Below are 121896 nucleotides of genomic sequence, written 5' to 3' on the forward strand. Positions count from 1 at the left end.
CTTGTACATTGCATGGAAAACAAGGTGATTCAATATATGACCACTAATATTATTGGCGTATTTCTCAATTGTAACAAGCTTTTGTCAGAGATTGTAAGATGTACCACGGACTTCACATTAACTCTTTTGGAGAAAACCACAACCAAATATAATGTTAAATGCACCCAATTTTAAAAAACCTAATTTACAACATCATAGATTTATCTCTACAAATACATTCTGCCTTCCTTTTCAGGATGACGATCACAATTGGGTCTAACATGCCTATCAAGTATGGCCATTGGCTGTTACATGTAATGTAATGGTAACCGCTGCTGGTGATCTGGACCTTGTTAGCATCTTTGTGATATAGCAGAATAATTTAATCACATGTCAAAGAATATTGTGGGTTATGTGGGGTTTCATTAGTTTCTTTGCATTTCCTTTTTGGCTACCTTGTGTTGTTGCGGATAATTACAAGTAAGTTCAAGTAAAGAGCTTTTCTGGGAAGAGCTGGAAGCTTTTGATAGATTTGGGCATCTGAATGATAGTTTTTGACACATCAGTTGGTCTTAACAATTGAAAATCTTATAATCTGTTATCAGAATTTTGGCAATTTTTACTGCTTTCAATCACAGCATCCAATGTATGGTTAATTTTGTGCATACACAAAATTTTGTTCTATGTTGCATTATTAGTGGAATCTTTAAAAAGGCCTTTTAAGTGATAATTGCAATGTGGATTTAAATTTACCAGCTATCTGTACACGTGAGACTAATATAAGACTGTATGTTGACTGTAGTGGAATTAAAATTTAAAAATAATAAAAATAGATAAATGAATAAATTCACCAGCTATCAGTGCAAATAACTCCACAGAAGTAACAGGTGACGAACTGACCCACATCATGTGAATTTCCTAACCGCAGAGGGGGTGAAAATTGTGAGTGGATGCCATCCACTCGTTCTCTGCCTTCTCGAACCTGACTGCACATTAGAATCATCTGGGCAACTTAAAAGATTCCCACATCCTCAGGCCGAATCCCAAACCAAGTAGTCTGATATCACTACTTTTAGAGTTCTTCAGATGATTTCAATGTGCAGTGGAGATTGAGGACCACCCCTGTACCAGTGGCTGGTGACCTTCTTTTGACACATGTGTGATGTATCTTCATTGCAGAGATGTTAAAGTGTGAAAATTAATTAAGAAAAACAAGAGATCTAAGAAAACAGGGTATTATTGTTATTGTTAGCCCAGCCCCAGGAAGATTCAGACCATGAAAAATAACGTATTGGCTCAGACCCATTTTGTGGAAAAACTGATGTTCCTTTGTTGTCCTTTATTGCACATTTGATAGTTCCTACTAGGAATGTGTCTGAGTGATTGCCTTTCCTTTAGTTACTACCAAAGACCTGACAAGAGGCTTAAAGACAAAGCCTGACACTCAAGCCCTCTAAAGAAAAAAAAAAAGGAGGTGTAGAATGCATCTAATGCTCCTTGTCAATGAGCATTAGATGCACCTGTATCCTGTTCTCTCTTGTCCCCTTTGAGTTTGTTTCGGCATCCCAAATGCTCCGGGACTGGACCTCAGTGCTTCCTCTGATCCAGTGGTATCCTCTCTCTACCCATCCCCAAGGCATGGAGAACGGATCTCAGGTTCTTTTAACATCAGGAAAAAGTGTCCCTCCAAGTTGGATGATGGCCGAGCAGCTTACAGTACGTGTAATTGCAGGTGTTAACTGCACTACGTTTCTAGGATGGACTGATTTCTTTCCAATGGATATTTGCAGTTTTTTCCCACAGGTCTATCAGGTCCGAGCATATCACTATACTTAGGCATTAACGTTTGCATATTTGCAGAGCCTATTGTATTGCCAGCGACGAAACTAACCTCAGGAGAAGCTGCAATTAACCTTCACCTGCTCATCATTTTAAGCCTGCCAACCGAGAAGACGGGGGACTTATTTCTTCACATCTGACAGCCACACGGCCCACCAGGCAATTAGGAAAATATATTGAGTGGAGCGGTCTTTTCACAGATCACATGTGGAAATCAGCATTACAGAAGGAAGTGTTAGGATCCTCATTTACCGCAGACGACGTGCTCATTATAAACTCATTAACTACTAGGTTGAAAATACACTCCAGAAACAGAGTGCAGAGTAGTTCATATTTAATACTTTCATATTTCCTTAAAAGTAGTTTGTTAAATGGTGGCATAGCAATAAATCAATACAGTCAATAAGTCTGTAGTCCTCGAAGTAGGTTTAGACAGGAGAAAGATGGGCCCAGTTAATAAAAGAAGGAAACAGATGGGTATGACATATAGGCAGGGATAACAAAGGAGGGTTCAAAATGTAAAATATAAGTTGTGGAGGAGTTTTAGAAAATGGGTAAGCTTACTGCATAAAGTAATTTACAGTGACATAAACCTCCTTGAGAAAGATCAGATGAGTATTTGTAATCTCTTCTGGCTTAGCAAAGTTTTAAATATTTTATGTTTAATATCTTAATATCTGGGTTTTGATGTGATTAAGAATATAGCTTTGCTTTCCAAATAGCTGACCAACTTTCAAATATTTTTCATCACTTTTGAGTAATTTTCATTCCCTCTTTTGTGATTCTCTGTTCAACATCTATTGAAATCTCTGTTTCTGAGTGGTAGTTGATTTGAGTAATAGTCGGCCCTTTTGATTATTGTGGTTTTGAAGTAGATTTTAACGTGTCATGTAAATCACCTTACTGCTTTTTGCTCAGAATGTCCTTGCCTACAGTCTTCCATTAATTTAACAAAAGAACTATTTTGTCAAGCTCCAGAGATAGGCATTGTCTCCCAAGAAGACGATTACATGAATCATTGTTGATATTCAGTTGGGATCTTAGGAATAAAAAAGGGAGGGGATGGGATAGTGGCATCATGAACAGATTGCACACAAATGAATAATACCTACCACTTCATAGCACTCATCGCGGGCTAAGTGCTGCTTAGAGTGATTTGCACATATTGTTTGATTTAACCCTCAAAACTATTCTATTGTTATCTCTAGACTATAGAAACTATGGTTGAGTTTCCATCGTGTGCTCCAGGGCACACGGCGGGCATACCTTGGAGCCAGGGCCCAAATTCAGACAGTCACCGCCAGATGCTGCTCATGGTCACTATACTTTTTTCCTCTCAGGGTCGTCTGATAATGCAGAGTGTAGAGGTTACTTAATAATTAATACTCACATTTAACATGCCTTTCATCTCGATTGCACGAAGCACTTTTACATGCATGATCTCACTTTGTGCCCCTTCCTTTGTGCAGAACGTATAGAAATGCATGGTTGGACATAGTGTCCTTACTAGAGAATTTTAGCCAGGGTTGAAAACCACTGATTTATACTTTCATGAAGTTTCTCTTATCAAGGTGGTTTTTTTTAAGCGTTATGCTTTCCTTTATTGTACACGTTACAAATTGTGGCTATACATCACAAGATGGTTTGTAAGTTGTTAGCAGGTAATTGAAATTTAATATTCAACCATGCTTATTGATGGCATTAAAATTTATTATACTCATCATTAGAGAGTTTCAGGAAAAAATATTGGAGAAAAAAGGGCAAGAATTACCAACCAAAATATTAACTCTTTTAGACTTCATGGTGAACGTTTATTTTTACCTGGTGCGAGAAGGAAGACAAATGTGAGCAAGATTCATGACCACTGGGGGTATGTTAGAGCTATTTCTAATTGCTTCCTTAATGGCAGTCAGGGTTTTACTCTCCCCACCATCATGGCCCTCAAGAAAGGGGCAAGTTAAAGTCCATGTTAGAGAGGTTGAGAGTGAAATGGAGAGGCAATCTTCACCAGATGGGGAGAGGAAGCAAATCAAAGCCCTTCCACCAACCAAGGGAATATGGAGGGGAAGGAAAGGAAAGGAAGGGAAGGAGAAAGTAGGGTCAGGAAGTCTGTTCCTAGGTCCTCAACACCCCTTCTTCTGCCTTGGGCTTTATCTCAGAGGACACGCTGGGGGAAATAGGAACAGACTTGGGTGTAGCTGGAGGGAGGGGATAAGGAGAGTCCTGGTCATGTCCAACACGGCCCTTCAGCCTTTCAAGTGTACAGCTCAGTGATTTGTGGTACCATCACCAGGTTATGTCACCGCTAATTCTGTGACATTTAATCTGTACCTGAAGTTTTTCTTAGTGCAGTTGTGGCACCGTGGAGCAGACAATACATCCGAAAACTAGGCTGATCTTTCTGTGTGTATTTAATTAGGTGCCTCCACCATACAGTCTTATTCAATCCCGCAAATTCTGTGTGTGTCCGAAACCCTGGCTCTTTGGATAAAGACAAGGTTTAGGAAGCCTCAGTTGCCTGTGATGTCTTATGTCAGACCCAATTTTCCATAAACGCCAGTATCTGTGGAAGTAGCTGGGACATATATTTGAAAAACAGATGTGGGTATCGTTAGCATGTTCGCAGTAATCATAAGGTAGTGTGATCCGAGAACCTCCTTAACTGCTATAGTTCCCTTGATTCATGATCAAAAATCCTGATTCAACAGAAAGTCCTCCTTTCTTATCAGTGAGTTGAATAGATGAGCAAAAGATTAATGCACCCATTAAAGGCAGAAAAAAGGGATTTCACTTCCAGAAAATAGGATGAGATCTTTGCAAATCACTTCATCATCCCACGAGGCAATGCCAGGAATCAGAAGTTCCATTAACCTTAGTGCCATGAGAAGACTAGAAAGTGGCTAATGTGTTGCCTTAGGTAGAGAATAGAAGGAAAGAAAACCACGAAAGCAATGGGACCCATAGAAGAAGAAGGAAGTTTCAGGGTATGGGGCGAGGATGTGGGGAGACCTGGGTGAACACAGAGCAGGAGCTGTTCCAACTGCCTAGTGTGCTGCTTTGAGATGAAAACCAAGGTCAGCCGCTTGCAGGTGATGTTTTCCTTTAAACAAAACTAAACAAAACTAAACAAAACTAAACTAAACTAAACAGGGGCCCTGGGTGGCTCAGTCGGTTGAGCATTCGACTTCAGCTCAGGTCATGGTCTCGTGGTTTGTGGGTTTGAACTGTGCTGACAGGTCAGAGTCTGGAGCCTGCTTCGGATTCTGTGCCCCTCTCTCTCTCTTTCTCTCTCTCTCTCTCAAAAATAAATATTAAAAAACAGTTCCTCTTTAAAAAATTTTTTAATGTTTATTTTTGAGAGAGAGAGAGAGAGAGAGAGAGAGAGAGAGAGAGAGAGATCGTGAGCATGAGTGGGGGAGGGGGAGAGAGAGAGGGAGACACAGATTCCAAAGCAGGCTCCAAGCTCAGAGCTGTCAGCACAGAGCCCGACGTGGGGCTCGAATTCACACACGGTGAGATCATGACATGAGCCAAAGTCAGACGTTTAACCGACTATGCCACTGGGCAGCCCCCCCCCCCCGAAAAAACAGTTCATTTTAAAAGGGTAATGACAGGGGCGCCTGGGTGGCGCAGTCGGTTAAGCGTCCGACTTCAGCCAGGTCACGATCTCACGGTCCGTGAGTTCGAGCCCCGCGTCGGGCTCTGGGCTGATGGCTCAGAGCCTGGAGCCTGTTTCTGATTCTGTGTCTCCCTCTGTCTCTGCCCCTCCCCCGTTCTTGCTCTGTCTCTCTCTGTCCCAAAAATAAATAAACGTTAAAAAAAAAATTAAAAGGGTAATGACAATAATACTATTGTGATTATTTAAAAACAACTGTATGGTTCAGCCAGTCAAAGCAATGTTGGAGGCACCGGTTTGAAAAAGTCAGTGACACTGTATTTTGCAATACACGTTTATGGCCTTTCTCAGGAGCAGGCTTGTAAAAGTAAGTCCCTGATATTTGGAGGCAGACCCAAACAGCATCTAAGTTCCAAATGTTTCACACCAAATTAAGATTCAGGAGGTGGGTATCACCAGGAGACAGGGCCAGGGCTCCCAAGGAAATCAGATGAAGAGCAAATATTTTCAAGAGCTCGGGGGACTTTCTAATTACACTCGGCTGGAGAAATATGGTTCCAACAAAGGTGAATTGTCATCCCAACTAGGTAAAAACCACGACATTCTGAAGAGACATGTGATCTTCCCTCATAAAAATCTTTTATTGGCACACCAGAAATATCCATTTTTTTCTAGTACAGTAGCTGTATGCATCTACAATGGCCATTCTGTGTAAACTACGTGTTACAAGTCACTAGAAATCTAATTAGCAAGATGAATTTAATAAAGAACAAGAGTAATTATGAGTCTACAGCGGCCCAGCCTTCGAGTCTCATTGGAGAGTAAATCAAATATCAAACTAGTGTTGCCCTGCAACAGAGTTTTTCTGTAGCCAAGAAACCAAGATGGACGTAAACAGGATAGCACCCATTCAATAAATTAGGTACGCTTAACTAGAAAAACACTGTAACTGATAGAAATGACCTAAATAAAGCACGAAAGGAAATAATCAGCTATTTACATATATTATTTTTTGCCAAAACTTTAGTTTGTTAGCCTTCCCACCTTACCTCTTCTATTTGTTATTCTTGTTTTTTCATGGTGAATTTCTTGGCTCACTGGCAAATGCTTAGGCAACTGATCAGGACCTCTTTCCCTGTTCTCCGTTTTCTAAAACTTCATGTCAAACTAAAGAATCTGAAAGGTAACCTGTGCGAGTCTATCTCTCTAGAGAAGTAATGAGAATTATTGTTCTGCTCTCAGTCACAGCCATGATGCACAATCGCATTTTTCTTCCACACATTGTTTGAACTACTCCAGAGAGCTGGGTTGTGCATGGCAGCAGAGTGGACGAATTGGTCATTTGTGACAGGCACAGGTACACATGGAGACAAGCGTGTTGATCCTGAGAATGGGGGTGCTGTGGACTGCAACTTCAGATCCCCCATTACTGAAAATGGGGTCTCTCTCTGGTTGCTTTTGTTTCACATTTATTTTTAAGGCTTAGTGTCATTGCAGCATTAACAAATAAGAATGCTGACGTCATTTCTGTCCAAGAAGGGCTCTGTGATGAATGGCAGCAGGTACCATAATTAAAATAGCGTTGTTGAAAAGGCATCGAGTTGGTATGTTTCTGCCGCTATGGCCAGAATGTGTAGATTTTTAGCATCGCTCTTGGGGATCTGAGAGATCTTGCCAATGAGCCTCTTTGGCCCTTGTTTATTCCCTTTCTAGTACTTGTAACAATTTTGTAATTGTTTTATTTTCAGTTTGCTTTCCTATGAGAATATAAGCCCCAGAAGGGCAGTAACCACACCTGTGTATTCACCACTGTGTCTCCAGTGTCTAGAACAGTGCCTGGTCCATAGTAGGTTCTCAATTAAAAACTTGTATTAAATAAATGAACCAAATCATAAATCTCCTGGTCTGCCTGTGTCTAGAGACTTTCTAGTTTGACTCGATGACCAGGGTTTCTGGCCTATCCTAATCATCCTACGTGCTGTGAACCTCTGTGTAGCCCTATGGCTAATATTTTTGTGCTTCGATGGATAGTATAACCTCTCAATGCTGCATTTGTTCTGCCCATCTCTCAAAGACTAGCTATGCAGGGCTAACTCCGCATGAGAGATAACGGGGCAAGAACCTTGTAGGAGGTAAACTGCAAGCTCCAAATTCAACTCATTCTTCCCCGCCTCTCTTTACAACCTCTTTGTCAGAAAGCTTAAGAAAAAGGTCATCAGGAGAATATTCTCTCGGTGGTAGCAGTTCAGTAAGTCACCAATAACATGATCAGAAAAGAAACAAAATAGAACTCACCTACATTAAAAGAAACTTAAGTTAAATGAAAGCAAAATCTGGGAGTGGAAACTAAGTGACACGGTGGGCTGTCTAGGTCCTTTGTTGCTGGACGCGGAAGTGACGGCAGGCTTCAGAGCAGGAGGGGGTTGGAAAAGAAGGGGTGGAGCTGTGGGGTGTGAAGACACGGGGGTCCAGCTTTTGTCTCCTCCTCCCCCTCTGCTTCCGGAGTGCTCCCTCTGCATGCTGGCTGAGCTCTTGCTGTCGCTCTCTCAGGCAGAGGTGAGGACGGCCCGGCCCGTCGTCCTTAGGCTATTGATGCTCTGCTGGAGTAGAAGTCGGGGACTGGGAGCCCGGTGTGAAGCGTGACCTGGGGGACGAGACTGTGAGTCCTGGAGGCACCGCGGGAACCCTCCCAGCATGCCCCTCCCCAGGGCACAGGGCATGTGTTCCTAATTCAACAGGGGCCCTGTTGGCTTCCTTTAACGTCTATTCTAGTAGACGTTAAAGAGAATTCTAGTAGAATTCTGCCTGTGCGAGGAGCCTGGCCACCATGGTGGGCTCCCAAATCCTGGAGACACTTGATAATATGGTTCTCATCCATCTGCCTCTTTTAAGGATCCTGGGAAGACCGTGTTCCTTATGACTGAAGACACAGGCATTGATCTGCAGGTAGCAAAGCCTGTTGGCGAGGACGCAGTGACACTGCCAAGTCCATGGATAGAGAACAGGTGAGCAAACAACCCTTCCCTTACCACTTGTCCACTAGTCACTCCCAGGAGGATAAGCCTTTCGTATGGGGAACGAACAGGTGATTGCCAGGTAAGAAGAAACATGGGCACTTATACGGTTTCCCTGGTTCCGTGCAGCCTTGCACTTCAGTGGGAAGCCGCACGGATGAGGCTGGAACTGTTCCATGCGGGGCTGTCATCCCTCCCCTTCTTGTCCCTGTCTCCCCCAGCCCAAGAGTCTTTCTCCAGATACTCAGAACATCCCGGAAACCGCTGAAGAGCATTGAGTGCCATACTCCTGGGAAGGGGAAACAGCTGAAAATGTGGAAAACTTCGAAGGAGGTTTTTCTAAGACTCACTTCTAGGGCAATTTATGGTTTTCTTCCTTCCAAGGTAGAGGCTGACCTCTGAGAGATTAGATTTCAGCCTCCCAGAAAACCCGGTCTAGTCGCAGGAAGAGAGAAGGGCAGAGGTCACTGGGTTACAATCACTTTTACTGCACACACTGATAAACGACAATGCTTTTTTTTGTTGTTTTAATAGTTCCCGAGACTGCAGTTCTGAACAGAGCAAAAATCACCTGCAGTGTTTTGATTCCCAAGGCCTATGTATCTTAAGGCAGCCGTCTGCTGAATGAGGTGCACAGCTGATAATGAGAGCTCCAGGTGAGAAGGGCAGGGGCAGCCCCTCAGGGCACCCCACGGCTCTCTGATCTTTGCCCCAGCCGTGGCCCCTTGGCCCCACCTTGCCCCTGTGAGGCCCCTCATACCTCAGAAACTTTGTCTTGGTTGCCCTCTCTGCCAGGAAACCTCCACACGGCTCGCTCCCCACCCCCCTCCAAGGCTCAGCTCACCTGCCACAGCAATAAGACCTACCCTCAGACTGCAGCTGCCCGCCCTTCCGACCCCAGCACTCTCCACCCCCTCGCCCTGCCCTTGGCCTTGTCTCCCTTGCACTTATTGCCTTCTAACACATTATATAATTAACGTAGTAATTTGCTTATTATTTCTTCTATCTCCTGTAACTCTATGAGGGCACAATTTTGCATGTTTTGTTTTCACTGATAAACAACAATACTTACAGTAATTATAATAATGGTGCCTTACGTATTAAAGGCACGCAGTAGGTGTTTGTTGAGTGAATGCATGAGAAGAACCTGTAGTTTTTGCCATTTGCAGTAAATCCTAAGTAAGTGGCCCACAGGCAGGGATTGTTTTCTATCCCTGTGGCACCTAATAGAACCGAGTAAGAGTGCAGAGAAGATGTTCAGGATTTCTGATAATGGTGCTAAAACTTCAGTCTCACACCTTCACTTCTGGGGCGCTTCTGGCGCTCTGCATAAGTCATTCCATCTGTTTTCATTCCAGCTGGTTCAGGGGTTTCGTTCCTACTAGGGATGAATCTAGGCCTCGGGGACGATCAATAGCAAACCATGAACAGAGTTCCAATTCGCTGTTCATTAGACTGCGTCCAAGCTTAACGAAGGGGCTGATGCTGATCTGGAATCATCTCAGTTGTCACCGTTGATCCCTTTCCCCTCTCCTTTCCTCCGTGTCTTGGTCTGGGCCTTACACGGTTGGCTTCCCTGTCTCGGGGATCAATGTACTGCCCGCGGGCAGCCTTTGAAGCGGAGCGAGCGGAAGCCGAGGTGACACCCGGGGGCGCGGTGCTTACCTGCACGTTCCTGTTCAGGCTGACGGCCGGGAAGAACAGGCCTTCCACGTTCTCGAAGGCTATGGGCCCCTGCTGTTCGTCGTTGATAAAAAATGTCAAGGTTTTCCGATTTAAGTCGAGGAGCACCCCGATGGTGGCCCCCTTGGTGATTCCTCCCTCAGTTCTGTGAGAAAAGAAAACATCACGTGTCATCATTCTAGAAGCTCCCCTTTTTGTGCTAAATGTACAAACCCTTTTGACTAACCAGTGTTTCTCGGCCTGTTTAACAGTATCGTTCCCCACATCTGAGGAGCATCTTCAAATACCTTTTTTCCTTAATCACCCCTCCTCACATAAAATTTTCATATCACAGATATGCTGCATATGTTTATGTGTTGTGTATATATCTGTGCTTTGTGAATGAAAAGAGTAACATGTTTTGCTTGCCCCCAACCCCCACACTAATTTTCACTCCCTTGGGGGGAGATAGCGCCCCCTGTTGAGAATATAGAGTCAACCACACTGCTCTGCTGTTGCTGAGGGTGAACTCTTTCTCAGAAGGTCTCTACCACTGAACCACAGCAGCAGAAAACAAATCAGTAAAGTGCAAGAAAAAACAAAGTAGGCTTTGGGCTGTCAGAGCTCTGCCTACAGCTGTGCTGTGTACTTTGCACAAATGGTGTGGCTTGAACATCAACTCCAAAATGACTTAATTTGAAAGTCAAAATAAAGAGGCACTTAAGCTAAATCTAAAGCATATGCATGAAAAATTGGATTTGGGGCCTTATGCTACTCATTAAATAGAAAAACTCATTCCGGAAAGATGTTAATTTTTGGCCTGTTGAGTTTGAATTGAGAAGGCTGTCCATAAAATGACAACATCGAAGAGGATTCTCCCCTGCAAAGTGAAACAATTATATTGTAGAAGATGGAGTGGTTTTCAAGAACCTGCACTGAAATGTCATTTTAAAACAAAGTATGTCTTATGCTTCAGTTGGTGGTTTCTCAAAAGTCATTAACACGGATGACCAGATTTGTCTTACCGGCCACTTCCCAACTCTTTGAGGTCTAGCAATATTGAGCTTCACCCTGATCTCAGCAGAGCATACAAATTGGTAAGTGTTGTTCCTCCCCCCCCCCCCCCCCGGGCATGCAGAATACAGACTGTACATAGCGGTTAAAAGACAGGCTTGTACGTTGCATCTTGTTAATCACAGCTTCAACAATGACAGCACAGGCGACGTGCAGTCTGCACGCAAGCAGACGTGTTCAGCTTCAAGAACGTGTTTTTTTTTTTTTTGCATAGTGTGACACTTGTGTTATTCTTTACTCCTTCACTCCAAAATAAAGAAGCTAGAAGGGAAAAGTAAGTGTGCTACCTCGGGGAATGGCATCAGGAATCTAGTGACTGAGGGCTCCCCCACGTGCAAATCACCAAAGGTGACCGCTCATCTACATCTAGAAGGATTTGATATCAGGCTGCAAGGACATGTATGTTCACTTTCAGCGATAGTGGACAACGCACACCTGAGTGGAGGTGTATAGAAAAAGTCTAAGGGAGTAGGAAGTGGAGGTCCTAAGAATCCTACTGGCTGGAGAAGCAGCAGAGATGATGTATCCAGAAAAAGGTGAGACTGTGGAGCCCACCAGCCTACCACTGCCAGACTCGCTTTCCTTTTGGTCTGACTGAATAGAACTCTCTATTTTTTTCCTTGAAACACCAGTGAGAGCGTATCTCAGGGAAATCTTTGAGAATAAGGTGGATGAGGATCCATGAAAGACACCTCTCTACTTACACAAACCAAATGATAAAGGAAGTGTAGGAGGAAAATGTGTAGCATAGATTAAATTATAATTGCTTCTGATTTGCTGTTAGAGGCAAACCTAAGGAGATTTCTATGTTCTCTTTCCCCAGCAAACAAATCAAATTTATACAATAATAAGAGAGTCCTACCCAAAGGAGTAGGTGCTAAAGGTTCTCAAGTTACCCAAACTGATATCCATAAGATTTAGTTTAATGAATGGCTTCTATTCTGGGCAGTGGTAGTAATAATAATCATAACAAGAAGAACAATGGCTTCTGTTTTCAGATGCCTCTGATGTGACGCATTTCCCCATATCTATCTCACTTAATCTTGAGAACAGTCCCACATGAAAAAATACTATTATCCTAATTTGGTGGATTTGGAGATGAAGGTTCAGAAAAACTCAATGACTTTCCTGGGAAGTTGTAGCTCGGGATTTTAGAATCCTGGGATGTTTTCCTGAAATGGATATGCATTGGAATCCTTAGTTTCCAGCCATGGTGGAATAGAACAGTGAAGGGCCTAGAAAAGTGCTCATGTCTCTGGCATTATGCAAAACATCATATATATATATATATATATATATATATATATATGTGTGTGTGTGTGTGTGTGTGTATATACACACATACATACATACATATATACATATATATGTGTGTATATATATACACATATATATGTATGTATGTGTGTATATACATGTATAGGTATATGTATATGTATGTGTGTGTGTATATATATATATATATATATATATATATATACATAAAATAAACAAATAAACACTGAGATGGAGAGTGGTAGAATTCCCGTGCTACCCACTGAAGACCACCTGCCTGGCTCCCTTAATGTCATCTCTTTAACAGGACTTTGAGCCTGGGCTCTCGTTTTTGACCAGAAGCCAACGTGAAGAAGGCTCGGTTTGGGGGCCGCTGGGTACCTGTTGGTGTGCGAGTTGTTGTGCATGAACCAGCTCCGGTTATTGTCCACATACATTGCCCAAGCTTTGTCGTCCTTTCCTAACATCACATCCTTCATCACGTCGATGCGAGCCACGCCGAAGGCAGGGTCAGGGTGGTTGTCATAGCGGTCTACAGTTAGCTCCCAGTAGTGGACGCCCTTGGAGAAGCCGGTCTTCCCCAGCACCACCCGGTCATCGTAGCTGCTGCAGGTCACAGTCAGGTTGTCATTGGAGAAGATGATGTCAGAGTGTGCCGAACCGGGGTCGAAAGCAAACCAGGCCACTGGGAACAAGAGAAGGGAGTGCGGTTACTAAGGCAGACCCAGAGAGCTCTACGCCGCAACACGCTCCTGCGCGGGTGAGGAGTGTCGTGTCCCGTTTTCATGCTGCCATGCAGGAAGGAGGCTTCCGGGGCCAGAGGGGGCCCTGAGTGAGCAGACCGGGGGCACGTCCTGGGAGGTGGCACTGTCTGCACCCAGAAGCAGACGGAGGACACAAGACCGATTCAGCAGGGGTTACCTGACTCAGACTGCACTCCCAACCAGGTGATCCGGGAGTGAGGTGGCATCGATTTTGGAAGGTGCAAGTCCCTTCACCCGGTGACTGGGACAACAGTACACCAGAGACATAAAGGGAGAGGGTGCGCTAAGATGCCTGTGTAACCCTGAGGCGGGGAGGCTAGGATCTACAGTCCTAGATGGAGGAGGGATAAAACACACTGAGTGAAACCAGCAAATATCCCTTCGGCAGAAGTGCTGAAGTCTAGTCATTTTGAAATTTTCCTTAAGCGCTACTGGAAGCTTAAAGGCTGCGAAGCTGTCGGCAACATGAGCTGATGTTCATGAGTGACTGTGACTCGGACTTAAGACAGGTTGCTTTCTTTGTACCTTAAAAATAACAGTTTGCATGTTACTCCTGACCCTAACGTGTAAACTATTTTGCTGGAGCAGCAGGTATTTTGGACATTGGGTGAACACAGAATGACATCTTTGAACACATCATTATGACTCGAGTTCTAAATGCCGCCTACCAATAACACACTCTGGAGAGATGTCATTGCTGATTTACTGAACCTGTGAGCCACCTCACATGCACTTTGGTCTTTGCTATTTGTAACAGAATAAGGTTATTCCATACCTGCCAACAGCTTTTTAATGTCAACTGTTGTCATTCCAAGTGAAAGGCATGGGAGAGAGAAATAGGAAGCAAAATTGACATTGATAAGAAAACAGGTCTCTTTTGATAGGCTAATACCAAAAAAGGACTCAATTTAGGACACTGCAAACATTACAACAGTTGGTCTGACTGGTACCTTTACCCACGTGAGCGCTCATAAAGAGTGCATTGGTGTTTAAGAAAAATGGGGGGGGGGGAAATGTAACCTTCTTCTAGGTATAAAATTTAAAAACACATTTTTCCAAGTATTTGAGAAACTTATAATAGGATTTTAATGACAATTAGACAATTTTATTGACATAAAATAAGCTGCCGCCATTTATTTGCTGAAGGAGATTGAGCATGCCAACCACAAAAGTAAAAGATGACAATCACAGTAGGTGTACTTGCCTAATTGAGAGTAAGGTGCAGATTGTGTCTCAAAATTGCATCCTATAAAGAGATACTACACATCAAAGCTATGAAACAGCAACCAGGTCGATAAAAATTATTTGTATACAACGAAAAAGCACCAGCTGAAAAGAGTCACCAGAGGCCTGATTCATGAAAAACCAAAGCCCTTTTTATATTTGTTTAGTTTTCTGGATAAAAACTGTTTCTCTTGCTCTTTCAAAACGAAGAGTACATCTTTCTTTTTTCCATTTAACAAATCCTCCTCCAACTGATGCTAAACTATACAGCTTAAATTTTTATCATCTCCCCACGCTCAACCTTTTCCACTAAAATTTCCATATTAAGAAGGCTTACTGTTTAAAATGAGAAAAATGTGGGGTGGGAGGGAAGCTAAACAAAATAAAATACAAAATAAAAATGAGAAAAATTCACCCAATTGAAATGGAGAAACCAACAGATCTTGATAAAACTCTGTTCTATATTACTTGTCCACGCACTTCTAACTCTGGTGATACAGGAAGGCCTTTGTCGTGACTTGGGCCCAAGTTAAATGACACATATATGTATAAATGAGCATGGAATGTAACTTGTATGTTAATAAAAGCATCTGATAATTGTTAATAATGACATGAATTAAATGTAGTAAAACAAATTACTTCATCCCCTTCTCAGATCATTTTGTTATATCAGTTCTTCTTACCGAAGGGAGGGGAGGGGGCCCTGGTGGAGGTAAGATGGTCTCAGAGACATATTAGAATCACCTGTGGAACTTTTTCACCCCCTCCAAATCTTAGAAGATTTGGATACCCCCCCCCCCCCCAGCTACTCCATGAGAAACTGGGTTGGGGGGAGGAAGCAGTCTAGTCTTAAAATGTTCGAAGGTGTATAAACTATAGTTTCAAGTCATGTTGGGGACTGAGCTGGAAAATGCATTTTTGAGGAGCACTAGGGTATCCCCTAGAAAGGATCATTTAATTTTTTTAAGTCAGTAAGACCCTTATAAAGTAATTTCTAAAACAATCAAATGATAATACACTGAATTCAAATAATTTTAGAATTAAGATAGCAACTTACCATAAAAAAAGGACTAATGATTAAGTTAAAACACAAAATTGAAAGGTTATGACCTTACTTTTGGTTACTTTATTTTACTATGGGATGAGTTCACAGACAAAAGAATCATCTTCTCCCGACTCATGGCTGATTTTTATGTTCAATTTCCACCAATTATCACTTAAATTCCTATTCATGGGTTAGAGCATAGTGAGTACTGACCACAGGGGTTTGATTAAAGCTGAATCGCCTATCCCACTTTGGAAATAAATCTGTAGAATCTAAATAGGGCTTTTGAAAATTTTAAATGAATCATGCCTTGTGCAAGTCTTTTTCAAAACAAGTTCTCTGAAATCTTTTTACACTATTTAAAACATACCACCATACATTTAAGGTTCAACGATACAATGAGCACAATGCTGTGAAATACAGCCATCACATCTCCCCAAATCCACATTTCATTTTATTCTCGAGACAGTACGTGTTACAAAGACTACAACAATATTTCAGTACATTGGACACAGGTGAAAAGAGTTCCATAACAAAGCATGTCTTGAAAGCCAGTAGTGCACAGAAAAACAATAAGAAACATAAAAGCACAAAGAAAAAGGTCGTTCTAAAGGGAGCTTGAAGTCCCTGCATCCTTTTTGCACTGTCATGCTGTGGCCTTCTTCATTCCGGGATGTGGGATGAGCAAAAAGAAGAAAATAAAAAACAAAAGAAACCTTTGGAAATGTGAAATGTGCACCACGTGTATCCACGATTACAATATAGTCCTGAAGAGATCAAATAGGTCTGCATCTTAGATGTTTTCGGGGTCTATTTGCTAGACAGAGTTGATGGCACAGTAACGCATGTCTAGCTTCCCTGAAATCAGCCTGAAGCCCTGTCACAACCTGCTTGGCTGTAGGAAACTTGGGGGAAGCCAGCCTTTTCCATGACTTGGATCTTTGGGCCTTAGGCCAGTTAAGGGTTTCTAATTTGGCTAGTGATGATCCCTCCCCTTCGCTAGGGAAAAAAAATCAGCCACGAGCCAGACCGTCCTACCAGTGAGCACGGGCTTTTGCAGAAAATACTTTCACTTTCTGCTCTCTGGTTTGCCCGCTTTGTAGGATGCATTCTGTTGTTGGTGTGTTTTTACTTTATTTTTCCAATAAAGATCTCTTGAGTCTATGTTTAATCAGACCACTATGAGCTGGATGCACTGATCCAGTCTCCCAGACACAGCTGGTTTCCTGGATACAGCAGGGTTGCAAATCTCCAAACGAAGGCCACAGCCTCCACTCAGCCAGCCTATGCCGTGCGATGCCACTGCATGTGATGACGGAGCGGGTTATCCGTGGCGGTACCAGCTTGTGCAAAAAGAACCATTTCGCTCGTCACTGTCCAATGCCATTGTACATTGACCACAGCTCGATGGTTGGGCCTTACACCACACAAACAAGAACGCCACAAAGCTCCAGCATCCAAATGCTCCTCAGACCGGAAGCAGGCCACAGACATAGAGACTAGCTCATTGCCCTCTCCATGCACATGAATGGCAAGAACAAAACAGGTATTCGGAAGATGCCATCAAGGCACAGAGAGATCAAGGGGAAAGGTCAGACGAGCTCAGCTCACCCGGTGCATTGAGAGACTGCAAAGAGGAATGCAAGCTCAGCTGGTGGGGTGAGGGTCGGAAATCAAAGTAGGATCTCCCGGGAAAGCTGGGTTGTAGATTAAGGGTGGAGGAGAAAGGACTCATTCTACGGAGCGGCAATCTTTCCGAAGGCACTGGAAAAGGGAGTGTCTGTTCTTCTGAATCTGTGTCTAAATGTAAGATCAACGCAAACTAGAGATCAGAAATCTGGTACCTGCCCGTGCACGGTTCCCCAAGACCTGCCTTACCAGTGCGTGTGCACAAAGCCTCATCCATCCCGCAGGCGCCACGAGGCATTTACAAAACCAACGTGGCTTGGGGCTAGGAGGGCACTCTCAGCAGCCAGGACTCAAGAGCACGGGACACCTCAAATATCACAGACAATTGCTTTCACTTCTCCCAATTCTCAGTGGTAGAGACAGTATCTTGGAAGGTTCCCTTTTAATTCAATATTTTAGAGTTGAATTTAGAAACTTTAGAGGTAGATTTTACCCATTGATGACCAAGAGTAACACTTTACCCCTTTTGGCTACCTTGGAAGGAAGTTACTACCTGTATAACAATGGCCTCTTAAAGGGTTTTTGTTTAGGAAATGATGATTTTTTTTACCCATTCTTTGCTTTTCCATATTTTTCCCTTTTCTCTCTTATGTATATATTTCCATTTCTGAATGGACGAGATGATTTTTCTTGTGTACTAGCACACAAGACCTGCTCTTGAATAGGATAGGAAGATAGGGCTGAGCAAGTAATCAGGGAAGGAGCCTTACCTTTGTTTCCGAATTAAGATCAGACCCCAGCAATGCCACTTGGACATCTCTGGTTGTCTAATAATAAACAAACTGGGGCAGTGGTAAGGTGCGTTGGTGGCAAAAATGTCTTTATTTTCAGATACTTGGGTATGGCATGAAGGTCACTATTATATTAAATAAAGACTTATCGATTATCCGACCTGGTTTTAGCAGCGCTTATTAGATAGTTTCTCTAAATTGCTAAAATCACTCCTTTCTCTTTTGTCAAACAAGAGCTGGTTCTATGCAGCAGGGTGGTCTGGTCAGAGACAGATATTTTATCAATTGGGGCCTTCTTAGAACACAGTTTGACAATAATAATTTAAGAAATAGACACGGTACAATGGTAATATTCTATGTCCAAAAACACCAAGCAACCATCTTTTCATTGAAAAAATAATTTTGTTTTTGTGGCCAGAGGATGTTCCTAGGGATACTTTTCTGGTTTGAGTATGTCAGCATGCTTCTCGTGTTGAACATACCCTTAGCCTATCAAAATACTATTGTGGACATGTTCAAGCCAAAAGAACTCAAGTGTGTGCGTGTGTGTGTGTGTGTGTGTGTGTGTGCGCGCGCATGCGCGTATAACATGATCCTATTTGCAAAGCTCAGAATAAGGGAATTGGCTAGTTTCAGTTGAAACTGCCAAGAGTCAGTCCCATTTTAGTTTCTGAATTTACAATATTAAAATTAGCTTTTTGGGCTTTACTCTTATCCTTGGGGAATTTTCTTCTTAAGAAGTATAAAAAGATCCCAGAGAATAGGAATTGCTATCTATGGAGTTAAGGTGTTATGTTCCCAATCACAATATATTAAAATTTCTTCAACCTAAACTTCATATAATTTCGGTGATTTGACGTACATGGTCATTTCTTGGCTCAAAAATGTTAAATAAGAAATGATTCTGATTCTATAATTGTCTCAAGGGGGAACTAGTCTTTTAGTTTAATGGAAAAATTTTGAAATACAGCACCACAAACTGACATGGGCTTCGTTTAGGAAGAGAAGGCCATATTTATGTCAGTAAAAGATTTTTCATTAACAAGAATTTGCTTGGAAATATATTTTTCACCAGGTGGTAGCAATCAATTCATTATATTGAAAATACTTGTTGCTTTAAAAATTAAGGGAAAGGATATACATAGTAAAATGAATTCCAGAGTATATTGAACCTCCAGGTCATCATCTGAAAACCAAGGAAGAGATGTATACTGAATCCAGATTGCAGGGACCATACCCAAGCCATCATGAATCGTACTCACCTTTCCTATTCTCAGTACTGAGTTGGTGATGGCACCATTCTGTGGGGTGGGGGCTGTGAGTAGCTGTGGTCATTCATACAATCAACAACTTGACACTAAAATAGTTATTGCTTTTCTATCCTTTTATGTGGGTCCATTATATTGATGACCCAATTTTCCTTGACTTCTCTCACTCTTGAACTATGCCCTCTCTTCAGGCAAGCTTATTTAATATCCAACCATTCCATCTCTGTCTTTTTTCCCCCACCAATGGCCTCCCATACTCTTCAGCTGGGCTCATGTTCTCTAAGGAGAGTCTAAAAAAATTTCTTACCTCATTGTGAAAACTTTCCAAATGAATTACAAGAGAGAGAGTGTTTTCCACCTGATCCCAGCAGGCCTAAACAACAGTGTCCCTTTATGCCCTTCCCCATGGGCACATAGTACAAATGTTTGGTCAGTTGCCTCTAGGTCATCTATGTTACCTGATGTTATCTTAGATTACAGGAGTCTTAGAGGAAGACGCTTCTTTCGGTAACGTCTAAGGAGCAATCATCATGCTTCCCCTTGAGATATCCTGGGTGGAAGAACTCATTGCCTCTGGGCAGCCCCTCTCCAGTTTATAGTTACTGTTTATATTGCTCTGGATATTCCTCTTTGGGATCTTTACTCATCAATTGTAGCATTACTATCTGGGGCCAAGATAGTTTTAGTTCTTCAAGTATTTGAGGGCAGTCAGCAAACCCCTTTAAGTCTTCCCTTTTCTGGGCTAAATAGAATCTATTTCCAACCCTTGTTCTATGGTATGGATTTCAAATCTTTACTTTCATTGTCTTGCCCCTCTGGATATATTCAAAAACATGAACCAAAGATAATATGACAATATTGGGAACAGTATTGCCACTCCCCGGTTTAGCCAAATCACACAACTCACAATGAATATACACACAGCTACGCAGGAAGGATGTACATCCTCCTCCCTCACCTCCTCTTGAAAGCACAACTATTGAGATCTGGAGAAAGTTTCTTAGTCATCAGTATTCTATTAGCCAAGACAAATAGGAACAAAGTTAATCTTTTTTCCCCCAAAATACATGATATGGAAGCCATGTTTCAGATCATAGCTAATATGCAGGATCATTATTATTATTTTTTATTAAAAATGTTTAATGTTTATTTATTTTTGAGAGAGAGAGAGAGACAAAGAGAGAGAGGGAGAGACAGAGAGAGAAGCAGAGAGAGAGAGGGAGACACAGAATCCGAAGTGGCTCCAGGCTCTGAGCTGTCAGCACAGAGCCTGATGTGGGGCTTGAACCCACGAACTGTGAGATCCTGACCTGAGCCAAAGGCAAACGCTTAACTGACTGAGCCACCCAGGCACTCCACAGGATCATTACTATTAATTTTTAATGTATACATCACTAGAGAAAGACACGTAGCGCCTTAAAAGATTTTTAATTTCTTGTCATGTTTCATTCCATGCAGTAATCTGTCTGCTGAAGAGTTTTGCTGAGTAAAAGCAGTTTATCAGGAAAGACCAATGGAAAGAGCAGTAGAATGTCAGCTGAATACTGTTATGGTGACTCCAGGCACAGCTGAATCTCTGGGGTGGAGACAGTGGTCATAATGGGAATGCATCAAGACACAATTTCCATCAATTCTATCAAAGACCACCATTTTCCTCTTGCCCTTGCCTAGACTGTTTTCCCTTCCCACCCAGCATTAGCTGGATTCAGGAGTTGAGGCCTCTGTTTTAAAGAAGCAGTTAAGAATTATCAAAGCAAAGATCAACTGGGGATCACACTTATTATTTAATGACTCTTGGGTTCAAGGTGAAAAAAGAATGTGTAGGTACTGTACTCCTGTTTGGCTTAGTGTTTATACTTTTTGTTGCTGTTGTTCATTAGTTAACATTTACCGAACACCTACCGTGTGGCAGACATTGTATTAAAACTGAGCAGCTATGAAACATGAAGTTGGCAGGAGAACTGACCACAGGAAAAATAATAATTTAGAGAAAATCTTCTAGAGGTAGAATTTCTTGACTGATTCCAACATGTACAGAGTACGAAAGATTTCTGTAGTGTGGTAGAATATTTTAGAAATATTTCTCATCAGTCTTTGACGTATTATTTTTGGAATTCAAAGAGGAAAAGCAAACTGACAGGTCTTCCTTATGACAGTGTACGCTAATCCAGCTTTCTTTGTGACTGGTAGAATTCTTGGTCATCTTTTTGTCTGGTAGCAAACAGCCTCATAACTTGGACAGCCCTTGGGTGCTGGGCTGACAAGACAGTTATATTTCAAGGCACAGAAAGGCAGAATATGTCAGTAAGAACTGCACAAATGGCATTAAACATGAGTTTCAGTTCAATTATAAACCATCTGTAAAATAATTTGCCTTCTTTAGGAGACAAAGAAATGAATGAAGGAGGCTGAGATTCCTCAAATGATCTAATAAGCATCCAAAGTCACAATTATGTCCAACTGGCACATAACTTACAATGAAAGGTGGTATTTAAGCTCTCTTAAGTGTGGCATTAATTGCAACTGGGAAGTGAGAAGCAAATATGTTTTGAAAAATTCCTTCTAAGAGAAGAAATGAAATAGTCTCTTACCACTCCTGGGACAATTGCGTACTTTGTCATCAAATCTCCACTCCAATTTAGAATTATATCATGGAGCTATTTATAAGTAACTAACACCAGAAGAACCAAAAATTCCTATATTTCAAATAGATACAAAAGATGCCAAAGGACTAAACTGCTCTCCAGAGTGTCAACTACAAAGCATATTCCCCAAAACCAAAGACAGGGTCTGGATCCAATTCAGTTCTATGGAAAAATTCAGGGAATTCCCTGGGATATCATGCATGTTGTCAACATTGAGAGGAACAAGGTATCTCTCTTTTCTGGGTTCTGAAACCTATCATTCTTCTCACTTTGGATTTTGTAATATCGACCCGAATTTGTTCAAGTATGATTTACCTACCTTGAGGATTTTGTCCTGGAAATGCACATTCTTCTAACTAAATAATGTTTTGGGAGCTCTGATGCTCTGAGTGAGGAGAAATAAAGCAGAGGCATAGTAAAAAATGTCTCCAGTGGACAATATACTTCTCCCTATATGACCCTTTATCAACTATTTTCTATTATTGTTGAATTCTCATTATCGTAGGCAGATCTTTAAGACCTATTAAGACCCTTGGAGGAGGGGGGAGGTGTCTATGCCTGTTCATAGCATTTTCTGAAACAGTTAACAGATTTCACAAGTACTTTTGAAGACAGAAACCATATAAGAAAACCAGGGGTACAGATTGTAAAGAACTTATAGGTTATCTGCTCTAAGTCTCTAGTTTTGGAGACAAAAACAAAAACAAAACCACCCCCCTAAACCAAGAAGCCTCCCCACCCCCCTTCCCAAATACAACAACCACAAAGCAAAAGCCCCTAAGGTCCAGAGAAGTTAAGGGACACATCCCAAGTCACACTGCCAGTTGTGGTAGGACATGATAGGGACCTAGGCAGGATCAATTCTTGGGGAATAATACCTTGGGAGTGACAAGGCCATTGTTTCTCTTTTGTGCCTTGGAAATGCACAAAAAGGTAAAGTCTATGCCACAGGCCATGGGCACATGCCAACGGTCTCAGAGGTGGCCAGGCTTTGTGCAGATGAACCTAATATATCATTCTCCAAATCCTGCACCATACTGTGTGAGGGTGAATCTTTTCTTCTCTAAACGGAGCAGTTTTGGGGACTGGGGTGGTTAGGGATTGAAAGGCAAACACATCATCCTCCCCTTTGGGATTTTGGTCATGGGGAGTGGGTAAGCAGAGAGTTTCCTGTTGTTCTTCTGAGATCAGATGAGGGTTCTTTTCCCTCACAAGGTTACAGCTTCTCTGGGGTGGAGGGGGGCCGGCGGTTCAAGACATCAGGATGTAAGAGTGCAGTACTTACATTGGTCCAAAGTCACTATAAAATATCTGCAAAGAGATTCTGGACAGATGCATCTGGGGCTACTCTGGGGTCATATTCTATTTCTACCACTGAATATTCTTTGGATTATTTCCTTTAATGTGCAGGAGAAGGAGCTATCACATTGGAAGGGGGAGTATGATGCTAACAATTCAATGTGGGGGCAGGGGGATAGACATTTTAATGTTATGAATAACATCTTCTATGCCCTCTTTTAGAAAGCATTTTCTAAGATGTAATTTTAAGAATCTTAACCCTTTTATTATCATTACACAAGACAATCCTGAAAAGTGTTGAGGAAATGGCTCCTGTGGACATTCAGCCAAGAAAATGCTAGAGAGCATCCTCTAAAGACTGATTCTCTATCACTATTTACCTTCTCTCTAGTTTTCTCACAATTGAAATCTGGAGGGCTGAGAGCTTTTGTCAAGAAATGGCTCTGTGGTTTCAACCACACAAGAGCTCCAAGACCCAGACCTCATTTGGTAGGATCTTTCAAGGACCTTGAAAAGGTGACTCTGACATTCCTTTTTTTCCCCCAAGCAGCGACCTGTCACTGCCAGCCAAGAGCATACTCTAGTACCAACAGAGGAGAAGGGCCTCTCTAGGGAAGCACTCACTCCGGGGAGGAAAGAGGAGGGAGCTAGTGGAAATGCAGAGACAGAAGAAAAGGACAGGACTTGAGTAGGAGCTTGGATATGACGTTGGAAAGGACAGCCTCTTCACACCTCCTTCTTAAAGGACGAATGTTATTTTTTTCACCAAAATTCTAACATGACTGTTTGAAAGTGTTAAAGTCCATTTCTGGCTGGGGTTTCTGGATGAATACATGAGACAGCTACGCAATGCTGTTGCATTTTGACAAGATGTTTCACACACTTAGCAAACAGATTTAGGATAGGGTTCCCTCTTTCCTCCCTTTTGGTTGAGCGCAAATAGCACTGTTCTAATGTCAGCACCAGAGTGCACTACACTGGGCATTGCAGGCCAAAGGCCCAGGTTTGACATATCACTTAACCTCTGGAAGGCTCAGTTTTCCCAAACGCAGTGTGAGATAATAATGCTAATACTTTCTCCTAGAGTGTAGTAGGATTCCAGTCCTTGGAATCTGTGAATACATTACCTTACTGTCAAAAAGCACTTCACAGATATCATTATGTTAGGGATTTTGAGATGGAGAGATTATCCAGATGGGCCCAAGATAATCACAGGGCTCCTTATAAAAGGGAAACAGGAGGTTCAGAGTCAGGAAGAGATTCAAAGATGCTATACTGCTAGCTTTGCAGATGGGGGAAGGGGCCAGGAGCCAAGGAATACAGGTGGTTTCTAGAAGCTGGAAGAGGAGAGAGAACAGATTGTCCTCTAGAACTACCTGAAGGAATGCATCTCTGCCGTGAAATCCACTTAGGATTCTGACCTCCAGAACTTTAAGGTCATAAATGTGTGCTGTTTTAAGCTACTAAGAGTGTAGTAATTTGTTAGAGCAGCAACAGGGAATTAATACACAGGGTAAATCTGGAATATTGCAGCAACAGAACAGGAGAAGGGTTTAGACATTACATTAGCAGTGGGTACGAAGGTGTAGTCTGGAATCTAAATAGCTGTCTTAGAGTGAACAGAAAAAAATTCCTAGTTTTTCCTCAGAAGCTTAGAATGAAACATAGAATGGATAGTTTTTATACAATTCCGCCACTGGATTTCAGTCTCCTAAAAATACTTGCTGGCTGTCATGTTGCTGTCATTTTTCATGGACTCTTTTACTGGACAATGTAGAAATGAGGCAGTTTATTGCAATAGTTTTCTCAGTGTATTTTGTACTGTGATCCCATAAAGCCTTCTGAGAGACACCTAATGTTCATTATGAAGGGTTCCAGATAATGTACTTTTAAATGTTAGATGGAAATATTTTTAAAATTCATGTATGCTTTCTTCCTTAATCAGAACCCAAGCCACAGAATGCTCTCTTTTGACTCCCCCCTCCTCCGGGTCTGTTCTCAGTTTTCTGTTACCTTCCCTGATCACCAACCCTTCTTGTCTCTTCTAATGTGAAGATCCTAGTCTGCTGTGGTCTTCCCAGCTGGGTCAAGGAGCTCTCGGACTTGTGTGTAAAGTAAGACTAAGCAAGAACTGAGGGAGACCAGGGGCCCTGCTGTAAAGACACAGGAGTGTCTACACCTGAACTTTGTTGCCCGCCCCCCCCACCTTTTTTTTTTTTTTTGCCAGTAAGAGGTCATTGTCACTTCTTGATTGTAAGATGACCATCTAGATTTCAGGGTGGATATCTTAGTTCTAGAAAGGTGAGATACCATAGTTTTCAGGCACTCTTGAGTCAGGTGCCATGGAGTTCAGGAGGGAGGAGGGGTGGAGCCTATAAACTCCAGGGCAGGGGCCATGTCTCATGCATCTTTGTGACCCTGGGCCCAGCACAGTGCCTGACAAAACTGAGGTGCTCAATTAATGCTTTTGAATGAGTGAGGTTTCTTTATCATAGCCAGCTCAAGGCAGACTTTGAAGTTTTTGCCTTGCATACAGTTAGTTATTCCCTGTGTTTGGATTTCTGTCTCTCTACTCTCTGGGAAGTCTTCTCTCCTTTTTAGATTATATTCATTTTCCCTGCAATATGTTGTAACATATTTCATGTAGCTCTTAGATGTAAAACAATTGAGATATTATTTCCATGAAAATATAAATTTCAAAAGCCCTGTTTGAGAAACACTTACTTTTAGGGGGCTGCTTGTTAGTTGAAATTAAACTCCAAATAGAAGTAAGGTGATTTTAAAAAACGGAATGGCTCATACATTTCTGGTGTAAAATCTATTTGGAAAGCAATTTAGAAACACAGATCAAGGGCCTTAAAAATGTTCCTACTCCTTGGTCCAATAATTCTAAGAATTTGTTTAAGGAAGATAATCTTTTTACACAAAGATTTGTGTTGGAGAGTATATACTGAGTAAAGAGTGCCACCCTTCATGTTCTAATTTCCCCGAAGGACTCCCACCTATGCTCAGACTGTGTGAAGCAATTCGCTCGCAATTCTCTCCTCTGAGAGGTGGGTCAGAGAGAGACCCTCTCATTTCAGCCAGTTAATAGTTATTTGAGCCCCAGGAATGTTACCTTCGGTCTATTTCATTTTCTCTCCAGATTCAAGAAAAAGAAAAAGGTAAGTCTGTTTAGTTAGGTAAAGGGAAAATAGGGAAACATCAATAGGAGGTTTTCCTATTCTGTTCTCAGCCTTGCCTAGAAATTTTTTTTTGTTTCAGGAGGAGTCTCCCACACAGAATAAGCCCCAGAACTCTAGTAGGAACAAGGCCCTATTACATAATGGATACCCTTTTGCAGATGGTTTCAAAGACTGTGACACAGCCATGGTGGCTATTAAATGGGTTACTTTAAAAATATATACAACTGGGGTTGTGGGCCTTATTTTAAAATTTCATAAAGATTCTTAATTGCTTACAGTTATATTTCTTCTTCAGTCGGGGGGTAATTTGATTTAGATCTGCAACTGGCTTTATTTGCATGGCTGTTTTAGGTATCTTTCCAAGAACTCTGCTTTCAGGGAACTAACCACATTTGAATTCATCCAATAATGCATTTTCCTTTCCTTGTCTCTTTTAATAACACATTCTTTACCATTTCCATTGAATTAACATTATTTTCATTGTTTTCCTGATGAATTCCCCCCCACCCCCCGCCGCATACAAATTATGTCTTCCTACTAGTCCTTTTTCCTTCCTTCCCAGGGTTTATAATAACTTGTATGTACATAACTAGCCGTGTGTCTGTTTTTTTAAGGACCATCTCTCTTCCTAGACTGTAAGCTCATGAAAGCAGGGACAACATCTACTCAACCCTCTAAACTCACAGCGTAACAGACAGTGAACATTTACCAAACACTGCCCAATAAATACACAGAATTGCTGTCAGAAAAAATGGTCAGCATTTCTAACAATGTGGACATGTGATCTCCCCTGCATAATGTTACCTGTAAGTCAGCAGATGGTTTTATGACAGTTCGAACAGTATAAGTGATAAAGTGATTTAAACCTCAGACTAAATGCATGTAAATACAAGTCAGACTTGCTATCACATATGAAATAATACCCTTCTGTAATACAGATTTTTGTTTTGAAACTTGGAAAGGGGTTAGCTCTTGCTACGAAGACCGCACAAGATTTGTTACAATAGAAAGCCAAGACGAACCACCACATCACCCCCAATAGCAGCAAAGAAAAAAAATGTTTTCCAAAGCAAACCTTTCCAGGAGCTGTAGGAAGTAAGATTAATAGAGGATAATATAAGTTCAGTTAATGTATTGATCTCTGTCAATGGCATTTTTCTCACTGATTTCTAAAAAAAACCCCAATATATATATGTGTGTGTGTGTGTGTGTGTGTATATACCTATACATATATATGTATATGTATACATACACACACATATATATATATCTACATATGACTCTTTAATTCTCTAGGTTTTCTCTATCATTACAAGGTTGATCAAATCTTTTTTTTTCTTTTTAATTGGCCATTCATGATATTTTTTTTCTTGCTTTCTAAACCTTGTCTCACCATTTGAATGGATTAGAATGAGGGAGAAACAAATAGAACAAACCAAAGTTATGGAGAAAGTATGTGTGTGAACTTTATTTCATCATGAGAAAATCACTTCTGGGCAGTAACAGAGAATACTGATATCTACAAGATGATAAGGTTTTCTTTGTATTTAGATACATACCTTATATTTGTACACAATATATAAAATTCATGGAGGAAATTAATTTCTACAGTACAGTTTCTTTGTTGGAAGAGGACTTGTTCCGTTAGTTTCTTTTAGAAAATGACCCCCAGTTCTGTGACGGGGATCGCAGTTCCAATCCTGGAATTTATTAGACACCATAATCTTATGAACATTAAGAGAAACTGAGAAACTACATCCTCCTGCAGGATGAAAAGAGAAACGTGAATGCTCAAGCTGCTATGCTAATAACTGATTTTAGCAGAAGAATATGATTTCCATGATGGATTATGAGTAGAAATAGGAGGTCTCATGACACATATTAGCAACATTGCTGCAAACTGGCTCCCTGCTCTGATGGCATGCACTTCACTCTTCAATCAAACCGCCTTGTATGCCTGGTACGCACATGGGAAACGAGGCCATCATCAGGAAGGGCCTTCTGCCCTGCATCGAGGCAACTCTTGAGGGCTTTAGCATTTAGCATGGTGCTTTGGGAGAAGAGGCAACTGCTCTCAAGCGGATAGGTCATCCCAGAGAGAAGTTGCTAACGTGATCATTCGGGAGGCTGTCGCTGCCACATCCCCATAACCCGACGGGAATAGGTCACGCGGCCATTTTCCCTTCAGCGAATCCTTCCCTTCGAATACCGTCCCTCACAGACTTACCCCTGCTCCCCAGGCACGGTTTGTATGGCTAGGGACCTGCCAACCTTGCTGTGGGATTTGAAGTTGTGCTTGTTTTTAACCATGTGAACCATTTTAAGGGTGGCTGGCACATGCCAAGGTCTGTGGGACGTGGGAAAAAAACACCACCACAGTTCTTTTAGCTAACATCTTGAATTTGAACAAAATCAACACAATTATAGTTCTGCAGACAGAGGTCATGGGGGAATGCCGGTGGGGGGTCACTTCTGTGATTAAAATGACACCCAGGGGGCCTGAAAATGCTTTGGCACCAACCACAAATACCTCTTCATAGGTTTAATTTCATGTGCTGTGATTGCTTTTAAAATGAAAATGTTAAAAGCCTCAGAGGTTATACCCGGTCATCAAATTCAAGCCCCTCTTCCGAGGGGAATGGCTTGTCTTTGATGGCCAAACTATTTACAGTACAGCCAAGAAGCGAGTGTTCACTAGAGAGTGACCTTGTGTGGTGGCCCTAAGGTGGCCTGACCAAGCGTAGAGGGATGGGCAGAGGTGAAAATGGCGAGGTAATGTGGAGTTGCTGGTCACTTCCTGTTTGGTGCCCACAGGAAGCCTCAGTCCAGGCGCCGCCGGCCTCGGCTTTGGGTGAGATGGAAGCGGTCCGTGCTGGGGAAGCCAGGAGTGGCCAACAGGCCCTCTCTGAACAGCTCTAGCACCCATACCCACTGGAAACATGTTCAGTCACACAAATCCACAGCTGGAAAGAACCTCGGTCCCACCCTCAGAAACAAGCAAGCACTACAAAGCAATTTAGAATCATCTGGGCAAAACTGGCAAGTGATGTGTATCGTGGAGAATGGGAGCCTGCCCTAGAGCCTAGATACATTTGTGTCACACACCGGGGGGGACATTCAGGCCTTCATTTTTCAGCTTCTTCAACTGCAGCTTATTTAGAATGTTATCAAAGGAAGCCGACGCCCCCGGCCATTTGAACTGCTGCTGTGGACTCTTTGGTTTGATCACATCCACATACCATGGGCTCTCTAACGGCAGGAGAGGAACAGCGGCCTTGTGCCAGAATGCAGAGCAAGTCATGGAAACACTTGAGAATGTGGGCAGTGGTGGGGTTACCTCCGGGCTTGCCAGCCATTTTAGATGCCTCGAAGTTCTCGCTCTGAGGGATACTGCTGAAGGGCCTTACCCTCAGACGTTTGGAGGACCAGGGTCTTGCTGTACTGGCTGACTCCTGTTTTGTTGAAGGCCTTGATGCGAGCGTTGTATGTGCTGTTGAAGTGAAGACCGTCCACGGTGCACATCGTCTCCTTTCCAACATACACTTCCTGAGGGTCAACAAATAACAGGCCACCGTTTAACACCATCTCCCGTGAGGGGTTGGGGAGGCACTGTCGCTCAGAGGTTAGGAGCAAGCATTTTAGTGTCAGCCTGATCTGGTTCAAATCCTGTGAGATCTTAAGCCATTTAATTGACCTTGTTTCGTCTCAGTGTCCTCATCTGTAAAACGGGGACAGTAATGGCCACTTTATGAGGCTGCTATATGAGCATATATGGAGGTCATGTGTGCAAATTGACACAGTGCCTTACATTTAGCGTGGGCCTCACACCTTAATGAATGCCACTTACTAGTGGCTAGGGCTTAAAAAATTAAAACTGGGTGCTTTAGTTAGCATTATGCATACTATTATTAACTTGGCATTTATAAATATGTTATACCTACCGAGCTCTTTACCCTTCCATGAGATTTTGAAAAACTGGTCTGGAAACATGAGGGTGGTCTCTACTATGTTTATAACTCCACTGGTAATTTCAGAAACTGTCACAAAGACTACCCTCAAAGTCACAGGAATATCGGTTTTATCGTGGTACAGAGGGAAGGGGGAGGAAACAGGGGCTGGAGGAAGAATGACATTTCAAAGGCTTAAAATAAATCGTAGCATAATGCATCTTTAGCATAGGTTAGGCATGTGCCTCCCTCTTTAGCTGTATGCTTTGCAACATTATGCTGATGTAATGAGTAAAAATAATTTGTATTCCAAGCACAGCCTTAAAATGACGCCTGTCTGGTGGGATACTAACACGACTGGGGTTGGGGATCCTGGCATGCTGAGAATTGCATACGGGTTGTCTAATTGACTCTTAACAAAAATACATAAGGTACATGTTAATATTATCCTCATTTTCCAAATGAGGGGGTCCCGAGGGCTCAACGAGGCGAGAAATGGGCAGTCACACAGCTAGATGGTGGAGTCCGGGTATGGGTGCACGCAGTCTGACCCCAGAGCTTACAGCACTGCATCCGCTTTCTCTGGAGAAGCGTAGGGCAGTTTCTACTCAGAGACTCCATCATCCATCTTTAATGGTTCAAGGAGAACACAAGCCTCAGTTGAAGGGCAGGCAGGCCCTGCCAGGATGGTCTGGCTCTAGGAGAGATGGGGAAGCTTGGCCTGAGACCCCATGGTGGGCTCTCTGAGGTGGTCAGTGGCTTTGGTTGACAAGTAGCAGGTTCTCTGCTTACCCGAAACTGACCACCGTTGCCGTCATCCAGCTCCAGAATGTAGCCTTCCGCGGGCACCGTGGACAGAGGTGGCTGTTTCCAGGACAGTGTGGCGCTGTTGTTGTGAGTGCAACACTCCTCCAGCTGCAGGATGGGGGTTGCTGGGACTGGAGAGGAAGCTAAACAGAAATTAGTGGGACCCTGGTTTCTGTTGAGCTGCAAACATTTCGGTGTCTCAGAATGTTAACATCCCCCTGATCAACAACACATGGCTCCACTAAGTAGCTGGCCCAGGGAGGACCTGAACTGGATCCCTTCCGGAGTCTCCAGGAGTGGGGATGGTTCCTGAGCTGCCATGCTGCCTTCTCCCAAGCTAGTGGTGGGGCTTCCTACCTTAACTGGAGGGGAGACAACTGCTCTGTTCTCGCCCCCTTGAGGACTGAAGACATCATCCCCAAGGGAAACGTTTTACATGGGGGATGGGTTTCCAGTCCAGACCGCTAAAGTCTATTTAACTCATAACATGGCTGAAAATTTTATCATAAAATGCATTCTGTGCCTTGACCCCCAAGTTTATAAACTTGGAACTGCCTTCCGAGCAGTAGCTCTGAAACCATCGTCCTTCTAAGGTTCTATCCTTTTTTTTTTTGTTTTTAAACCAGTAATTCTACTCAAGTCTTGTGTGCATTAAGTAGTTATAACAGTGGCTTTTGAAAATTTGGTGCCAAGTGACACAAAAACAGTGATTTTTGCCATTTCGAAACTTCCGAGGAACTTGACCTCATTCTTTCAAGGTAGCTATGCTAGCTCAAGTTCACTCTTTCCGCGGGCGTAGAACCGCCAACTGTGAGCCTGGAGAGTAGTATGGGAGCAGAAGGGGCCTGGCAGGGGAGGGTCAAGGTGTCCTCGTGACTTTGTGAGAATCTGCCACAGTATTACTAGTCACAACATGCCCCTGTCCCCATTTTGAGCCGAGAGTCTTTTCTATTACTTAAAACTGCAGAGTGGTTGAGGCTTCAGACACAAAGACGTGGAAATGTTAGGTAACACATAATCCCAGTTCCTAATATATAAACTCAGTATATGTATTTGGAAACAACGTTTTTATGAACTGCTTCAAATATTTTTCAGCAACAAAACATTAATCTTTAAAGCACTTTAACAACAAGAGGGAACAGTTTGGACCCCACCCAGGGACATTTAAGTGAACAAATGTTAATTGTAGAGCACCTGGTATGCTGTACCAAGATTGGACTCTGTGTCACGCATTGAGTTACATGCTCCCTGCCATCACCTCAACCAAAAAGATGGCTTATTTAATAGCAGTTTAAGAAGCAGGTTCTATGGTAGACAACCTAGAAAACACAGGCAGTGACCATAACACAAGAAATGGGAAGGTGAGGCAGGTCAATTGTACCTGAGAAAAGACTGTGATACAATAAAACCATGCCTGAGTGACTAGGTCAAACATAATTAAATCAAAATTATGAGCAGTTAATGGAGGTGGTGAGTTTAGGAAGGGAAATCACGTTTCAGGTTTCAATGGCATGGAGTTCGGTTGGTCTTAGGAGAGACCAGTGGCTTCTGCAGCCTCGGAGGTCCCAGAACATCTGGAAATGGAGGAGAGGAAATGAATTCATTGCCTTGTTCAAGAAATAGACTACAGGACTGGATGGGAAGGGGAGGAGAGAAAAGATGTAACTCATCATGTCATCTACATATAAACAGGCATCACCTAACAGTTGTAATTGGAGGGCTAGCTTTAGGTTATCATGTATTAGGGAGCTACTTTGTCATTAAAAGGTTTTTGCTTATAAAAACAATAAATTTTAACATATTAACAGTGGAGTAGATTATAATAAGTTTGAGCAACCTGTTCTTCAAAGGGCTTCTAGAGACATGGAATGATTCTCCCCAGGGATATTTGCTGTTAGTTATCCTCATTAATCAGCGCCTACCATAAAATAATTCCTTGGACTTTATTTCATTAGCTGCCCTATCAGTCTTCATTTTCCCTTTGTTCATGTTTCAGGCAGCTTACATTTCATCAATTTTCAAATCAAAGAATAACATCACAAGATGGTTTCAACTTGAATCATGCAAATGCTTGCAATGTCTCTGATAAGAAACTCAGATTTCCTTGTATAGGCATAGGTATAATTAACAGATTAATTGAAACACATGGTGTCATGTGTAATTAAAACATGGGAACTTCATTTGTAATCCTCAGTGGATACACTTTAAAAGACCAGAAAGATAATAAAAAGTCTAACCAGTCACTAATCTTTAGATTTTAATATTGTCCAGATTTAAACAAATAAGCAAACAAAAGGTCAAGCTGAGGAAGAGAAGGAGGGAGGGAGGGAGAGGGAGGAGAGAGAGAGAGAGGAAAATGAAGGACCACAGAAACATTTGCATGTCTAAATCTATTTCTCGATGTGCTTCAAATTATTTTTTGTTTCCTTATTTACTCCAAAGTGATGTTGCCTATAAAAGGCAAATGTGACAAAATTACAGCCTCATTAGTAAAGACGAAGGCTGACATTTTAGCAAAACAGATTTTATAGTGGGTGTTATATTACCCTATTTCACTTTATTAGGTATAAAACAAATGGCCTATAAGAATCCAAAGTATTTTCAAATTAACTTATTATTTGTGTTTTGGAAATGGATAGCATCACGGTTCCTGGGCTGAACTCTAAGAAAAGTTTTATTTTATTAAAACGGTGTCACTGGGCTGCTGTAGCCATCTCAATCTTAACACTTTCATGATCATTCTTGGATGTTTATGTTTTTCCTAAAGAACTAGTTTCCCCTGCCCTGATCAGAAGACTATTGCTTAGCATTTTTGTTAACCATAAAACGAAGCCTCTGGCTAAAAATTCTCTTCTTAGTTACAAGGAACAGCTGTTCTTACTGACCTCCTTGAAGGGGACTAGGGGAGCCTGGGCTCAAAATGAAATTCTGCAACAGTGTCTTCTTAAAGTTTTCAAATGGCTATTCTAGTTCAGATTATAGCTTACGTTTTTTGTTTTTTTTTTTATAATCATTTAATTTTTTTTTTCCAGTTCCTTCAGATTGTGAACACTCACAACTAGGCAGAATTCCTCTGTGAAAGGTCATAGGACTGTGATGAGGACATGTGAGGACATATGGCCTCCTGCACTGGACATGAAAGCTAATGGCAGGGGCTGCTTTTCGAGCACTTACTGAATGCCCGAAAGTGTGGTGAGAGGCTTTCCGTGTAGTCACTCGTGTAATTTTCACAGCACCCTGACAGTAATGGGTACCATTATTATGTCTATTGTGTAGAAGAGGAAACTGAAACACAGAAAGTTTTCATGGCTCCTACCTAAGTGGGAAAGCCAGGATTTGAAGCCAAGCAGACTGGCTCCAGGGGCTGTATGTTTAAATTGCACTACACCCGTGTGTAGTAATAGTGTACTACAGGGAAGTCCCCAGCCTAATTCCAAGAGGAATGTTTTTTTTTGCTTCCTGTAACATCCATGAGAAAGTTCCCCAAGACTTGCTGGTATAATTAAGGAAATATTTCACCATACATAGCATAATGTATCAGTTGGTCAAATGGCTATGTTGTTCATCTGAAACTAATGTAACATTGTGTGTCAACTATACTTGAAAAAATTGCAGAAAGAAAGAAACAAAGAAGGAAAGAAAGAAAGGAAGGAAGGAAGGAAGAAAAGAAAGAAAGAAAGAAAGAAAGAAAGAAAGAAAGAAAGAAAGAAAGAAAGAAAGAAAGAAAGAAAGAAAAGAAAAATATTTCACCATAAGAGCTACAGAGGTTGGGAATGCAAGTCTACTGAATCATCTTGTCTGAATGTCCTTGGTGGACTGTCACTCCTTTTTACGGTAGCTGAACTATACGAGTGGCATCTGAGTAAAATATAGACTTTAGAGGGACAACAAACCATTTCTGCAAAACTCTCATTCGTACACTGTTAAAGAGAAATGTGAACGTAGGTTTTGAGGACAAGCATTTCAGGCCTCCAAACCATGAACAGATCACATGCATGAACAAATTACATGTGAGTCAGCATGTGTGCTCAACCCTATCCCCACCAAACAAACCTCTAGGTGCTCTTTCTCCATGATTTATAAGAGGGTCTGTTCACATCACACTGACCTTGCCCATGACCTTGGTGCATAATCAAGGCTTTTACATTCAACATGAGTTAATGAAGATAAATGTGTTCTTAGGTGAGGCCCTAAGAAGGCACTTAAGGGATTAACAGCCATCTCTCTAAGTGCTAAAAAGGCTTGGAAAACATTAGGTCACTGTGTCATCGTGGTTCAGAATGAACATGCTGGCATTTCATTTTAGTACTGACTCATGAACCTTGGGATACCTTGTACACTTAAAACAATTCTGGGCTAATATTTTTCTGGAGATGTTTGAATAAAGAAGGTTCTGGCATTCTCTTTCTTTCTTTCTTTCTTTCTTTCTTTCTTTCTTTCTTTCTTTCATGTTTATTTTTTTGAGACAGAGAGAGACAGAGCATGAACGGGGGAGGGTCAGAGAGAGAGGGAGACACAGACTGTGAAGCAGGCTCCAGGCTCTGAGCTGTCAGCACAGAGCCCGATGCAGGGCTCGAACCCACAGACTGTGAGATCATGACCTGAGCCGAAGTCGGAAGCTCAACCGACTGAGTCACCCAGGAGCCCCTCCACTTAGATTTCAATTGCTTGAGGGTGATGTGGAATAAGAAAGAGCAGATCAGTTAAATCCTTGGCTATGAGAATAATTTTAGGCAGTGCATTCTTGCTGAATAGTTGCTGGCCTAACTAGAAACATTTAAAAACCAGCAACACACCTATTATTGATATCAAGGGACAAAAAGGCATGTGAGATGAAATCTCAAAACCAGAGAGATGCTAAAATTTTTAGTCAAGGAATAAACAGATATTTTTGTTGTCAGTTTGAGTCATAAGTTTAAATGCAAATTTTAAGTAGCTTTGAAGATCTTTTAACTTTCTACTGTAATCCACTTAGTACTATTAGAAAACATATTAGTAAGTACACGTACTGTATCAATGGTCAGATTACTTTAGCACCATTCTCAATGCTATTTAAATTTTGGCCATTTGTGCATGGATTCTGGGGTACAGTTTCTTGAGATATTTTTACTGACAAGCTGTGAAAGTGCAGTTTATTAAACTGACCAAGAAGAGCCTAAGGGAAAAAAATGTCTAACACTACACTGGGCACAGTTGTGTATGTTGACAGATCTCAAAAAGGCCGGTAGGAGTAGTTTTAACTATAGCTAGCTAAGATCTGTTGCCTCATGACCTTTTGGCTTTTTCTTTCCATCAAAGACATCTGACAGGTAAAAATTATTTAGAGTCTATAGAGGACTTGGCTCTCACTGAATTAATTAAACTTAATGAGCACAAAGCAAAGCATATAAATGAGCTCTGTAGAAGGACACTAATCAGAAGTAAATTAAATTAATAGGAAGTGTTAAAAAGAAAAGGAAAATGGAATAATCCAGTCTCATGCCAAATGGCCTGTTATATGAACTTCAGAAATAACTGTTTGGGATAATTTTGCGTTCCAGGTGAATTTTTGCTGTGATTGTGTTCTGCGTTTTGGTCTTTAGAGTGCTTGGTATTCTCTGCCGTGTGTACAGACTTTAGTGGGGTGTGCACACAGCCACGTTCACGCATATTTCTGTAGGCAGCTTTACGTGGCTGAGTGACGTTGCTTTAGGAATGTGGTCTGTGACACACAGCACACGAGTCTGCAGTTCCCATACCAGATGAAGGGCCTGTTCACTCCAACACAATTGTTCGCATCCTGCCAACTGGCCTGGACTCCACTCTGGGCAGATGGGTGTGATTCAGAAGGACAGCAAATGGGGGAGGAGAGGGCTCGGTCAGGCAATGAAAGCATTTGAAAGCCCTGAGGCTTTTACCCTCTACCTGTTCCATCACCAAGGCTAAATGGGTTGGTTCATTTTTTTTTTTCCGCTTCCACCAAAAGCCCTTCTCTTGCCTTTTGGGACATATTTTCTCCCCTGAGCTGTTTTGGGACATAACCTTTTAATGATTTTACCTTATTGGGAGAACTGGATACAGAGAGAGGCTGATTGAGGGGGATTTACCCGGGGCTCCCTATATTACTCCGATGGCTGTATTTCACAGGTCACCATGTGGGTGTGAAAGAAAAAAAATTTCAACAGTAAGAAAGACTCGCTGTAACAAAAAATTAAATTTCTGAAATTTAAGAGAGCAATTCAGTTATTCCTTGAAGAAGCCAGTTCATTACACAGTGACATTATAACACAAACTGGAAGTTGTGTTATAATGAGGACAAGTGAGGTTCCGGAACCTCACTCCCTGGTTTGGAATCTCTGCCCTGTCACTCCCAGCTGTGTGAATTCAGGCAAGTTATCCAGTCTTCCTGTGCCTCAGTTTCCTCAGCTACATACTAGGGCTGTGAGAATAAACTGAGTTAATTCACACGATGCACTTATTCGGTTTGGTAAGCAGTCGGCAAAGGCTAAACATTTTTATTACTGCACCAAAGTGCTTTTATTTACAATCTTTATAGTACTTCCTCCAAAAATTAATGAAGGCACCATCCCAAAGCCATACATATTAAACAAAAAGTGAGAAAAATGAAAATAAAAGAGCAAAAATCTATTAAAGGGATGAGAGACGTACTTGTACAAGGTACAGGGGTGAGTTTAGCTGCATGATGGGTGCCACAAGCGTATAGCCTTAAAACTTGCTGGGTTAGACGGTTTTCTGTCTAATAAAAGGAAGTATGTAGATTTTTCTTAAAAAACTGAAAATTTTAAAGTGCTGGATTCTAAGTCCTTTATTATGTGGATGCTTAAATTAGGAAAAGCAGAGAGCAAATACATTTCTTCAGTTTTAAAAAATATTAATAAACGACAAAAGTACAGAGATGAAGAACAGAAGAATCCAGGGATTGGAGGTGACAGAGGGGAGGGGCATGGGTATGACTGTATGGTAATAATGGGGTAGCATGAGATCTTTGTGGTGATACAGTGGTTCTGTATCTTGACTGCAGCAGTGGTCATATGAGCCTTCACATGTGACAAAATGGCACAGAGTCATACATATACACTGTACCAATGCTAACTTCCTGGTTTTGATGTGCTAGTTATGCAAGATGGAACCACTGATGGAAACTGGGCTAAGGGTACAGTGGACCTCTCCTTACTAGTATTGCATCTTCTTGTGAATGTATAAATAGTGCAAAATGAAAGTTAAAAAGAAGTCAGAATATTGTCCAAATGGATATTACCTACACAGCCACAAAAATATTGTTGCATGGTTGGCTTTTTATTTTTCTTTGTAAGAGTAATTTTAGGTACTTGCATTTCCCCTCAGCCACCCCCAAAAAATCTCAGAGAGATCTTGCATATCCCTGTATCCCATAAGCCAACAAGTTTAAAAAGTTAAAACTTGTCTCAAATTTTCATTTTCCTTCGGTAACCAGGCTTGCATTTTCCTGATCAGTTTTGGCAAGCCAACTGGGATCCTCTCAAAGTCCCACTGATTTCATGCTCAGCCATTTGCTCACTACCTATCCACGTGGAAGCAGTCACTTCAATTCTCAACTGCCTTGATTCAGTAACTGGGTTACTTTCTGTAACAAGATTTTATTTATGTACAGTGATGCTGTCTCTATCTCCTTATCTTTTTAACGTCAGCGATCCCCTGATATTAGGCTTGTGAAATTTCTAAGACTCTCAAAGAGGCAAGCATTGAGTTTATCTGAATTTATCTGACTTTCTGAGAGTTAGGTCCCACTGCTACAACCATATATTTCCTTTATGTGATAAGATAGGAGCCACTCTAGATTTCTGTACCATTAACCAGAAGTGTGTGTGTTTACTTCCTCACCCCTTAGGTGATTCATAAACCTGGCAGCTGCCTTTTTTTTTTTTTTTTTTTTTTTTTTGCAGCAATCTGGCACAAAGCCTTGATCCTGCTTCAAGCACCAGTATCCACCCAGGATGTTGCTCTGTTTAGGGAGATGCAAGCACATACCTTTCATCTGCACGAAGTCGAGTTGGTGAATGGATTGCAGCAGAGGGCTGTTGTCCAGACTCAGGTCGAAGTCCGTGGTCATCCTGGGAGTGAGCGTGCCTTTCCCCCACTGATCCTCAGTCAGGTGCACTCTCCTTATGAGGGCGTCAGAAATCTAATCACATCAAAAACCACAGCCTAAGAAATATAACACCACACTGGACACAGAATGCTGCTCCTCCACTCTCCGGGAGCTTTACCAAACCACTTTGGGACTCACACCCTTCCTGTCTCCGTGTAGGCAGTGAGGAGTCTCTTCTGATAAGAGTGACCCATGCAAATCTGGGTCCTTCTGTGAGTCAGAGGGGGCCACTAGAAATAATTAGCAGCTATTAATTGCTCTAATAGACAAACCTGGATATATGCTCATGCTATTTATGACTGATCATAATATGTTGGTGATCAATTAATCCTACTAGCACCAACAACCCTAAGTTTCTAAGAGGAGGTGTGGGTTTCCTATCAAAACTTGGAAATGAGGGTTTTTTTTTTAAAATTTATTTATTTATTTTGAGAAATAAGAAATAATTATTTTGAGAAAGTGGGGAAGGGGGGGAGAGAGAGAGAGAGAGAGAGAGAGAAAGAGAGAGAGAGAGAGAGAGAATCCCAAGCAGGCCCTGCAACACCAGCACAGAGCCCAATGTGGGGCTCAAACCCACAAACTGAAGCTGAAGTCCTAACCGACTGAGCCACCCAGGTGCTCCAGAAATGAGTTTTATAAAATAGTAGAGAGGCTGCATATGGTAATCTGTAAAGTGGAATTTCTTACACTTTAAGCAGATCATCTGACTGTATCACTTTATTCTTTGATAGAGAACTCTTCCACTTCTTGTATTTAATCTCCCTCTGTCATTCTTGGACAGTTTGACAGAATGTGAGTTGGAAGGATAATCTATGTATTCCTTAATACAAGGTCCCTTAATCATTACGATCAAAACTTAAGTAAAATTCAGCTGACATCATCACATCTCATTAAAACAATACTGAAGAGGGGCGCCTGGGTAGCGCAGTCGGTTAAGCGTCCGACTTCAGCCAGGTCACGATCTCGCGATCCGTGAGTTCGAGCCCCGCGTCGGGCTCTGGGCTGATGGCTCAGAGCCTGGAGCCTGTTTCCGATTCTGTGTCTCCCTCTCTCTCTGCCCCTCCCCCGTTCATGCTCTGTCTCTCTCTGTACCAAAAATAAATAAACGTTGAAAAAAAAAATTAAAAAAAAAAACAAAAAAACAAAAAAACAATACTGAAGAAATCATGAGAAATCCAAGCAATGAAAAACCTTCACTTTATTTAGGAAATCACTGAATAACTGGCCAGTAGGAACTGTCAAGAAGGTAGAAGCCTTGCATATTTAGACATTTCTAGCTGACCAAATTGTCCAAGAAATTAGTGGAAAGGGACTCAATTCTTAGGCAAGTCAGTAGCTCTGCTTTGGGGGGAACTTAAAGGGAATTACATTTTCAAGATTAAACATGAGCAAAAACAAATTTTAAAAAGCCCACGCGCTGCTCAGTCTCGTAGCACATGAGGGCCAAGGCTTCCTAGAAGTCAATGGAGTTTTGCTGGCACCTGTATATGCATGGCAGTCTGAAGGTGGGTTTCATTGTGGAGGGGATCCTTGCTCTCCAAGGGCTGTTAGGAGTCCACCCTGGCTTCAGAGACTCAGTCTCATGGGACATTGAGAATCTGAAGTAGAAACTAGCTGGCACTCACCTGTAAAAAGCCACTGGGATCATTTTCCTTAATGACCTCCAAGCAGTACTCCATGAGACCTGTGGTCTGGCGCAATTTCACGGTGCAGTGAGAGATCTGATCTCGAACCACCTAGGGTTGATGAGAGAACAGAGTGGTCCAAAATGGCAGAGGGTAAAAAAGAAGCAAACTGGGTCGTTAGAAAGCTTCTTCAAACCATATGCCAAGAGCATCATGGAATGGAATAAATGTATGAGAATATTTTGTGGCAGCGTCTGCTGTGGACAATGGCTCCAGAAGACAGATTGTATAAATGCTTTTATTACAGGGACTGGTAACAACAGGACCCATCAGAAAGGCATGCAGATGGTGGAAGCCTAGGAAGCTGGTTACTCTGGTGCCTGAAGGGACGTCTTCCTAATTCCCCCTTCCTTCCGTCTTCTGGGAAGCTGATACTGTGAGCTGTTCTAAGTGGGAGGTCGCTGGGAGTCTACAAAGGAGCTGCGTAACCCGAGGTGTGGCTGCAGCTTCTGTTCTGGGAACAGTCACCCACCTGCTCCCACCCTGTGCCTGTCTCTTCTAAAGAGCAGATGTCACCATCCGAACCAGTTCCTTCTCATTCTGATTCTTTTTCCTGAGGGGGTGGTGGGGTGGGGTTAAAGGTGAAACTTGTTGAAAGACAATGAGCTAATAACCACAAGTAAGCTAGAGAAAGATGGATGCAGAATTAAGTTTTGAGAATAACCCACTTAGAAGCAATCACTGCCTCATTTGGGAAAGCAGTTTTAAAGGATCTCTATTTACCATGCTGTGAGTCTGGTTTAACCTAGAAAGGCCTCTCTCTGAACATACAGTTTCTGCCTCTGGGTAGTTGTCTTTGCCCAGTGTCAAACACATGACAGTCCTTGAAAAGTTTCTTTCTTCAAAGATGTTCATTTTCTGTGTCCTCTGCTCAGTGACCCAAATCCTGAAGTGGTTTCTGAAGCTAGAGTTGAACAAGAGTTTTCTAGGAACCTCACTTGCTTACATCCTCGATATTTATACTACTTTGCAAAAGCCTCAGAAATATCCAGCCTTCTGGATTTTTACAAACAATAACTAAAAGGAGTTTTAATATTAATTATTGAAAACCTTTTTCTTTGTTCCTTCTTTTCAGTTTTGATTATACACCTTCCATTAAAGGATATTTCATTTGCTTTCAAAAGCAATTGGAAACTAGACAAAAAAGCAATCATCTCATCACTCTACTGAAGATTTTTAAAGCATTTTGATATTTCCTTTCAGGTTTTACCCTTGAGCTAGATATATGTATAGTTGCAATCGTAATATGTGACAATTTTACCTCCTTCCCACTTAACACTATACCATAGTCATTTTACATGTTGCCACCATCAATAAATGTTACTGGCTACATAAATATCCCACTGAGTGGGTTATCATCATTTATTTAATCATTCCTGTTCCTCTATTTTTGGACATTTAAACTCCTCCTAATTTTTAAAAAGTTCATTTATTTATTTTGAGATTGAGAGAGAGAGAGAGCACACGCAGGCATGCACGTGCAAGCAGGGGAAGGGCAGAGAGAGATGAAGAGAGAGAGAGAATCCCAAGCAGGCTCTGGGCTGTTGGTGCAGAGCCCATGCAGGGCAAGTCCCACTAACCGTGAGATCCTGACCTGAGCTGAAATCAAGAGTTGGACGTTCAACCAACTGAGCCACCCACGTGTCCCTAAATTCCTAATTTTTTGACAATTCATCCATTTATTATTGCTGGTCTTTGTTTCTAATTTTTTTGTGTGTGATGAAACATATATAACATAAAATTTACCATTTTAGCTATTTTTAATTGGATAATTATATGGCATTCATATTGTACTCAATACATTCATATTGTTGTGCAACTATCATCTCCGTCCATCTCCAGAACTTTTTTATTTTTCCAAACTAAAATTTTGTACTCATTAAACAATAACTCTCCATTCTCCCCTCCCCCCTGGCCCCTGGAAACCACCATTCTACTTTCTGTGTCTATGGATTTGACTACTCTAGGACTCTCAGATAATATAGTATCATACAATATTTGTTCCTCTATACTGGCTTGTTTCACTTAGCATGATGTCTTCAAGGTTTACCCATGTTGTAGCTGGTGTCAAAATTTCCTTCTTTGTAAGACTGAATAATATTCCTTTGTAGGTTTACACCACATTTTGTTTATCCATTCATCTGTTGATGGACATTGGGTTTGCTTCCACCTTTTGGCTATTGTAAATAAAGCTGTTATGAATATGGCTGTGTAAGTATCTGTGGAAGTCCTCGTTTCACTGCTGTTGGGTAGATAGCCTGAAGTGAAATTTCTGGATCACATGATAATTCTATTTTATTTTATTTTTTTTAGAAATCATTATACCATTGTCCACAGCAGCTATACCATTTTATATTCCCATCAGCAGTGCACAAGAGTTCCAATTTCTCCACACCCTGTCATACGTATCACTATCTGTTTTTTTTTAAATAATAATAGCCATCTTAATGGGTGTGAAGTGTAGCTCATTGTGGTTTTGATTTGCATTTCCCTAATAACTAGTGATGTTGAGCATCTTTTCATGTGCTTATTGGCCACTTTATCTCCTTTGGAGAAATGTCTATTCAAGTCTTTTGCCCATTTTTTAATTGGTTTTGTTGTTGTCTTCTGATGCACAAAATATATACATTTTTGTCTACCTTTTCCTTTGTTGCCTGTGCCTCTGGTGCAATACCCAAGAAATCATTGCCAAATCCAGCATTGTGAAGCATTTGCCCCGTGTTTCCACTTAAGAGTTTTATAGTTTTACTTCTTACATTTAAGTCTTTGATCCAATTTGAGTTAATTTTTGTATACAGTGTTAGGTAATGGCCCGACTTCATTCTTTTGCATGTGGATAGCCAATTTTCCCAGTGTCATTTGTTGTAAATCTGCCCTTTCCCCATTGAATGGTCTTGGAACCCTTGTCAAAAATCATTTTACCATATATGTGTAGGTTTATTTCTGGGCTCTTTATTCAATTCCAGTGGCCTCTATGTCTGTTTCCATGCCAGTACTACACTGTTTGGAATTTTGTAGCTTTGCTGTAAGTTACGTAAACAGGAAGTGTGAGAACTCCAAGTTTTTCCTTTTACATGATTGTTTTGGCTCTATAGAATCTCCTAATTTTTTGACAGATGATTTGTTATCACTTTTTAAATTTTAGTAAAAGAAAAACAAAAAATAAAATGTAGGATTTAAAAATCTCCTTATCAGAATTGGCAAAAGAAACCAACTTTGATGTGAAGGCTGATTTTGACAGGTAGAAGGGAGATCAAATTTAAAATTCACTGGTTGACTTATTTTCTTCTGGCATCTAGTATTCTGCTCAAGGAATGCAAATTATTTTATTTTATTTTTTAAATGGAAAGTTTAACCTTTTTAACAGAAGGTTAAATTTCTACTCCTTAGTGGGGAGAAAACCCCACCCATAAGTGAAACAAAAAATGCAGGACAGGTGACCTAAAGCTAATCTGCTACTTCTCTCTGCTATAATAGGCTTAACTAAATTGTTCTCAGAAAATGTTGTTATATTTTGGTAGCCAGTGCATCAACGCCTCTAGCTAGCAGAAACCTCAGCAGTCATCATTCACTAACCAAATGGCATCTGTCCTAGGACTGTGCAGAAGTGACTGGTGCTCCAGTCTGAATAACAAGCACGGGTTAGGTCTGGGCATTGTAACCCAAAGCGAGTTAGCTTTTGAAGCAAAATAGACTTGAATTGTTGTATTTACTTTCCAGAGCATTCAGATCAATGATAATTTTATGACTGAAAAGCTGAAATAAATACATTCATCAGGCCTCATAAAATTCTATGTTTGCTTCTACAAATTTCTTCTCAAGTAAGATTTATTTGATGCCAAAGGAGCTGAGCGTTGGGTCTCTCTGACTACTCTTAGGAAACTTCATTGTTGCAGTGCCAAAGAGTTGGTGAGTTTCAGTGGGGGTTTGCCATTGCCATTTGCCATTTGCTCCTGTGTTCCATGGTTCAAGCTTCTTGGAAGGACTCACTATTCCTGAGCTCCTGGCTCTCAACTCCCACTGTTGCAACAATGGATTTGAGTCCATCATTTTACCTGTTAATCAATTACTTCACAATGGTCACAGTGGCCAGTGATAAAAATCACTGCTTGGGGCACCTGTGTGGCTCAGTCAGTTAAGCATCCAACTTTGGCTCAGGTCATGATCTCATCGCTTGTGGCTGCGTTGGGCTCTGCGCTGACAGCTCAGAGCCTGGAGCCTGCTTCGTTCGGATTCTGTGTCTCCCTCTCTCTCTGCCCCTCTCCTGCTTGCATCCTCTCTCTCTTTCTCTTAAAAATAAACATAAAAAATTATTTAAAAATTCACTACTCAAAATTAAACTTCAGGTTTCCCAGAGGCGGTACTTTTGGATGTGTTGTAATTGACATCTAGTTTTTGAATTAATTTGGCAAGATTTTCCATCTTATGGAAATTAGCCAAATAGTTAGATCTTTTAAGAGTATAAATATTTTTTCTTCAATTGTGTGTCTTTATCAGCTCTCTCGTTACCTTCTTCACTCTGTGTTATTTCTACTATTTACTATTATTATTTATTTTACATTATATTTTTGTATGGAAAACAATCCCTAGGAAGTGAGGCCATGTCACTTTTTCTTTGGGTTCCACATTTCTGTGCAGTTGCTTGGATGCTCCAGAGAAACCGTTGGCAACATGTTTGCTGCTGGCCGGAGTTAAGAGTTCCTTTTCTCAGGAAGGAAATGTGCAAGTGACAGGAATGACACAAATAGGGACTGGGAAACAATCTTCCTGCTTTCATCTGCAGTAAAGCCTAAACTAGCTCTGGGACAATGAGTTAATCTTTAGTTCATGGTTTCAGAGAAGGCTTTCACCATTTTATTAGCAGTCCCCATCTGTTCGGGATGGCAAGTCTTATTGCTTGCTTGAACGGCTTTATTTTGCTAAGTGGCAAATTTATGAAGGTCGTTCCTTGGGTCAAGATATGTCACTGACACTTTGGAAAGGGGAAATTGAGCATTCCCTCTGAATGCTTGAACTTTTTTGGTAGCATAGAGCAATCCACGAAAGCTTATACAGTATATACGTGTAAGATTTTGTTCTATCTACAACTACATTTTTCCATCCCATGTTTAGTAGACCAATCTCCTCCCTCCACTCAGCTCAGGTAACACAACCAGCAGCAAGAACTGAAGCCAATTAGAGTGAATTTCCTTATTTTATCCAATTTGACCTCGATACCCTTTCTCTACCTCTGTTCACCTCTCCCATCTTGCATATGGCTCTTTAAAATTTTCTTTCTTTCTTTCTTTCTTTCTTTCTTTCTTTCTTTCTTTCTTTCTTTCTATTTTTAATAAATACTTTCACTCATAGTATTTTCGTTCGTCCTGGAGTCTGGAGAGATACCACTAATGAATTTTTAGTCTAAGTCAACACCAACATTCTCTCTCCTATTTTAAGAAATTTGTTCTTTTTTTTTTCTTTTTTTTTTTTTTCAACGTTTATTTATTTTTCGGACAGAGAGAGACAGAGCATGAATGGGGGAGGGGCAGAGAGAGAGGGAGACACAGAATCGGAAACAGGCTCCAGGCTCTGAGCCATCAGCCCAGAGCCCGACGCGGGGCTCGAACTCCCGGACTGCGAGAATCGTGACCTGGCTGAAGTCGGACGCTTAACCGACTGCGCCACCCAGGCGCCCCAAGAAATTTGTTCTTAAATACATCCCTTCCCATCACAGTTTAAAACAGTTTCCTCCAAGTATAAAGTAACCTCTTTTTTTTTAATGTAAGGTACAAGTACTTTCAAGATGCAAGCTTGAAAAATGTATTCTTCACAGGTCCTTTTGGTCAGTGGAGGGGAATTTCTATATGCACCATCATTCCTGAAGCAAGATGACTAACTAATGCCTGGAATTGACTCATTTGTGAGTTACAGGTAAAGTGTTTTGGCCACGAGGTTCAGCTAATAAAATAATGAATTCTCTTTTTCTCCCCCTAGGGTAGAATTTTATCTTCTATATTATCACTATATTCAGTGACACTTAGAGGCATTTATTTTTTATTTTATTTTTTTTCATTTTTTCATTTCATTTTATTTATTTATTTTTTCAATATATGAAGTTTATTGTCAAATTGGTTTCCATACAACACCCAGTGCTCATCCCAAAAGGTGCCCTCCTCAATACCCATCACCTACCCTCACCTCCCTCCCACCCTCCATCAACCCTCAGTTTGTTCTCAGTTACTTAGAGGCATTTAAATTAAGGAAGAGCTTTTTAAATTTCTCACATGCCACCATTCTCCCACATGGTTAGAGGCAAATATTTCCCCTTTCTCTTGGTACCACTCTTCTGTACGAGTGTTATTAATTACCCACGTTGGCAACTAATCATTTCAAAGACAGGTTCTTGAGGCTTTGAGTTTTTCATCAAGAAAAGGATCATTCAGCCCTATCAAATGAATAAGACATGTACCTGTTTTGAGAAAGGCTTGAGATTTTAACAGCAAAACTGTGAACTTTCCATTCCAGAAATGTAAATGTCACCAATAGCCTCATCAATAAACGTTGGGTGGAATATGCAAAGAAAGCATGCTCTTAGTGTGTAGAATACTACATCCTTGTACAGAGAAGTTAGTGAGGAAACACAAGTCATTTGGAGACAGAAGCATGGTGGTGTGGACCCATCCACAGGGGAGGACACTATTTATGCTCGCCCGCGGTGGAAGTGATGCATACAATGTGGTGTTTCCTAGGCTGTGAGGCTCAGGGAGACTCACTAGATTGTCATCTTCAAAGTATGTGTTTAGTGCCCTCTGGAGGTAAGGAATGTCACTCATGTCTGGGTTCAGGCAAAGGGCGTCAAAGGTCTGTGACTGCCCTTCATGGACGTTGCCAAAGCAGGTACGGGGTGTTCAGAAGTATGTCCCGTAGCTTTGGTGAGCTCCAGCTGTGTGTGTGGAGCCTGGTGATTCCATGGGCACCCTGGGCACTCTGTTCTGTATTGTCCCTCTGTGACTTCTGCTCCTACGTGGTAGGAAGCAGAGGATCACAGAATTTGCCAAATGAATTCCCCCTTAATGATAGGCTTATAATCAAAAATGATTGTGATTAAAATTTTAGGGTTGGACCCCTAACGGCAGTCAAAGGTTTCAAGTGTTTTGGTGTGCCCGATCTTTCCAAATGTCTTGACTGTAATGGATTTAACAGAACTTGTTGCCAGTAGTTTTACTGGGATTGTGATGATTATTGAGTTAAATTTGTTGCTTTTTCTTTCTCTTTTATTTTTATTAAATTTTTTTAATGTTTACTTTTGAGAGAGAGAGAGAGAGAGAGAGAAAGAGAGACAGAGTAAGCATGAGCAGGAGAGGGGCAGAGAGAGAGAAAGAGAGAGGGAGACACAGAATCTGAAGCAAGCTCCAGGCTCTGAGCTGTCAGCACAGAGACTGATGCTGGGCTCGAACTCACGAACCATGAGACCATGACCTAAGCCAAAGCTGGACACTTAACTAACTAAGCCATCCAGGCACCCTGATTTTTCTTTCTAGTAAAGTCTGTAGCCCGTTAAATCATATCTGATTATTTAAACAAATTTTTGTGGGCTTGGATAGGTCTGTCTTCTACCCTCCCTCCCTCCCTCTCTCTTTCTTCCCCATCCCCCACCCCAATCTAAATCAAAGGGTTACTTGTTTGTTTTAAGACAATGGCAAATAGCTTACGTAAGCAATTCGACAAGCCGGTAATATCCCTAGTGTAAATGTGTACTCTTAATGATATGACTGTATAATTTTTTAATAAACATAATGGGAACATGATAGGCAATACATGGTAAATAACAACCAAGATAATTGTCACCATAATGAGAATGATTCTAACAAGATCCAACAGCACACTTGGATTCAAAATCAAACCTGTGTATAGTTACAATTGGGATGTGTTGGCTGCTGTAAAAACAGTACACTTTATCGTTATCCCTCAGCACTCTTGCTCCATGATTTTGTTGGTACGTTCATTTACCGGCCACACATGGAAATTAAAGCCTAGATTTTTGGGGGGATATTTTTGAATAACTATAACTTTTTTTTCTTCCAAAGAATCTTAGAATTGAAAGGTGACCAAGAAGAAACCTGTCACTTCGTTTCGCACACATATGAATTTACTCTAAAATACTGGAGCAAGTATGTATTTAAGATCATTGTGGAATTACTTCAAATTCTGAGCATTACATAAATAAAAATAATTCTCTGATATTTCTTTGGGCCTACCAAAAGAAAAATGACATTGTCAGTTTCCCGAGAAAAGCACAGATCTCATTAATGGCACACTTCAGTGTTGTCACAAATTCCCTGTGAGGATCACAGATGGTGAGGATACTCTAAGGTCCTATTCAGGTCAAGAAGGCCCAGAAAGGATGTTAACAAAACATATAGTTCATGTGGCACCTGAGTGGCTCAGTCAGTTGAGTGTCTGACTTTAGCTCAGGTCATGATCTTCTGGTTCATGGTTTCGAGCCCCATGTTGGGCTCTGTGCTGACAGCTTAGAGCCTAGAGCCCGCTTCGGATTCTGTGTCTCCCTCTCTCTGTCCCTCCCCTGCTCACATTTTGTCAACAACAACAACAACAACAACAAACCATGTAGTTTGAACAAGACACCCAGGGGTTCCGGTTTACCGTGCTTATTGTGGGGATATCGCCCAAGTAGTCTCAAAAACATGAGTTAGTAATATCCCTTGGAAGCTCAAAAGCAATTTTCCCGTCAGTAGCTTTCTGACATTTCATTAGTTCACCACATCCTGAAAACAGATATGTGGCTCCCAGTGTTTTTTTTTCAAACCAAAGAATAGTATTAAGAAACAATATTCCTAAAATATGGTCACAGCTGTATACATATGTCTCAAGCCACTTTCCTAGGTCCAGAGACAATCATGCCTGTGTATAGACTACTTCTACACCACATTCTCTAGTATTATGGAAAGTCAATCCCTTGGAGAACTTCTTCAGTGTACTTACTAAGTGATACCAGGTTTCCAGGCATTCTCTCTATATGATAACAACAATAATAGCTAATATTTATTGAGGACTGTGCTAATGTGCTTGGCAATTTCCTATGATGTGATGACTGCTTCTGACCCGATTGTACACACAGGTGAAAGAAACTGAGCCACAGGCTTGCCCACAGTTAGACATCTAGTAAATGACAAAGTGTGTCCTCACACCCCATTCTCTGTGACACAGAATCTGGGCTCTTTACCTCTCAGCGCCAGCTTGCCTCAGAACCAGAACTATTCAATCTGCTCAAGCAATCAGTGCTTTCAGAGAGGGGCATGAGGAGATTATAAAGACTGTCTTTATACACACTCACTTTCCAGCATCCTTAGCCTTTTGGATTGCTCAAGGAGAGAAAGTTGCCAGAAAAATACACACACAACTCTCCTCTTTGTCAGCAAAAAGCAGGGCCCCTAGAGAACTCTGCCAAAGGGAAGCGGAAGACCATAAGATTATCCTTGCCGGACTATGAGTGATGGGTTAGCCAACAAAGACAGAAAGAAGTACTGTGCTTGGCAAGCGATGTCTATAAAAGGCCAGTCTTTTCTCACAAATCTGAGGAGCAACAGAAATGACAAGAAAGGGGAAAGGCAGGAGGGAGAAAAGCAGAGGGAGGGAAATTGGAGGCTGCATCAGTAGTCACGGCGTCGGCCCTGCTGGCTGTTTTTAGAAGCAGTGACATACAATCCACTGGCAACAGCAGAGAAACAAATCGCTCGAGACAGAAGACAGAACAGCTTTCCTGCCGTGGGGGACAGCCAGCCACCTGTCTCCTGTTTCTGTGGCCCTATGGGATCAGGGGCAGGGAACGCCGCCCAGGGCAGGGTGGAATGCGAGCAGGCAGCTGCTGCTGCTCAGTGTCCCCGGGCACACCGCTGTGCCCTGCTGGGGCAGGTCACCAGGTTCCTCTGCAGTCCCTCCATTAACTGATTTTCACACAGTCCCCTACAGCAGAGGCAGCACTGAGCAGAGGCACCTGGGCGGGGCGGGGGGGGGGGGTGGCTTTCACGCCCCTCTGCTACCATTTGACATGGAGAAGTGATGCTTTCTCAATCCTTGATTCCCTTTTCTGTCCAGGTCACTGCCCTTTTGTCTCTCCCACGCGGAAAACCTGGAGTTGCGGCTACAGTCACTATGTGGTTTATCACAAATGGTTCACTGCGTTCTGCTTAAAGATACCAAGAAAGTGTCTGAAATGTCTTAAAAAAGAGATTTCCACTGAGAACAAGTTAAAATCTGGTGGCTACCTACTAAAACGGTTGGTCTACTATTTAGAGAGGAAATCCAGCTGTCCAGCTCACTTCCTGAAGATAGCTGTGGTTTTATTTTGGGTGGCTCTCAGTGGTTCAAGTGGTATTCTGAGTTCCACCATAATAATAAAAGTTCTGGGTTTCTGAAGAGTGTTGCATGAAGGGCAATAGCAACAATCGTTTAGTAATGTCAGAGCAGGTGACGGAATCAGGTTTGAGTGCATTCTAAGATGAACCTAAGAGGGTTTTCCAGTAAGAGCCACCACCAAGAAACAGCAATGGCATCTCTGGAAGCAGGGTTATAATCGCCAGCCTCGCTTCACTGTCTAAGCCAACAGGCTGAGGCTCTCTGAACATTAGAGCCCTGTGCACTTTTCTTTCCAAACTCCTTCCTGGTTCAGATTTAACTTCAAGGCACGCAATTTTCTTTATCAAGGAATCTACAGTACCTCTTGATAAGATTGCACTGCTGCTCCCTCATCAGGAACATGTGGAGAGACATGGCCCTGATACAGCACCCAGGAAGTCAGGCCAGCAGACTTCATCACAGGGCAGAGCCCTCAAGGGCTCTTTCTGGACTTTGTTGCCCCAGCTCTGCCGCCTGCCTGATTGAGTTCCACAGGCCCTCTCAGAGCGACACCTGGGCAAGCCACAAAGGCAGGGGAGAAAGGTTTATATTCCAGCCACATTATTGCTTCCTGCTTTGGGGCAGGAAGAAGCAGGTGTGTGGCTCTAAATGTGTTTTGCAGCAGGTGGGCAGCGGAGGAGGGAGCCTCTTAGAGGAGGAAGCTGGAGTTGGGGTTTTCTTACTTTTGGAGAAAACTGTTAAGCTTCCTTGGGGAGAGGTTGTTCTTTATCTTGCTGCCTGGCTCCCTGCCTTCTGGCTGAGCCCCCTGGGTCTCCGGGTCCTGGTGTGTGGCTGGGGCATAAAGTTGGAAGGTTGGTGACTGCTGCTCAGGGCTCAGCATTGCCAGTCTTGCTGCGGGTCTTGTCCAGGTCTCATGCCCTAGTTGGCAACTAGTTTATTGCCTTGTTTCTGGTACCCATGAAATGGGTGCTGGCCCTGTTTGATGAAGCTTCCCTGCCACTAAGCTTGAGCCCCAAATCTTTCAAGCTGTGCTCTCTTATTTCTTCATTTCTCCCTTGGTTTTCCTACTGGAATCCCATTAGTTTAACAATGGGGCCTTCCCCTATTCTTCAGGGACTATAGCCTGTTCCCAACCTGCTGGGGTATCTGAGGCTCACAGGGCCATTCATGAGCTCCCGTGAGGTTGTATCCATTGCCTGCTGCCCACATCATGAGCTCCCTGAAGTTGGCTGCCTAACCCCAACAAAGGGCCTGTGGTCAGACCTCACCTCTCCCTCCACCCTAATGTCAGGCCAACATTGTGCACCTCATATCCTCTACCCACTGGTAGTTACCCTGGGGCTTACTGGCCATGCATGTGGACCTCTGCTGACTGCCTACTTCTGGGCTCCCTCCTGCGGGGTTGCTCCCATGTCTCCAGCCTGCTCTCACATCTTGTTGTCCTGCTCCAGTGAGGGAGTGGATGGGGTATCAGATGTCTCCAGGAGGACCAATCCTTTTGCCAATAGAGCCCACACTCATAATCAATCAACTCCACTGTGCGATGACAAAAGTCTGTGTAGCCGTCCCGTCACACAGTTCACTTCAGAAGTTAAGAAAAACCTTGTTTGTCTTCTGGAAAGCATGGTTTCCATTCCCATTTCAAAAATACCTTTTGCCTCTGTATGGCCACTCTGGCCACCTTGTCTAAAACTTCAACCCCCTTTCCTAGGACTTCCATTCCCTAATCCTTATTATTTTTCTTACCTTTTTTTTTTTTTTTTTTTACTAAATACTGCGTATTTTACTTATCTTGCTTACTGTTTATCCCTTCTGGTGGAAAATTAGCCTCATGAGGGCAGTGATTTTTATTTATTTAACTGTGCCTACACTCAGAGCAATTCTTGGCCCAGGGGAGTCACTCAATAAGTATCAGTGAGGTAAATGAGGGAGTGTGTGGGGAATGAAGGGATGCTCGCTCCTTGCTCTCCAGGCCACTGGCCACCAAGACTGTGGGCATCTGGACCACCCGTCTAGCCTGTCCATCCCGGCCCTGGGAGCCTGGCTCCTTGGCTTTCTCCTCTCCCCATGGAGCAGCACTCACCTTTAGCTTGTGCTCATGCTCCTTGTTGACACGTGCGAGCAGCTGGGCTTTCCTTCTGTTGAGGGCGTCGATGAGGGCATCACACTGGGCCACTAGGCAAGCCTCGAACTCCACACTGTTCTCCTGCATGAGAAAGCACATCTCTCAGCCGCAAAGCACCTGGTCTCCTTGGGCTGCAGGAGAAGACAGAGCTCCCCTGACCATTTGTGGGGTACAAATCCCTGCTGAAGGAGATGAAAAGGAACTCTGTCCACAATGCACATTTCACGTTGTTTCAATACCTGGATACATTTCATTCTACAGTGATAGTGTTCACTTTAAATTGAAAAGGATAAATATTACTTAATAAATTTATCAAAAGGAAATCATACCCACAGTTTACATTATATTGTGTAAAATAAAGCTTCAGTTTGTGGAGTTGAACATGAATCTTTCTGAGGGCTGGCGGATGTCTGCTTATGTATGGTGGAAGGTGGCATTCAGAGAGGCTGGCTGCCTGAGCAGGTGGGATATTGTAGAGGCATGAGAGCTAAAGAATCATTAAATTCAAGAGAAGAGGGAAGAAAGAGGACAGAAGTGGTCTTCAATATTAATCAATAATTCAACGATAATAGAACTTTATAAGAATAATCATGGGAAAAGTACTTGCTGCTTTCATTAAGGAAAGCAAATAGTTAATGTACATAGACAGTCAAGAACAATTGGCTTGACTTCTACCCAGCCCTAAAAGTCAAGCCATGAACCAATAGCTTGTGGGGGAACACTAACCATGTTCTAAATGAATTATAGCTTCTCTGTGATGTTTACATTGAATGTTGGATCTAACTATTTTCTTGATTTAAATCTGTACATGCTATAGCATTTCTTTCCAGCAATTCTCTCCCTAAATCATAAGCATTCATTAATGATAGTCCTTTCAGTAAATCACATATGTAATTTTGATTGTCAAGTGATAATCTGAAAGACAGTTATAATTTATAGCAAATGAAAGATGAATACTCACACATACATGAATAGCATTGAAAAAATAGCACCCAACTGAGTCAACCGTAAGCTCTAGGGGGCTGGCAAGGAAGGAACAGCTTAGCCTATCAAATTTTAATTTATTCTCTAAGTCATAAAGAACTATGTCTCTTAATATAAGGATCTACTGATAGGCATTTGAGAACTTTTTAAATGCAAGATCTTCTTCATGTAATGTGTTATATTAGTAATTGCTTGACTAGTGCCTTCTACATGCTAAGTTTTGGCTTTCCTGGCAATTGTTTTTGAGTACTCAGAGAAGTCCTCTGGAAAACGTCATTTAAGAGGGCTCTATGTCCCACACAGGGTAATACTGGGAGGATGAGGTCAGCCCTCTTGCAGTTTCTGATTTAGAGCAGAAGGAAAGCTTTGCTCTGATGAAGAGGTGGGGTGCAGGGCAAAAGCAAAGAAGGGACTGACCAATCACCTCTGTTGTTCTGGAAAACAGAAGAAAGTGTACAACTGTTAGATTGTCAGGGGATCAAAAGTTTTAACATGAACATGCATGGAAAAAAGAGTGAGGAAATCAATATAAGATGCTTTGAAAGCCTGGCTTACCTTTAAAAAGACCATTCTACTTTGACATGGGTTAAATATTAACTAGGAAAGCCAATTTACTGGAGGCCAGAGTGAAGGTTATTTCTGTGAGGCAAACCTCAAAACATAAGAACAGTAAACAGTGTAGAAGTTCACTAGTTAAGCATCTCATGCAGTTTATGGTTTCTCCCTTTAGCAATAGTGGAGAGCTCACGAGCTCTCAAATGCTGGCTGATCTTTGGGTCATTGTGTCCAAACAAAGCAATCTGAAATTGTAGTTACCAGGGGGGTCATGGTTGGAAAACACTTAAGTATCTAAGTAGAGAAGAAGCATTACTATGGGCAGGAAGGAAGGAAAGAGTGAAGGAAGGAAGGAAGGAAGGAAGGAAGGAAGGAAGGAAGGAAGGAAGGAAGGAAGGAAGGAAAGGCAGGAGGGAAGGAAAGGAAGGGAGGGAGGAAGGAAGGAAGGAAAAAAGAGAAAATGTGACCTGTTTGTTATCATCAGATAAGATATAATTATTGCAAGGTGTTTTGGGAACCTGAAGAGTTTTAAAAACTCAACAATAATGACTCTGAATTCACAAAGAGGCCTCTTTCTAAATACGCAGTAGTGGAGAATTAGGACCCTAGTGCCAAAGGTAGCAACTATTTGGAAAACTAGGTTGTGTTGCTGGCTTGTTGGCAAAACACAACCACCTCGAGAAGGGGTGTGTTTGAAGTTGGCCTGTATGTGTGTTTGTATTAGAAGGGACAGAGCAGAAAAGAATAATTGGAATTTCTCCACAACACATTAAGGTAGAAGAAACAAACTCCCTGCTACACAGCTACATCTTAACCCACGGAGTTTGCTTTCTGTCTCAGGTGCTGCCAATACCTGGATCTGTTGGACCATGTTGCGGAGCTGCACCAGAAACTCCTTGGCTTCTTTGGCCCTGTCTGACAGTCCGTTCAGCGCCTGGGAGAGCTGGCTCTGCAAAGATAAAGAAGGAAGCCAGGGAGCTGTAACCACAGGAAGTAGCAACAAGGTCTTACGGTGTTGTTTTGATCCAAGACCCAAGAGTTCTCAAGCCCCTCAGATTCCTCTTCTCAGAGCTTGGGGCAGTTAGCCAACATCTGTATATGAGGATTCTGGTACTAATGGCATCCAGGCACCTTCCACAGGCTCCTGAGAAGTTTCTCCTCTGAAGCAGTGAAAGCTCCTGGTCATTGCAAAGGCCCTCACCAGCTGATACCTGCCTGGAAATTCCACATCTCATGAATTAGTTAATTAATTCAGCAATAATTTACTTAAAATTAAAAGCTAAAGTGAGTCAGAAGATATGATGATTATCAAAATTATTTAGGCCAAAGTGCTATTGGTCTAGTGTTGGGGCAGGAAGAATACAGTCAAGAACAGGATGAAGGAAGGAAGGGTTAGAGCACTGGTATGATGCTCTGGGGCTACTTCAGTGTAATGGCACATACAAAACCCACGACCACATTTTTTCAATCAAGGTCACCCTCCTTCTCCCAAATACAGCCCTGTTGCCCTAACTCCTGTCCATTCCTCAACCAAGGAAGACTCTCATCCTAATTTTCCACACTGTTCTGTCCATCTGGAATGCAGTTCTGCTGGGGGCCATGTGTCCAGGTAAACACTGGCTTTCCCAGCCTCCCTGTCTGCTGGGGTGGCCATGGGACACACTACTAATTGATGAGACTCAAGTGGAAGATGGCTGGGGGTGAGGAGGGGTCTGAGAAAGCTCTTGCTTTTCTGCTAACATGAGACCAATGTGGCTGGTACAGCCTCTGCCCTTTTGTTCCTGACTTTATGGCAGATGTCTTATGACTCTCACTGAGAAGGCCAACATGGTAAGGGAGGAGGGGGGGAAGAAGAAAGAGCCTGGCTCCATTGGCATCATTGAGCAGCTGAACAACAGTTGAGTCTCCTACCACTAGGCTTCTTGTTTGTGGGGAAAATTAACTCCTTGTTAAGTTCCTGTTTGGGATTTTCCATTACTTTCAGCATTGTACTTAATGCAAAATTCCTTCTGCTATATCCTTTCATCTCATCTGTAAATTACAGAGACAAACCCCTTTCCCACAACACCTTCTTTAAAGACTAAAGCCCACTCTCCTTACCAACACAAAGCTTCATCCCTCTCTCCTCTCAGTAAAAGGGCAGAATCTTAAAATTGTATCTCTTGGTCTAATGAATGTTTCTTTTTCTTTTTTCTCTTCAATCCAGTACAGTTAACATACAGTGTTATATTAGTTTCAGGTGTGCAATATAGTGATTCAACAGTTCTATACATTACTCAGTGCTCATCAAGTGTACTCATAAGTGTACTTTTAATCTCTTTCACCTTACCATATGATCCAATAATTCCACTACTGGGTATTTACCCAATGAATACAAAAATACTAATTTGAAAGATATATGCACCCCTATGTCTACTGCATTATTGAAAATAACCAAGATATGGAAGCACCCCAAGTGTCCATTGATAGATGAATGGATAAAGAGGATATATAGGAGATATATCTATATCTATATCTATATCTATATCTATATCTATATCTAGATATATAGAAGATATATACACAATGGAATATTACTCAGCCATAAAGAAGAACGGAATCTTGCCATTTGCAAGAATGTGGATAGATCTACAGAGTATAATGCTAAGTGAATGTTCTTTTTATATCTGCCTTATTAAATACAAAATTAGGCACTGGATCTCTTTAAAAATATGCATGTCAAATGCTTGATAGAAATAATGTGGGGAGATAGAAAGAACATAGGCTTTAGAAGGGTTCAAATTCTGGCTCTGTCCCTTACTAAATGTGACCTTGAGAAAGTTACCTCTGCCTGAGTTATTCCAAAGCAAACAATGGGACGCATAATAATATTTTGTAGCTGGGTTATTGTGAGGGTTTAGTGCACTCGCCAATAGAAAAGCTCCTGCTAGTAAGGGTAATGGTTAAGGGAACTAATCCAAATTCATAAATTCTGCCAGTCAGTGGCTTTTCAAACTTTACACATGGTTTTACCTCATCCATAAAATGAGAAGAATATTACTCTTCTCGGGTGTTATGGGCATTGCATGAGATATTAGATTAAAGACCAGAACCTCTCTGGTGCATGCTGCGTGATTAATCAACATTGGCTGTTATTCATCTTCTTCCTTCCTGCTCACAAACACCTGCAGACTGACTGGGGAGAGTCACAGGGCAGATTCCTGGAATGGGCTCTGCTCATCCCTTGTACTTTGATTTATGTACTCAGACTCTGGGAGGCTAGACCAACACAGCTGAGGAAGAAAAAGCACAAAGTGAGCTTGCAGTGCTGGAAGGGCTGCTCAATTATTTATTACTAGTCCCAACTGCACCTATAATTTGGGGTGAAAGTTTTCTCCTCAAGAACTTTTTCCAAGAGCCGAGGGGATGAGGGAGAGCAGTAGAGTCTCATTTAGAAGAGCAGGCAATAAAATGAGAGAGACATATTCTAAAGGAGACATTTTTCATTGTTACTTTAAACTCACTTCCCTTCTTCTGAATGAGCAAAAGTTTGCTGGCTATCAGTTTTCTTCCCTCTTTTTAAAAATTTTTTAATGTTTTTATTTATTTTTGAGAGAGAGAGGGAAACAGAGCAGGCATGTGGGAAGGGCAGAGAGACAGGGAGACACAGAATCTGAAGCAGGCTCCAGGCTCTGAGTTGTCAGCACAGAGCCTGACATGGGGCTCAAACTCACGAAACACAAGGTCATGACCTGAGCCAAAGTAGGACGCTTAACCGACTGAGCCACCCAGGCACCCCATCTTCCCCCTTTTATGATAATCTATGCCTTAGTAACCACATTTGTATGTTGGAGTACAGAAGCCAAGTTCACTCATTTATACAGAACAGACGCGACCTAATTTGTTGTATCCCAGCCTTGCAATTAATTATACAATGTAAGCTAGATCTGACACCCATAAAAAATTGTTGACCAGGTACTGCTATCTACTTAGAAAAAAATTATTCCGTAGTATACAAAGAGTGCTGACCTCATCCACTCCCAGGTTTTGATATGGCAAAGCAATAAGTCAAATGGAAAAATCAATTCGTTTGCAGATTACCTTTCTTTGTGTCTATATTCAGTCCCAAGAATGCCTTCTACCTGGCTAACGATGGTTCTGGTATTTGATAAACAATTGCATTGTAAGATAAAGATCTAAAAACCTTTCTCTTAAGCTTTGCCAACTTGTAGAAATTGAGCAGGAAACAATGAAAAACCCTGGAAACTATTTATCATTAGAAAATGCTCTTATTATAAGGATTTATGTGTGCGTCGCTTTTATAGGATAGTTCTTTGATCACATTTATAAGCTAAATCTGATGTAGAAGAACATTATTATTGATTGATTTTGTTTCCCAGAAGCATTTAAGTTCCTGCTCTGGGCTAACAGAAATGTTCTGTATTCAGGACCACAGAGCAGCCTTGTAAATTTATACCAGAACACCAAAGATGCAAATATTTAGTGTGTGTTTTCGTTACAGCCTCCCTGGCTGTATATGTAGCCGTTAGAAGCGGTTTTTAATGCCTAAGAAATGACATTCTGATTTCCTGGATATTTGTTTTCCAATTTTCTGAAAAGGTGTCACGTTCAGAGAGTGAATGAGAGTGGGCAAATGATGTAGCCGTGGAGGCACTGACAAATTTCCAGGCAAGATCTCAGAGCGTGCTCTGAATAACCAAGATCTCCCAGAAAGAAGGCAAGTTGCTCAGAGCTTGAAGGAGAGGAACAAAGCACTCCGCCTCCTTCTTCCTTCTTCTGCTGCTTTGTCCCTCCAACTTCCACCCAGATTCCCTACACCTTCCAAAGGAGTGGAGGTTATAAGGGGTCAGAAGCTCAACCTGGAAGCCCTGGGGGGAGGACAGTTCACAACCCATTATTACTTAGGCTCAGCAAACCGGTATGGGATTCAGTTCATCCTGACCAACTCCTCACTTGCCCGAGCATCTGCCCAGCTGCCAAGGCACGCCCACGCAGAGGAGGGTGCCCTGCCATGAACATGATTCACGTGTCACTTCCTCCCTCGGTTTACTATGAATATTGGACGGAGACAATGGGGACAAATGAAAGGAAGCTTCCTAGCTGTCTGCAGTCTGAAGTTACGGGCATGGGATGGGTCAAAAGGGTCAACCAAAGAATTAGTACAAAATAGATGAGGTGACAAACCAGCAACAGTGGCTTGATGGCCCTGTGACCCTGTCACAGTGCACGCCTCCTTCCCAGGTACCAGGGTCAACACAAAATGCAGGAGCAGAGTGATGATTGATGCCATGTGATTCTAAAGTAAGGCCCCTCGGAGAATAACAATTTTTTTCTGGAAGAAATACTGGTTTTTTTTAAGTCTTACTACATTATTGACACTATATAGTTAAAAAGCAAAGGCAAGAAATTCTAATAGTTATGATACATTGATTGTTTCTTATTATCAAGGAACTGATGCATGCTTTTAATGTGTATCCTATTTAATCCCAGTCACCACCCTGCAATTTTGCAGAGTCTCAGAGAGGACACACATGAGTTTAGGTTTTATTTATCTATTTTTTTAGTGTTTATTTATTTTGAGGGAGAGAGAGAGAGAGAGAGAAAGAGAGAGAGAGAGAGAGAGTGGGGGGCAAGCAGGGAAGGGGCAGAGAGGAGAGAGAGAATCCCAAGCAGGTTCCTTGCTGTCAGGACAGAGCTGGACATGGGGCTTGATCTCACAAACCGTGAGATCATGACCTGAGCTGAAACCAAGAATCGGACGGTTAACCAACTAAGCCAGCCAGGCTCCCTGAGTTTAGGTTTTACAACTTACATACAAAAGAGTAGGAACACAAAGCCTAGTCGTCTGACTCCAAAGTTGTCCTCTTTGCTTCAGCCGCCCAAAGAAGAGAAGTCTTCTCTCATTCATGCAGGAAGAATAAAAACAACAGGCAGTGAGAGCATGTGAAACCAAAGAAGGGGATTTGGTGGGGGGATTATGATTGATTATGAGGGAATTTGATTATACTTAGCAATCAGATAAGATGTGAACATGACCTGTAAGCTCTGTGGAGGACAGAAGGGAGGAAGACCTTACACACCTATAATCTAACACACTGTTCCATATTATCCCATTTCTGTTCCTCAGTGCTAGATCTGGACACACAAGTACACAAATATCCATACCAAAAGCTAATGCATAAAGCCATTTACCTCCTTTTTAATAACACTTTAAATCCAAAATTCTGTTTTCGTCATTCTTTAAAGCATAAACATGGACCAGAAATGCTGTTATTTCACCAGAGAGCAGCAACTGAATGAGATAGGGCAATGGGAATTAATCTAGCAGTGGGGTTAAGAGGACAGACTTTACAGTCAGATGGACTTGGCTTTAAATCCTAGCCTTTTACTAGCTGTGTGACCATGGACATATCACCTAACTGTAGTGGATATTGTGGTGCTCTGCCCAGATTCCCTTCTAAAGGCTGGTGTGTTCTTCTTCCAGCTGCTGGGAATATCACTGTTGATAGATGGCACTAGGCGTTGTTTTTGCCTATGGGGAACTGCATTGCTCAGCGCTGTGCCCACATCCAGGGTGTCCCATGAATGACTGACTGGGCCTCCTTGCCATGATCTGAGAACAACCCTGAAGGGCCATCCCAGCTCTAGAACTCCCTTCAGACTTGGCTGAGGCCACTGCAGGTCAGGTTCATCCTCTGCTCAACCCTGGCCTTCTCACTTCTTCACAGGTGGACCTACTGAAACCCTGAGCAGCTAACTATCCCTTCACAACTCTCTGAGTCTGTGTCCAGGAGCCCCAATTTAAAACACTAAGATTGCTAGGTTTCAGTTCCCCCACCTACAACATGGGGATAATAACAGTACCTGCGTCATAAGACTGTAGTGAGGATTACGTGAAATCATGTATTCAAAGTTCCTCTATACAACACCTGTGAGCATTGTGTAAGCATGTAATACTTATAAATAAGTATTATTTTTATAATAAGAATTATGTCAAAATATACATGCATAAATCATTGGAACATTTTGTTATGCCACATGTCCCAGTTTGGGGTTTGGTCAACTACGATTAGTCAGACAGTGCCCTAGATTGTAGTATTGTTCACAACTATTTGCCCCCTCCTCATTTTTGCCATGAGACTTGCGGTGTCTCCTGTAGAGGGATCATGTGTTCCTGCCCCATTCTTATTCTTGGCCACGTGATTTGCTTTAGGCTAAAGAAACGTTGTGATTTTCTGCCAGCTCCTTTGCTCTTCTTGTCACACAAATTCAATGGCATGTGGATAAACTGGCTCTCAAAAAACACATTCTGATTTGTAATGTTTGCTAATTTCAAAGGTGTTAATACATAGTCGGTTTTAGGCTACCAACACGACACTACTGAATGTGGAGCTAGAAGAGATGTGTATACTATCAACTCTTTGGAGCAGTGTGCAGGTACGACCAGGTACCTGCATACCTGCTACCACTGGGCATGTCCCACAGAGTGGCTGTGGGCTTCAGAAAGAAGACATATGGAGCAGAACTTCAGACTACCTCCTACGATAGAATATGAGCAAGGAATAAACCTTTGCCTCTGAGATTTTAGGGGTTGTTTGTTACTGTAGCAAAACTGACTAATACAGACAGCAATGATAAACTTTTCCTTTGTGATTTGATTCAATCAATTTTCATGGAATTTGCTGTGGACCAGCCACAGTGATTCATGCTAGGAAAACAATGATAAAGAAAATAAATACAATCCCTTCCCTCATGGAACCATCACTGTTCTGAAACCACCACCATTCTGAGCTTAACCATGTCCATTTAAAAGTTCTCTCTTATGGGCTCTCTATTGAAGCAGAAGAAGACTAGACTATTCTAACAACTAACAACAGAAATGTACCTTCTCCACCTCTCAGGGCAAATGAGAAGTAGCTGCTTTCCTCGCCAGGCATAGCCAGTTCTGGCTACAGTTTGAATTCCAGACATATACTCTGCATGGACTTCATCCACCCAACTTAAAATATTTATCTGCCTTAGACAGGAAACTCTCAAGCTGGAGATGCAAATCAACATGGAGGGTTCCTTTCAGCGAACTAGATAGAAGAGCCACTTATCACCTTAAGGCACAGCAAAAAAAAAAAAAAAAAGAAAAGAAAAAAAGAAAAGAAAAGAAAAGAAAAAGAAAACAACAACAGCAACAAACAAAAACAAAACAAAACAAAACAACAAAAAACCTGTTGCTTTGCCCAATGTTCACAGCTTCTTGGGGGAAAATCAATTTGCCATGTCTCTATGGCTTTTGCAGAGTGCTGGAAGCAATGAAAGAATTCATGCAGCAACTGTTGCCAGGGAAGGCATGAAACTTTAATAATGCAGCAAGCCTATAGGCTGCATGGTCAACATCACCCTGCCCAAGGCTCTGTCAGAGAGCATGCCTTTCTATGGATATTCAACACACATGATATGTGTGTTGTTAGGCAGTTACTAAGTATTTACAGCCAAGGATCAAAAATATGCCTTCCTTGGGCTAAGCCTTCGTGTAAATATTGGATTTTACATCCCAGAGATTGATGACTGGATAGATCCCCTTTGTACGTATGTTGCCTTTTCTCTGGGGAGAATTCTAGGGCACCCGTCAGCAGGCTCTGAGTCCTTTCCCAGAAAGCTGTTTTCTTTGTGGATCCCTCTGGCTGCCTGAATGTCCACACCGGTCTGCCATGTCCTTCCCGGTGGTATAGCATTCTGCATTGTCTGATACTACTGGGCAACAGTTTGAAGATAAGCAAAACAGATTCGAAAACAATAAATTTTAGTTCTCTATAGTTTTTAAGTGTCCCAGAGGGAAACTTTCATTCTTCAAATGAAGGTTTTTCTCTAAACAATTAAAAACATGTTCTTAGAAACATATATGATGAAGTGAAAAAAAAATCACTGAACTATTTTTTTATATAGAAATGCTTTCATTGTGTTCTTTCAGAGACACAAGTGTTAAGTGCCAAAGCTGATGACCATTATTTGTTCCTCATGTTTCTAGTGGTGAGAACTAAGTAACTACTAGTAGGAGCCAGATGTTTTTATTTCAAGAAATAACTCCCCACCCCGCCCCCCAACCTGCCCCATGTTTCAAAACCAAACATGCTCCTCTCAGAAAAATCAGAAAATAAAAGACTTAAAGGAAGAAAAAAATTATGTCACCAGATACATTATTTTTTGAATTTATTTTTTAAATAAAGCTTATTTATTTTGAGACAGAGAGCATGATCGGGGGAAGGGCAGAGAGGAAGGAGAAAGAGAGAATCCCAAGCAGGCTGTGCACTGTCAGCACAGAGCCCAATTAGGGGCTCAAACTCAAACCATGAGATCATGACCTGAGCCGAAACCAAGAGCTGGACATCCTAGTACCCCACCAGATACATTATTAATAGCATTAATAATGAATCCTTTATGTTTATCCTTGGAGATCTTGTATACATTGATAGGCAAATATGTATCCCTCTATATAATGTGTATGAACAAAATTGGAATAATGTCATATACCCATTTCTGTCTTGAAATCTGCTCTTTGCACTTGATATGATATAAATGTTTTCCCATCTGACTAAAAATATGCTACTTCCCCCTTTGTGATAGCTATCTAACACTTTGATAACATTTACTATGTGCCCAGCACTGCTTGTAATGCTTTGTACATATTAACTCACCTTTTACACACACACACACACACACACACACACACACACACACACACACCAGCAAAGGTGGGTACTATTATTGTTCATAATTTTTGTAGGTGATAGAACTAAGCAAGGGAAGTTATGGGGTCCAAAACCATTAAGCAGGAGTGCATGGGTGGCTCAGTCAGTTAAGCCTCCGACTTCAGCTCAGGTCACGATTTCACGGTTCACAAGTTTGAATCCCGCGTCCGGCTCTGTACTGACAGCTCAGAGCCTGCAGCTTGTTTCAGATTGTGTCTTCCTCTCTCTCAGCCCCTCCCCTGTTTGCACTCTGTCTCTCTCTCTCTCTCTCTCTCTCACTCTCTCTCTCTCTCTCTCTCTCTCTCAAAAATAAATAAACATTAAAAAAAACTGTTAAGGAGATGCTGTGACCAGAATCTAATCTGTTACCCACTAAACTATGACCACTAACCCAATGTATAGATGCATCCTAATTGATTTAACTAATTTCCTACTTTAGGACATTTAGTTTGCTTTCATCTTTTGCAAAGAATTTCTGACATGAATTTCATGAAGAAAATCCTTCAATACATTCTTGATTATTCTCATTTCCCGAAATGAAAATTCACATTTACTTATACTAAATGTTATCATGTTATCAAAATGTCCTTGAGTGGTCATTCAATTTACACTCCTGATAAAGCTGATGTGAGTGATACTTGCCTATATAACTCACTGAAAATATCATTTGGGGGCACCTGGATGGCTTAGTTGGCTAAGTGTCCAACTCATGATTTCAACTCAGGTCATGATCTCACAGTTTGTGAGTTCAAGCCATGCACCAGGCTCTGCACTGACAGTGTGGAGCCTGCTTGGAACTCTCTCTCTCTCTCTCTCTCTCTCTCTCTCTCTCTCTGCTTCTTCCCTTGATCACGTACTCTCTCTCAAATAAATAAATAAACTTAAAAAAACCCCACAAATATTATCATTTGTATTTGTTTTCATGATCAGATAGGCAATGAATGAAATCTTACTCCTAAAATTTGCATTTTAAAATTACAGGGTAGTGGTTTCAAAAGCTTCTTATTGATCTTTTCCTAGTTAAGGTGAAAGTTCCCACTGGTATTATTTGTAAATCACTCATGAGAGGTCCTAGCTCATAGAGCCCTACTAGTAATGCATAAGTGTTTGTTCAGGAAATTAGTTTCTTCCTACTGTTGATGACTATTGGTGAACAAAGCTGGCCTCAAAACACTTGTTTGCTTACCAAGAATGACTGAGGGACCAAAAACTGGAAAACAATCTGGAAAGTTTAGGTGGCCTTCCAGAGAAGTGAAAAGTCGTGGCTTAGTAGTTTTAGTAGAATTCGGTCAGAATGTCTGGTTCACAAAATCTCTACTCTTTAGAAGTTATAATCCTTATTTTGTGGATACATACATGTACACAAGAGCTTCTGTAAACATTAAATGGGTATAAAAGAAGAATATAGTCTTTGTTTCTAGGAGAGAATATATATATAATATAAAGATAATATGCACAATATGAGCTTTTGTAACACGTTTGTAAGCATAATTAAACTTGTTAACTGGGTTATTCAGATACTCTATATTCTTGCTTGTTATTTGTCTCTTTGGCCTACAATATTTGATAAATATGTGATTAAATTTCCCACAAAGATTGTGCTTTGACTGTATTCTCCTTTATTTCTAGGAGTTTTTATCTTATATAATCTGTGGCTTTGCTGTCCTATATTCTTTGTACATTGATTGTACCTTTTAACATTAGACCACATCCGTGTATGTTTCACTTAGGTCTTTTGGCTTTGAACTTCATTTCATCTGATATTATTATATATACCCTCCTTTCTTTCTCTCTTTTGTATAAACTTCCTCATCTTTTATTTTATCAAAAAAATTTTTTTAATGTTTATTTTTTTGAGAGAGAGAGACAGAGAGCAAGCAGAGGAGGGGCAGAAAGAGAGGGAGACACAGAATCGGAAGCAGGCTCCAGGCTCTGGGCTGTGAGCATGTGAGATCATGACCGGAGCTGAAGTTGGACGCTTAACTGACTGAGCCACCCAGGTGCCCCCGTCATCTTTTATTTTAAAACTACATTTGTTTTTAACTCAACCTGATGCTTTTTCATTTACCTTATCATAGGGAAATTTGGGCTATTTACATTTATTGTATTAATTGATATAGTTGGCTTTATTCCATTTTTATCATATATGTTTCTATTATCCATTTTCCTTTAAAAATTTTTTTGGCTTTATCACATTTCCTTTAATATCTTAAAGTACTCATCAGCTAATTTGGATATTTTGCTGTTTTTCCATTTTGCAAGCTGTTACCTTCCCATGTTTCATCACATGTAAACCTACATTTGTCTATAACTAAGTCAAAATTAACTAGTAACTTTAATTCTCCTACCCCACTACATTCCCCCAAATGCTTCACTTAATGTTTAGTAATCTCTTAGAAATTAAGAAATATCATTTTAAAGATTTAAAGAACTCCTGGATCAAACAGAAAATTAAAACTGCATTTACAGTTTCCTATATATTAATGAGGAGAATCAGTTTATGAAATATATTGCTTTATTTAATATGATGTTTTTGGGCTAGCTAGGCAACTCAAACACTTTACTACTGCTCCCTCTAGAAATACTGTTCTTAGATGGAAAATAAAAGAAATGGATCATAAAAGAAAGAGGTGGCTTCTTTGCACTTAAGTGCTTCTATCCAGGATGGCTCTGATTATTCTTAAGTTCTAAGGGTTCAAAATTTCAGAATATTTTTTAATGAAATCTCAGCTTACTTGAACTTACCTTAGGAAAGCTATATTTTTCAAAGGCATGGGGTTATTAGTAGGCTGGGAAATGTTAAACATGATATCTGAATTTTAATTCTGACCTTAAGACCCGAGTACACCACTAATGCAGACATTAGCACAGGTTCTTTAAAAACAAAGGGCACACGAGGAGACACCACTACACACCTACCAGACTGACAACACCGAGTTCTGGTAAGGATGGAGAGCCTCATACATTGAGAGTGGGAGTTAAAATGGCAAAAACCACTTGGGAAAACTGGTTCTTTCTAATAAAGTTAAATATATACCTACCTTACATGACAGCATATGTCCACAGAAGGCTTGGATACAATGTTCCTAGCAATTTTATTTATAATATCCCCAAAGCTGGAAACAGTGCAAATGTCTATTAGTGGTAATATGCATAAGTAAACTGTGTCTATTCATACATTGGAATGAAAAAAATTGTGTATATTCATACAATGGGATACTATTTGGCAATAAAAAAGTACAAGCCAATTTATGCAAGACATAAATAAATTTTAAAAACTATATTGAGTAAAAGAAGTCAGACACAAGAAAGTGCATATTATTTTTATGTAAATTTCAAGAATAGGCTATTTCAAGAACGAATCTATAATGATAGAAGTCAGGAAAAATGGGGAGAACTTGAAAGCAATGTAAAGAAATTCTCTGACGTGGAGATATGTTCTATATCTTGATTGGGGTGGTAATTATATGTATGCATGCATGTATACGTATGTATGTAAATATAGACATGTACATATATATGTTAAAGTTTATTGAGCTGTCAATTTAAAATTTGTATACTTCATTGTAGACAATTTATGCTTTTTAAAAAATGGATATTTTTGAGCCTGAATAGCCAAAGCAATCTTAAGAACGCACAAAGTTAGAGGCATCATGCTCCCTGATTTCAGACTATATTACACAGCTATAGTAATCAAAAAAGTATGGTATTGGCATAAAAAGAGACACACAGATTAATGGAACAGAATAGAAAGCCCAGAAATAAATTCACACATACACGGTCAAGTAATTTACAACAAAGGAGCCAGGAATTTATAATGGAGAAAGGACAGTCTCTTCAAGAAATGGTGTTGAGAAAACTGGACCACTATTTTACACCATACACAAAAATGAACTCAAATGGATTAAAGACTTGACCATAAGACCTAAAACCATAAAACACCTAGAAGAAAACCTAGGTGGTAACCTCCTTGACATCATTCGTGGCAATGTTTTTTGGATTTGAGACCAAAAACAAAGGCAACAAAAAGCAAAAGTAGATGTGTGACTACATCAAACTAAAAAGCTTCTGCAAAGCAAAGAAAATCATCAGCAAAATGAAAAGGCAACTTGTTGAATGGGTTATATGAATATTTGCAATATGTGATATAGGAATATTTGCAAATCATATACCTGATAAGGGGTTAATATCCAAAATATATAAAGAACACATACAACTCAATAGCAAATTAACAAATTATCACATTAAAAATGGGCAGAGGATCTGAATAGGCATTTTTTCCCAGAAGATACAGAAGGCCCACAAGTACACAAAGAGAGCACTAATAATCAGGAAAATGCAACTCAAAACCACAATGAGATATCACCTCATACCCGTTAGAATAGCTTTTTCAAAAAGACAACAAATAGCAAGTGTTGGTAAAGATGTGAAGAAAAGGGAATGCTTATGCAGTGTTGGTGGGAATATACATTGGTTCAGCCAATGGAACACTCTAAGGGGGTTCCTCAAAAAATTAACAATAGAACTACAATATGATCCACCAATTCCACTTCTGGGTATTTATCCAAAGAAAATGAAAACACTAACTTGAAAAAATATATGCACCCTCGTGTTAATTGCAGCATTTATTACAGCAGCCAAGATATGGAAACAACCTAAGTGCCCGTTAGTAGATGAATGGATAAAAAAGATGTGAGATATATACTCAGCCACAAAAAAGAATGAGATCTTGCCGTTTGAGACAATATGGATAGACCTCGAAGGTATTATGCTAAGTTGGAAAAGAGAAAGAGAAATACCATATGACCTTACTTATATGGTAGAATCTCAAACAAAACAAAAAGACCCCCAAACTCATAGATACAGAGAACAGATTGGTGGTTGCCAGAGGCAGGGGGTAAGGGGTGGATGGAGGTGGTGGGTGAAATGGGTGAAGGGGGTCAAAATGTATAAACTTCCAGTTATAAAATAAATGAGTCATGGGGATGTAATGTATGCACAGCATGGTGACTATAGTTAATAATATTGCATTGCACATTTGAAAGTTGCTAAGAGTAAATATGAAAAGTTCTCATCACAAGAAAAAAAATTTTGTAACTACGTGTGGTGATGGATGTTAACTAGACTGATTGTGGTGATCACTTTGCAATATATTCCTTATCATTAATATATCATTAATGATATATTCCTTATCATTATGTTGTCCTACACCTGAAATAAATATGTCATATATCAATTATACCTCACTAATAAATACATAAATAGGTTAAAATAATGGACATTTTTTCCTCAAAGATGAATACTCCTTATATAATCAATCTCTGCTTACTAAGACCTCATGCTGTGTAGAAAAAAAATGTTTGCAGATGGCCTTGTTTTTTCAATTTAATCTCTGAATTTAAGTAGATATCTACAAAACCCTCAAGCATCTTGTAATTGATCCATAGAAATATTTCACTCAATTTTGTTTCATACTTGATATTGGGAACCGTCCACTTACAGGCTGTTATCGTCTTGGATCATCTCTTGATGCCCTTCCCCTGGTCATCATGGCACTTTTCTCCTGTTGCAGAAGAATTCCACTCCACCAGTATCTTCGCCCACTCTCAGAAACGTCCTGTCCTTCAGGAAGGCACAAATGCCATCAGGCTCCTAACACATATGTGCCCTTTTTAGTCAACTCATGATGCTATAAGTTAGTAGGAAGAAGAACTCATGTGTAGATGTTCTTGGTTCCCTTACTTTGACTATGAGCTTGAGAAGTATGTGATCCTTTCATCTTGATAATAAATCCACATATTCCCTCTCCGACAGTCCTAACATTTATTTATTTTTTTCGACAGTCCTAACATTTAATCTATAAAGTCCAAATATAAGAAAATTAAATTACCCTTAACATAACTCTCCTTTTCACTACTATTGCTTTGATTACTCTAGGAACACAGTAAAACACAATGTTTTTCTAATAAATGATTCTCTTTGGCAAAGGGAAACTCTTTGGGATATCTTAGGTAGCATCTAAAACATATTTTGGTTTTTCTCTCCCGAGTATTGAAAGATTTGTTAGGATTCAGTATTTATAGGTCAATTCCCATCCAACATAAATTAATAGTGATCATCAATATCATTCAGGAAAATGGATTGAAGCCATGTCTGATTTCTTTTCACCCTTTCCCTCTGCATCTCTGTCAATCCACCTCCATGCAAGTCAAGTGCAGCACCAGCCTAGTGAAAAGGGAACGGTTTCCATGACAACGGATTTTCGCTCTGCTAGTTAGAATCTAAGATATGACTCCCACAGAAATAAATCTCACCATGGGAATTGGTTGATTTTGTAAACGACTAAATAACTGTGCAATCATTTCCAAAGAAAAGCCTGTTCAAAGCTTGCACGAGCAAGGGGAGGTTATGCGAGGTGACTGCTGAATCTGCCGCTGACATCACACGGAGCGCGGTGCTGGGAAACGCCTGTTTTGTGCTGCAGCTTGTTCTGTTCTGCACCCACCAGATGTGGGTTGTACAGCCTGGCCCTCTTGTGAATTTCAATGATGTTTTAATTCCAGGTGGAGGGGATAGATTTTAGAGCAACCTCATAGCAAATGACAAGTGTTCACCCCCAAATGTCTTTCCTCTTATATCCAGAAACTATTAATTCCTTGAAAGGACACGATTCCCAAAGCTATGCTTAAGGCATCCAGCATGGTATGAATTTAATTGCTTATATCTATTTCTCTGTTAAATTAGTTGCCGCTAGCGTACAAAAATGCTCTTTCCCACTATCATTTTCCCTTTTTAGTAGTCTGTCTTATTTTATTAATTATAAGATATATAGAAACATTTCCAGATTTTTAATTTTCATTTAAAAACCTGACATGATGCCAAGTGTTTCAAGTAATGTTTTATGAACATATTTTCCTAATAACATTCATACAAATTATAATGGTTAATTCTGATGTGCAAGACAAAAATTGCTATCAACCTAGTGGCATATAATTCAAGTGAATTCCATTGCTTCCATTCCTGGATCCAGTAAGCCAGGTTTCCTTCTGAACAGCGGGGCTTGCTGCTGAAGCAGGGACTTCTGTCAGAATGAGGTGGTATCTTCAGCAGGGATGTGAAGAGGGAATGAATGTATGTCTTTGAATAAGAATACTTTGGAAGTATTCAGGGCTGGAATGAGGATGCTCTGCAAAGTGCAAATTTAATAGCTAACTCAAATCCTTCCCACCCCAGCATATGGATGCATTCATGCTCAGTGAGCTGGTTTTGAAAAGTCAGTGCAAGTATGCGACCGAAATCCCTTAGTACCCAGCCTGTCACTGTCCCTGCCCAGCAGAAGATAATTATGGCTAAGTCTGGTAAAGTCCGCATCTCCATGTTGTGCACCTTTCCTGTCACCTCACGCTGTCCCCTGATGCCCACTTGCCTTTTCCTTCCTCCTTTCAAAGCTTAGGAAGGACCTAATGTCAGTCTCTTAAGAATGATGGGCCAAGTAGCCCATTAGCCGCTCAGTGAAATTCATGAATATTAAATTTTTATCTAAACCAAAGATTTCCCTTTTACATTTTTCATCTCTAGTTCTCAAATGAAAGATTTTGTAGTTAAGGAAATTTTCAATAATGTGTAGAAACGTGGGGACAATTTGGCTTCAGAAAGGGGCCTTGAAATCGCATTAATTTTACCTTGCTGGCCACAAAGGCAAACCCGATACTATATTTTTAGGATGAAGTTTCTTTTCTCCTACTTCTCCCATTGGGCATCTCGTCCTTAGGGCAAAAGCATCCCTCTGAGGTCACTGGAGGCCTAGTCTTATTAGTAGGTGGGGGTGGAGGAACTGGTCCGTTCATCATGAGCTTTTCCCAGGACCTAAGCCCAAGCTGGTACAGACATGCCAGCATTTCTTCATGCAGACCTGTCTACAACCTTCTCTGGTGAACAAAGGGCTAGCCTCCTTCCCTGCCTCCTCTGATATATAGGCTGGCATAAAACATGATCTAAGCTTATAGTTAATAATGGCAATGGCATAACTTACTTACATGAGGTCTTAAAACGGATACAGTCTCTCTCCTATTGTGTTTCTACTCCTGAATTTCTGACAAAGAATGTTGTTAGTGGAGTGCATCGATTTTATGGCAATTTTATGGAGTGTATCTTCCTGAATGTCTTATATTTGGAACATCACCTTTTGCCTATTTCTAGTTATATATTTCAAATGGCAGAACTCAGCTATGCTAATGGCTAACTGATGACAGGTATGGAGAGAGGCAAGGTGTTGGGGACGGTAGAAACCAGACTGTATGGAATATGTGGTCCCATGAGCAGAACACAGTTGAGACATCAAACTTTGGAGAGGAACATCCAGAGGGAGGAGACAGGGAATGGTGGGGACAATGGAAAGAGGATGAAGGTAAAGAGATACACACAGGGAAGATGGGGAACAAGTTAGAATCAAATATAAGACCATGTGCGGTGGGAAGGAGATGCCGTGATCTCCAGAGCACTCTCGATCATTTCTATCTATGGCCCCAAAAGCTAGGTGATGTGGCCTCAACTGGGGCTAACCCTGAGGAACCAGAGGGGACCAATGCCACAGAGGTTATAAAATCTGGACAGGTAAACAAATATTAGTACTTATAGCTTAGAGATTCCTTATCTGTTTCTATATGGCATGCAACCACAGTTAGCAGAACTAGGCAGCTCACTATATGAATGCTTTTCAGTTCATGGTCATACAATGAAACCAGAAGTGGTAGCTTCCAAATGTGTCAAGGTAGGTTGAACTACACCCCCTGGAAGCCCCTCTCCTGTATGTGTAGTTAGGGTGGGCCACAAGAGAGATTCCTGTAGGAGATCTGGAGGGAGGAAGTGAATCATCAGTCCTTTTGTAGCTCACAGACAATGTTACACCTGCTGTCTCAGCCAGTTGGCATGCAGCAGCAGCTAAGACAGCATCTGCTCCCCTCTCCCCAGGTCCTCCCTTTAGCTTCTCTAATTTTGGGGGCCAGGTGTATGTGTGTGCGCGCGCGTGCGTGTTTAGTTCTATGACAAAAGGCCTGTGTGTTTAGTTCCATGACAAAAGGCTCCAGATTCTACAGGATACCTGCATGACATCACCAAGGTCAGAAGCAAGAACTGACATGGGGTTCAGTCAAACCTCATGGGCTCCAACTTGTGCTTGTGCATTTTAGCCTTCGCTAACTCTGCCCTATGAACTTCAAGCTCTGGGATCAGATGTGAAGTTGACAGCCTTATAGACACTGCTTAATGTATCAGTTCCCCCACAAATGTATAAAAATTCTTGTACCGAATCCATCTGAGTGAGTAAGTAAGTAAGTAAGTAAGTAAGTAAATAAGTAACAATACCTCCTAGTGGAACTGCTTCTTTGATTGGATCCTGACTGATACCAGAAGGTAAGAAGGGTTCTGAAGACATTTAATTCTAGCATAAGCAGATTAAGTCTTCTTTAATGACCAAGAACACTGTGCATATAAGAATCAAATCAAAGCGTGAATTGAAAACCACTGACTCACACCCATTAGGATGAGTATAATAAAAATGACAATAACAAATGTTGGAGGATGTGGAGAAGTTAGAATCTCATACATTGTTGGTGAGCATGCCAACTGGTGCAGCCACTTTGGAAAACAGCTTCCTCAAAAAATTAAACACAGAGTTACCAAAAGATCCAGAAATTCCACAAGAGTTGAAAACATGTCTACACAAGAATTTGTACAGAAATATTTATAGCAGCATCATTCATAAAGCCCCAAAGTGGAAACAATCCAAATATCCATCAACTAATGAGTAGATAAATGAGATGTGGCATATCCTTACGATAGAGTATTATTAAGCAATAAAAAGAAATGAAGGACTCATATATGATATCATATGGATGATGCACTAATTTGGATGTTCATTAGAAAGAGGATAGTGGTCCTGATAAGATCCTTCTAGTGATCATGATTATAGCAAATTATCCACTAGTAATGTTCATTGGAAAAGAAGCAAATTGCAATATAATAGATAGGTTAAAAATTAGGCTTTACGATGATAACATTTTAGAAACGGAGGACAGTTCAGTGGTTTCCAGGGATTAGGGAGGGGGTTGGGGGAGGGGGTTGGAGCAAGTTGAGGGGGTGACAGAGGAGGTATGGGTTTAAAAAGGGCAACATGAGGAATCTTTGAGGGGTTGGACTTATTGCTTATATTGACTGTGGTGGTGCCTATATAAACTTCCACAAGTGCTGAAGTTGTATAAAAGTTAACATACACACACGAGTGAAAGTAAAATTGGGAAACCTGAATAAAGGTGGTGGATTGTATCAATGTCAATACCCAGTGATATTGTGATATTGTATTACAGTTTTAGAAAATATTACCACTGAGGGAAACTGAGAAAAGCATACACAGGATTTCTCTAAATTATTTCCTATAATTGTATATGAATCTACAGTTTTATTAATTTAAAAAGAAAGAAAGAAACATCATTTCAGATATGAAAAAACTGGAAAATATTCTTTGTCTCCTGTTCCATGATAGAAAATTAAAAAACTTTTCACTCTCACAGAAAAACAGGGTGATTCTCACTAATAAAATTACTTTTATTTGTTTATTTTTTAATGTTTACTTATTCTTTTTGGGAGGGGAAGAGGGGAAGAGAGAGAGGGAGAGATTGAATCCCAAGCAGGCTCCATGCCTCGCGTGGAGCCCTCCATGGAGCTCAATCTCACAATTGTGAGATCACGACCTGAGCTGATATCAAGAGTTTGATGCTTAAGTGACTGAGTCAACTGGGTGTCCCTAAAATTACTTTTAAACACAAGGTAAAAAAACCTCAGTCTTTGGAACCAGATTGCCAGGGAGTAAATCCTGGCTTTACCACTTATTATTTGTGAAATTTTGGACAAATTAAATACTCTGAACCTTAATTTCTTTTTTAGTAAAATGGAATAACAATAGTACTGACATCATCAAGTTGTTGTGAAAATTAACTGGATCAATATATTTACAGTGTTCACAACAGTGCTTGGCACATACTAAGTGCTGGTTCTTATTACATGAACACTATGATACCACTGATATAAAATTCAAAAGTAGGTGTTATTAGGATAGGAATCCACACATGTACAGTAAGACTATAAAGAAATGCATAGAGGGGATAAATACAAATTCAGGACAGAAACACCTCTGGTAACAGGGAGGGAAATATCCCTGGGAAGGAATACAAAGGGATTACCATTTATCTGCACAGTGGGCAATTTCTGGGGCACCTGAGTGGCTCAGGTGGTTAAGTGTCTGACTCTTGGTTTCAGCTCAGGTCATGGCCTCACAGTTCATGAGATTGAGTCCCACATTTGACTCTGTGCTGACAGTGTGGAGCCTGCTTGGAATTCTCTCTCTCCCTCTTTCTCTCTCTCTCTGCCCCTTCCCTGCTCTCACTCTCTCAAAATAAATAAGTTAATTAAAAAAAGAGAAAGAAAACCATTCTGTAGGATGATGAAATCATGGGACTGATTTATTATCAGAAGTGTTTCAGTTAGGAGCAAGAGAGGACAATGAACACTCTGCTGCAAGCTATTTGATGGGCAATTAATTAAAATATTCATGATGCACCTAACATGTGCAAGGCACTGGTCTAGGCCCCGCCATACAAAGGCAAACAGGATAAGGCACATACTCAAGGGACATATGGTCTCGTATAGGAAAGACTTGCACATATGATCTGTCTCTGGTAAGAAAAATGGCCAAAGAAGGGTACTGACAAAATGCTGTGGAGTGAACCCGAGATTCTTTTTTTTCCCCAAGTAAGAATAATACACCACATCTTAGAGAATAAGAACAACACTTTCAACAGAAATCTATAGCTTTTAACAATGTTTTATATCAAAATATTTTCAATGGAAATATATAGACTTTAATAAAAAGTTATATTTCATTCTAATTAAAAAAACCCCTAACATAAGAGAACAATCCATTCTGAGTATATATATATATTCTTATGTAATTTATTATTTAAAAAATCCCCTTAGCAAATGTTATAACCATGCAGTATATGCCTTCATTCAGACGCCAAAAGGTAACATTTTCCTTCCTGATTGATAGCTTGCTCCAAGATGCCATTTCCTAAATTTTACTCACACAACATGCTGTTGTTAATGTTAGAACAATGAATATCTAGTTTTACCAAATTAAATCCCCCAACTGTTGTGCAGTGCAGCAGTTTTCAGAATTAAAATGGTTGTCTAGTTGTTTATGGAAGAATCACTGCATGGCAATCTTTGCCTTGTTAATTAACATTCAATTGTATGTGATGTAGAGGCCATGCTGAACACCTTGAACCCTGTCCCTGAAGGCCAGTCCTGAGAATTCTCATCTTACTGATCTTACAGACAGGAGCTATATTCAGTGTGACAGTCCAGGAAGAGAGTCACCAATCCTTTTCCCCAGTGAGTATGTTATCAACATGAGTAAGCCTTCTCTTATGCTTTCAAGATCTCTCTTGTTAAGAAAGATCTCACTGTTAAGAAAGTTCCCACATTTGTCTGTCTGCCTATCTATCTATCTATCCATCTATCTATCTATCTATCTATCTATCTATCTATCTAAGTTTCCTGTTGAGTGTGTCCTATGTAAAAATCATTGGCTTCTTGGTGGGGTACAAAGACCAGTAAGACCCAGACTTTGCCTCCAAGCTCCTGGTGATCCAGGAGAGGGCAGGCACGCAAAATATTAAACATAAAAAGGGGTGCTACAATTCTGGGAGAGGTGTGTGTACAGGGTACCATGGAGTCAACAGAAGAAAGTACCTGGTTTGAGGTGGGTGTGGGTTGGCTTCCGAGAGGAGGCAAGCTAGATAGTTGTAGCATTCCCAGAACAGGGAACACAGTGAGCAAAGGCCTAGAGGTGTAAGATGGCCCAGCTTGGCCAGGAACAGTGAGCAGTTCAGCACGGATGTAGTAGGGCAGTGAGGAGACATGGTCCAGAGATGCCTTGATGCTTTCTCTGCTTCCCATAGCAAGCACAGCCCATCTGATCAAGTCATTGCTAAATTTCTTAAATTAGTGAGCATGGGTGTTATTCTTGGTTTTATTCTGCTGGCTTTCAGAAAAGCTCTGACCTATCATCTCATCAGCAGTACAATTTACCTTGTACCCAGTGACACCCAAGGCAAGCCTGCCTTTAAGATATATCATAGAATTCTATTTACCTTGAAGTTTTAATCCTTTGATATAGCCTCATTACAATAGCACTCCACTATTTCTTTTTTTTTTTAATTTTTTTAACGTTTATTTATTTTTGAGACAGAGAGAGATAGAGCATGAATGGGGGAGGGTCAGAGAGAGAGGGAGACACAGAATCTGAAACAGGCTCCAGGCTCTGAGCAGTCAGCACAGAGCCCAATGCGGGGCTCGAACCCACAGACCGTGAGATCATGACCTGAGCCGAAGTTGGACGCTCAACCAACTGAGCCACCCAGGCGCCCCAGCACTCCACTATTTCAAAAAGCCTCAAAGATTGTTGATTTTGGCATGAATGATGAAGAAACTCAAAAGCAAATGGCTGGTTCAGATTCTGAATCCACAAATTAAAAATCATCCCATCTCAGTCTTATCATTTACGTTAACATGGATTATGTGAGCATGATTATGGACCTTTCTTATTCATTTATCAAGACTGAATAGATGCTACCAGGTCTCACTATAAGTTGAAGCGATGTGAATGCTTCTTGGCAGCTAGAATCTGTGCAGGCAGTGGAATCCTGCCAGACACATTCACTGCAGTGCTTCCACCACTGGTCAGAGCAACCTGGGAATGGCCTGCAGAAAGAATCACCATCAGTCTGTTTTTTCAATCATCCATTCAACACACACACACACACACACACACACACACACACACACACACACTGAACACCTACTCTGGAGTGGGCATAGTTCCATAAACTGGAGATAGGAGATGGACACTGTTCCATACACTGAACAAAATGAGTTCTTTCCCTACGGATCATCTCTACTTCTGTAATTATTTATTTATTTATTTATTTATTACTAGACCTCAACCATGGCCTTCTTTTTCCCCTTCCACCTCTTTGCCTGTAGGATGTACTGTATGTAGTCATGCACTTTGTATTAATATATTAGAAATCTACAAATCTGTTTTGTACTTTTTATACTGTTGGATACTTATAATCAAAACTTTTACTAGGGTATTGAATAAATTTAGTCTTACTAGAAAATAAAAAAAAATGAGTTCTTTCCCTTAGCGATAGGTGTCTTGAAGAAAAACAGAGCAAGGTAAGGGGAAAGAAAGGGAGAGAGAAAGAGAGTATGTGCGGGAGCACGTTAGGTAGTGTGGGATCACTGGGAAGGCCTTTCTCCAAAGACACCTTTTAATTAGAGACCTGAATAAAGCAAGGAAGCAAATCATGTGAATATCTGGGAGAAAAACTAATCCGGGCAGAGGAATGAGCTTAGTATGTGTAAGAAGTGGAGAAAAGAGAGTGGTTGGAAGGAGGTAGGGGTATGGGAGAAAAGGGGTTCAGAGTGAAGGGCTAGGTCATGTAAGGCTTTGTAGGTAAGAAATTTTGGAAGTAATTAATAAAAGCCATTGGACAGATTGATATGATCTGATTTACCAGCTATACAAAAGAGTTATAACCACTTAACCATAGGAAATCCTCCCCTTGGAAGACTATATTTTCCAGAGATAGCCATATCTATGTATTTATCTCTTCCTAGATGTACTTCTAATGATGTTTCCTCTTCTTGAATCTGGAGAGACTCTTGGAGTATGACAGAGGTGATCTTATGTACCTTCTAAGGCTAGGTCATACAAAGGATAAAACTTCTGCTAGCTTCCAATCTCTCTCCCTCTCTCCTTCTCTTCTCTCTTCTCTTCCCCTTTCCCTCCCTCTTTCTTCCTATGGATGTTCACCATTGGTAAAAGGCGAAAGATTTATATGATTTGGAGAGAAACCAGAGTATGGATGTTCACCATTGGAACCCAGCTGACAGGTTGTAAGGAAGCCCGGTCTACCTGGAGAGACCTATGTAGAGAGGACAGAAGCTTCCTGCAAACAGCCAGCATCAACTGGCTGGCCATATGAATGAGCCTCCTTGGAAACTGATTCTCCAACCCTACTCAAATCTTACAATGCCTTTGATACCAGATAACATCTGATTTCAATCTTAGGACAGGCTCTCAGCCAGAATTACCAGCCACTCCTGATTCCTGGTGCAAAGAAACTGTGAGAGATAATGAATTATTTTTAGTTACTAAGTGGTGCCTAAGAGCTAGATCATGTAGGGCCTTGTAGGTCACAGTAAGGATCCTGGATTTAATTCTAATTATGGCGAGTCACTGGAGTATTTTTTGTAAAGAATCAATATGCTCTGATTTACCAGTTACAAAAAAATAAAATCATAACCAGATAACAAAGGAAATCCTCTTTGCCCCTAAAAACTTTTTATATATTTTCTCTTTCCTCCTATTTCTTTGTGTTATCTCTTCCGTCCTTGTCTCCCTTCAACGTCTCTCTAGCTCCTTCTCCCCACTCACTGCTTATAGCCCCTGACTCTCTGTTATTCTCATCTTCTCCCTCTGTGACTTGTCCAAGGCCACTCAAGGAGTGTGATTCTCTTAGCAAAACTGACTGTGGAGGAAAGATCAAACAGGAATTTGGTTTGGGTGGGGCGGAAGCAGGCAACTCTGACCTGGCAGGCCCCTGTTGCTCATTGAGGTTGGAAGATCAGAGATTTTTACCCAAAGCACCCAGGAAGAGATGCATTCACATAACTTGCCAGTGTGGGTGTACTTGGCAGAGAAGTATAATGCAAATAGCTACATCATCCTGAACATGAATTGTGAGGTACAAATGTGGGCTCCCTGAAGACAAAGATGGCAGTTAGATAATCCATACTTAAAATCTTTTAGCTTTTTATTTTGAGAGAGAGAGTACAAGCAAGGGAGGGGGCCAGAGGGAAAGAGAGAGAGAGAGAGAGAGAGAGAGAGAGAGAGAGAGAGAGAGAATCCCAAGCAGGCTCCATGCTCAGGGTAGAGCTCAATACAGGGCTCTATCTCATGACCCTGAGATCATGACCTGAGATGAAATCAAGAGTTGGACACTTAACTGACTGAGCCACCCAGGCGCCCCTTAAGTCTTTTATATGACAGTCATAATGATCCAGGTACTGAATTCTAGTATCTTTATCTAGCTTGGCATTAAATTAATTCTTTCAATGCATATTTTTCCAAAATCATTAATATGGTGAAAAAAAGACCTATAAATGCTGTAAAGCAAACTGCCAACTCCCTAATACTTGAAAAGACCCTTTAAAAATAACAAAAGAGCCAAGGTCTGTAAACAAGATTAGAAATTACTTTTTAGTTAATAATGACTTCTCAAAACATTTTTACTCCCTATTGTGTATCTGCTGAATTCCTTTTCTCCTGGGAATTAAATGTGATCATCACCCCATCCCTCAGCATTTTGGCTACTGTTGCTATTAGCAACACTTAACTTGTGTTTATTCCCTAAGGGCTTGATTCTGAATGGGAAGGAGAGTGATTCTGATTTTGCCTGAAGCAGCACCATTGAATCAACGTGTCATCAGTCTTCAATGACACGAGTCCTTGATTTCAAAGTAGGAGTTTTGATGTAGGCACAGAGGCGGCCAAGATTATGACACTCAGTTAGCTGCTGCCACTATGCACTCAGACTATATTACATAAGCAGATTTCTTCAGCTCTCATTTTAGACTCCACATACAGACATTATTGCCAATACTCTATGTGTTGAGGGTTAGAATTTGGCAGTTCACGCCACTTTACTGGTGCACTGTGTAAGCCTCATACCTCATTCCTGGCACTGACAGAGGGAACATGTCACTTTAGTACCTTTACTTTTTTTTTTTTTTTTTTAGTTTATTTTTGAGAGAGAGAGAGAGCATGAGCAGGGGAGGGGCATAGAGAGAGGGAGACAAAGAATCCAAAGTACATTCCAGACTCTGAGCTGTCAGCACAGAGCCCTACGTGGGGCCTGAGCTATGAGATCATGACCTGAGCTGTAGTCGGACGCTTAACCGACAGAGCCATCCAGGTGCCCCTAACTTTAGTAACTTTAGAGTAAAACAAGAAAACTCAGAATCAAAAAGAATCTTGAAAAATGCCTTGCCCAAAGCTACTTCATATTTATTAAATGTTTTATCAATGATAATAAGGTAAGCTTGATTTTAGGTACTTTCTTAGTATTTACCAGATATTACCAAATTCTTAAGAATCCCAAGAGGAGTCAAGTTTATAAATACTCATTTGCTTCCAAGGTCCTCAGGGTAATCCTCTGCTTCTCTCAGTATTTTCTTTTAAGGAGTTGAGTCTTTGTGGAGGAATGTGTGTGTGTGTGTGTGTGTGTGTGTGTGTGTGTCTGATGACAGGGAAGTGATACACATGCTCACGGACAATTGTGGAAGGACATGTGTGTGTGTCTGATGATGGGGAAGTGATACACATGCATAGTGACAATAGGAGATACTTCAATTCAAATGTGGAAAGTTCTTTCAACACTCAGTTTGTAGTGCACACTTCATGCTCTCTGGGAGTGCCTCAGACACACAAGTTCAAGTGCCAAATTGATCAGAACAGGTATTGTTATGGATGGGAGGGGTTACAAATGGTCATTCAAAGATAAAGACTACAAAACGTAAAGGGAATATTTATGGGCAAGGCTTACAAGGTTAAGCTTCCCTAAAACCTTTAATAAAGGAAATTGTCAATTTAATCAGCTGCCATCTCTAAAGACAGATGAATGACCAACCTGAATTTTAAAAATTCATTATTTTAAAATTTGATATAATTGAAATCCAGAGACTATCACAGAATTTATCAATCTTTCTATAGAAATCATCTTGACATCATTCTGAGGGTATGATTTATGACACACAGAAGAGAAAGAATTGAATCTTCTACACATTTGGTTTATTACTGTGAAGCTACAATAAATCATTTCATTAAGTCTAAATGACATCAATTTTAAGAGGCACCATTATTTTATGTTCCAACAAGAAAGAAAAGAATTGCCAATGTTTTAAACTAAAAACTAATCTTTTCTTATCACACTGATTGTAAGATGTATCCTGATTGTAGACATGATAATATGTGAAAAATAAAATGTGGTAGGCAGACTAATGGTCCCAAACATGTCCACATCTGGAACCCTAAAATGCATGAATAGGTTGGGTTACATGGCAAAAGGAAATTAAGGTTGCAGGTGGAATTAAGGTTGCTAATCAGCAGATGGGGAAATTATCCTCCATTACAATCACAATGTAATCACAAGGGTCCTTAAAATGGAAGACAGAAAAGTTAGAGGGAGATGTGATTATAGAAGAGTATTCAGAAAGAAGTAAAGTTGCTGGCCTTGGAGATGGAGGAAGGGGCTATGAGTCAAGAAATGTGAGTGGCCTCTAGAAGCTAGAAAAGGCAAGGAAATGGATTTTCTCCTATAGCTCTGCTGTCACCTTGATTTTAGCCCAGAGAGACCTGTATCCGACTTCTTACCTAGAGAACTATAAGAGATAATTAATTTGCACTGGTTCAAGCCACTAAGTTTGTATAATTTGTTATAGCAGGGATAGGAAACTAATACATATACATCTTACAATCCATGATGATAATATAACTTGTACAAATTTGAAATTGTAATATTTAACTTTTACTAGATACATAAATTCGTGAGAACTGTTCAACTATTATTCATAAATAAATAGTTTTAGACAATCCTGAAAAGCTTAATTATGGCACAGTAGGAATTACCAATTGTGTGTCCAAAGCCCAACCTCACTACTCAACACTCCTTTCATGCCTCTGATTTTTTTTTTTTTTTACTTCTTGGTTTTTGTTTTGTTTTTTGTTTTTTGTTTTTGTTTTTTTTTTTTTTTTTTACTTTTATTGCAGACATGGAAAAGCAAGGTTTTACAATGGGACAAAAATTATGCTTATGCATTCATAGTGCTTGATCCAGCTAAAAAGTCAGAAGATCCCAGAAGTATTAAAACCTCTCTAATCAGGCCAGAGATTAATTTTATACTTATGGGAGCACCTGGGTGGCTCAGTCAGTTAAGCATCTGACTTGATTTCAACTCAGGTCATGATCTCACAGTTCATGAGTTCAAGTCCCACATCGGGCTCTGCACTGACAGTGTGGATGGAGCCTGTTTGGGATTCTGTCTCCTTCTCTCTCTGCCCCTCCCCTGCTCTCTCTCTCTCTCTCTCAAAATAAATAAATAAACATTGAAAAAAATGTATACTTAGTGAATCTTTATGATGCAATGGACTGAAAAACATTAATTGGCATTTATTAGGTTTAAAAATTTTTTGAATATCAAATTCTTTGCTCGCCTTTGGTCCAGCACATAATACATTAATTCTGTACAAATGCATAGTTTGCAACCATACTACCTAAATCCAAAGCTGAACCTCTAACAAAACAATAAACAAACTCATCATGAAATAATCCCCAGCACCAAATATGCCACATTCTAGATCCCAGATCTCATAATCTCCACATGTAAAACTTTGACATTAAACAAATGAGTCCAACATTTTTCAGGCAGTATGGAAATGTCACTTCACATGTGCACAACAAGCTATCCGTCAGAGAGCAAAGCCCTCTGAATACAAAACAGATGACCCAGGCAATTTGTTTGGATCAACAGCTCAGCAAACCATCAAAAAAGACTATGACAGTATTTTGCTTTTTTATGCCATTATCCTTCCTTCCAGTTTCACAATTCCAGGATCTTCACTGCAAATGGTCCAACATCTTGATTATTCCAGCAACCAGTTTTTTTCTTTCCATTTCTGTGTTTCTTCTATCATTGCTGTCTTGTCATATGGAATACAATTTGCCCAAGCTTTTCCCTTACCTCTTTCAAATCGAAGGTCAGTATGTCCAGCTTCAGGTATTAAGAAGCAAGTATTTATTAGGGTGAAACAGAGATTGAAGACAATTATCTTGTACCTACTAATATTCATCTGGCTTACCTTAGCTTCTGCCTATCAGATAGGAGAACAAATAAATGAACTTGTCTCCTATTCATTAACACAACCATTCTGGAGCCTTTTACTTTCTGGAGCATTTGGGTAGCCAGCATAGGGCCTCAGATATATTCTATCTGTATCACCACTGATGCCATACTCAAAACGCCCCATCACCCTTTAGTAAAAATCGCTCACACTTTCAATGGGCGGCCATGACAGCAAATTACTTAGCTAATGAATTGTCCTAATACTGCTATCAGCCTGACTATCAGGAGTGCTCCTCTTTTTACAGAATTAAAATGTTTCTGTCTTCTAAAATAACTCAAAGAAATTTACAAATATTTACAAATCAAATATTCCTTTAGTTGTCTTCAATGATGATGGTTATAATGCAAGTCATATTATTTCCCCTTACAGATGAAAGGAAAGGATTTGTTTTCTGAAAGTCATCACAATTAATATTATTAAAAAGAGCTCCTTTTTACAGTAATATTATATCTGCTAAAATAAAACACTAAATGTAAGATACCGCTTTGTTATTTTTGAAATTTTTTCGTAGGTTTTTTTCATCTTTACAATCTGCTTATCAGCTGTTGGACACACTAAAAACATTACATCCACAGGCAGAGTAACATAGTATACTCATCAGCAGTTTTCAGGAAGTATGAAAATCATGTGTTATTTTTGTTATAAAATCCAAATCATGATCTTCTAATCTGATTTATTCACCTTTCTTCTAGTAATGTACTCTATTGATTTAAAAAAATAGGCCACACTTATAAAATATGTAAGTCAAAAATATTTCTTTGAGACTAAAACATTTGTGTAAGACTAAACCTCTCTGGAATTCAAGTAAGAAAGAAGAGGTAAGTGGAAATGATGCCCTGCATAGCCAACTTGATACACAAGTTTATCCATTAAAGATCACTTAAAGATAATTTACTCAAAGGAGAGAATTTGGGCTCTGATTCCATGCTGATTTACTATGATTTTAAGTTAAATTCTAACAACCTTGTTTATTTACTTCTACATCTATAACTCATTGAAGGTAACACTTCTATAAAAAGATTACAGAAGAGGTAAGAGCTGATAGCCTGTCAGTAAAGAGACTGAAAACCAAGTGAAAATGAAAAAAAAAAAGTCTCCTGGAAATCCAGGGGCCTTGGCTAGCACAGCCGACTGAGGATGTTCCTACATTACAGTACCATACGATTAGACACTGGGATTTAGAGCCCAACAAGAGCCTAGTCCAAAATAACCACTTAATGAGTACCCATGGGTATGCAGGTGCTGTGAGCCTGGCATCTACAGAAAGGAAAGAGTTATTTCTGCCCTTGCCTACTCCTTCATTGTCATTGGTTGGGAAGACAAAGTGAGATCATACACTTATTAGTTAGGTTATTGATTCAGCTGCATGCGAATTCTCTCTACCAGAATAAAGACTGCATTTCCTAGCCTCTCTTGCAGCTGAGTGTGGCACTAGAATGACCTCTGGACTCTGGATGTGAGGGGAAGGCATCCTCCAGGAAATGCTCTCCCGTTGCCTTTTCCCACTGTGGTGAGAATGCATGTCAGGTGGTGAGCCATCCTGAGCCACAAGGAGGATGGACAAGACCAGAGGCACCTGCATTCTCAGTGATTGCTCCAGCAGCAGACACACTCAACTCAGACTCTTACCTGAAAGAAATAAAGTTCTACCTTGTTGAAGCCCCTTCAATTCAGCTGCCCAATTCAGAATGACAGATGCCCTAAAGATTTTGGATGGGATTTGCTATAAGGTGTTTGAAGAATAATATATGTGTGTGTGTGTATGTGTGTGTGTGTGTGTATATGTGTGTGTGTGTGTGTATATATATGTATTGCTGATTTAGAAGCTTTCATGGGTTACATTCTAGAATTCTCATGTGATCACTTGCGTTTTTCTTCAGGAACCCTTGGGTTGACCACACAGTTCTCCAAGTTCTCTAGAGCAGGTCAGATTATGTCAGTAAAGGAAGAACCGATGAAATGGAGGCTTAGTCGGCCAGGCCGAGGACCAGACCAGTATCAGCACAAATCCCCACCTTGGGAAATCAACTCATTCCTCCAGGGAGGAAAAACCGTGAAGAATAGAGATGATCAGAGAGCAGAGACAGGGCAGAGATTTTTCATTTCCCCTAAACGCCACTTCTACAACTTTGCCTCATGTTACCATGGTTACCACATGACTTTTGAATTAATTTCTACAGAAACAGCAATTGTGGCCTAGCACAGCATAGCAGTTACCCAGGTGCTCTCATTATTAATAGAACAGGCTATCCATTAAAAATACACATTATATATTTTCCAATATTTGCTTTTAATTGTTCACCAATATTCAAATTGGAGGCATAGAATCGGGGACACAATGAACAGAATGGGGAAAAAAATACAGCCCTAGTCCTTTACTATGGCTTTGAACATCTAAACCTTCAATGTAGCTTTTTTAGAATATCAGTTACTAGCAAGGCCATTAAAACCACGTTCCAAATAACACATTAAGTGGCAAATATGGAATAAGTTTTTGTAAAAGAAATGTTTTATCACAACTTGGGGATTTTTACAGGTCTTTCATTCAAAAAGAATTCTATCAAACTAGAATACACAGATGAATCACCTCCTCCTACCTTGAACGCATCGGAATTTGTGATGGGTTTTCTAGCTTTCTGTTTCTTCCTTCTATAAATCAAATTGCACTTGGCTGTGAAGACAATATTTCATAACCATTTCTATCATATTATTTATCTGTTAAGAATCTAAATATTATTATTTTGTTTGGTCATTTCTCACTCCCTTCGACTACCCTTTGGAGTCCTTTATCAGTTCATCTTCCTGTTACTATCTAGTTAACCTCTTTACCCCCTCAGTACTCTGAGGTCAACATCATAACACTCTCTACCTATATCATACATTTCCTATTTTTTTAAAAAATTTTTTAAATGTTTATTTATTTCTGAGACAGAGAGAGACAGAGCATGAGTGGGGAAGGGGCAGAGAGCGAGAGGGAGACACAGAATCTGAAGCAGGCTCCAGGCTCCAAGCTGTCAGCACGGAGCCTGACGCGGGGCTCTAACTCACAAACCATGAGATCATGACATGAGCCAAAGTTGGTCGCTCAACTGACTGAGCCACCCAGACGCCCCCATACATTTCCTATTTTTATAGAACCATACAGTACGAGGTTTTTGTGTGTGTGTCAACTGCTTTTACTCAACATAAAGTTTTTGAGATTCATTCATATGTATCACAATTCATTCTTTTGTATTCCTGAGTAGTATTCCATTATGTGGATATTCCACAATGTGTCTATCCATGCTCATATTTATAGACATTTGGGTTGTTTACAGTGTAGGCTATTATTAGTATGACTACCATGAACAACCCTGTACAACTCTTTTGTGGGCATATATTTCTCCTAAGAGTAGTATTGTTGATTCATAGCATAAATGTTTAACTTTTTAAGAAATTGCCAGTTTTCCAAAAATCATTTTATTCCTCCACCAGAAATTGATGAAAGTTCTAGTTGCTTCATACAGTTGCTAATATTTGGTATTTTCAGTATGCTTAATTAGATAAACAATTATATAAATATAAAACAATGTATAGTATAAAATGGTATCTTATTGTGGTTTTAATTCACTTTTACTTGATGATTAATGATGTTGAACATCTTTTCATGCGCTTAATTGCCATTCCTAATTTTTGGTAAAATGTCTGTTCTTGTCATTTTTATTTTATTTTATTTTTTATTTGAGTATAGTTGACATGAAATGTTACACTAGTTTCAGGTGTACAACTTAGCGATTTGACAAGCTTGTACACTATGCTATGTTCACCAAAGTGTACTACCATCTGTCCCATTATATCGTTACTACAACGTCATTGGCTGGATTCCTTTGGCCGTGCCTTTTATTGCCATGACTTATTCCTTCCATAAATGGAAGTCTGTATCTCCCTTGAGTCTTGTCATTTTTACATTGGATTGTTATTTTTTTATTACAGGAATATATATGCCAGATTCAAGTTCTTTGACACATGTTTTATTTTTTCCTCGTCTGTGTCTTGGTGCTTTTTGATTTGTAAAAAATAAATTCTTTTACATTTATTTAAATTCAAGTTAATTAACATACCATGTAGTATTGGTTTCAGAAATAGAACCCAGTGATTCATCACTTACATATAACACCCAGTGCTCATCCCAACACAAATGCCCTCTTTAGTGTCCATCACCCATTTAGCTTATCACCCCACCAAACACCCCTCCAGCACCCCTCAGTTTGTTCTCTGTATTTAAGTCTCTTATAGTTTGCCTCCCTCTCTGTTTTTATCTTATTTTTCCTTCCCTTCCCCTATGTTCATGTGTTTTGTTTCCTAAATTCCACATATGAGTAAAATCATATGATATCTGTCTTTGACTGACTTACTTCAATTAACTTAGCATAATATGCTCTAGTTCCAGCCACATTGTTGCAAATGGCAATATTTCATTCTTTTTGATCACTGAGTAATATTCCATTGTATATACATACCACATCTTCTTTATCCATTCATCAGTGGATGGGCATTTGGGCTCTTCCATAGTTTACCTATTGTTGATAGTGCTGCTATAAACATTGGGGAAAATGTGCCCCTTCGAATCAGCTTTTTTGTATTTTTTTGGATAAATACTTAGTAGTGCAATTGTTGGGTTACAGGGTAGTTTTACTTTCAATTTTTTTGGGGAATCTCCATACTGTTTTCCAGAGTGGCTGCACCAGTTTGCATTCCCAACAACAGTGCAAAAGTGTTCCCCTTTTTCTTCATCCTTGCCAACATCTGTTGTTTCTTGAGTTGTTAATTTTAGCCATTCTGACAGGTGTGAGGTGGTATCTCATAGTGGTTTTGATTTGTATTTCCTCAATGATAAGTGATGTCAAGCATCTTTTCATGTGTCTTATTAGCCATCTGGATGTCTTCTTTGGAAAATTGCCTATTCATGTATTCTGTCCATTTCCTCACTGGATTGTTTGTTTTTGGGGTGTTGAATTTGATAAGTGTTTTGTAGGTTTTTGGATACTAATCCTTTATCCAATAAGTCATTTGCAAATATCTCCTCCCATTCTGTTGGTTGCCTTATAGTTTTGCTGACTGTTTCCTTCACTATGCAGAAGCTTTTCATCTTTTCTTTAAAAAAATTTTTTTAATGTTTTTATTTTTGAGAGAGAGAGAGACTGAGTGCAAGCAGGGGAGGGGCAGAGAGAGAGGGAGACACAATCCAAAGCAGACTCCAGGCTCTGAGCTGTCAGCACAGAGCTGGATGCAGGGCTCGAACTTGTGAACCAAAGATCATGACCTGAGCTGAACAGAAGCTTTTTCTCTTGATGAAGCCCCATTAGTTCATTTTTGCTAAATATTTTGAAATTTTGATAAAATTAATTTATATATTTTTCCCTTTATGGTTAACACTTTTTGTATCCTCTCTAAGAAATTTTTGCTCTTTCCAAACTGAATATACACTCTCCAATGTCTTCTAGCAGCTTTATGATCCTCATATATACTGTTAGGCCTATGATCCAATTCAAGCTATTGTTTATATATAGATTGATATAAGACTTGAGGTTTGTATTGTTTTTATTATCTATCTATCTATCTATCTATCTATCTATTTATTTTTGTATACTGGCATAATTTATCCTACTTAGGCTTCTGTTAGCCTTTTTGGATCCATGGCTTAAAACAATTCTTCAAATATGGAAAATTCACAGGCATCATCTCTCCAAATATTTCTTCTGTCCCATTCCCTTTCTCCACTCTTCCGGGACTCTAGTAACATGTATGTTAGACCATGTAATATTACCCCACATATTTCAGACCCTCTATTTTGATTTTTTGTTTGTTTGCTTCCTCTCCCTTATTGTTCCTCTTGGTGTTTTAGTTCAGATGATTACTTCTTCAAAGTTACTGATTCTTTCTTCTACTATGTCCAGTCTGTTATTAAGCCCAATTAATAAACCTGTTTCATGTTTTGAGGGGGGAGGGGCAAAGAGAGAGAGAGAGAGAGAGAGAGAGAGAGAGAGAGAGAGATAAAGAATTCAAAGCAGGCTCCAGGCTCAGAGCTGTCAGCACAGAGTCCAACACAGGGCTCAAACCCACAAACCATGAGATCATGACCTGAGCTGAAGTCAGAGGCTTAACTTGACTGAGCCACCCAGGTGCCCTTGGAATAGCTTTTATTGAAATTACCCTTGTACAAGTATCAGTTATAAACCATAGGAAGAATATGCATTTAAAAAAAGTGTTTGAAGACACTGGAGAGCAACCAAAAACAGGCACAGGTAATTCCTTATTCACCACCTACTTCTAATCACTCTCCAATTCATTTTACTATTTTATTTGAGTCTTAACACCTGTCTTTATCAAGTATCAAATATACTATTTATTTGAGTTTGTGTTATTTCTGTTTCTTCCAACAAAATATACGTCTCATGACAGCAGAGATACCCTTGTTTATTGCTATATCCCAAATCCCTAAAAGTTACTGACAATGGTGGGTGTTCAATACTTGCTGAATAAATGAATTAAAGTTTGAGTGGTAATCAAAATTTATTATACACCAAAATCTCCTAGAGGGCTTGTTAAAACACAGATTTCTGGACCCCATCCCCAGACTTTCTGATGCATAAGTCTGGAGTTGACACTCAAGAATTTGCATTTTTTTTTTAATTTTTTTTCAACGTTTTTTATGTATTTTTGGGACAGAGAGAGACAGAGCATGAACGGGGGAGGGGCAGAGAGAGAGGGAGACACAGAATCGGAAACAGGCTCCAGGCTCCGAGCCATCAGCCCAGAGCCTGAAGTGGGGCTCGAACTCACGGACCGCGAGATCGTGACCTGGCTGAAGTCGGACGCTTAACCGACTGCGCCACCCAGGCGCCCCAAGAATTTGCATTTTTAACAAGTTCACAGCAGATGGTCTAAAGACCACACCTTGAGAGCTGGGCTAGTATTTACTGAGTGCCAGCTATCTTTTCCTATGCTAGGACCATGAGGAGTAAGAAGAAGTAAACACAGGACATTGGCTCCCAACAAGCACATACTCTAGTTAAAAAAATAAAGAAATCTTATGTGTATGTGTGTGTACACATACAAGCAAACACACGTGTACATAGAATAAAGTCAATAGATGTGAGATGTCAAATAGGCAGCATTAAGTGGTAAGATCAATAAGATCTCACAAGAGGAAGGTACAGTAAGAATAAATATCATGTGACATTTATTAGGAGTTTCCTATGGGCCTATAATAGGCCTAGTATTTTACATGGAAAATATTAGTTAAATGTCACAACAACCTTGTATGTATTATTTTTAACCCCCATTTAAAAAATCACAAAAATAAGGTTCAGAAAGGTTAAGGAACTTCTTGAGAATTGTAACCTGTATCTCAAAACTCAAGCACTTAGCCAGTCATTGTTTTGCCACCGTGGGTGGGTTATAAGTTGAGAAGAATAGGAAGGATGGGACATTGGGTAGAATTAGAAGAGGAGGAATTAGAAGAAGCGAGCCTGTGATGCAGAGCCAAAGCTTAATCCAGGGTTCCTGGCATTCTAGAACACCTGTTTATTCTCCTGCCATGCCTCCGTGCTTCTTCTGATAAGATTTTACAAGAGTTGTTGGGTGTTTAGCAACGATTTCTGTTAAATGAAGCATTGTTTAACATTTTTGAGTAAGGACTGGGATGGTATGAGGTTAACAACATGGTAAAAAAAAATTAGTGTCTTGGAATATCAATTCAGAGTGATGGTCTGATGGAAATAGAAAGGATAAACTAGTGTGGGGTGCCCAGGTAGGAGACAATTTCAATAGTCTAGACAGGAGGATATAGGGGACTGAGGTAAGGTTTTTAGTAAGTATAAAGGGAGAGCTGAATATAAGAACTGATAGGTTTAGAAATGGAATACATCTGAGAAAGGGAAATATCCAAGTATTTGGAGGATTCATGCCTGGATAATGAGGAGAGTGGCAGTCTCAGGAACAGAGAAAGGTTGAGTCATAGGTGCCTTTATATAGTTCATCTGTCTCAGTCTAGACCAGTGGTTCTCAATTGGGGGTGATTTTGCTCCCCAGGGGCCCCTTTGGCAATATCTGGAGGAATTTCTGGCTGTCACAGGTGGTAGGATGGAAAAATAGATATTCTACTGGCACCTAGCCAGTGGAGGCCAGGGATGCTGTCAATATCTTACAATGCATAAGACATCCACCACCCAACAAGAAATTACCCAGCCCCAAATGACTCACTATTGACACAGTGCTGAGATTGAGAAATTCTGCTCTAGACTATAGGGACAAATTGTAAACCTGAGGCCCTCAGGGCAAGTCGGACAAGGTAACAAGATGTGTTTAGTGTGTTCTGTGATGCTGTTGTTTTTAATTTAAACCAACATTTAAAACCAAGAGAGTTCACATTAAAATGATCCAGATGGCAGGCTTCTCTTGGAAGATGTGCCAGCTCTGGCTCCAAATTTCTCCTGGGTGAGGCCCGACTGTAACCAGCTAACTGCACCTTCCTCAGTTTGCCAGTCTCACAACTCCAATTTTCTCTCCTATCACTGAGACCAAACTCAGCTGCCATTTATCTTTGCTTTGCACTATTATTTTTCTTATGGTACAACAGTACAATCAATCCTTATTATTTGCAGATTCTACATCAGTAAATTTGCCTACTTCCTAAAATTTATTTGTGGCCTGAAAATCAACACTCACAGTGCTTTCATGGTCATTCATGGACAAAGCAGTAGAAAATCTGAGTTGTCCAATGCGCATGTCCTAGCTGAGGTACGTGTGCTTCATTCTTGTGTCAACTCTCATACTGTAAACAACTATCCTTCTCAGGTGTATTTAGTGCCATATTTTTTTTGCATTTCTGTGCTTCACTGGTGATTTTTCTATTTAAAATGACCCCCAAGGGTAGTGTTTAAATGCTGCCTGATGTGCGAGAAGTGCAAGAAAGCTGTGATGTACCTTATGGAAAAAAATGCATGTGTTAGATAAGCTTTGATCAGGCATGAGTTATAGTGCTGTTGGCCATGATTTTAATGATAATGAATTAACAATATGTATCAAATAAGGAATCTATAAATAGAAAAACACATAAAACGGGGTTATATATTGATCAATTGTCAAAAATGTGACGAGAACTCACAGGAACCTAACCATAAATTTCCCTTAGGAGCAATGATTCAATATTTGCTAATTCAGTGCTCTTGGTGACTTCATAGCTACCTTGGATAATGAGAATAAATGGTATGCCTTTTTCAAAAGTACATAAGCCAAAGTTAGACTAAGGGCCACATGTTACTTGAAAACTGAGACAATGTGTTTCTTTCTGAAGGTGAAAACTATTGCTGTCCTGGACTAAATAGGAAAAACTTGCTTGTATCATCTGGTCCCTGTAGGCATTTGACTCACAACCTTCGGCGTTTGTTGTTTTTGTTTTTGGCTGAGATCGAAGATGTCTTGAACCAGGATAGAAAATGATGAGTCAGAGATTCAGACAACAAGAACCATCATATAAGGTAATGTAAATAATCTTGGGAAATGTAACACACTTACATTTTGGGGCTGCTGCAGAAGATGGAATAGGAGTCATACTGTCTAAGAAAGTGATGGCAAGTAGGTACCATTTCAGATGACAACTCTGATAGATTGGTATTGGTCTCCCAGTGAACTGTGTTAAGAATCTGGGGCTGCATTTGGGTTACACCTGGACTCACTGGGAAAAGTGCTATGGTTGACAATGGTGGTTGCCATGGGCCCAGAATAGAGGAATGGCAAGGTGCTTTATATTTGCCAGTCCTGGTCTCAGCAATGTGAGGAAGCACCATGAAGGGACAGCATAGGGACAAGAGAAGCAGACTGCATGGAAGGGAAATTTCTCCTCTTCCCAGTTTTGCTCTGGGCTGCCCAAGCCATGTGCAGTGAAAAGGCACATGTGGCAGGACAGGCAGGCCTAGCCTTTGGGGGCAAATGCTGGGCCTTCAGGTGATTCTGCAAATATCCCCAATTCTTTCTGGAACATTTTAAGAAATTTCTTTCCTCTTCTTCATGGGGAGACTTAACTCTCCTGAAACAGTAGTCTTAATACTTTATCCTATGTTGTTACATGATAAAAAATAATGAAGGAGGTAAAGCAATTAGGCTTCTATGAAAAAACTGTTTGGTGTGTTTGACCCACATTCAGTTACCCAGGAAAAGTTTCTTAATCTCTGAAATTGTGAATTATTCTTTAAAATGTTCTATATTCTTGCCATAGAATCAGTTTTGGATGAATAGATTACACTCCTGTATCTAAATAAGGATTTAAAAAACTAAGAAAGCTCACACAATACATAGGAGGAATTCAATTTTTAGTGAACATGGTTTTTTTAAAAAAGGACTTACAGATAAGAAACAAGGTTTTTCTATTGAGATAATAGAAAGGAAAATGAAGCGTTACCTCTGGAAACTTTAAAAAAATTCACATTTAATATGAAATCAGAATTACTTGTTTGAAGTAATTGAGGTTAGAATTTATTTTTTTTCTTACAGACTATTTGAATAGCTCTCACTTTCATGTAAGAAAGAATGGCTCACTTTTGAAAATGTATTTGCATTTGCACTGTTTTTTCTTAAAAAAAACCCTTCTGTCTAAAATTACCTTACACTATTTTGAAGTGAAGCTATGAAATAAGCCCAAAATCTGGTAAAGACCTATAGAGAGCAATGTACAGTGTAGGAGAAACTCTGAGTTGAGAAAAAAATTACACAAGGAAACAGAGCAGGCAAACCTTTTCTGGTTAGCGCCTTTGGCCCACAAGTGGCTTGTTTCATAACTAGGGTTTGTTTTTGTTTTTGTTTTTTAGGATTTATGGGTAAAAAAAGAAAGAGTAAAAATAAGGTAGACGACTCAATGGAAAAGTGGGCAAATTACTTAGACTCCACATGAAAGAGGATACTCAAAGGACCAGAAGACATGCGAAAATGTCCTCAATACATGGTACTGTGTGGTTGCCACAGCACTGTGGTACTGTTATATACCAACCAGGATAGTAAAAATGGAAACAATAGCAAATGTTGGTGACAATGAGGTTTACTACTGGGGGAATGTACTATGGCATCACCATTTGGAACACTGTTTGGCAGAATGTACCAACGCTGAGCTTATAAGCGTACTCTATGACCCGGCAATTTCTCTCCTAGAGATAAAACCGACAGAATCACTTACATTTGTGCACCAAAAGACATGTATATAACGTGTACAGCTGTACTACTCGTAATAGCCAAAACCTGAAACTGCCCAAATGACCACCTGTGGTAGAACGGATAAATTATAGAACATTCCTAAAATAAAATACTATAAAACAATGAGAATGATCTAAGACTATATGCAATAACGTGAATGAATCCAACAAACACAAAGATGAGCCAAAGAAGGGGAGTATGGGTGGCTCAGTTGGTTGAGTGACTGACTTCAGCTCAGGTCATGATCTCACAGCTTGTGAGTTCGAGCTCTCTGTCGGGCTCTGTGCTGACAGCTCGGAGCCTGGAGCCTGGTTCAGATTCTGTGTCTCCCTCTCTCTCTGCACTACCCCCCCACCCCCACTCCTCACATTCTGTCTCTGTCTCTCTCAAGAATAAATAAATATATATATATATATATATATATATATATATATATATATATATATATATAAAAAGATGAGCCAAAGAAGCCATGTTGCAGGGCATGCTGAATACTTTCATGTAAAATACAAAACCAGGCAAAACTAACATGCAGTTAGAAAGCAGGGTACTTACTGGTTATATCCTTGGCAGGGATGGGTGGATTGTTGGCTGAAAGGGAGCATGGGGAGGGCTTCCAGGGGCTGATAATATTGTTTCTTGAGTTTTGCTAATTACACAGGTATAATCAGTTTGTGAAAATTCACTGAGCTGTACATTCATGATTTCTACACTAAAAATTTCTGTACCATATCTTTTTTTTTCTTTTTCCAGCTGCAGGCTTAAATAATTTTAGAAAACTTGCAATTTGGCACTTCCTCTGGTCTGACATAGAGGAAAAGAACTAACAATAAGTGGTGGTATGCTGGAGCTGGCTTGTTCTGACTCTCTTCTCAACTTCAAGGTCAGTACCTTCATGTCAGGGTAGCTGGAAGTCACCCTTGGCAAATGCTGGAAATCAAGGATTTGCATATTTAACAGCACAACACTGAATCACAGACATGATAATGAAAACAAAAACCCAAATATCTATTTCTTCTGCATAAATAATAATCACTTGAAATAGAAAGAATTAGGAACATACCTTATTCCCTTTAGAAGTTTAGCACCCAACTGACCCTTTCCTTAAAATAAGGAACTCGAGGGGTGTCTGGATGGCTCAGTTGCTTAAGGGTCTGACTTGGGCTCAGGTCATGATCTCGCAGTTTGTGAGTTTGAGCCCCACGTTGGGCTCTGTGCTGACAGCTCAGAGCCTGGAGCCTGCTTCGGATTCTGCGTCTCCCTCTCTCTCTACCCCTCCCATGCTCGTGCTCTGTCTCTCTCTGTCTCTCAATAATAAATGTGTTAAAAAAATTAAAAAAAAAATAAGGAACTCGAAGTCAGGTTCACATCAACACTTAATCTTCAAAATCCCTGTGATGGGGGTGTGAGAAGGCATAAGCATTATTTACCCATTTTGTTTCCATCTTTTACTTCTCTCAGTAGAATCTTACCTCTCATTTCAGGAAGTAAATAGTCAAAAACAGCTTGTTTATTTCTTCTTGACCACCCCCCTCCACCCCACACTTATTTTCCTCTGCAAGGGAATGACAATGAACATCATCTGTAGACAAGGGTCATTACAGGTCCACCAGTGGGTTGTTCCACCCAGGATGGAGAAGCAGAGGCCAAAACTGGGCAGCAGGTGCCTCTCTCCCCACTTAGCTGCCTCTGCCTATTACACCTGTCAGCGCCCTCCACGTGGCTCTGGAGCCCCGGGGCACTGCCAAGGCCTGGGCAAAATGAGGGGGATGGAAGGAGAACGCTATCTGGTCCATCTGCCTTTGATTTCCAAATGGTGAAGCCCCAGCCGAGAAACTTGAAACAAGAGGAAAATTAAAGTGTCTCTTTACAAAGGCACAAGCAGCAGGTAGCAGACAGTTTTATCCGAGAAACTCTTCTCAGGAACTGGGCCAGAGAAACATCAATAAATGTAGATCCCATTAAATTCACCACTGACAGGGATCTTTGCTCTCATCTAATTCTACACCCTTACCCTCTACACGAGAAGCTGGAGGTCCAGGGGAGTCAAGTGGGTTGCCCAAGAGGTAGATACAGGATCAAAACAGAGGCCCCTAGCTCTGCTTTTTCTATTATATGTGGCTGCCAGTATTCTCAATTCCTTGATGGACCCCCACCACCACTCTTACACCATGTTAATGTTGCTGAAATTGGGATATATCTTACAATTCTTTTTAAAATTCTTGTTCTTTTTGGCTCTTTTCTAGAAAACAATTTAAAAGGCTGTTATTAACTTGTTGGTGTCCTGGAATCTAGGCAATATGGCTTTACAACAGATATTTACATTTGAAAAGTATATACCAAAGGTTTCTTTATACTGAAATGTCTTAGTACATTTAAAATATGGTTTGGTTTACAAAAAATGTTTAGGAACACATGCCTACTTGGGGCTGCATTTCAGAAGCAACTTGTTGCCTGCCAATCTTTCTTCTATTTTTTCTGCCCTCCCTGAAGTTGCTGCCCAAATTCTCTGCAAATACCAAGAGGTGAGTGAGAGACAGGAAGCCTTGGAGCAGGCCCTGGGCAAGAACAAAGGACAAATACAGACGGCGGAGCTGCCTTAACTCTCAAAACTTTGTGGGGAGGAATCTGATCTATCTGAATTTCTTACTGCTCTTGGTCACCTTCTGACAAAACCAATGTGATGGTTAATTTTGTGTGTCAACTTGACTGGATCATGGAATGCCCAGATCTTTGGCTACACATTATTTCTGAGTGTGTCTGTGAGTATGTTTCTGGATGAGATCAGCATGTGAATTGGTAGACTGAGGAAAGCAGTTTGCCCTTCCCAGTGTGCACAGGCATCATCCAGTTTATTGAGGGCTTGAAAAGAACAAAAAGTGGAAGAAGGGGGAATTTGTTCTCATTAACTGATTGTTGACCTGGGACATTGGTCTTCTCCTGCCCTCGAATTGGGAGTTATGCCATCAGCCCCCGTGGTTCTCAGGCCTTCAGACTCAGATTGAACTATGTCACTAGCTTGCCTCTGTCTCCAGCTTGCAGATCATGAGACTTTTCAGCCTTCAACTGCATGAGCCAATTCCTTATAATAAGTCAATATGTAATATAAATAACACAAACATAATATATAATTACAAATTACAATATAATTTATATCTATGTCTATAATTTCAAGCCCCACTTCATAGGTAACAATAGCACACATTAATCATGCACACATTCTGGCCAAGCTGTGTTCCAAGGGCTTTGTGCCTACCATACCTTTCATCCTCACAACACTCTTTGGAGTGATTTTTAAAAAGCAAATTTTTAAAATTCTAGTATAATTAACACATAGTGTTACATTAGTTTCAGGTGTACAACACAGTGATTGCACAACTCTATATATGGTCTGATAATTATCTCCATTTTACAGATGAGAAAACTGAGGCACAGAGAGCTCAAGTAACTTACCTAAGTTCACACAGCTAAGCAGTGGAAAAGCCAGGCGTTAAATATAGGCAGTCTGCTTTAAGGCCCATGTTCTCAACCCTTCACTGTGTTGTCTGGATAATAGTGGACCCAGGAACAGACCCCAGCTTTTTGGGCCCCACACCAGTGAGCTGCACAATAGCATGCAGGCAGTCCACACTACAGCTTTCAGCCTCTTGAGCCTGGCTCTAGTCCTCTGGCTCTAATCCTCATTTTAGCACTTGCAATAAAAGGGTTTAACCAGAGACCAATTTTTGCATTTCTGCCATGCTCTTCTATTTCCTGTTTCTCCTGATTATTCTATTGTTTGTTACCTGATTCTTGCTGTGAATCTTAGATTCTCCAGCCTTATATGTAGAGTCAAAATGCTTGTCATCATTTGCCCTCAGCCAGCAAGGCACTGATGTGGCAACTTCACAGAGGCTTGCATGATCGATTACTTTTAGGAGCAGGGAGCAAGGAGTCTCATGCTTCCTGTAGGAGACATGAGAGCCTTGACAGGGTGTTTTAAGGTCGGAGGTAAGGTGTTCATGAGCTGTCAGACTTAAGTTCCGGCCCTCAGTCTCAGCTTCAATATACACAAAGCCCTCCTAACTCAGTTCTAATGATCCTTGCTATTAAATCAAAGAAACAGTTCATGGTGGAAAACACTCTGATATGAAATCACATCTTACAGCAATTGGTGCACACAGCAAATCCTGTTCTAGCAACAGCTGTTCCGTGACCTTGGTTTTAATACATTATGAGAACAAGTTCTTCTTGGAGTGCTTGGGAATTGAAATGGTCACACGCCATTATCTGTGTAACCATTATCCAGTCCTCTTCCTGGGGCATAAAAGTGCTTTGTTTATGTGTTCAAACTGGAAATCTCCCTTACTGTGTGAATTTCCCCACTTGGGCAGCTGAATAAACCTGGAGCACAGGGTCAGCTAAATAGACAGTGGTCTCATGCTATACCACCAGTATCCTAATCTTGAATCAGCAACAGGAATGGCCTTACTCAGCCCACATTGGTTCTTGCAGTAATTACAGTGAGGATGGAGTTGTGAATACAGATCATTTAAATTCCTTAACATGGCTGGGAAGATTAACAAACAGCAGGACAGGAAGGAATGTAGTGGGTTTAGTATATCACTGATAAATGTAACTTAATCCCGGAAGAAAATCATGAGGTCTGAACAAATAAATACTAAATGAAATTAATTTTCAAATATAATATTTATGGGAATTTTATACCAATCTCTTCAGATACACATTCTAATTAAGGAATTTCTCTAAAAACACTGGGTTAACTTTTGAGGCCTCTATCTCACAATAATAACCTTTTGTACATGTAATTTTAGACAACTTAATAATTGACCATAACCTAAAAGCCATCAGCATATGCAAATTAAGTAATATAAACGGTAAATTGATGACACTGTTCTCATGTAAGTAAATAAAAGACCTATGGGAGTAAAACTACAATATAATTGAAGTATTTGGCTCCACTTGGAAGAGAGTAATTGGCCAGTCTCTGGCTAGCCTCCAAATGGAGTAATAATCTTCTACTAACTAACTCATTCCTTCCCTGTTTTACAGATGAAATTTGTAAATTATTTCTTACTTTCTGCCTTCAACGAAAGTAGAACTTCCAGGTTCCACTAAATATCTATCATATTACATTTCAGTGGTGGCTATATGTCAACAGATTCTGTGTTTGTATTTGGTTAAATCATTTGATGGCATGTTTCAAACGAAAAGAATTATGTGAGTGCATTTTTATACAACCTAGATGTATATGTTATAATCTTATTTTAACATTACGGGTGATGGGCCAAGTACATTACAGTAATCTAATTTTGGGATCAGTGCCAGCTCTGAAGCTGCTACCCGTGAGGTATGATTTGAGGAGCTGTCAGCACTGGGTCCTTCACTGGGAAGGAAGCCAGCCAGGAAAGCCAGTGTCAGGCTGGAGGCAGAGGATGCACAAGCCAGAAGGGCTGGGCAGAGAGACACTCCCAGAAGTTGCTCGTCAAGAGTCTAGCTAGGGCTGGGTGAAGAGAACGGATACACAGAGGTCAGAGCAAGGCATGGCGATGACCAAACAAAGGCACATACGTTGGAACCAAAGCTGGGCTTTCAGACAGGTAGGCAGAAACGAGAAGATTCACAGGAGACCACTGTGGGAGGGGAGGGGAGAAACAGAGAGCACTGGTGGTCAGTAAGGTGCCAACAGAGTTGTCAAGTAGTGTACCGGAGCGGGAGAGAAGAGCAACAGGAGACTCTCTTTTGCTTCATCCTATAAACTTCTTTTGTGCTTTTGGCTAGGGCAGTACCCAATCAGACAACCAATCCAAGGGGACAGCCATGCTGTAATGCTTCAGTTCTCTGTGTGTAAGGGACAAAACAAAGCTTATTTTCTATAAATTCTTCCCTTTCCAGTTTTTAGGCTGAAACTCCTCCATTGGATTGATCCTTTGAGCAAAGGCACTGTCTATTGAGGGCCAGTATTAAAAACAATATATCTTATTTATAAGGAAGTAACATTAATTCAATAGTATAGAGATATACAATTTCCCCTTAAAGAGAGAACAACACAGTTAAGATAAACTTTGATAGTTGTGATCATGCAGTATAGAAAACCATGATTATAGTTATCTGGGGGCACAGGAGAACCTCTAAAAGAAAATAGGTGTTTTCATTGACCTTCACTGAACACACACACACACACACACACACACACACACACACACACACAGAAGCAACTGAAAATGGGTCCTGGGATGTTCAGAATTCTTAATATAAGTTCTAAGAAATCAACATTTTTTGTTTTTGTTTTGTTTTTGATAATACATGCTGTGTGATTTTGGTAATTTACTGAAGTGTTCTGGGATTTACTCCTTTGATTTTGGAGGGGGTTAGAAAGTGATCTCAAACATCCAGTGTCCCAATTCTATCAACTTATAACTCTCAAATATAGGGGAAGAATCCACCATCTTGACACCCTAAGGTGATGGTAATTCTTTTAATACCATGTTGATAACCTATAAGTAACAGAAAACATAGCACCACTGAAACTTCATAATATATGAGTGAATATCACCACCAAAGTTGGCACAAGTGTAACTCAAGTTGAGGAGGAGGTACGGCCACCATATCCAGGTACCTTGATAACCAAATTATTTCCTCCTACTACTTTTCCATGTTTCCTATTCGTCAGGAGCCAATTCTGAGGCAGAGCTCAGATAAGCTCTACCAGAATTGGCTGATAGAGGTTATTGGGCAAGAAATTAGCAGCAGGTCCTGGTGGGCCTGACAAGTTTTTCCTCATACTCAGTGCTGTGTCTGCTTTTTACTTTCTGTGTCTTTGAGAGAAGAGAGGCTCACATCGCTGTCCCTTCCATTTTAAATGAGTGAATCAGTGTCCAGAATATATAAAAGCTCTCTTACAACTCAACAATAAGGGAGAAATAACCCAAATAAAAATGGCAAAGGATTTGAATAGACATTTCTCTACAAAAGATAGAAAAACAGCCAATGAGCACATGAAAAGATGTTTAATATCACCAGTCATTAGAGAATTGCAAATCAAGACCACATGAGATATCCTTTTGCAACCACTAGGATGGCTCTAAACAAAAAGTGTTGGTGAAAATATGGAGAAATTGGATCCCTTATATATTGCTGGTAGGAATGTGAGATGGTACAGCCTCTTTGGAAATCAACAATCAAGGATATTGTCAATGCTAGAAGCATGGACTTTCTCTTTGGTTTGATGTATTTTTTAATTAATGTAAAATATTTATGTGTTGATTTGCCAACCAACACCAATATTTACTAGTATGTTTTAGATCTACATAACTGGACTTCACTATGAATTCAAACTTTTCTACAACATTTTTTTATACACAATTTATTGTTAAGTTAGCTAACATACAGTATATACACTGTGCTCTTGGTTTTGTGGGTAGATTCCTGTGATTCATCACTTATATACAACACTCAGTGCTCATCCCAATAAGTGCCCATCACCCATTTCTTCCCTCCCCTGCCCCCCCATCAACCCTTAGCTTGTTCTCTGTATAAGAGTCTCTTATGGTTTGCCTCCCTCTTTGTTTGAAATTATTTTTCCCCTTCCCTTCCCCTATGGTATTCTGTTAAGTTTCTATGAGATAACCAGAGCAATCAGAAATCTATGTCCTCCTCATGGACATGGATTCTACCTAAGTCTAGGTAGAAAGGTGACAGTTTTGAACTGTAACAGAAGGGTAGTTACCCCAGGTGCCCTTGCTTATTATGCTTATTGAAACCAGCCTGGAAATTCAGTGCTTGTCCAAGTTTCTGTATTCCATATTTCTTGTCTCTCAAGATAGAAAGAGAAAATTTTATTTAATGCTGAGCAATATTTTCATTCCACTACTAGAAGATTTGCTTCCTTAATGGCAGAAGGTAGCCAGATAACATGAGTCGAATGTAAACATCAAGCTTCTTCACACTGTATTGAACTGTGTGTTGGAAGCTATTTATATTTCCTTGCTAAGTCTGGCCAGATGATTGATGGTCAATGAAATCAATAACGCCTGCTTGTTAAAAGCACCACAGATTTATTCGCACCATGTAAGATTTATTAGATTGGATGGAAGTCCAACTTTACATTTGATTTTTTGTGACTAGTGCTCTTGGGATACCATTTCATAGATGTAGGAGTGAGGATGGCACAGGCAACACCATTTTATCAAGTTATCCCCCATTTTATCATGAACCTGTGTCCAGGTGATGGCATAAACATCATCAGGAATACCATGTAAATGTACCACATATATCTATAGTAAAATCAGTTGTTGGTGTTTTGTAGTGATGAACAGAAATTAAAGTAGAAGCAGTAAAAAAGGATAGAATATAGAGTTATTTTCCTTTGGCTTTGGGTGAGCTGTAATTACAGTTGAGCCTGTATATTTTTGACCTTCCAAGCATTTTCTCCCTACAGAATCAAAAAGCCCATTAAGAAGACCTGCCTTAGGAAGAAACTGTTTAATCCCCCCATATTCACATTTACTTCTCTCTGCAACCTGCTTTTTCAGAGATTAGATAATGTCTTAGACTGGCATACAGCATAGGTCAGAGCAGCATGGCCCTGTCCCAGGCTTTTCCTGGAGCACGGGAGAGAGTAGTATTTGGTGTCAAACAGTTGCTTCTTAAAATGCAAGCTGCAAGCAAAGTAAGAGTAAAGAGAGGGTGAACAAAAATCTCAATAAAGCTGAATTGATGCTATCTGGCTGGAAAGGCAGCTCCACATGAATAAATCAGCAGTCAATGAGAATTAACCATCTATGTGTACTGGCTAATGACAGAAGGTGGCTATTCCCACACCAAAGAACAATGTTAAGCATTCTACTTCTGAAGCTAATTCTTTAAGGAACAGTTTCTTCTTTGACCAGAGCTATTAGTATAAAATGCACAGTTCTGGCTCTATGCAAGGCTTATAAAAAACAAATTTTATTTGGCAGTGCTTAAGCCCATTCTTAAACAATAGGCTTTTCCAATTCATATATTCCTTTTCATACTTATGGAAAAGGCAGGCCAGGTGTATATTCTCAAAAAGGAATGTATGTATTTTCTTTTAACCACCTCAGCAAAAGGTCCAAGAAAACAGAGCAGACACGCGCTTATGGGTTTAAGCATAGTTTTGTGTTTTCCAAGATAGACTTGTAAATGTTTTAGAGCTGCAGAAATAAAGATACTGAAAATGCCAAAAAACCTCAACTTAATCTTTTATGTTATTTCTATCTGTAAAAATTTTAAGATGATTATTTTGTTATAAGAGGACAATGAATCAGTGGCTGAGCTGATAGAACCCCACTGCCTGCCTGTTGCTTGATTGGTTCGGACAAGGACGGGGGACAGAGCCCTCCCAAGGTAATCTGGCCTACCCAGTGCACCTCTGATGGTCTGGTCTATGGAATACTCAACATATTTGTCTTTCCTTTCTCTCTGCCCTATATATTTTTTTTTAAATTTACTTTATCACCAGGAAACTTAGGAGACAAATGACTTAATTGCTCAGTAATTTTCATACATGAGAACTAAAGGAATTCAGTTATTTGTTTATGCCATTGTAATTTGCAGCATCATAAAACAGTGCTTTATAGGACATGTGTTTCCTGTGATTATCAGAGGGCAGGACAAATAGCAGTTAAATACATGAGCTCTGAAGTCAGACAGCTTGGATTCAAACCCTGGCCCTGCCACTTACAGCTGGTACAACTTTATAATCTTTCTGTGCCCCAGTTTTCTCATAGGAAGATGTGTGAATTCTGAAGATTAAGTGAGAAAGTGCTTGGACATGGCTTAGAACAGTTCCTGTCATGTAGTAAGTGCTCAGTAAATTTTAAACAAAAGTATAAAATAGAAGGTTTTCAAATTTAATTATTATTGTCAGACTAATATGAAAAACTTAAAATATTGGAATATTTGCTAATCATTCATCTGTTAATTGACTCTTTTCTTCATTAAACCTTTTCAAATACCTACTAAGTGCATTAATGGAGGAAACAAGGGCATATTAAGAAACTTTGAGACTTTGAGTTAGTAGGGTCCAGTGGAAGATTCTAACATATGCAATTATAATACATTGGGAGATGCTCAGTGTTGGAACACAGAGATGGGAGCTGTGGAGGGGCGTGGAAAGAAGATAGAAGAGAGTTTGGGAACACGTTGGGAAAGGGAATGAGACTGATGGCTGGTTCAGACATTCAGGTGCAAGTGAGAGGTGAGACCATGGAGTAGATGAGTCTCTAGAGACAGGCATGTTGAGGAAGAGAGAAGAGTCGGTGATGCTTATTTATTCATGATTAGAAACTCAAGACAAGTTTTCTTGCTTTTTCAGCTTAAAATGAGTCAGTCAAAATGAAGAAAAAAACTCTACAGTTGAGGGAAAAAAAGTGTAATTAAACCCAGCTGGGGTGGGAGTGGCGCAGGTGCAGGGGTGACTCTGGTGGAATGAGAACAGCACTGAGCTTCCAGCTGGCTGGTGGGTTGGGGCTGGTGGGAAGGTCAGGGCCAGCTCAGCTGGTCTGAAGGTTGAGTTTTAAAAAATGCTGGAGGGCAGGGCTGCTGGACTGGGAGACGGCTCTGTGGGGTAACTGGAAGACCATTCGGGTTGAGAAGGAAGAGGTAACTTAGGCCGATGGGAGTATGGCTGGATCCGTAGCCAAAATGCTGCACCATAAGCCATCAATGTTAACAAGATGACAATGCCAGGGCTGAACAAAAGTGAAGTGAAATCGTGATGATTTCCCTGACGATGTGTCAAGTGCATTCTGTGTTTTCTGCTTGGGTTTTTCTGAATAATCTCACTCTGAGTTTCAGACAAGGGTCCAGTTTGGGGTTGGGATAAAACTGCTGTGAGAACACCGCAGGGAAGTGTTTTTGGTTTTGAGATGTCTTTTGGGATTAATTAGACACACTGCTGACAAAGCCTAGATGGTCTCTAATAATATAGGTACACTGCTGGGGGCCATTTTATAGCTAACTCTTCTTCCAAGGTTACAAATTGACTCCAAATGTCATTTTGAAAATATTAGCAACGCCTAGAATATAACAGTCAAGCACTGCTCTTTTAACTTTCATAAATTGTTGTGATATGCTGTCACAGAAGCAACTTTAGAGTTTAAACTTTTAATTATTGTTTTTTGCTTTATCATAAGTACCTTAAAACAATCTATTTATGTCTACCACAATTTAATGACAAACTCAGTCAAATAAGTCACTTGGCATCATGTACACAGTGCCTAAAAATAGTCAAAGTGGATCAAAGCCATTATTTCTAGTTATATTACATTAGTATTACTGATACCTAAAATAATTTTTCAGTTATTTAAAATACAAAGGAAAGCAACATATACTGAACATATGTATATAAATACTATAAAATTTACATTAATTGCTTTTACCTCTATCTTTAACTTTAATATTTAAAGAATAACATAGGGGTGCCTGGGTGGCTCAGTTGGTTAAGCAGTCGACTTCGGCTCAGGTCATGATCTTACAGTCCGTTGAGTTCAAGCCATACATCAGGCTCTATGCTGACAGTTCAGAGCCTGGAGCCTGCTTCAGATTCTGTGTCTCCCTCTCTCTCTGCCCTCCCCTGCTCAATTCTCTCTCTCTCTCTCTCTCTCTCTCTCTCTCTCAAAAATAAACATTAAAAATAATTTTAAAAATAAAAAAATAACATAAACTTAACTTTTTAAATGTTCATTTATTTATTTTGAGGGAGAGAGAGAGAGACAGAGAGAATCTCAAGCAGGCTCTGCACTGTCAGCACAGAGCCAGATGGGGGGCTTGAACTTATAAACTGTGAGATCATGACATGAGCCAAAATCAAGAGTTGGCTGCTTAATCACTGAGCCACCCAGGCACCCCAAATTTAATTTTTAATACATGTTTTAAGAATTAATACAAGGGGCGCCTGGGTAGCTCAGTTGGTTAAGCGTCTGTATCTTGATTTTGGCTCAGGTCATGATCTCATGGCTATGAGATCAAGTGCTGTGTCAGGCTCTGCACTGGGCATGGAGCCTGCTTAAGATTTTTTCTCCCTCTTCCTCTGCCCCTCCCCTGATTGTGTGCTTGCTCTCTCTCTCTCTCTCTCAAAAAAAAAAAAAAAATCAACATATGGTTTAAGGATAGTCTTATTTGGAACAGTTATCCATAGACTAGAGTTTTAGAGTAGTCTACTCTGCATACACAAGAAACTTACTTTGCTACTGGCTTATCATTGTCTAGAACAGTGTTTCCCAAACTTGTTTGGCACTAAAAAAGAGGTTCTACAACTTAAGTGTCCATCAACAGATGAACGTATAAAGAAAATGTGGTATATGTACACAGAGGACTATTATTCAGCCAAAAAAAAAAAAAGGAAAGTCTGCCTTTTGCAACAACATGGATGGACCTTAGAGGTTATAAGCTAGAGAAAGACAAATACTCTATGTTCTCACTTATATGTGGAATCTAAAAAAGCTGAACCCAAAGAAATAGAGAATAGAATGGTGGTTGTCAAGAGCTGGGGGTTGGGTAAATGGACAGATGTTAGTCAAAGGGTACAAATTTCCAGCTATAACATGAACACGTTCTAGGCATCTAATATAACAAGATGACTATAATTTACAATACAGTATTATATACTTGAAAGCTGAGAGTGTAAATCTTTTTTTTTAATGTTTATTTAGAGAGAGTGAGAGAGAGAGAGAGAGACAGAGAAAGAGAAGGGGAGAGAGAGAGAATCCTAAGCAAGATCCATGCTGTCAGCATAGAACCCAATGTGGGGTTGAACCCATGAACCGTGAGATCATGACCTGAGCGAAACTAGGAGTTGGATGTCTAACTGACTGAGCCGAGGCACCCCCAGAGTGTAATTCTTAAAAGTTATCGCCACACACGTACAAAAGGCACTTGTGTGAGCGGATGGATGTGCTAACAAACATTGCTGTGGCAATCATTTCACAATATATACACGTATCAAATCATCACTTTGTACACCTTTAACTTCCATAGGCTATATGTCAATAGTATCACAATAAGTCTGGAAAAAAAAATGAAAAAAAAAAAGTTTCCAAAGACAAATAAGTTTAGAAATTTCTAGATTAAATCAAGCAGGGGTTTTTTTGCTGCCGAATGGGTCAGCACATTGTTATAATAATGTACAATGTGGACCATCTGGAGCACATGTAGAGTGGAGTGTCTCAAAATTATTTAATCATGGAAACTTTGAGGGAACACAGTTTGAGAAACTCTGACCTAGAGAATGGGTCAAAGCAACGTGTATGTTTTCAGAGGTTTCTTGACTTTGGAAAAAAAATAAAACTGATTATTGATTTCAGAATCTCCCTGTCCAGCCTGTTGCCCTTGACAGTATCGTCACCACATACACCAAGTAATTTAAAGTTGGTAAAAAGGAAATTTCCTTACGCTTCTTTGTAAGCAACCCCTCAATAAGAATAGAGGAAAATAGCCAATAGGCTAGTACAGACTACACAGCAGCGAATGGGTAGACAGTGTTAGATTAAACATCACATGATTCCTGCTTCATTAAATCAAAAGTGCTTTCCGTTTGTATTTTTGGCATCAGAATATAATATTCTAGAGACAATATCTAGAATGAGTAAGAATTAGTATCTTCAAACACAAATGTTCACATGTGTTAATTTGTTTTTAGAAGTTAGGACTTCTCAGTTGAAAGTGGTTGAAAACTGACACAAACTAGCTAACGCAAAAAAGGAGGGAGGTCTCTTGGCTCAGTAACTCAAAAGGCAAGAGGGGTTAGCTGGCCTCAGTCATGACAGGTTCCAGAAGCTCAAATACTGTTCTCCGAATTCACTCTCCATTTCTCAGCTCTGTATTTCTGTGGGTTGCCTTATTTTCTTCTACTTATGGGGTAGGTGGAAGAGACATGGATATAGACAGTTTCTGGCTTTTATTATTCTAGCTGAATAATATTAACAAGCCCAGAGAAGAGCAAGGCTCCCTGTCCCTGACTCAGTAGACACAAACCTCAGAAAGGACGCTGATTGGACTGGCTTGGGACATGTGCTAATCTTTTAAATGAATCACTTGGGCCAAAGGGATAGGGTGTCATGACTGGCCAGGCCTATGTCACATGCCCTCCCACCTGGCCAGGTACGGCAGGGCGTTGGATTGGCAACCCCACCAGAATCGCAGGCACTGGGCAGCGGTAGGAACTGGTGGTGAGGGAAGCATTTAACTAGGGCAAGAAGAATACTGCCGTTATGAGGCCAAAAGACAAAAAACAGAAAACACTGAACTCCATGGTTACTAAAGCTCTTTTTTCCTTCTATGAAGTAGCTGCAATTATTGACATGAAACTATATGAATTTATTTTTCTCCCACTCCCAACCCAACTACATACTTTAAAAGAGGTACCCAACGTTAGTACAAAATCATGCTTTGGCACCTTCTGTCCTCCTTCCTCCACTCATACATAAGTCAAGTCAGAAACTGCTTTGCTCTGATGTGGCCACATTCACCATAACATATAATAGTAATAACAACACACATCACTTTGGTGGTGGAACGCTGCTGGGGAGAGGAAGCAGCGAGCTACAGTTGTGGTGTTCGCTATACTTCTCTGTCTTCTTTTTCATCATCATCAACTCTTGCTTCACCTTCAAAGCAGCTCAAGAGATTAGTGCTGCAGCTAGAATTCGGAAGGTCCAAGGAGAGCAAAGGGGCTTTCTTCTGCACCCAGAAGGGTTTCCTCTCAGACTGCACAAGAGGTACTAGTCAGGACTCCCTGCCCCCGCTGCTTTCAAAGGCCTTCTGCCTGGAGCTTTCCTCTGTCCATCTGGGCTGGGACTGGGGGTGGGGGAGGGGGGAGGGGGAGTGGAGGCACTCACCTCTGGTGTAGAATTTAAGGGAGTGCCAAAAACCTCAGTCATCAACATTAATACTATTTTAATGCAGTATTTTTAAAAAATAAAATTAATGCAAAGAATCTATGAAGTACAAAAGGTCAAAATATTAAACAAAGAGAGGACCAATACTACTGATATTTCCTTTTGACACAGGCTCCAATATGGCTCAACATGGCACTGTTACTGACCTTGCCTTTATTTTTTTAAAATGTTTTAAAATGTTTATTTGTCTTTGAGAGAGAGATAGAGTGTGAGTGGGGGAGGGGCAGAGAGCGAGGGAGACACAGGATCTGAAGCAGGCTCCAGGCTCTGAGCTGTCAGCACAGAGCCTGATGCTGGCCTCAAACCCACAAACCGTGAGATCATAACCTGAGCCGAAGTTGGACGCTCAACCAACTGAGCCACCCAGGTGCCTCCCCCCCCCCAACTTTGTCTTTAATTAAAATGTTGATATGTTGTCCACCATGGATTTTTTTGCATTAATTTTTATTGTTTAAGATATTGTATTATAATATTTTGTATCTTGATTACTGAGTGTTTGAAATTTTTTAAATGTTTATTTATTTTTGAGATGGAGAGAGAGACAGCATGAGCAGGGGAGGGGCAGAGAGAGAGGGAGACACAGAATCCAGAGCAGGCTCCAGGCTCTGAGCTGTCAGCACAGAGCCCGATGCGGGGCTCGGACTCACGGACCGCGAGATCATGACCTGAGCCGAAGTTGGACGCTTAACCGACTGAGCCACCCAGGCACCCCCGAATTACTGAGGTTTGGTGCCCCCTTAAATTTTGCACGTAAGGTGAGTGCCTCACTCTAGTCTTCTGCATCCACCTCCCCAAAGGGGTGGGGTCATGACCTGGAGCACCATCAGGAAATACCTCACTCAGGTTGAGCTAATCAGATTCTTTCTCTAAACTTGAAAATGGAAAGAGACAGAGACTCTATCCAGATGACAGTGAACACTTGCACTGAAATGTCATTCTGAGTTGGGGCTGGAGGACTCTTGTCAGGCCTTGTTCAGGCCAAAGAGGACCACTGTAAGAGACAGAATGAGGGAGTTGAGCATGTGGCAGATTTTTATTATATGTCCAAAATATCCTCTGCCCCCCTCTCTAGGGTCCTTTTCTGATGCCTCTCTCTGTTGGAAGAGTGTATTGCCCACAGCAGGGACATCAGGCATGGCCACATGACTTGTTTTAGCCAATGGAATATAAGCAGAGGCGAAACGCCACATCTGAGTAGAAACTTCAGGTGCTGTTGAATAGTTCTGCTTTGCTGTCTTCCCTCTATGGTCAGGTTGGCATGTTCCAAACATGCTGTTTCAGCTGAAGTTCAAGAATCAGAAGATGTGGAGAAGGGCCACAGCTGATTCTCAGTGGGCACTGAGGTAAGAAATTATATACTGCTGTTATAATTCACGGAAATTAGGAAATGGTTACTGTAGCATAACTTAGTCTAACCTGACTGATACAGAGAATAAACTTAGTTTCTAGTTTTTCAGTTTGTCCTCCTTGAAACTTGATTTTGTTTCATACCCATGAAATCCTCTGAGATCACTTAAGTGGGTGTTCTGTTCCTTATAACCAAGAGTCCCTGATAAAATTGATAACGATATTATTTAGAACGATTTTGTTCTTTTTACCATGTAATGGGTTCTTTCCTGCCCTGTGCCAAGGTTGAGTTGTATGCATGCACACACTTTGAGAAATGCTTAGATGAGAGAATTTACTGCACTGAAAGTAAGGATAATTTTTGACTGTATATTATTATTAGTCAATAACAGATAGCTATGATAGTTTTCTCTTTATGCAAACTGCGACTTAACCTGCAATTTCAATTAATAGCATTGTTTCATGGTATATACAGGAAGAACAATTTCTGCTACTTCAGAGTGATAACACTATCTTCACTGGAGAATCTGAAACAACGGAGTCCTATCAGTTATCATTTTAGCTTTGTTATTGAAAAAGAAAATCCCTTTGTTTACTATATACATAAATCTTTGTGTAGTGTTTTAATTCCTTGAGCTTAATTCAACTGAGTATTCTCTGAACCCCCCCCCCCCACCACCCATGAGGGTATGGCTCAGTCTTTCAGGCCACCCTCAAGAGAAGCCTTTTACTGCATCCTGTGCTCTGAAAGGAGCGAGCAAAGTCTCCAAAATTAGGGCATGAGATTTTTATGCAATAATTGTTGACTAGTGAGACAGTAACTTCTGTTTTACACAAAACTTTCTCTCGTGCCAAACTGAAATGAATAAACATTTAAATTAGTTTTTCAAAATATTTCCACAAGTATAGTTTTGTGGGTAGGAAGCATAGAAGTTGTAAGACTTGCTTCAAGCTCTTGGCAAGTAAGTGGCAGCATCAGGTCTGGAATGGGATCTCTTGTCATCTAGCTATTTCTATTATGCCTTGGTACAAAGAACAACTGACTTCTCTGATACATTCTCCTCAATATCTGTAACACTGTGCATAGAATGTTCTGATTGTCCTAGAAGTAAAGTCTAAAAATATAAAAAACATGAATATCTGCCACCTATTATATTTACCATAGGAACATCTAGATTATACTGTGTTTACTGCTTATAGTTAACTGAATATCATTTTAGTTATATTAAATGACACGCTTTGCTACACACATATTTGATGAGATGCCAACATACTACAAAGCAGATATTTGTTTTCCAGAATAGTTTGAAAATTAAAGCACTGACAGTTTATTTTAAAATGCAGCCTAGGGGCGCCTGGGTGGCGCAGTCGGTTAAGCGTCCGACTTCAGCCAGGTCACGATCTCGCGGTCCGTGAGTTCGAGCCCCGCGTCAGGCTCTGGGCTGATGGCTCGGAGCCTGGAGCCTGTTTCCGATTCTGTGTCTCCCTCTCTCTCTCTGCCCCTCCCCTGTTCATGCTCTGTCTCTCTCTGTCCCAAAAATAAATAAAAAACATTGAAAAAAAATTTTTTTAAATGCAGCCTAAATTGCAAATTTTCATTAAAAAAAAGAAGGTAAGGGGCGCCTGGGTGGCGCAGTCGGTTAAGCGTCCGACTTCAGCCAGGTCACGATCTCGCGGTCCGTTGAGTTCGAGCCCCGCGTCAGGCTCTGGCCTGATGGCTCGGAGCCTGGAGCCTGTTTCCGATTCTGTGTCTCCCTCTCTCTCTGCCCCTCCCCCATTCATGCTCTGTCTCTCTCTGTCCCAAAAATAAATAAAAACGTTGAAAAAAAAATTTAAAGAAAAAAAAAAGAAGGTAAGAGAAAAATAACATTTGAAACAAGATTCAGAGTAGATAGTATAGAAAGGAAAAGAAAATCCTTGCTCAACTGCACAAATACAAAAGAACAGTTACAAATATATTACTGATTCAGTGATTGATAAAATATACCAAGAATTCAAGGAGGATGTTAGATTTAGAAATGTGAATTGCTAAAAATACAAAGCAGTAACAGTGGTTCCAATTGCCTATTTGAAAGTATCTACAAAATTATTTTTTTGTGTAGCAATTCTTCATACCAGCCTAACTTGGGTAAAATAACCTAGCAAATGCTGGTACTAAATATAAATTGTTACCAGACATTTTTCTTATAAGGCAGTATTATTTTTCATGGATTTTGAAGGCCATACACATGTGAGAAGTATTTTAATTTGGTCAATTGACAACTAATGAGATTCAACCAGTTGTTTTTAAAGCCTCTAAAAATAAACTTCAGCCCTTTTGTCTTAATGTGTAAGATGATGATTTAGTCCTTGAGGGAAATACTTATTCACAGAATTTTAATCACTAGAAATGACTAATTAATACAGTAGAACATTAATGAAAACTTTTGGGTCTAGTAATAACCTGTGTTGATAACTACTTGCCTAACTTTGGGAAAACTACTTAATGTAATTCTTTGCTTTCCATTGTTTTGAAGGGCATAGAAATTCTGGCCTATGAGCTTTTGTGGAAACAGAGCATAAAGAGACTATATGGGAAAATTTAGTATTAACACATTAATTATTAAGAAGATAAGATGGGCGAGTAATGCTTGTTGTTCATCTAAGATGATGAGCAAATGTTAAAATCTGTCATCTTTGTGCCTTATTTATTTATTTATTTTTGGCAGTTTAACGATCCTGATATTGACTGAACAAAAATTATACATATTCACTATTTTGGAAAAAATGTGCAATAGATCAGAGAAGAAATGTTCTCCCCGCCCCCCGCAATGAACTAACCTTCCTTTTCTAGCCTACTTATGTCTCAAGGTCTTTGACATTATTGGTTTTTTACCAGGCATCCAAATTTCAACTCAGTCCACACCAGTGTCTACTCACAAATTCCATTTCTCATAAAACGAATGATGTAACATTTCAAATCTACACAGGGTTTGACAAAGATGAAAGGTTGCTTTTGGTCTTAATGGATAAAGTATATAGGCTCTCCGTCACAGAAAAATAATGCTGTGGTTTGACCATCCTAATTAGCCTGTGACTCTAAGTTCTTTTTTTCAGACAGGGAGATTAATTTCTTAGTTCCAAGGGTAGTTTTGAAGGGTAATTTAAAAGAGGCTGTAGTTAGCAGCTTAAGAGTGAAATCATAACATGAAGAAAAGATTGGCGGCGAACTAAAGTTTTGAAAACTTTCAAAATTAAGTATCGTTAACAATTTTACATTGAAGTGTCTTCAAAATAGTGGCATGTGCCTAGTAGGGCTCAGATTTGTGCTGATGTAGATTTTCATCAGTACAGATAAGATGTAACAGGTTACATGTGAGAACACAAATGACTGTAAACACAGGTCACATTCAATTAATAGTGAATTGAGAAAACCTCCCTGATGGCTGAAAACAGTGATACCTTATTTCTTTTCTTGTTGTAAATAAAATATCAATGTTCCAGCCTTAACCCCATCGTTTCCCTCAAAGGCTAGTCTTTCTGGTCTCCAAGCAATGCTGGGAAATCCTTAGTGGAGCACAGAGGAGGCCTGAGCACCAACTTTACTGCCCTGCCTGATCCTTGAGCTTGCAACTCAATGATGTGAAGAAAATCTCCTTACAACAATCCTGAACTCCTGTCTTACCCTTTGCATCTCCAACAAAGTGAATTATTTAAAATTAGAATGGGGCACCTGGGTGGCTCAGTGAGTTAAGCTACCAACGCTTGATTTCAGGGCAGATCATGATCTCAAGGTTCCTGGAATTGAGCCCCAAGTCCAACTCTGTACTGACAGCAGGGAGCCTCCTTGAGATTCTCTCTCTCCCTCTCTCTCTGCGCCTTCCCTGCTCACAGTCTTGCTCTCTCTCAAAATAAATAAACATTTTTTTAATCTTAAAAAAATTAAAAGTGCAATTTATACACATCTCCTCAAGAATGGTTCCCTTCCTTCTAAGCAGGGTGGGCATAACATTATCAAGATCTTTCTCCTCATGAAGCTTATTTTCTAGTGTGTGAGGAGGGGAGCAATAAATAAATACAAAAAAACAGGATAATTAAAATATACAGCATGCCAGTTAGTGGTGGCTGAGAGGAGTGGTGGCAACTGTGGCCAGAAGGGTCTGGCAAAGGTGACACGTGAGCGACAATCTTAAGGAGGGAAGAGAGTGAGCCATTCCAATACAGGGTTTTGGGTAAGGCTGTCCCAGGTTGAAGAAACATCAAATGCAAAGGCCCAGGGGCCGGAAATGTGTCTGGTGTTGGTTAGGGGACGGTGTAACTGGAGCAGAGGGGAAGAGTGGGAGGAAATAAGGTCGATGAGACCAAATGTGAACAGGTCAAGCAGGTCGTGGTGGGCCATTCCAGGGACTGTCTAAGAAATGGACGTTTGGAGGATTCTGAGCAGAGGAGCGGCATGACCTAAATGTTGTTAAAGGCACTCTTCTTGAAGCTAGTTTTGATGGAGGCGCCATCAAAAGAGATCAGAAAGATAAATCCGATGGTAACAGGTGCCTCAAAGCTTGCTAGGACAACTACTGAAAGGGGAAAAGGGTTGAATCCTAGACCAACGGGTACGTGGTGGTTGGGAGCACGGGGTACCCTGGGAGACGCACCTGCGCAGCTTTCAGGCCTAGACCACACAGAAACCTCTGGTCCTGCTACTTCAGCCCCAGGTCCCTAGCCTGGGGAGGGTCAGGGCCCGAAGCCCTCAAGCCTGGTTGACGTAGCCACCACAGGATTTTTCTTTCCCCTCGCTACACTCCCCACTCCTGGGGGCAAAGCACCAGGTCCCGCATCCACTCCAGCGCAGACTCCCAAGTTTGGGGCAGCGCAGACTCATCAGTATTCCGCCCGCGGAGTTCTCCCCGCCCCCGCCGCGAATCACCGCGCCCGCCTATCCCGCAGCTCCAGCCTTTCCGCGTTCCGCGCCGCCTCACCGCCCCCACCCGGTCCCTGTGGACCGCAGCCTCATCTGCCCTGAAGCGTTCCTGGCAGCCCCGGGCACTGGCGGGGTTACGCCGCGCTTTCCAGCAAGCTGGCGGCGGCCACAAGCTGCGCCTCCGCAGCGGAGAGGGGGCGCCCTGTGCTAGGCGGCGCCCCCGGGGAGACCCGCTCTAAGGCATCCCCGCAACAACTCTAGGGATATTCGACTCCCCAGCTCTCGGTTTAAGGTCCCCCTGCACTTCTGCAGTGCACCAGACGGGGGAAGCAAATATAGGAGGACCTGCATTGCGCCCCCGCTGGGATGCACTTGCGCAAAGAGGAGACCGTCTGCTGCAAAACCGGAGGATCCGAGGCGCAGGGAGTTAGGGGGTGGGTTTTTTTTTTCTTTTTTTTTTAAGGACTCACCTTGTGCAGTTTCCACATGGCCCCCAGAGCTTTGACTTCGTGGCTGGAGTGTTTGCCCTCCTCCAAGCACTGGTAGCACACAGGCATCTTGCACTGCACGCAATACATGCTGTGGTTCTCCAGCTCGTGATCTGTGCAGGTGGATACCTTGCGCGGGCTCAGCCGCCGGCTCACGCGGCCCTGGGCCGGGGGCACCAGGCGGTGCTTGGCTAGGGGCCCTCGGGGCGGGTGGCAGCGCAGGCGGCACGGATCGCAGTAGAAGACATCGCACTGTTCGCACATGACGGTGGCCTCCTTAGGCGCCTTCTCGCAGAGCTGGCACTTAAGGGCTGCGGCTTTGCTCTGTTGGTAGCGGTCAATTACCCCTTCCAGGACGCGGTTCTTGGGGAAGCCGCGGAGCCCCCGGTCATCCAGTATGAGGCTGCGGTGGCACTGGGGACAGGTGATACAGGAGTTGCGGGGCACCGGGGCCAAGGCCGGTGACAGATGGGTGGCCGGTGGCGGCATAGCCGGCGGGAACACGCGGACGCCGTTGGGGGACTTCTGGCACGGCGTAGTGGGGGCACTGGCGAAGCCCCCGTAGGAACCATAGCCGCTGTCTGCTTCGCTGTACAGGCTCATCTTGTCCAGGTCCAGATAGTCATAGTCGGAGACCCCAGAGCCCGAGGCCCGACGGCTCTGGGGGGACTCAGACTCCGGGGTCTGTACCAGGATGTTGCGGGCGCACGCTTGACATAAATTGTGAGAGCAGGGCAGGATGATGGGCTCCCGATAGAAGGAGCCGCACACAGGGCATTTTAACTCTTCTTCCATCTCTTCCATGAGGACCGGGCTGGGAGCGAGGCAGCAGCGGCTGCAACGGTTGCCTGAGCTGGTGAAGCGGCCGACCGCCTCTAGTCTCCAGCACCTTGGCCAGCGGCGGCGGTGGTGGTGGCGCCTTCCCGCGTCGCCTGGGCACCGACTCCCGGGGAGGCGCTTTCTCTCCAAGCCACTCTGTCTGTGAGCCAAAGAACCGCGACGCCGCGCGCCAGCCCCGGAACGCCCCCTCCTAGTCCCGCCCTGCCCTGTAAACAGCGGCCCATTGGACGGCGGCGAGAGAGCGAAGCTCTCATTGGCCACGCGCCCCGTCCTTCTCCTCTCTTCTGCAGGCCAGCGGGGGGGTTCGTAGCGGACTCTGGATGAGCGAGTCTTCGCTCCCGGCTGCAGGATCTCGGGAGGGGGCCGGCGTGCGGAGGCGAGGGCCCGGGAAGGAGGAATTAGGCGGGATGACTCATCCTTCGCCCCGCTTCCTTCCGACCTCCGGTGCAGTCACCCAGGAGCAGGGGGCGTGAGAAACCCCTCCCCGCAGCGAGTAGGCTGGCGGAGGGGGCTGGCGCTTGTCGCCAACTGTCTTGTGTTTGGCTTCCAGCTCTGGTGTCCGCGCCGACCTACCGCCAGCTTGGGCCGCGCGACACCGAGGACCACCCTCCCCCCCTTCTCTTTCCGCTGCTGGCAGCCTGGGCTGGCGCCTCACCCAGGCCTGGATTTCGGTACCGCAGCCGGGCTCTTCTCCCCTCCAGGAACGCGGTGCAGCCCGGCCCCGGCTCTACCCCATCCCAGGCGTCTGGCGTGAGCCCTGGGAAGCGCTTCTTTGCTTCTTTCACCCTCAGTCCCTGGGTTTTAAGACGGGATTAATAATATTAATTTCTTAGTGCTGCCGTGAGACTGAAAGGCCCAGTATGTTAGTTAAAATCTCTGCCCCCTACCTTTCCCGCTTTAAATTCAGGCTCGGCCCAGAGGCTTCCCAAGCCGTGGTGTGAACCCTAGGGTGCGAACGTGCCTCTCTCCTCTCCTCACTCTCCCTGCCTTCCAAAGCTGTGCTGTCACCCTGCTCGCAGCGCCTGTTTGTGCTTTCGCGAGGCCAGCAGTACCTTTGGCTCAGTTTGAGGCAGGTATGGGTTGCCTATTTCTCAGTGCCCACAGTTTAGTAACTAGCTGCAGATGAATCACTGTGTCACTGCGGAGTCTCCGTGTTTGAATCCAAACAGCATTATTCAGTGTCACGTGGCCTGAGCCTTTACCACAGCTTCAGAATGGTGGGTTCTTTCCGTTTCTTCTTGTTTCCTCCAGTGAAGTGCGTGGGGATGCTGGTGGAGGGGTGCGGGTAGGGGACGGGGGTTAGTTTTAGTATTAGTCCTCAAATATTAAGCCCCCTTCTTCTCCCTGTCCCCAAACATTGATGGAGATATCTGGTCCTGTCCCTTGCCCACAGAACTGTTAATTTGATTAATGGAGGAGGAGGAGGAACCCTCCCCAGCAACCCCCCCCCCCCCCAAAAAGAAAAATCTTTGAGTCAAGTGACTTAGTGACATTCTGAGATAGCCGCTTTTTGAAATAGTACATGGCTGCCTTTTGCTGAGTAAATGGCAAAAACTCATTTCAAGGTTTAAGAAATCTTCCATTTTTCATCTTCCAAAAAAAGATAACTTGATTATATGCAGCTACGTTTATAATTTAAAAGCACTTTATTGCCCAGTGAAAAATGGACCATAATCCTGCCCTTGGAGAAACAGTCCAATAAACTAGGTTATCTTTCCAACACCTTCAGTTGCAATGAAAATAGCATTTGATTATTGTTTGGGGGAGGGGGGTTCTCATTGTTATTTAAAGTTACGCTAATCACAAATACCATCTGATTTATTTTTAATCTGGTTTTTAACTAGCTTAGTTCACAGCATCCAAAGGCATATGTACTCCTGTTTACAGACATACAGTTTCTTCATGTGGGCTTGGAACATTATCTGTATCTGCAGGATTTATCTAATTTAAGGGTCCCAGAAGAATTTGCTAACACTAGTTAATTAACAAGAAACTGTTAGAAAGGAGTGTCAGTACCACTCATAATTTACAACCCTTTCCATGACTTTTGTATGCATTTGCCTGAAAGTCAAAGTGGCCTTGGGGCAAGGCTATGGACATTTCAAGGCGAGCAGCTGTTACTCCTTTTATGAGTTTGAACTTTGCTTATCATAGTATACCATCTGCTATAGATTAAATGTATCTCCCCAAAATTCGTATCTTGAAATACTAACTTGCAAGGTGATGGTATTAGGAGGTGGGGCTCTTGAGAACTGATTAGGTCATGAGAACAGAACCTTCATGAATGGGATTAGTACACTTATAAAAGTGGCCCAAGAAATCTCCCTTACCCTCTTCCAGCCTCATGAGGTTACCATGAGAAGACCACCATCTATGATGGCATCTTGCCAGATGCCAAATCTGTGGGCACCTTGATCTTGTAATTCCCAGCCTCCAGAATGTGAGAAATACATTTCTATTGTTTATAAGCTATCCAGTCTGTGGTATTTTGTTTTAGCACCCCCAAAAGACAAAGACACCATCTAAGAGGTCTGCTTATTAGCAGAAAACGTATCCTAAGTTAAAAATAAAGGATAATTTGGGGTGCCTGGGTGGCATAGTCAGTTAAGCAATAGACTCTTGATCTTGGCTCAGGTCATGATCTCAAGGTTTGTGAGTTGAAACCCCACATTGGGCTGTGCACTGATGGCACGGAACCTGCTTGGGATTCTGTCTCTCCTTCTCTGTCCCTCCCTCTCTTGTGTGTGCTCTCTTTCTCTCTCTCAAAATAAATAAACTTAAAATTTTTTTAAAAAATAAAGGATAATTTTAGGAAATGTCTGAAGTGTAATACACTGTTGGTTTCACAGAGACTCAATAAAATACAGATTTATAATATAATCAATACACAAAGAATTGAGCTATTACAAAATATATTGAGATGATTTAATTGTTAGATCTATTTGGCCAGGAATTAGCTAAACCAATCCCAGGAGAGCTGTTAAAATGACTGTAATTTGTTAAGTGTTCATTTTGTTCCAGGAAGTGGGTTTATTTATTTACATGGATTACATAGTTCAGTCTCTGTGATAATAAAAAGAGGTGGGCATAATCGTCTTCACTTTAAAGATGAATAATCTGAGGATAAACAAAGTACTCAAGGTCAAATATTGATGAGGCTGGGATTTGAATCCAGGCACATGTAATTTTGCTTCCTTGTTCATTCATTCAAAAAATGCTGAGTTCTCACTCTGTCAAGCTCTGTGTGTAAGAAATACCCAAAATGATATTTTTTTAAAGTTTATTTATTTGAAAGAGAGCACAAATGAGAGGGAGGGGCGGGGAGCAGAGAAAGAGGGAGAGGCAGAGAGAGAGGGAGAGAGAGAGAATCCCAAGCAGGCTCTGTGCTGTCAGCAAAGGAGCCTGATGTGGGGCTTGATTTCAGGAGCCATGAGATCATGACCTGAGCCACCCAG

The 121896-nt window shown here is 41.0% G+C and overlaps 1 protein-coding gene across 9 annotated transcripts; it reads right to left on the reverse strand.

Annotated features, from left to right (window-relative positions):
• Window positions 1-6051: 6051 nt before the first annotated feature.
• TRIM9 (tripartite motif containing 9) lies at window positions 6052-118593 on the reverse strand. 9 transcript variants are annotated; one of them, XM_019833003.3, is made up of 13 exons: window positions 117584-118593; window positions 55750-55845; window positions 53316-53438; window positions 40817-40927; window positions 39071-39224; window positions 31049-31194; window positions 29717-29855; window positions 17104-17292; window positions 14428-14469; window positions 13999-14022; window positions 12841-13144; window positions 10114-10276; window positions 6052-8078 (listed from the first exon to the last, which is right to left on the reverse strand). In XM_019833003.3, the coding sequence occupies exons 1-13, from the start codon at window positions 118403-118405 to the stop codon at window positions 8016-8018; spliced, it is 2376 nt and encodes a 791-aa protein (XP_019688562.1). In that variant the 5' UTR covers window positions 118406-118593; the 3' UTR covers window positions 6052-8015. The 9 variants fall into 9 exon arrangements, with proteins under 9 accessions (XP_019688562.1, XP_019688563.1, XP_019688561.1 ...); XM_019833004.3 differs by having other exon boundaries at window positions 12895-13144; window positions 31049-31206; XM_019833002.3 differs by having other exon boundaries at window positions 31049-31206; window positions 117584-118592.
• Window positions 118594-121896: the final 3303 nt, after the last annotated feature.

The sequence above is a fragment of the Felis catus genome, chromosome B3 (genome assembly GCF_018350175.1).
Source record: "Felis catus isolate Fca126 chromosome B3, F.catus_Fca126_mat1.0, whole genome shotgun sequence".
NCBI lineage: Eukaryota > Metazoa > Chordata > Mammalia > Carnivora > Felidae > Felis > Felis catus.

Bases quoted from the DNA above. Each gene is read 5' to 3' on its own strand.
- TRIM9 (XM_019833002.3), bottom strand. From the start codon at position 118,405: ATGGAAGAGATGGAAGAAGAGTTAAAATGCCCTGTGTGCGGCTCCTTC. The intron at 39,225-40,816 runs GTGAGTGCCAGC...TGATGTGATTAG, and splicing joins ATCCCAGTGGCTTTTTACAG to ATTTCTGACGCCCTCATAAG. The intron at 14,470-17,103 runs GTGAGCTGAGCT...ATCTCTTTATAG, and splicing joins GCAGTCTCTCAATGCACCGG to GATGCAATTTTGAGACACAA.